We start from the raw sequence: 144,179 nt of genomic DNA, 5'->3' as shown, positions 1-144,179 counted from the left end.
AGGAACCTAAATCTGAAACACTACTACGCTTAGCCGAATTAGTGCTCACACTCAATTGTTTTTCATTCGGGGACAACTTTTTCAAACAAACTAGTGGTGTAGCCATGTGCTATGTCGGGCATGCCGGCCCGCGGTATCTGTCACATATGCGCACGCATGCCATGTGCGCACCTTGTAGATTTGACAACCGCCATGTTGAAAATATAGATGTTGAGTTTGAATTGAGTTGTAGTAATTCGTCTGACTTAAATCTGTGGAACACAACAGATTGGCGACGAGATTTTCAGAACTCACAAAAGAGACGTTCAGGCCTAGGACAATATGCCGATTGGAAAGATAGAAGCCTTCGATGAAACTAACGACGACTGGCTTGCCTACGTTGAACGAGTAGAGCAATACTTTCTCGCCAACGACATTAAGGAAGACAAACAAGTGGCAGTGATGCTCAGCCTAATGGGAAACAAAACGTATGGGCTATTACGAAACCTCTCTGCCGCAGAGAAACCATCCAGCCTGTCTTTAAAAACCATCGTGGAAACTCTACAGAAACATCTTTCTCCGAAACCACTGCTCATCGCAGAGCGATTTCGCTTTCACAAGAGAAACCAACTGGAAGGTGAAACCGTAAGTACTTACATTGCTGAATTAAAGAAGTTGACACTGTATTGTGAATTTGGAGCGAGCTTAAACGATGCATTAAGGGATAGACTAGTGTGTGGACTACACAATGAACTTATCCAGAAACGATTACTCTCCGAACCAGAGTTGACCTTAGCAAAGGCGACGGATATTGCATTTGCCATGGAAGCTGCGGCAAAAGATACGTTAGAGTTACAGGGTAGTAAAGAATCTGACGTTAACAAGCGTGTGAAGCCGAAGCCCCGTGATAATTGTTATCGATGCGGTGGCACCACACATGAATCATCCGAGTGTTACTTCAAGAAGGAAACATGCCGGAAATGTGGAAAACTGGGCCACATCCAACGAGCTTGCCGCTCTGGAAGAAATCAGAACACTACCCAACGAAGAAAAGTTGATAAACCCAATCTGCATTCTTTTGAGTTGAGTGATGAACGTGATGACGACAGTTCTGTGGCATCACTAGAAGTAAACAATGTCAACCAAGTAACAGCTGGTGAGGTCATCTGGGTTACCCCAAAGATCAACGAACACACCCTGAAAATGGAACTCGATACGGGTTCAGCAATATCCACACTTCCATTGCAGAAATACAAGGAAATGTTCGCAGACACACCACTGGTGGACACCAAAGCCATTTTGAAAACCTACTCAGGAGAGAAGATGAAACCAGAAGGAAAACTCCTTGTACGTGCGGAACACAACAATCAGGTTAAGAACTTAACATTGTACGTGGTAGAGACGCAAGGCCCAGCCTTGTTTGGAAGAGATTGGCTACACGAGATACAACTCGACTGGAAACAGATCTGCGCCATTTCAAAAGAGAAGACACCACAAGAAACCCAAAAGAAATTAGAGAAACGCCTGGACGAGTACAGTGAGGTGTTTCAAAACGAGATTGGCACACTCAAGTCCATCAAAGCAAAACTAACGCTTAAGGAAAACAGTCAACCCAAGTTTTACAAAGCAAGACCTGTTCCATATGCCTTGAAACCCAAAGTCGAAGTTGAGCTGAAACGTTTAGAAGAAGAAGGAATACTGAGCAAAGTCAACTTCAGCAACTGGGCGACGCCTATTGTACCCATCGTCAAACTAAACGGTACAGTAAGGATCTGGGGTGACTATAAAATCACAGTAAACCCCCAACTGCAGTCAGAGGAGTACCCTCTCCCTCGCATTGACGACATATTTGCTAAGCTGGCAGGGAGGAAGAAGTTCATCAAAATCGACTTTAGACAGGCATACCACCAGATGGAAGTGGAGGAAGAGTCACAAGAGTACCTGACAGTCAACACCCATCAAGGATTGTACCGATACAATCGCCTGGTATTTGGAATAACGTCAGCCCCAGCCATTTGGCAGAGATCAGTGGATCAAATCTTAGAAGGAATAGAAGGAACAAGCTGCATCTTAGACGATATGATAATCACAGGAAAAGATGACGAAGAGCATCTCGCCCACCTGGAGGAAACACTGAAGAGGTTAAAGGAACATGGCCAGAGAGCAAATCGCGGGAAATGCGAGTTTTTACAGACAAAGATCACCTACTGCGGACACGAAGTGGACCAGTACGGACTACACAAGACCCAAGAGAAAGTTGATGCCGTCGTCAATGCCCCAAGGCCAGAGAACGTTCAACAAGTCCGTTCATTTTTGGGATTGGTAAACTATTACCATAAGTTCTTACCCAACCTCGCAACTACCCTCAACCCCCTGAACAGGCTCTTAGAACAAGGCAAGCCGTGGAAGTGGTCCGCAGAGTGTGAGGAAGCCTTTTTCTCGGTGAAGAAACTCATAGCATCAGATATGGTACTTACCCACTATGATCCAGAACGACCACTGAAACTAGCATGCGACGCTTCACAAGTCAGAGTCGGGGCCGTAGTATCGCATGTAATAGAAGACGGCTCAGAACGGCCCATAGCCTTCGCGTCACGTACCCTTACGAAAGCAGAAAGAAACTACTCCCAGATTGACAAAGAAGCCTTAGCCTTGGTTTGGGGAGTCAAGAAATTCCACCTATACCTATTCGGCCGCCATTTCACGCTGGTCACAGATCATGAACCTCTGACCTCAATTCTTAACCCCAAGAAAGGGATACCAGCCATGACAGTTGCCCGTTTACAACGCCACGCATTGTTCCTAGCGGGATTCAAGTACAGCATTGAGTACAAAAACACCACCCAACATGGAAACGCGGATGGACTATCACGCCTACCCTTGAAAAAGGCGTACAGCAAGGAAGTAGCTGATCCAGCGGAAATTTTTCAAGTGTCACAGCTCGAAGTGCTGCCAGTCAATGCAGATATGATTCGTCAAGCAACCCAGAGAGATCCGGTATTATCACGTGTGGTAGAACACACGAGACAAGGGTGGCCACCAGTCAGTAAAAAAGAATTGGAACCATTCTACAGAAGGAAGGATGAACTTACATTACAGGATGGTTGTCTTGTGTGGGGCTGTCGAGTGATAATTCCACCTAAGTACCGAACACAGTTGTTAGAACAGCTCCATGAAGGCCACCCCGGAATCGTAAGGATGAAGGCGTTGGCTAGGAGCTACATTTGGTGGCCAGGAATGGACAAGGAAGTTGAGCAAACAGCGAAGGGATGCACTGGCTGTCAACTCACCCAGAACAATCCTAAGACCGCCCCACTTCATACATGGGAGTGGCAAGCACGCCCATGGCAACGTATCCACATAGATTTTGCGGGACCATACTTGGGAACAATGTTTCTCATTGTCGTGGATAGCCACTCAAAATGGCCCGAAGTAATACCAATGACTACTACAAACGCTGCAAGAACAATTGAGGAACTAAGAAAGCTGTTCGCGACACACGGATTACCACAACAACTGGTCAGTGATAACGGCCCACAATTCACATCAGACGAATTCAGAACATTCATGAGGAATAATGGTATCAAACACAAAAGGTCAGCGCCGTATCACCCAGCTACAAATGGAAGCACGGAACGTTTTGTACAGACATTCAAGCAAGCTCTACGCGCAGCACTTACTGAAAAGAAAACTCTCTCCTGGAAACTGGCAAACGTCTTGCTAGCCTACAGAACGACACCACATGCGCTGACTGGAGAGGCACCAGCGGTACTCCTCATGGGAAGAAACCTCAGAACGAAACTCGACATACTGAAGCCTAACATACGTAAGCGAGTGGAAGAAAAGCACCAAGACCAAGAGTTACGATCCAGCCACAACCCTACCCGTGAGTTACCCATAGGTCAAGCTGTCGTTGCACGAAACTACCGAAGCGGAGATAAGTGGGTTCCTGGTATCATCACAGCTCACCCTGGACCCTTATCCTACGAAGTCAGAGTCGGACCAAATACAAATGAATAAAGGCTGATAGTTTCGAAAGAAACTGTTTGGGGCTGCGTCGGTGGGAGTAACGAAATAATTTGGATATATCAACAAAGTTGAAATGGTAAATTGGCCACCGTAATGATTACAAAAGCTGACGTTTCGAGCGTTAGCCCTTCGTCGGAGCGAATAGAGGAATTGTGGGTTGTGTGGGCTTTTAAAGGCAGAAAATGGAGCTACGTTATTGGTGGGTGCATGGCAACGAGAAAAACATGAATAAATTAATTTTTCTCGTTGCCATGCACCCACCAATAACGTAGCTCCATTTTCTGCCTTTAAAAGCCCACACAACCCACAATTCCTCTATTCGCTCCGACGAAGGGCTAACGCTCGAAACGTCAGCTTTTGTAATCATTACGGTGGCCAATTTACCATTTCAACTTTGTTGATATATCCAAATTATTTCGGACCAAATACAGTATGGCGACGACATATCGATCAACTCAAGGAGACTGCAGTAACTCCGAGCGTTAATAAGGAGTACTTCACCCCACACCTAGACCCAGCTGTGTCAGTAGGAGTTCCACCAGCGACATGCAGCGCCGAAAGTGAAGAACCACAACTTCCTTCTGCGAATGATATGGAGAAATTACCAACCATAGACATAGATGTGACCAATCAACCGAACAAGTCTCCTAGCAGCCAGAACGAGATCACGACTAGCAGTTCAGCAACACCACCACCTAGGCGCTATCCCCGTCGGCTGCGGAAACCCCCTGAAAAACTAAACCTATGAACTGAACTCAATTATTTTAGATTAGTTCTGAATTTTGGGGGGAGGAATGCTATGTCGGGCATGCCGGCCCGCGGTATCTGTCACATATGCGCACGCATGCCATGTGCGCACCTTGTAGATTTGACAACCGCCATGTTGAAAATATAGATGTTGAGTTTGAATTGAGTTGTAGTGATTCGTCTGACTTAAATCCGTGAAACACAACACCATGGGTACCAAAATGGCACCTAGCTATGCCAATCTTTTTGTAGACTTTGTCGAACACCAGTTTTTCAGCCAATACAACGGCTCCAGACCTTAACTGTACGGTCGTTACATCGACGACTGTATCGGCGCCACCTCCTCTACCAGAGAGGAGCTGAATCAATTCATAACCGCAGTCAATTTTTTTCACCCGGCTCTGAAATATACCTGGGAAATTTTTGACAACTCTTTATCCTTTTTAGACATCAAAGTATCAGTTGAAGGCAACGGTTTATGCACTAGTGTGTATTACAAACCCACATACTCGCATAATTACTTGTTGTATTCGCCTTCGCATCCATCTCACGTTAAGAATTCCATTCCTTTTTCTCAGTTTCTAAGACTTCGTCGTTTATGTGGTGATGGCTGTGATTTCCACCACAAATCAGAGTCAATGTGCCAGTTTTTCGATAAACGTGGTTACCCTGATTCTATCGTCCATGCGGGTTACCACCGCGCCCAACTTATTGATCGACACTCAGCAGTACAAACGTCGTTAAAGGAAGATTCTGACCGCATTCCATTCACTCTCACGTTTCACCCTCACAACCACTCAGTTAAATCCATCATTCTTAAAAACTTTAAATTACTTCAAAGCGATCCAGAGACAAGCACTATCTTTTCGCAGCCTTCGGTCATTTCATTCAAACGCGACAAAAACATAGGAAATTTTTTGGTCAGAAGTTCTTTTCAGACTAATGACCAACCAGGCACTTCTAAATGCGCTCGTGCAAAGCGTGTCCTTTCATTCACAACGCTGAGAAAATATCGGGACCCAAACGATCCATTAAGATCACCGATCACTTCACGTGCACCTCCGCCAATGTAATCTATTGCATAACTTGCACTTAGTGCAAAAAGATTTACATCGGCGATACAGGCAGAAGACTAGGTGACCGATTCCGAGTACACCTTTGCGACGTGGACAGGAATGACAAGGACACATCGAAACCAGTCGCTAGACGTTTTAATTTACCCAATCATTCTAAGCAACATATGGCAATCTGCGGTCTTTCCTAACACTTAGGTAGCACAGAAAGCCGCAAAACTCTTGAACAAAGGCTCATCTTTCAAACCGGCAGTCTAAATCCCACAGGTATCTACGAACGCTTTTCATTCTACTAATTTATTCGTGTTTTTCTCGTTGCCATGTTCCCACCATTCACGTAGCTCCATTTTCTGCCTTTAAAAGCGCACACAACCCACAATTCCTCTATTCGCTCCGACGAAGGGCTAACGCTCGAAACGTCAGCTTTTTTAACCGTAACGGTGGCCAATTTACCATTTCAACTTGGTTGATCTATTCAAATTACTCAATGATTGTTTTACAAATTGAATAATTGATTTTCTGACTACCTATTGTGGTTGATTTACTTGTTGACTGAATGACCCACCGACTTACAGATACGTTGACAGATTAGTTATTTGAAGTGTTTGAAGACGTGTTTTTTTTTAAAATAGCATTTTCATTTACATTTTATAGAAGATGCTAGAGAGAAAGACGCGGAGGATTTATTCAACGAGCTTCAAATCCTGCTTACAGTTGGTGAACATCCTAATATCATAAGTCTCATTGGAGCTTGCACAAAGTCTGGTAGTTACTTGCTGAACGATTTGTAACTTTGATGATTTTGTAATCTTAAACGTGAACTTTCCCCGCGCCCTTTCGTCTGTCTACCATCAACCTGTTCTAACTCGCTTCCCTTAATTTTTGATTATCTAACGATTTATCTGTGATGGAATACAGCCTAAGAAACTAGGTTTTTCCGAGTTAGCCTCCGCTGGTTCTTATATAAATGGTGTTTACTGCGAGGTTATACTACCTAGGTTGTAGATCAGGTTCTCATCTTTTGTTTAATAAATAAGAAAATTCTGTTTGTGGGTGTAAGTGTAACACAGATTGTATACCAGCCTCAAAGTGCCCTGCTTTAAAAAGCTAAGTTATACACACAGTTGGATATGTTGTACAACTCTGGATGTACTGATGATGCAATACTGTGATCACATAGCACCGTCAATGCTCTGGCAAGTTTTTGTCATCCTTTTTGTATCGCATGTAGTCTAGTGTAATATATTTGACAACACCCTTTATTCTAAAAAATAAGAACTTGTTCTGAAATTTCAACCTGTAATGGTTCTTAAGTAAAGGGGACTTTGCTGAAAAATTTAAGCCTAACAGGTTCTTAACTTTTAGGTTCTTATATATGGGTTTTTACTGTACCTAGGATCAATTTTGATGATTGTTCGTCTTGCTCCAAATGGCTGCTTGTTGAACCAACTGAGGAACAGAGAAAATCCCTTGGAAGATGATGTGGAAAGACAGGTTGGATTCACACGTGTGGACAAAGTAAGGATCGCAAGGGATGTGGCCAATGGAATGTCTCACCTCGCCAGCAAAAAGGTAGTTCTGGTAAAGACTGAAATAAACAATACTATCACTTACACTCGCCGGGCCTACTAACATAATGTCAGTATCATTCCATTACATTTCTTAACTTATCTCGTAGTGTGTTCATCGCGACCTTGCTGCAAGAAATGTGTTACTTGGCGAGAGGAATATTGCCATGATTTCTGACTTCGGCTTGTCGCGTGATGTGTACGAAAGTGGGGAATATGAAACTCTTCGAGGGGTATGGCTATTTCGCTTTTTGTTGAGAAAACGAGAAAGGAGGGGTTGCAAAACGTCAAAGAAGTTTCACTTTATTGACTAAATTATTTTCCCCTCCTCCCTTCACACAGTGTTTTCATTGCGTTTCGATCAATTTCGACACAATCTGTAACTAGGAGTGTTTACTAAGTGGTAATCTTAACTGAAGTGCCAGTTTAGTTTCCCTAGCTAAAGTGCACCTTGCTCATTTAATTTCAAATGTGCCAATTCCACTTCCCAACAGGAATTGTTACCAGTTCGTTGGATGGCTCTTGAGTCTATGGAGGATCTCGTATTCAATACAAAGACAGACGTGTACGTTATTAGTGAAAGAAATCGCATGAACGCTAGTGCATTTTGTTATTAATTGGCATAACTTAAAATTCATAACTTAAAATTCATACTTTAAAATTCATTGTCCTGCGTGAACCTTAGACAAATTAAATTGAAAAAGCTTTCAAACCAAGGATGACCGTTACTTGTGAAGTGTGAGCGGAGTTGATTCACTTCTTTTTCATCTTAATCACTTTCCGTAATATCACCTTTATATGCATGTAGATCCATGTAGATCCTTGGTGTTCATGCATAATTCATTTAATTGAGACCTTCCTAAACCATTTGAAAATGCTAATACCTCTTCTTCCAATCGGTCGTTTTCCATAATAAAATCGGGTTCAAAGTTCTCATTGCATCTAGCGATCAGCATGTGTGATTTCGAGAGTCTAGACTACCGAAATCGTGTGTTGCATTCTAAATCTTCTGCAGGTATAGCCAGTTTAAGCATTTGTGGTTGACCGATTACGACCAAGATAATGTTTTAGTTATGTGGTAGACTGTAAAAAACTATAGAGAGCTGCAGTAACTTAACTCCATGCATCCTTAGAATGGAGAAAAAGAAAGGGTACTGCAAACTTATCTAATTGTTACCATCGCCTTGAGAGACTTTAAAGATCAAAATTAAATTTTAGACGGAAAATTTTCCTTCTCTTGCTGACAGGTGGTCGTTTGGGATACTATTATGGGAGATGGAATCTAGAGGTAAAGATGTGACTTGAATCGAATAACTACTGAGTCATTCTTGTCATTAGTGCTTCGTTAATCGTATGGCAAAGTATCTTGATTTCTGAGATGAAGAAGTTTATCATGCAGTAACGAATTAGTTTGTTTTTCAATTTTCAAGGTAAAAGGCCATATATCGGTCTAACAAGCGGTGGTATTATGAGCTTTTTGTGGAAAGGAAAAAGATTACCAAAGCCGGAAGAATGCCCGAGTGAAATGCAAGTAGTCATTGACACAATAAAAATAATTCTGTCATAATGGTTCGGCCCCAAGAGCTAGGTGACTAGACTTATTCTTTTTTTTTTTCGGTTCCCAGTTACGATTTGATGAAGTCTTGCTGGAATCTACATCCGGAGAAACGTCCTTCATTTGCAGATCTTTTGGCGTTCCTCGAGAATGAACTTACTGAAAACAAAGAGGTATGATGAGTAGAGCAAAATGAGGTTCATTGAGTAAAAGGAAATAAATAAGGAACTTTCTCTCTACCTTTATCTAACGCATAGACTTAACTTATTAAGCCTTGTCACAGCTTGTTTGAATTTTTCTTTCTTTTACTTTTAGGATTTCCAAGGGGATAAGAACCGTCTTGGAACGGAACCAAAGGGAATTACAAATATTCACAGCATGAAAACGCACCTTTACGAAAACGTAAATATGGTGTAAATTTGCTTAAAGTTCTATGACCAACTTTATGTTAGGCTTTATATCTACGCGTAAAGGTGTTGTAAAGCTGACCTTTACGTAGAGTAAAGGGGGCGTAAAGTTGTGTAAAGTTTCACCTTACCCTGACTTTACGCAGTCATTACGCTCACGTAAATTTGGTTTTTCATGCTGTGATTGTCAGGGAACCGGATTAATGACAGAAACGCTGCATATGGATTCAGGAGTTTTCGTAGGAGTCCAAATACCTATAGGCTGATGAGAAGTTATTATACCTCCGCGTTTGTATGTTATCAAAACGAACTGTTGTGGTCCACCATTGGTCCTTTCGGTAACAGAAAGCTGAATTATTGAATTAATGCCCTGTTATAACTGCCTGAGGTTGACATGTTTTTACAATTCATCAAGTGACGACATCGATTAGCGTTGTTTTTGTCCATTCGCTTATTTCAATCCAGTTCGCTCTTTTCATTTTTTTTCCCTTTATTCTATTGGCAGCAATGTTTTATGTGCCTTATGTACATTAACCTCTTCTTTGAGACCCATATTATATAAAAGATAGATACTTTTCATCGTAAGTTGAATAATCGAGGATAATCGAGGTTTGATTGTAACAAGTTACTGCATTAGTAAGCGTTAATGTACTGATAATAACAATGTTACGTTACGAAATAATAATTTTATATGATATTGAATTACAAGCAACAGGAGGAAAAAAATCATCAGTTTAGTTTTATTTTCAAATCATTTCCACTATCATGAAAACAGAGAGCTATATGTCACAATAAGCTTCTAATTTCTAAAGAGTTACAAAACCATAACTAGATATAGCTATTGTCGACGCGCAGAATTTTCCTACGACAAAATTTCATTGATTAATCTTAAGTTAAGGTGGCTCAATAGGGTTCTTTTGCCGGACGAAGAATGGGTACGAAAATGGCGCGAGCTTTGAAATGGCATCAAATATGTAAATAAACATGGCGGCTTCACGCGAGTGTACAATCTTTTGTCACATAATCGCGAAGTTTACTTGACGAGAGTGAAACGGCATCGATACTTTCCAGTAATTGACCAACTTTATGCTAGTATTTAAAGTCGTTTAAAGGTGATTAAAGATCATTTGACACGGTCGGTAAGTTATGTTGATTTAAAGCTCGCGTAAAGGTGTTGAATCGGCTGTACGCTTGCTTACATCGCCGCTTAAAGGGCTCTTTTGGCGTGCCTTGAGAAAGAACTTGAGAAAGATGAACTTTATACTACCCGCGTAAAGGCATATTAAAGGTCGGTATGTAAATATAGTCTTATTGTATGTCAATAGATTTTAATTCCATCACTAAATTAAAACTTGATGAAGACTCTGCAACTGATTCGTTTAAAAGCTTGCATATGCAAATATAGACCCTACTTGTTATGCCATGCTAATGAGCCACAACAAGGGCGAAACAGTTGTCCATGACTGCCACTTCCCGGATGATATGATTGTGCGCATGCGTACGATATTGGCCGTACCAGAGGATCGTACGTGTGCTTTAATTAGTGCTGTCATTAGTGTTGTTTACAAATTTTTGGACACACAGGTTACAAATGATCTTATCTCTATACACATCCCATGGGAGAACTGTTTACAGTTCTCAACAGCTACCATATGTTTAACGTGGAGCTGATGATTAAAGTGGGTGCCTACCTCGTCTCTTGTACATGTCAGACCCCATGGATCATGATCGGTAGTGAGACCGCTTTGGCATTGCTAAGCCATCGAGCTCCTGCGTGGTGGAGCTGGTGGTTAATGTGGGTGCCTACCTAGTCTCTTGTACATGTCAGACCCTAAGGATCATGATCGGTAGCGAGACCGCATTGGCAATGCTAAGCCATCGAGCACCTGCGTGGCGGAACGAGATGTTTGCGACTAATGCCGCATGGGAGACTGTGCCATGCGATTAGTAGTGATCTCAATCGGTTGTTGGAATTCGCTGAGAACTAACTAGATCGCAGCCAACTTGAAAGGTTTGGGAAGTAAAATGTCCCGATTACCAATATATTTACCATCACTTTAAACGTTTCCAGAGTGTTTAATGTACATTTATATTCAGCGTAAAAGAGTTTAATTTTAGCTTTACATAAGCTTAAAATAGGATTTACACCACCTTTACGCAAAACTTAAAGGTGTTGCATAAAGTTTCTGTTTCATTACGCCAGCTTTATATGTACGCGTAAAGGTGTTGTAAAGCTGACTTTTACGTAGAGTAAAGGGGGCGTAAAGCGGTATAAAGTTCCACCTTACCCTGACTTTACGCAGTCATTACGCTCACGTAAATTTGGTTTTTCATGCTGTGATTGTCAGGGAACCGGATTAATGACAGAAACGCTGCACATGGATTCAGAAGTTTTCGTAGGAGTCCAAATACCTATAGGCTGATGAGAAGTTATTATACCTCCGCGTTTGTATGTTATCAAAACGAACTGTTGTGGTCCACCATTGGTCCTTTTGGTAACAGAAAGCTGAATTATTGAATTAATGCCCTGTTATAACTGCTTGAGGTAGACATGTTTTTACAATTCATCAAGTGACGACATCGATTAGCGTTGTTTTTGTCCATTCGCTTATTTCAATCCAGTTCGCTCTTTTCATTTTTTTCCCTTTATTCTATTGGCAGCAATGTTTTATGTGCCTTATGTACATTAACTTCTTCTTTGAGACCCACATTATATAAAAGATAGATACTTTTCATCGTAAGTTGACTAATCGAGGATAATCGAGGTTTGATTGTAACAAGTTACTGCATTAGTAAGCGTTAATGTACTGATAATAACAATGACATTACGAAATAATTTTATATGATATTGAATTACAGGCAACAGGAGGAAAAAAATCATCAGTTTAGTTTTATTTTCAAATCATTTCCACTATCATGAAAACAGAGAGCGATATGTCACAATAATCTTCTAATTTCTAAAGAGTTACAAAACTATAACTAGATATAGCTATTGTCGACGCGCAGAATTATCCTACGACAAAATTTCATTGATTAATCTTAAGTTAAGGTGGCTCAATAGGGTTCTTTTGCCGGACGAAGAATGGGTACGAAAATGGCGCGAGAGTAGGTTAGGTCGCCTTTATAGTGATACCCGAGAGGCCTGGGTCCGAGTGACTCGGCTGAGGTTAATATATTCATATGGCATAGGTGTACGAGGTATTTTAAGGGTGTAGAGGTTAATATATTCATATGGCGTAGATGTACGAGGGGTTTTTAGGGATAATTATTCACGTTGCGTAGGTTTACGAGAGGTTTTTTTAGGGTGAGGGTTTGTGATTTAAAAAGTAACGGAACAATAAAATCCAATATGGCGTCTGAAACAAAGGAGACAAAAGAATCCAAGATGGCAGAAGGATTAACCACAAACAAAATAGTTAGTTTTCAAATCAAAAACTTTTATTATGTTTGTATACAGTAGTGCGAAAAAATTAAGAGTTTAATTGAATTGCAATTAAATGTTCTGGAAATGGTTGAGGTGTATAGGTTTTCTTAAGGTCTTCTTTAGTCTCTTTAGGTGGCACTTCATCCTCGTCGTTGCTGCTGCTTTGTTCATTGTCCAACTTTTTATGGTAGAGTAGTTCACAATGTTGCGTGTAAGCGAGGAAAGCTTTTATGACATCTGTATGCAGTTTAAGTAATTGATCTTCATCGTCTTCTACTTGTGCAGGATCAGTTTCTTGTATGTACTGCTTGGTATATCTCAGTATTCGGCAGTAATCACCATAGTCTGCATCTTTCTCTACAATGTGTTAAAATCCTCTAAAGCCACTGCACACCATTTAGGATTGTCGTCCAAATGTTCAAACATGTTGCTGTCTGTGTTGTAAATGATAAGAAGTTATGAAAGTAAAAGTCTTTTAATGAGAGTTTGTGGTGACAGCTGTCAATCATCGATCTTGTTCGTCATCAAAAGTTCCGTAATCAGAAGAATCTCTGGGTGAAGGTTTGTCTTCACAGTAACGTCCAAATGCCATGAATGCCTCCACCACACCATTGTAGACTTTGTTAAAGTGTTTCTGCTCACGAGTGGCTCCTGGCATATCATCTCGTATGGAAAAATGGATGCTAGTTTTGATTTTTTCCAAATCATACCATCTGGTGCATTCGTCTACATAGGATAGGACTTCGTCGAGTATCACACAGGCCTTGGACGGTTGGTCTTGCAAGTCTTTAGTCGCTCCCAGAGGTTTGATAGAATCTTTAAGCACTTGAAGGTAATTGGTAAACGCGTCAAACACTTGAGTTTGTGCTTGTTTAATTTCTGGTGTATGGGCTTCTCGTATGGGTGCCAAGTCTTTCCTGGTGTTTAAGTCAAACTCTAAATCTCCTTTAGTAGCATCGAGTCTCAAATCGTAAAGCATACAAACGATTTCACTGGCAGCAGACCAAGGACGAGTATGAATGGAAGAAGGCATCGTTCTCGTGCGTCTGCAGTTTCAAAATGATGAAAAGGTGTAAGAAGGAAAAGTGTTTTATAGAAGCTAGCAATCAACCACTTTTTGATTGGCGTCTGCTCATCATCCGTGAACTGGAGGCGTATCTTACAAGAAGAAATGGTACCATCGTGATTATATCGTACAAATTCCAAGAATGCTCGCAAGACATGACAGCGTAATTCCCACGTTCTTCTGTCGTAATCAGTGTCGTAGGGCGCAAGGTCAATTGAATACTGCTCCACATCTCGAATCACTCTTCTCAAGGAATCGTCGTCAGAGTGATATTCCATGGTATCTAAAAGTTCATCCAAGGCTATCGCACCTAGTTTAGGGTTCGTTTCCAAAGTAGGATTCATGGTGAATGATGCATGTTGCATGTCAGTACCAATGCATATGTAGAAGAAATGTCAATCAAAGTGAAAACAATGTTTGTCAATCAAAGTTAGCGTCGCGTCTCTGGTTAAAATAGTAACTGTCAATCAAAGTTAGCGTCGCGTCTCTTTTTTAGCGTCGTGTCACTACCTGTCAATCAAAGTTGGCGTCGCGTCTCTTTTTAGCGTCGCGTCTCTGGTAAAAACAATGGTTGTCAATCAAACTATAGGGTATTGTTCTCGAGTGTATAAAGCTAGAACGGTTTCACTACTTTTTCACAGTTTAGCAGCAGTAGCAGCAGCAACAGACGAGCAGAATGGAGACACCCATGAAGAAACCTACTAAAGGAGTCAAAGGCAAGAGACCTACTCCGTACGACAAGGGAGGACCGTTACACTTTAAGAAAGGATGAACAGAAAAGTATCCTGATGGAAAGGTCATGATCGACGGTGTGCCTCAAGTAGCCAAGGAACCCAAGAAAAACTGGACCAAAAAGAAAAATGTCAAAAACCTTTCGTTGGATTTGAATTCTCGTGTGCCTGTCATGCAGACCCCCGTGGAAGTGGTGTATCCCTCAGATATCCCTGAGATGACGACAGAGGAACCGTTGAAACAACTGACTAATTTGGTAGAATCTATTAAACCTGATGTGCCACAGCAGCAGCAACCCATGCCACAGGAAGTTCCACCAGTGGAAGTGCATGTCTTGGAAGAAGGCGAGATACCTGAAGCAGGTAATTATCCATACGGTACTCTGGAGGAGTTACTGGCCAGTGTAGAGGCCGGCTACCCTTGTTCCATTCATAATTCGGGTATGAATGAAGTGCATTCGCGGAAAGAATGGGTACAAGATGTGTTTCTTGCCTGTCCTGTGGATAATTGTCCAGTGTTTACCAGTTTGAAGGATTACACTACCTATTACGATGGATGTCGCAGACAGGGACACGAATGGTTTACCTTGGATAGGATTGCTTCGATGAAGTGCAAGTGTGGCGAGACTCCTACATTGGCCATGTCCAAGTCTGAGCGCAATTACAATCAATTGTTTCTGCGCTGTAAAAACAATTATTGCAATTTATTTCAGTGGTGGCGATTCCTTCCCAAAGAAAGAAACATGGCCATTCTCACGCGTTAATTTAATTTTTTCTTAGACTCTGACGCCACTGAAGATTTGATCACCATAAGAGTACAAGTAGGAGAACATTTATTTGTCGGAATGTTGACATTATTACGCGAAATAGTTTTATTCGGTTTAGAAGTAATAGAGAATCAAATTATTTCTTAGATTTTCAAGAAGGACTCCAAATAGCTTACGCCATGGAAAACGCCACTAAGCTGGAAGAACTCACAAAGGAGGACATCTTTGAAATAGCACAGTTAATCGGATCTGATAAGTTTAAGAAAGTATCGTCGAGATTAAATGTTACCAAAGACGAATTACAATGTATTAAACACGATCTAGAATTGTACGAGTATGCTATGGATAAGTAAATAAAAATGTGTGATGTAAAGACGTGTCTGTCATTTATATTTCAATCATTGGGAAACGCAGAAGAAGAAGGAAAACTAAGAAAAAGCAACGAGGGGGTGCGTCTATAAGAAAAGTCAATCAATGGCTTAGAAAAGGTCCTTCACTCACCGATAAGATAGCTTATACAGCCAGTATGTTTTTATCGGGTCCAGCCCCCGGATTTGGAAGTTTAGGAAAACTATTGAGAAAACAAGCTTTGAAAGGAATCGTGGATAATGTGAAACATTATAAGAAAAGACGCCGATAAATCACATCAGTGTGAACCATGTCTCTGTGGTCGAAACTACTTTACCTGCATTACTCTGTAGTCTCCTTCTTATGTCGAAGAATAGAGAATATCGTCTACTCGTCAGAACGCAGTCGTGTCTTGTATGATTGGGTTCCTCGTGGATGTGAACTTACCTTGTTCTCATACATAGTGAGACCTTCAAAACTTTCCCTTTCGCAAAGAGTCTTTGACTTGATGTTATTCATGAGATGGTACCGGGAAAAATATACATATAGGGTCTATCACCGGCTTTACTCGCAGTACCTTAGCAAGTATTGGATGACCTACTACTGCGTCAAAGTGTGGTTGACGCTGATACCTCTCAAAACCCATTACGGAATGCAATGTCCAAGACGAAAACTCAACGCCATGAATACGAATCACCTAGACATATTGGGAGTTTAGGAGGTATTCAACCGTATGCCAAAGCCCAAAAGATTCCCCTTTCACAAGCCAAAAAAGAATTGGAAAAGAATCTAGCCTATACCCTACACAAACCGCGTCGCCGCCGAGGAGAGTTTGCACCCGTGTTAGTCTTTGATATTGACGAACAATGGGTTGCTGATTTGATAGAAGTACAGACAATTGCCAAAGAAAATAAAGGGTTTCGTTACATTTTGGTCGTGGTCGATGCGTTTTCTAAATATGCGTGGGCAGTACCCCTTAAAAAGAAAACGGGAAAAGAGGTGACGGATGCGTTTACTAAAATCGTAACACAGGGAAGGAAACCCCAGAAATTACAAACAGATGCCGGTAAAGAATTTTATAACAAGGCCTTTCAAACCTGGCTCCCTTCGCAAGGTATACACCATTTTTCCAGGCACTGAGACGCCAAAGCGAGTATTGCCGAAAGATTTATTCGCACCTTAAAAACCAAACTGTATCGCTATTTCACCGCCGCCAATACGTTGAAATATACCGATGTTCTACCCAAATTACTCTCGCAATATAACCGTTCCTACCATCGCAGCATACGCACGGCTCCCATCAAAGTATCTGAAAAGAACAAAACTCGAGTGTCGGAATCGTTGTACGGAGATTTAAAGACTGGCAAGAAACCATTATTTAAAGTGGGAGATAAAGTGCGCCTGAATAAGAAATTTCGTACATTTAAGAAGAGTTATTTACCGGGTTGGACAGAGGAAGTATTTGAAATTCGTAAAGTTGTTCCCGGGAAAGTCACTACTTACAAAGTGCGGGAATTAGACGAAACAACTTTACAAGGCAGTTTTTATTCGTGGGATTTACAAAAAGTTCACGTAGATGCAGCTACGTATTTTCGAGTAGAGAAAGTATTAAAACGGACCAAAGATAAATTATTTGTCAAGTGGAAAGGATACCCTAGTAAATATAACAGCTGGATTTACAAAAAAGATTTAAAGTAATTGGTGACATCATGAGGGGCGGATCTTTACGGAGGTTTCAAGTCTACGTTCCCGGAGATCAGAAAGGGGGGTCTTTGCATCGATGGCCAGCACGCCCCCTCCTTTCCTAGGAAGTTGGGGTACACAAGTGGGGGCGGGTATCAAAGACATGGTCAAAGATGTGGCACGCGAAACGAGGAGAGGCCTTAAAAGAACGTTCACGCAACGATCTTTGTCAGAATTTCCTAGAGGGGTGAAGAGAGGAGTAAAAAGAGCCGTCAAGCACGAAGTACAGAGAAGAGTCACTAGGAAACTCAACGATATTTTTGACGATTAAGGTGGTACACTGGGGAGAAGCCAGAGTAGGAAGTGGACATATAGGAGTGGAAACCTCGTCCCCTGGAGATGTAGTGACTACGATATTAAAACGATATAAAAGAAGGAAACAAAGAGGGGGATTTGTACGTATAAAGAAAATACAAAGACGACGCCGGGTTCAGAAACGCAGGAGACGTTAAAGCATCAACATGTCCATCAAAGGCGCAGAACAGAACCCGAGTTTGAATCTGTTTCGCGTTCCACCTGTAGACCTTTCTACGGTGAAATCGCGTTTTATGAAAGTATCACCTCAGACTTCAAGCATTAGACCGATAGAAGTGTACGTTCCTAAACAGACCGAGTTTATCGATTTGGCAAGAAGTTTTGTGGAATTAGATTTGACCTTTAAAACCACGGGTAATGGAATTCTCACGTCCCGGGCAGATGCAGTGGGTAACCTCTTATCCCCCGTCAATAACATAGCACACTCCCTGTTTAAACAAATTAACGTAAAACTCAATGGAACTCTCATCACCGAGCAAGTAGACATGTATCACCTGAAAGTCTACATACAAACCCTACTGAATTTTGACCGAGAAGACGGGGAAACCATTTTAGCCCCAGCCGGATGGAGAAACGATATCGATTCCCCCCAAACATACACAGGAACAAATGTCAAGTCAGACGACGATGCATATGGGGCGTTATCCGCTAACCAGCAAGCGAGTATCTTGACCCAGTAAGCAGATGCCCGAGATTATTATGCGGGAGGGAAGAGTAGAGTACTGAGAATGGTACCCTTTGTGGATATTTTTCATCAAGGGAAATGGTTAGCGCCCAGGACAGAGATGGATTTAAAATTTTATCTCAATCCGGTCGCGTTGTACTTTAACGCAGACGCCAATCCTGGAGCCGAGCAAGTGAGACAGCATGTAGACGATATCAAACTCACCTTTTACGTCTGCTTAGTGTCCCTCAACCCCTCGGTGTACGATAATGCCATGAGTATCATCACCAGAAACCCAGCCAAATACCCCATCATTCGTGCAGAAATGCGACAGTTGCCCTTCGATAATGCGGCTACGTACAAAGAAATCATCAATCCCTTTAACGGAGAAATTCCCCAGAGAATCGTGATGGGAATTCTAACTACCACAGCCTTTAATGGGCAATACGATGAAGACCCTTTTGCCTTTGGGCAATTTGGAGTGGAAGGGGTCAAACAGATGGAATGGAGAAGAATACCCTTACGAGACGATGCAATTGAACACACGGAATGGATACAGAGATATGATGGGGTATCATAGGTTTCTGGAAGCCACGGGATGCCTGTATAGAAAAGGGGGTAACATGGTTCGTGCTTCCAATTGGGGGCACGGAAAGAATTGTACCCTGTTTGCCTGGTCAAACGTGGCTAACGGAAGACACGACGATCCCATCTTACTCCCTAGAGAAGCAGAATTTATCAATATTCAACTGAAATGTGCGGCTCAAACAGCGCAGAGAACCATTGTAATTTACAGCGAATACGAAAGCATGCTGGGGATCGATGGGTTTAAAGGTGGTGTCAGCATGGATGTGAATTAGAAGGCGATGGAATTTGTGCGGTTATCTACAGATCAATGAAACGCTTTGGGGAGACGCGATCTCATCCTGAAACGGTACTATGTCGGAGCTTTTGCCTGCGATGAATTACCCACCTCTCCCCTTCGAGAGACACCACAAGCCTACATCGTGAATACTCACCCCGTTCATAAATCAGGAGAACATTGGATAGCCGTGTGGACGTACGATGATTCTTGTGAACTTTTACATAGTTACGGTTTAGATTTACACACTTACCAATATCTCGCCCCGTTTATCGTATGGTTAAACCGATGGAAATACATTCGTAAAAACGATCGCGTCTTACAATCGATTAAAACGGCAAGTTGCGGTGATTATGCAATGGTGTATTTGATGTGTAAAGCTCGAGGTCAGAGCATGAATGAGTTTTTAAGTTATTTTACAGGTTCCGATTATGTGCAAAACGATCATATCGTAGGTAGTATGTTAGAAGACATGATTCGAGGGTTAATAAAATAATTTTGGTGATCATTCGAGTGTCATTTCTGTGTGCGAGGGAGACATGGCAACATCCTGCTTAGAAGAGGGGTTTTCCATTAAATGTCCAGCCAATCTATTGATAGTAGGCCCTACCAGTTGCGGTAAAACTACCTTTCTAAAACGCCTGCTGTTAGAAAACCCGGAAGTATTTGCCGTACCTCTGGAACGCATTCGGTATTGCTACGGGTCGTGGCAACCGAGTTTCGATGTCATGCAAGCGCGAGGTATAGAATTTTTCGAGGGAGTTCCCAACGACGAAAAGATTAAAGAATGGTTTAGTGATACGAAAGGAGAAATGTTAGTCCTTGACGATTTGATGGCCGAAGGCGGAAACGATAAAGACATTCTCAATTTGTTTACCCGATATTCGCATCATTTAAACCTGATCGTATGCTACCTCTGTCAAGATATGTTTCCAGCGGGGAAATATGCCAAAACCATCTCTAGAAATGCGCAATACATCATTGCGTTTAAAAATCCTCGCGATCAAATTGGATTACGAAATCTACTCTTACAAATGTATCCCACCAAATGGCAGGAGGTCATGAAAGTATATAACGAATGCACGGAAAGACCGTATGGCTATTTGTGTTTTGATGAACACCCGGCGAGTCGCGATTCTATGAGACTGGTGAGTCATCTATTAAAACACGAAGGTTGCATGAGGTGTTACAGATATGCGCAAACGTCGTAAAAGAAAGAGACAACGCGGGGGATTTTCTTTATTTGGAAACAATTTGTAGAAAAGCACCCTCTATACTCAGGCGTTGAGTAAAGAGTTGGCAAAACGCATGATAAAGAGACTTAAAAGGAGATAAATACGTTTGAAGTCACGAAAACATCGCATTGTGTCCGTGAGAAGTAAAGCGAAAAGAGGTCTGCAGGGAGTGATTATAAAAATCCTACGACCTAAATGGCTAGACGCAGTAAACGCACAGTAAGAAGACGAAGAAGAACGAAAAAAGGGGTGAGAAAGAGGGGTCAAAAAGGTGGAATATTACCTTTAGCTGCACTCATCCCCGCGCTCATTGCTGGAGGAAAAGCCGTGGGGTTAGGAGCATTGAGTGGCGTCGCAGGATTTGGAGCTAAGAAAGCTTTAGAAGCAGCTACGAGAAGACGAGGATGAATCGCATGAAAAGAAATATCGATTTTTTAAAATCCATCTTACGCGAAAAAAATTCAAATCTCCGAAAGGAAAAAATATTACACGCCAGTAAAGATCAAATCAATAGCCTGAGTGAAATGGTGATGAACATGTTGAAACGACGCATAGCCTTAGCCCCTCAGACGGTGGCAAAATTGAGAAAGTATAGCAGTGTGTTGCGCGAGGTGGAGAAGCGAGTATTCTCTTTAAAAAAACGGAAACAGTTACTTGCCGCTCAGACGGGCGAAGGCTTTTGGCGAGGAATGAACGAAGTGTTTTGTCGTTGTCCATTAAAATGAATGAACCCAAGATAGAAGCAGAAGAGAATAAAGATCAAGTAGACGCAGGTATTACCTTTCATATCGAGTTTCACGAGAGTGGTGACAACAGCAACAGCACAGGGTGTTCCTGGTTACGTTGGATAAGCCAACACATTTTGATACCCTTACTTAAACTATGGAAAAGAAACTGATCGTGAACCCGCAAGAATTTCAAGCGTTGGTGGATTTTTATAAGGGGAAAATATCAGAAAGTACCCTGTTAGATAAAGCTGCACAAGTCGCAGCCGAAACTCAAATGTTACTCGGCGATACACACACACAAGCAGGGTTGAAAGAACCCATGATAAAACAATTATTAATGCAAGAACGTCAATTAACCGATCAGTTGAGACAATTACCCGCAGGCGTAGGACCTGAGACCGGCGAAGACGGAGAGCAGGGGAATCTATTAGATTCTGTGCAAGAGAATCTTATAAAAGATTTGATTCGGTCCGTCAAAACAGGCCAAGAACCTGTGGCTGTCGTAGTAAAAACAAGTACACCGCCGACTTCCAAGAAAAGAAAGAGGAAACATATCATCACCCCCAAGAAATTATTTTCTACACCGGGTAGCAGTGGGACAAAAAAACCCGTCGCCAATCCTTTTACTCTGAAAAGTCTCAAAGATTTGCCTTCGACACCCATTCTTACGGGGAAACGACTGTTACCTTCGACTCCTCTCACCGGACCAAAGGCAGGTTCTGCTCATAAACCCGTACAAAAAAAGAGTAGGGTCGAACAGGTGTGGGTTCCGTGGGAAAAGAGAGGTTGGGATCCAGTGGAAGCAGTACAACATGCCGAATACAAAGCGCCGAAAGGTAAAGGCAAAGGGAAAGGGAAGGGGAAAAAGTAAAAGAAGAAAGCAATCTGGTGGAAAAATCTATCTTCAAAAATGGATTGATAAACTGGGTATAGAATTTCACTGGCCAGGTTATCAGTACATGGGCCCGGGTACGAAATTAGCCATGCGTCTTAAACGCGGAGACCCGGGTATTACTCGTCTCCATAAGTTAGCGAAACAGCACGATATCGATTATAGTAAAGCTAAAAATCTAGCTGATAAACACAAGGCCGATCGTAAAATGATTACCGGTATTCTACGATTCGGTAAAAACACCATGACCGAACGCATTGTGAAACGCATCATGCAGGCTAAAGTAGAAGCTGGATTGTAATTAAAAGAAATAAAGTGTGTGGAAAAGGTATCATTTGTGTGTGTCTTTATTGGAGTGACGATGGAATCCTTTTATTTAACCCTCCCGAGTAACGATGACAGTATCGAGTATTTCCCAGAAAATACTCCCAATTCCTGGAAAAATCGGCTTTCGTCCCTCATTGCTATGGATAAAGACTGGGAAGTGGGTATGTCGAGTATTTCACTTCCACATGAATCTCGATTGAAAAAATACCTCCATAACCTCCCAGAAAAAACTAGACTACTCACCATCAAACGACGTGTGTATGTGGTTGTCACTAAACAGCTTGATGTCACCACCACTTACGTGCATTACAGCGATATCAAAGACAAACCCCTAAACACACCGCACGATCTTCTTAAAGCCTTATTCGAAGGGGAACGTGAAAAGTTTATTTTAAAGTTGGGAGAATCTGGGGTGTGGGCTAATGAAATGCCTACGGGAAAATTTCCCAACCTTCAATTCGATGTCACTTTTGACGATGTGTTGGAAACCTGTACGGTATCCGCAGAGATCATTCCAGATACTCTTTCTAACAACGATGTTCGCGATAATGTGTACTTTGAGCTTCGTAAAGATTTGTGCATTTTATTGGGATGGGTACAACCAAAAGCGTGGTTTAATGTCATCACTGTTAAAAATTCTCTAGCGTTTAGAAAACGCGGTAACGTATGGTTTAAATCCAGAACATTTGCAAAAAGATATTGGAGTATGGAGGAAAATGGAGAAATGGTGAAATTTTATCTTCACGAGCTGATATGGACATTTATAAACACAAAGCGGTCTGCTTATAAACGAGGGTCATCGGCATCGAGAACCTTTTATGTGTATTCCTCTATAGGTGATCCGGTCACTATAAGTTCACAAAGAACCGATTTGTTACTACAAGTACCGTATCAACCTCAATTACATGGAAGCTTTTTTACGCGCCTCCAAAGATTCATTACATACCATTACGAAATTACATGGTCGACGTGACTGAAATTCAAATAAGTGAAACGGATACCAACTCACAGACACAGTTCGACGATGGTGCTTCTATCGTCACGCTTCATTTTAGAAAGAAAAAACAATAAAACATCACCTACTTCTGATTCATCATTCATTGTTTACCAGCAAGCCACGACATGAGTGACTTTTACTTGACGTTACCCAGTAACGATGGAAGTGTCAAATACTTTCCCGGAAACACCAACAAGTCTTGGAAAAATCAACTGAATTCACGCATCGATTTACAGGGAGAATGGGTAGTAGGATTATCTAGTATATCCCTACCTTACAGTCTCGCGCTCAAGAACCGTTGGGAACCTTATTTGAAAGGATTATCAGACGACGATGTGCTTCTCACGACCAGTCATTTACTAATAAACTCGCAAAAGACCTTTAAAACAGTCACGTTTTCAATCACTTATGGAGACATCATAGGGCATACATTGCATACTCCCTACGATCTCTTAGGAGCCGTCTTTCAGGAAGAACGACTCATTTTTATTCAGTCTGGATGACACGTGGAGAAGTCATTTAGCAAATGACAAAACACTTCAATTTGATGTGAAATGTGATCGAGAAAAAGGAATCGTTACAGTATCCTGTGAGGGCATAGATTCGACTCATGTGAGAGATGCACGCGTTCGTAATCACGTATACTTTGAACTACCCCGACAACTCTGCAAGTGGGGTGGGTGGACAGAAAATTCACATATTCAATTCACAGATTTTCGTGGGAGGAAGGTAGATAATAATAATGTGACACGCCCTGGGGCGAATCTCTCTTTGACGAAACGCGGTATAAGATGGAGTTTCGATAGATCGTTTACTACTCTCCAAAGTTCGTATTTTTGGTATGACATTCCCTGGAAAGATGATTCGATCAGGGACACGCATCGCGTTTTACTCAGCGATATCATCTGGATCTTTAAATACAACCCCCACGATACACCTTCAACGGCCGTCAGTTCACGTAATCTTTACTTGTATTCTTCCCTGTGTGCGCCAGTGACCATGGGTGATCAAACCACCTATTTATTACGCCAGATTCCTTACCAGGAAAGTTTACAAGGCACGGCTTATTTCGAACCTAAACACGTTCATTACATACCCTTACGAAATAATAATTTCGATGTCATCGAAACGCAAGTGGGTGAAACGACGAAAAACACTCTGGCCGAGTTACCCGTAAAAGGACCCAGTATATTAACGCTACATTTTAAAAAGAAATAAATAAAGATACATCATTCATTTACCTGCACACCACGACATGAGTAACTTTTACTTGACGTTACCCAGTAACGATGAAAGTGTCAAATACTTTCCTGGAAACACTAACAATTCTTGGAAAAATAGACTCAAAAACGTATGGATTTGGAAGGAGAGTGGGAAGTAGGAATGTCTAGCATTTCCTTACCGTCCGAATCGCTCTTGTCATCTTTTCTCAAAGGATTATCCGATGGATCAGCCCTGCTAAAAACGGGGAGAGTTGCTTATCGCAAGAGAGGTAGTTCTGGTGCCCTGACAAATGTACACCACGGTAAACTATGGTGATGTAAAGCATCGAGACATGGAGACGGCCTATGATCTACTGCAAGTCTTATTTGAAACAGAATACGTAAAATGTCTGGATCAGCTTCAAAATTACGATTCGTTATGCGAAGGAGATCATCCGTTATAGCTTGATATATTGTATGACGAAGCAAACGAGAGTATTACTGTGAGTGCGGGAAAAGTGGTCGTAAGCGAATTTAGATCTTTCCGTGACTTTAGAGAAAATGTGAATTTTCAGTTACGGAAAGATTTGTGCCTTCTTTTTGGATGGACAAAGGACCTCAATTACAAAGGAAAGGATATCTATATAAACGGACGCAATCTCGTGTTGGGAAAACGAGGAAAAAAACTTACCGAAAGCAGAAATCCAAGCGACTCTAGCTATAATGTACTCAAATATGGAATAGGGTGTGGCGATATTAAAGGTTCAGACAACGTAACGATAGATACTCAACTATTTTATCTCCACGAATTTACTCACACCTTCATCAATCTTAAAGGAAGCACTTACAAAAACGGTATGGCCCCACGCACGCTTTACCTCTACTCTTCCCTATGTGCGCCCGTGATGATGGGAGATCAGATCACCGATCTGATGCGTACGTTTGAGTACCGTCCTCTATTGAAAGAAAGTTATTATTACGAACCGAAACACATTCATTACATTCCCTTGCGAAATCAACATATCGACGAGGTAGAAACGCAACTCAGCGAATCGGAAACGAATCAATTAGCACAATTTACCAACGATGGAGCGAGTATAGTGACGTTACACTTTAGAAGGGTTAAATAATTTGTCACGAGTGTATGTGTAAGCAGTCGCATCATGGCAGGCAGAGTGAAAGGTAAATCCAGGAGGAAAGGTGTCGCACGACAAAAACCCCGCAAGAAACCACCCTCTAAGAAACGGAGAAAGACACAAAAAGGCAAGGGAATCGAATCCACTATTTTAAAAAACAGATTCACCGCCATACCTAAAGGCATTAAGATATTGTATAACATTGCTAAAGGAAAACCAGTCTCGGATCGAATTAGACGCCTAGAAGAAGGTTATGCTAGGAGGTATGCCGCCTATCGTAAAAGTGGAGGACACATGACTAAACCTCAATGGGCCAAAGCGAATCATGCCGTAGTACGACCCGAACCTTGTTGTATCTTGTAACACACAAAAAACACATTTTTATAAATTGAAAAAACACTGTTATAAAAAAACAATGTTGTATTTATTGGGAAAAAAAATAAAAAAACCAATGCTTAAAATGCCAAAAAGTGTGCTAATTCATTATCTTCATCATCTAACCTATTATATCCATAAGGCAACGACCTAAATGTACCATCTTCCATCACTCGTTTATCAAACACTAACCTCTATGCCTTAATTTGTGTTTCTGTTCTTATTCTCTTTTTCACTGGATCTCTCACAAAATGTACTGGGTTGATAATTTTAGTCTTTCTGGACTCATCTAATGGATGTTGAATTTCATCCAGAATGTTCTGTTTCATGATCTCGTAATTTAACTGCTGCATTCCACGGACATTTAGGGAGAATCCCTTCACTTTGACACAACACTTTCCTTGGGCTGTCACATACCCGTAGTTCTTGGCGCCAGCTGAAATGAATTCGACAATGTAGTCGTCATCCTCTAACTCATCTGTCATATTCCCCAAGTAATCTCCAAGGGGGATTTCTGACTCTCCTGGCTTCTACTTGTAGACGACGGAGTCTGTGTCGTAATACAACACTCGCTCTTTTAACACCTCCAGTGACTCGTACAACTTTAAGCGGGCCTGACAAGTGGTGAAGGCGGCAATAAATACGTTGGTAGCACGCCCTTTCTCGGGGTCTTGGTCATCGCGTTTGGCTACGACTTCCACTAACTCGGGGTAAAGGATGCGTACTTCTTGCACCTCTTGTAAGGGATCATCGAGGAGTTCAAGTAGTCCTGCTGGGTGGTTAGACTGGTGAACTTTAGATTTATTGCAGTTCTGCCCAAACTTCCCCCAGAAGGAGTTTAACATCAGTTTAGTTGTCGCTTTCCTTCCAGGGTTCTTGGCGATCATGCTAGGGTCGAGGTCGATGCCTTCCTTCTCTTTGTATTGACTGACATAGTGGGCTTTTTGCTCCTCCGTCTGGCACCAGGCGGGGTAACCGCTACTTTCTTGTTTAATTTTTAACCAAGTGTCGACTTAAGGAGCAAAGAGCCCACGCTGTCTTTTTTCAAAATGCCACACCTCGTGAATGTGAACCAGTTGGTACCCCATTTGGAGAACTTTATGGATTTCAGGTGTACACCACGTACCAGTTAACATGCGCTCTTCATCGGTGTGTGGGCAGACGTAATTCCGTCCACCCATGGGTTTTACGGTTTCATCTCCGAAGTAGGAACGGCAGAGGGGGAAGGTGAGTTTGGTGGCGGATCCAATTTTCTGGCGGTGTGGTAGAACAGGGTTGAACAGATGAGCGGGTGGAAGAATAGAGACTTTCATGAGGCCATAGTAGGCGTAGGGATCTTGATTGGAGGGTTCCAGGTAGATGGTAGGGTGACCAAGGGGGGTACTCGCCGTATTTGTTCACCCAAGGGTACTCGGAGGTGACATCCACGTATCGGATCTGTTCTCCTTGGGTGGGTTCCACACGGTGGTAAAGTGTGGTGGCACCAGTTCTTCCACCAAAGAACGCTTCGCGCGGTGGAAGGGGTGTGGTAAAGTTGAGGGACTGGATAAAGTTGCGAAGGACTGGGTCTGCTTTTTCTGTTTTTCATATTGGCACTGCCACATTTCAACGACGGTTTACCCCAATCGTTGCAATGTGGCAGTTTTCTGTGCTGTCTGGCGGCGAAGAACTTCCACAGTTAACCCAGCGGACGAAAAGGCAACCAGATTTCTTTTGGGAAAGCATTCTCTGCATCAGTGGAACAAACACCCATGGAACTCGTAAATAGTACGCGTCTCTGCATTGTAGCCATCCACGGTATATATACGAGATCCATGGGGAATGCTAAATTCACCACCCTGGCGTACGTGCTGGATCCTTGTTCCCAGACTCCGTTCTGTCCACGTCAACCATTCCAAGGCCACGTGGGAGTGGTTGGGCGTGGCACCTTCCCATCCATTTTCCGGTTCGATGGCGATACAGTCAGGTACCATCACGCATTATCGCCAATACCTATAAAAAAAAACCAAAATATTATTTAACATGATGATTTCATGACTTTTTCAACAAATCAACGCATTCTTACTTGTTACAGGCTTGGGCGATAGTGTTGCATTTCTCTATTGGGTCAAATTTGGCAATGGCCTTAAATTCGTCGATGAATTTAAGGCAACCAGCTTTCAATAATGCCACGTCTGAACGGCAGTAAGCAATCAACTCTTTTTTGAGGTCAAAGGGAAGATTCTTACTGCGTTCCTCTGTGTACCACGCCTCAAATTCTTTCTTCTTCTTTTCCGACATACCATCGGGGTCGTAGAATTCTGCATCTGGGAGGGGTCCAATGTAGTTTTGGTTGTCGGGGGTGTGAAATTTGTGGGGAAAGAAACCTTTCTTCAACTCCGTGATGCCAAACGTACTGGAAAAGGAGACCAAGGACATGGGCAGGAAACACATACTATCTTTAAAGGAGATTTTACCAACTTTCATGCAGAGATTTTTGGTGCCGTTCGGGATGAGGAACTCGAAGCAACGATTTTCTTTGATCATTTGCTCCTGCAGGAAGACGGAATCATACCCCTTTAGATTATGAAATATACCGATGGCTTCCCTGAGGTCATCCCAGTGTCGGTTCTCTTCTGGAGGGCCGTACGCCAATTCGTTGAGAAAGGCAAGGAAGTCACCGGTACATTCGGGACCATAAAACTCGTACACTTCATCGCTTTCCGACGTTTGGGCCACGATGAGAATAGGGATATGAGTGCCGTCTTCGTCCAGCACAGCTTCAAAGTCCGCCCACACTTTTATCGGAGGCTCGAAGTATTCTGAGGCGTCTGGATTATTTTTTCTTTGGTGTTTTTACTTTTCGATTTTTTCTTGGGTTTATCTTCATTTGGGTTGACTGGCTGAATAAAACATTGGTGATTGCGGAGGTCGACGCCTTCTTTACAATTCCTGCATTCACCCCGGTAGCAGCGGTGCGGTTCTTTCTTGTCAGGCTTGAATTCCTGGCAGCAGATACCACAGCGAATCCAAGACTTGCAGAGACCCTTCTCACGGTGGAGTGACATGCAGGGATTGTCATAGAAGTGACGATTGCAGTGGGTGCAGTGAAGTGTAGGTTGGTGATGCTTAGGTCCACACTTTATGGTTTTACAGGCTTTGCATCTTCGACCTTCGCATGGATGATGGCGGAATTCGTTGTTGTCAAAACTACGGTTGCTAGAGTCGCAAAAATAGCTTCTCTCGAGGAAACCAGAATAGGAAGTGCAGCCGTGGTAATGACCAATTCCTCCATCTGGGTTGGATTCCAATAACAAGCGAAGTACCAAAGGTGCTGTCACTTTTCCCTCGTAGGTGATGGAATATGGATACCTGACGCTCATGACTTTCAACCTGCAGTCGGGGGCCTGGTACTCTTGGAATTTCTGTAATTCCTCCCGACCACAGGGACCTTCAGGAACACCGGCTTGGCAATGCAGGTATTTGGCAGATCTGGTTAGAAGGGATGGGTGGTGACGAAGATTGTCGTAATGCGTATAGCTATTCTTGTCGTCATTCTTGTGGAACCATGCTTTTGTCAAGCAGATGGCTCGGGCCAAGCAGAGGTTGTCATCAGAATTCTCAATGGGCAGGACACAGCGTTTTCGGCGAAGGACGGTGGTCATGTTCGATTACCCGAGGATGGAGAGGGCTGTTCTGCCACCGGCGACAGGTTCCGTGATGATAGTCATATCGACTTGGAACTCGTCGGTGGCGTCGAAACTCTCGTTGGAATTTAACTGGTTAGCCAACGTCTGCATGCAGCTTTCAAATCGCGTGGTGTCATTTGCGATTTCGGCCACGGTGAATTTAGCCGACTGCAGAGGATGGCTAAACTTTTTGGTCGAGAAATTGAACATGACCCTGTCGTTTTCTTTTAGATCTTTCCCATTGGGAGACTTGGTCTTTTCAATCACGCGACGCGCCATGTCAGCTACGCCGCGTGTAATCTCCTCACCAATGTTGTCTTTTTGAGACGCAGGACGCAACTGCTTTTTTTGGGCCGTCCCACGCTTCTTCTGCACGGTGTTGAGGGCTTTCTTCGGATGTCCAACCGGTTGGAATTGGAAATGAAACAAGGGCGATTTATCCATTTCCTCTCCCAGTTCGACCAGCTGCTGATCAGATAATTCGGGAGTATCCAACAATTCCCCCGCATCGTTCATCTCTGCATCGGAGATGCCATCGTTGCCAAACTCTTCAGCAAATGTTCCTTTACCCTTTAATTTAAAACAACATTCACCCACGCATCATTCATCGGCAATGATACACATGCCGATAAAGTGAATCATAATAGAACATTTAACAGCACACACGCCGTTAAAGTGAATCATAATAGAATCATTTAAAAAACAATGGTCAAATAATAACCACACTAATTATGCACACACGCCTGTAAAGTTCAAGAAATTTGAATATCCTGCATACTTTTCAATTCTCAGAGGATGTCTTAAAAGAATAACCCATTCATACAAACACGTTATTGTTAGGCATGATAGTTCTTGATAGACTTCTGACTTCTGGCTTTCTTGTAGCTTTTAGCTTCTTCTTCTCGCAGGAGGAATCAACTTCTGTGCTGATGCTTGAACCTCAGCTAGTTATATAGGAAAATTATAGCGTCCCCACGTGAGGACGCTGCGTGGGAATATAACCAATGATATTTGAATATTTTTTAACGGTAGAATATTCATTTTACTGCGTCCTTTGGATGATTGACAGCTTGCGAACTTTGCTTACCTTGCAAATGAATGATTGACAGGTACTTGTTTTTTGCTTTCCTTGCGAATGAATGATTGACAGGTACTTGTTTTTTTGCTTTCCTTGCGAATGAATGATTGACAGGTACTTGTTTTTTTGCTTTCCTTGCGAATGAATGATTGACAGGTACTTGTTTTTTCCACGAATTTGTGATATTTTTTGACACCTGTCACTCATGACCCAGTGTAGAATATATAGAAGACGCTAACTTTCGCATCAGTTCATTTCCAATAGGTCTTCTCTTAGCGTCACATCAATATTTTTTTGATACTCGTTGCGAGTTAGCCACCTCGCGGCTTATGGAAATTTTTCATATTTACGTGGGTGCTTTCATCTTCACCTAATCCTCTCTAAACCCCATTGTTACCATTAGCCATTACTTCCCATTCGCCTCATATGCAATTACGCCTGTATCAATACCTTTTGTTTTTATTACACTCACCCGCACGGAATAGAACCGTTTTCAATTATTATTTCAGAGTTACTTTTTTACACAGTTTTGTTTGCATGTATACTTTGACGATGTAGGAGTTTTAAATGATATCATTTCGATCTGCAATTTACAAACCATTCATCCTTATCTATCTCTATTTTTTGGTAAAGGTATATGTTTCGAATTTGGTTAGGTAATATCATTAGTAACGGTTGGCGCAATATTCGCTTTTATTCATTTCCTTTATAAACCTTTTTTTCAGCACACATCTACACTGACTAAATTTTTTTCATGCCTGGGAATACAGGAAACTATTTTATTTTGTAAAGTATCTCTTACCAATCGTGAACTCTTCTGTATTTCGTTCTAAAGTATTTAATAAACACATTCAGTTCAATATGTCTTTATTGAGTCTTTGACGCCTATTTTTACAGCAAATGTCATTCCAACGTTTTGAATATTTCACTTCTGTCCACGCTTCTACCTCTCCCATGAGTACATTTGTTTTTTGCCCCGAATCTTGCCATGTTTCATAGACTTTTATGACATCCTCGTAAGTAAAACAATTGTCCTGTATTTTCTTGCCGACTTCTGTAAATTCGTGCCAATGCGTAAATACGTACAACTGCATGTGGGCTCCTTGGGGAATACCGAACCGTCTTAGTTTTTCAGTGACCGCATGGTCCATGAGTTGACACCACTCCTTAAAATCCATTAATTCCATTTCGCCTCGGCGTGGGGGAATAAACAGCTCGTCTTGATTTAAAATCTCGCGCACAAGTACCAGAAATATCCACACATCTCTATAGTCGGTGACGCGAGAAATAAGCCGATGACATATTTCTAGAGTCGGAGTGGCTTCGAATCCTAAGATGGCATGCAACAAGACGCCAGTGCGACCCGTTTTAGTATAGACATGTGTATCGAATTTGTAAATTTCGTGAGGGCAAAGATAGGTTTGATAATATACTTCTTTGGGATACGAATCGAGAAGCTGTTTACAACACTCCATACTCTGATAAATGACTACACACATTTCCCGACAATCATATTTATTTACAATGCTGACTGTAATACCGCTACACACTACCAGTCTTTAATGAATCGGTGCGACTCTGCTGATTTTTTAAACCACTCTGGGGAATATTTTTCCCAGGTCAATGTCACCATTTCACTCATGACCTCTGCATGGCTTAACATGGGATTACGAAACGACGCAAAGACTTCTGTAACATCGTCGATAAAAAACTCATTTATCCTTAAACGCTCTCCCAACTGTACAAACGTATCCCACTGTTTGAACATGTATAGCTGCATGTGTCCTCCTATGGGGTTTGGCCATGCATTCACTTCTTTCACGGTGTTGTCAAATAATTTGTCACAGGCATATATGAATCTATACTTGCTGGCTTGGTCTTTCATCTCGAGATCTGGAAATTTCTTTTCAAACACGGCTTGTAAATACCGCAAAAAATGATACACCTCCATGGAATAGCGAGATTTAGAAATGATCTCGTAGCGTCTCTTTTGACACAGGGGGTAGTTGAAATATCCCAACATTCCACGTATGACTTCTCGAGGTCCACTTACTTTTTTAGTGACATCCAAATCAAAGAGATACTTGTTCTGATATAACAATTCACAATCGTTCAATATTCTCACGTCGCTCATGATGTGACTACTTTACCGGCTTCACACGAAATGATGAATCAGTGTCTATCGCACTAGTTTTTTAGGGAATATCCATGGGTCGTTCGTTGACCAGACGCCGTACTGGTAAATGACATCTCAGACAATAATTACAATAATAAGGCGTATAATACCAGCAGGATGTACACTGGAACCATATTTCTGCCTGTTTACAAGCAATTCCTTTACTCCATCCCACGTATTTAGGCATCATTCAATTTTAAGTAAAGCTATCTTTTCTGTAATTTCTTGTATCCACTTTGACAAATATACTTTTCTAAATTCTCTGATGTCGACTCTGTGCCGCACTTTTTTCTCTATCTCTTCAATCAATAGACAAGTATCACAATGACCGCATTCGCATGATAACTCTTTCTCGGAAGGCATCGCTAAAATGAATCAAGCGAGTAGGAAACGAACGATTTATATAGGAATTTTATGACAGCTTGTCAATCAAAAAAGATGACATTTTTTTTACGATTAACCTTCAACATACATTTCAACTTTCACTTCAATCACCATGTCGTACGAAAAACATCTGTGTCTAACGCATTTAAGAGAGGAGATTGAACAGAATCCTCAATGGGCCGGAACCGTGCTAGATGAATTATTTACCATCGTCAAGGAAAAAGCTACTACACAAGATCTTTGTAAAATACGTAGACAAGTGACAAGATACATTGACGAGATTGAAGATTCACAAGTGGAAGAACATTCTACATTTCAACAATTGTACAAGGACATGATGACTACTTTTCTAGCTTATGTGACTTATTTACAAGTCAAATATCGCCCAGGGTGAACAGATGAACTAGTTGATATTTAAAGCTGTGTTGGAATATTCAAAACTAGTATACGCGTGAAGGATGGCGATGAATAGAGTCGATAGACAACATTACATTGTGGACAATCCAAAAGTAGCCGTTATCGAGTTAGAAAGCAGCTTGGATATTATTTCTTTTGCGGATGAGGAATCTTTGAGAAGAATGATGCGACATGCAAGAGCTTATATGAAACCTCATAATTGCGATAAAGTGATTAGAGATTCCAAGGAGACATTTCCAAACGAACAATATAAAAATGATGAAACATATCAATTACACAGGAACGAAATCATGAAGTCAATTTATAATTACGTGGAACACATATTTGATAATTGTGAGACTTAATTTTTTCGCACTACTGTATAAAAACGTAATAAACATTTTGATTTGAAATTAACTGTTTTGTCTGTGGTTAATCCCTCCGCCATCTTCGATTTCATTGTTCCGTTACTTTTTCAAATTCACAAACCCTCACCCTAAAAAACCTCTCGTAAACCTAAGCAACGTGAATAATCATCCCTAAAAACCCCTCGTACACCTACGCCATATGAATATATTAACCTCTACACCCTTAGACACGAAGGCGCGCTATAAAAGGAGCCTTAGGTCGCACTGGACCATTTGTCGATCAACCGTCGTGTGATGTAGAACTGTTAGAGTCAAGTGAACTTGAGCTACAGCTACTCCAAAGCAGTGAACAACGGGCGCATTCCTCAAAATTGTTTTATGTCTTCATCACATTACAAGAATTTTTGAGATTTGTATTTCCTTTCTCCAATGGAAACTGTCTTTATTTGTGGCGGTAAATTTGAGATCGAAGTAGGTGGTTCGCACGTTACCTCGTGCCACCATGCTGGTGGAAGTAAACAATAGATATCTCGTTAGCTCCTTTTGTTCGTCTACCAGCATTTGAATTTGACCCGCACACGTCAACGGTGAGTAACAAAAGAGCCTAGGTCTTCCCGGGGAAGACATCTTTATATAGCGCGCCTTCGTGTTTAAAATACCTCTTTCACCTATGCTACGTGAATAAATTAACCTCGGCCGAGTCACTCGGACCCAGGCCTCTCGGGTATCACTATAAAGGCGACCTAAACTACTCGCGAGCTTTTAAATGGCATCAAATATGTAAATAAACATGGCGGCTTCACGCGAGTGTACAATTGTTGTCACATAATCGCGAAGTTTACTTGACGAGAGTGAAACGGCATCGATACTTTCCAGTAATGAGCACAATATTGACAGTCACTGGAATAGAAGTTTACACAACGCCTACACAACATCCGTAATGCATATTCCATGATCCCCTAGAAAATGCTAATATACTCAATCGCCATTTTGCTTTTATTGACAACCGACTTGCCTCTGATCTACCAAGCTGTGACAAGTCTTTTCGCGACTACCTCACAGAGCTTCAAATAATGCTCACGCCAACAAACAAGTCCCATGGACTCTACTCGTGCCCAACTCGACTACTTAAATGCTCACGTCATATATCAACCCCTCTGGCAACTATAATAAACAACTCGGTTCAAAGGGGTATCTTCCCCTCCAAACTTGAGCATGCTAAGATTATTCCAATATTTAAGGATGGGGACGAAGCCGAACCTGGAAACTATCGTCCTATATCACTTCTTTCGGTCTTTAATGGACTCTTCGAAAAAATTATGTTCAACCGCCTAAAGTCCTTTTTTAGCAAACATTGCTTATTTTACGAGTCTCAGTACGGTTTCCGAAAACAGCGCTCAACCGAGCATACAATCCTAGATATTGTGAACAAAATTCAATCAAGCATGGACAAGGGAATGTTCTGTGAATACTGTGAATCACTCTATCCTCCTTCATAAATTATCCCATTACGGCATCAGTAGTATAGTTAACGACTGGTTCTCCTTCTATCTGTCAAATAGAATCCAGACCACTCAAGTAGGTCCCCACGTATCTAGAAAGGAAAGTACCCTTTGTGGCGTTCCTCAGGGGAGTGTACTTGGCCCCCTACTATTTCTTATTTATGTAAATGGTATCTACATGGCCTCAGACAAGTTAACCTTTTACCGTTTTGCTGATGACACTAACCTTTTATACGCTGATAAAAATCCTAAATTCCCTCGAAACTATCGTCAACTGTGAACTAATTAAAGTTGCCGCCTGGTTAATCGCAAATAAACTCTCCTTAAATATTAAGAAAACAAACTATATAATTTTTCATCCATATCAAAACAGCATTAGTTTTAACATTTGCATAAAGGCCTATGATGGCCCCACTAAAACGTTCTTTGATCTTGAACGTAAGGATAATGTTTAATACTTAGGGGTAATAATTGACCAACATTTATCCTGGAAACACCACATTAAATATATTTCTCTAAAAATCAGCAGAAATATTACAATTATTTCGAGACTAAGACACTCTGTCCCATTAAAAACACTTCTAAGTATTTACAATTCATTAATTTCTCCCTATATATCTTACGGCCTCATCGCCTAGAGCCAAGCTTCCAAATCTCATTTAGAGAAGGTTCTTATACTCCAAAAGAGAGCCGTTAGCCTCATCAATTTTCTGACTTTCAGAACGCATGCGATTCCATATTTCGCCCAATCTAACATTCTGCCAATCTCAATGTTCTACTTCAAACTTTCACCAATTTTTATGTTTGATATAACCGCTAACTCTGCGCCTCAAAATATCTGTAATCTCTTTACTTCTACACAAGACATACATCAGTATAATACTCGCTCATCATCTTCTGGTAACTATTATATTAATCCTTCTAGGCTTAGTCATCATAAAAACTCTTTTTCCATTGTTGGTGCTAAAATTTGGAACAACATTCCCGAAAGCTATCGGAAACTACCAAAGCACATATTCAAAAAGAAAATTCAAGCATTACTATTTGAAACTCTAGAAACTCTGGACAGTTATGCTGACACTAGTACTCTTATTTCTGAAATAAAAAAGGAATCTTAATTACAATTCAATCATAAATTATAAATATTTTTCTTCACTTTTTATCACTTTTTTTTCCTCTTTTGACAAATAATGTATCCAAAAACGACTTTTTTAACGCCTTTGTTACGTCCACGAATGACCAACAAATGTCCGCTAACAAAGCATATATGAAAGTAGACTCCCGAATACGATATATGGCACGCAACAAAAATGTAACAACAAGCAGTTACCCATTTTAACTATTATTTAATTAGTTTTACATTTTCTAATTTACTTAGGTTAAAGATTAAGTTAAGCAGTTCATAAAGCAGGGTTACAATCCTTTATGCCGTAGAAGTGTTCATCGTCTTGATCAACCTCCAATTCCAACTTCCGCCGACTGAAGACCACAGCGCTTGGCTTTCTTGATTTATCGCATTCTTTCCTTGTACACAAACTCTTCCGGAGGACTCCATAGTAAACTCTAAATTCTCTATCTTCTTCCTCTCTCGAATATCGTCTTCTTCATCTCTTTCTTCTCTCCGGATATCGCAAGGTCAAAAGGTCATAGCCTCGTCACAACATAGCTTCCACAACTTCAGTCAGCAAGCCACGAGGGTAAGCCCTTGGGCAAATCTCTTTTGTACTTCTCACAAGCCAGCTTTTATACATTTACTTAAGTTATCTAGAATGTTCTATTACTATTTATAGCGTATTACAAGTTGTACTATTTTTGGAAACTGCTGAGTCACATGAAAGAAGTTTCTGGAATATTACAGATTATAGATAATTCTAAAAAAGTCTGGGATTGTGTGACAGATTCAGTAAAAATAATTCGATCCTCGTAACACCTTCAATTAGTAATTTGTGTTTGTTTGTCCTTAACATCGCCCGCCTAGATTAGCTCGCTATTTGCTGGCGGTGTTTATTGTAAGTAATTGTTTTGGAAGACCTAATAAACTTGTAAACTCTTGTGGTTAAAAAAAAAGAAAAAAAATGCGTCAGGTCGCTTTCGGAAAGTGGAAGCGATCGAAACCAGAAAAGAAACAAAAATAAAAAGGTTAGACCAGGAAGGGTTCAAAACGTGGAATGCCAAAAGGAAACTCCAGTATGATAACAAACCCCTCAGCAAAACGAATGACACGAGCAAGTGAGGTCAGTACGTTTTTCTTTATTCGGGAGTCTTAATTTTTGGTAAGATTTTTCCTGCCAAGCTTGTCCTAATTATCGACCTACCAGTTCTGTTGACTCCAACTCTGATTCCCATCAGCAGAATAAAGCTAAGAGGAAGGCGAACCTGTCACAAGGATCCAGACTGGTGGACTTAGAAACCCTTACAGATGGTCTGAAGGAATGTTCATTTTGTCATTGCGGTAAATTCTCACTATTTTTAACTGCACTATAGCATATTTTACACCATTATCATATAAAAGAACATAACAAATATTGTGGATGGAGTCTTTTTTCCGTTAGTTTACAGTGTATTTTACAATATTTCTAGACCCTTTGTCTCTTGGCAATGTTATTAAAGAACAGCACAGTGGCTTGGCAAGCACGTTTACTGTTCTATGCAGCCAATGCAATGCGGAAAACACCATTAAAACATCAAAAGAGCACAGATCTGGTGCACGCGGTCCATTGACCTTTGATGTGAACACGAGAGCTGCCCTTGGCTGTTTACACACAGGAGTGGGCAACACCCATTTAAAAAATTCATATTTAATCCTCAATGTGCCTGCACTGAACTCAACAACTTTTAAAAATCGGGAAAGGGAAGCTGGAAAGGCAATAGAGCTAGTAGCAAAGAGTAGTTGCCTGCAATTCCTAAACCTTGAACGAGAGAATGCAATTGAAAATGGTAACAAGCCTGACCAGAACAATTTGGTACCTATTGCCTGTTCTTACGACATAGGGTGGCAGAAACGGGGGCGAGGTTTCAACTCTAAGACCGGACATGCTGCAGTCATTGGCCTTTCAACTAGTAAGGTCTTTGACTACACAACATAAAATAAAATGTGCCACTCCTGTGATGAAGCCAAAAAGGCAGGAAAACAACCAAATGACCGCGACTGTAGAAGAAATCATTCAGGCTCTTCAAAGTCAATGGACCCTTTAGCTGCAGTTGAACTTTTCAATAAGGTAACTAAATCAAATGTCAAATTTTCAATTTACACCGGAGATAATAATTCAATGGCTGAATCTCACCTAAGGCAAAAGGTACCCTATGGTGTGGAAAAATGGAGTGATACAGTTCACATAAAAAGATCCCTTACAACACGCCTATACAACTTGAGCCAACGAAGTAAGTTCCCCAACAGTTCAGCGTTGTCACAGAAAGTCATAAATTACCTTGTCAAGTCCTTTACATAGTGTATTGCACAAAATAAAGGGGATGCTACAAACATGAAATCTGCAATTCAAAGCATTGTGCCTCATGCATTTGGTGACCATTTGGCTGTAAAGAAACATGATGTCGGTACAAGAAAGACCCTTCATATTATTGTCACAGAGATCTTCCCTATGGCAAAGACCTCCAAGGAGATAGCCTTTAATCAGCCCTGAAATCTCTCTTTGATGAATATAGCACAGACATTGTTATAAAAAAAACTTGCACCTGCAGCAAGTTCTCAACGTAATGAGTCTCTGAAGAGTGTGGTGGGCTCGAAGAACCCCAAAATTCGCTTTTACGGGGGAAGTGAACGCATTGATTATCGAGCGTCCTGCAGTGTCTCTAAAGTAAATTTAGGTTACAGGTACGTTCCTCTTAAACTCTAGCGTCACTTAACATAGAGCCAGGTTTTTTCGGTGCAGACCATATTACGAAAACGGACAAGAAAAAATAGAGGGACAAACAAAGGAAATCAACAGTTGCATTCAAGCGACGTCGATCACAATTACAGAAACACCAGATTTCAGAAACTTCGAAAAACGAGGGCAAAGAAGGAACCATGTATGAAAGTGGCATTGGCCTGAACCTAAACTCCTCTGCGACAACAATGGAGTTGAACAATTCTGAACTCTCAATCACTGATCTTTATGATATAACCGCTGCTATCACGAAACAACAACAAGAACAGTACGAAACTGCAGTTCCGAAATATAATTCGAGACCTACAGTTCAAAAGGAAAAATTTGGTGACAGTAAATTTTATCACTTTGTTTTATTTGACATCGAGACAAATTCAACGGGAAAATCAGCAGAAGTATGTCAGCTCGTTGCCATGGATATATAGGTCAGACAAACAATTCTCATGCTATATTCTACCAACCAGAGACATAGATTCTCACGCGTCAGAGGTCAACAAACTTACAGTTAAAACTGTCAATGGAATCCGCTGACTTTTCAAAGATAATCGACTAGTGGAAGCCTTTGAGTTATCGTAAGTACTTAGGCAGTTCTTAACTTTTTTGAGTGCCAGCATAGCCTGATTCAGCTTCAATACGGTCCGCAAAGCCCGTTTGTACAATCTTGGCTGTACACAACGCCGTCACATTTGATATTCCAATACTTCTTCGAAATGATGGCGAAAATTTTACCGCGGAGCTCAGTTCCATCCGGTTTGCAGACACTCCGACACTGATGAAATCACTCATCAAAAGCAAGCACTCCTCCCTCCAAAACGCAGAAGGTCAATTTCCAAAGCCTGGGCAGAGTTCTGTTTACGAACATTTATTTCAAACCACCTTTGATGGCCACGACGCCCTAGAGGACGTGATCGCTCTTCGAAGAATCTTGCTTTCGTCTAGGTTGGCTTTGTCTGATGAAATGTTGGTGAACAGAAGTTCTGTAATCTCTGTCAAGGACGCCGCCGAAGACCTGAAATATCTTGACAACCGTCATCAGAGACTCCCATCTTTTGGAGGAAAGCTGTACAACCCAGGTCATGCCGATAGCCCAATAAAGCAAAGTATGTCGAAAAAATTGCTGGCAAGGGCCTAAGATATGAGGATTCAAATAATTTGTACCTATGATTTGGACGGAAAGGTCTTGTGTGTATTTTGACCAGTCCGCCATTGTCGAGTCGCTCATCGCTTCCAATGGTCACAAAAACGATGAGAATAGTCTCCGCAATTTTGAAACACTTCGAAGAGATTTCCAAGGATTCTGCGACATAGTGAATTAAGGTATGTTCTCAACTGACTTTCAGGTCAAAAGCATTTTGTACAAAAACGCCAAAGATAATGACCACCCGTGTTCACATTCGTCCTCTACAAAACTGCGTGGTTCGAAATTTCGCGCATGCTCAAATAGCGATCTTTGCGAGTTCCTATTCTGATGACGTAATTGCCATTGACGTAAGAAAATAGAAAGTTCCCCCTGAGATTTCTCGTATTTCCTATACACTTACTGCCCTATGGCGCTTCACAATTCTAAAGTAAAAAATTATAAATAATATTTCCCCTAAAGAAAAGTCTTTAATTTACATTTAAAAAGAGTGATCGATCCGCTATTCCTTATGTCTAGGGGTAGGGCATTCCAGAGCTTCTGGTGCTGCAACTGAAAATGACCTGTCCCCATAGGTCCTTTGATTGGATCTAGGAATCGTCAGAAGACCCTGATCGACCGACCTTAAATTGCGACTAGGTTTATAATTTTTCAAAAGACTGTTAATATATGCAGGAGCTAAATCATTAAGTGATTTATAAACTAAAAATAAAATTTTAAAAATGATATACGACTTTCCACTGCCAGCCAGTGCAGCTCTCTGAGGATTGGTGTAGCACGTGCATACCTCGGCTTGCACGAAACGAGGCGGGCAGCACAATTTTGAACTGTTTGTAGTAGCTGAATCAGATATTTAGGAAGGCCCTAGAAAAGTGCGTTGCCGTTGTCCAATCTGCAGGTGATGAAAGCATGCACAAGAGCTGCTGTGGAATCTTCAGACAGCTATTTTTGGATTTTAGCAATTCTACTAATGTGGCAATAACAAGACTTTGAAATAGAGTTAGCATGTTTCTCTAGGGTCAAACTATCATCAACTATAAAAGCCAAATTTCTAGCTGTAGCTGACGACTTTACAACCTGTCCACTAATAGAGATAGAATCAAGCGAAGGACGAGGGCGGTACTTAGAACTGATTACTAAAAGCTGAGACTTATCACTATTTGATTTTAACTTATTGAGCCTCATCCATTCATCGATTTCGGATGCACGAGCCTCAATTGAATGGAAGGCTGATACTTTCCCCTCCCCACTGAAGGAATCAAAGGATAACTACAATTGGGTATCGTCCGCGTAGAAATGGAAACCCATATTGTACCTCCTCACGATATCCCCTAGCGGTGAGGTGTACAGCAGATAAAGGATAGGGCCTAAAATAGAGCCCTGAGGCACCCCACACGTCAGTGGCTGTTGTAAAGACTTCTCCTCTCTTATTTCCACAAAACAAACTGAAATCTATTGCTAAGATATAATTTAAACCAGTAGAGAGCTATACCACATATACCGAAACGATGACTTAGCCGGTCATGCAATATCCCATGATCCACAGTGTCGACAGCAGCTGATAAATCCAGGAGAAGCAGTAAAACAGACTGATTATCCAAAGCAACAAGAATGTCATTGTTAACCTTCTAACTAACGCAGTCTCGGTACTATGAAGCTGCTTATAAGCACTGAGACTGAAAAATTTCATCTAAATCATTTCGCATTACATAGTCAACAAGCTGAGAAGCAACTACTTTCTCAGTTAATTTGGAAATAAAAATGAAATTAGAAATAGGCCTAAAATTAGCGTAGATTTCAAAATCAAGACGTGGCTTCTTAAGAAGAGGGTTCAAAAGAGCCAATTTAAAACAGTCTGATACCAAAGCAAATTTGATAGACAAGTTCACAATTTTCGTCGTAGCTGGAAGCAAGACTGACAAGCATTCTTTCAGGACATGAGCTGGAACTGGATCTAGATCACATGACTTTATCTTGGAAGAACAAACAAGACTGAATAGCTGCCCCTCGGTGACCGCTGTAAAGCATGATAGTGAACTACTCGCAGAAGGCGACGGATCCATTAAAAAAAAGATATAGATTCACGAACATTTTGAGCAATTGGGTCATCAAGAAGTTTTTTAGTGTTTGTAAAAACTTGTTTCTTCATCGATTTTATTCTGATTTCTCGCTATAAATTCAATTTGATAGGGCAAGGAGTATATTGGTTCATAAAGTGTTTGGTGGCTACCTTATACTTACGTCTTCAGTTTTCAGTTCTCCTTCGATCGCTCACAAATGGGTTACTTGCTGCAAAAACATGACAGTTGTACTTATACTCATGTAAAAGATGTTTGTACCAAGCAAATGCTAATTCGGAGGCAAGAAATTCTGAGTTAACCCTTGCTTTGCATGCATTTTTAAATTTCGACATTCAGCTACGGCTTGTCTTTCTCGTTTAGTGATATAAGATTGCGTTGGGTTAAATAGAGCGTACAAGTACCGAAAAGATATCGTAGACTTTTGATTTACTAAAGACACTCACCGCCACAGACGATTGTACTTTCTATAGCACCTTATACTTCTGTGCCACATATCAGCAGATTACTGAAAGTGATCACTTCACAATGCTGTCTCAGTAGGTGCCGCTGTCAAGTAAAACTGTTTTGGTTCTTAGTAAGAGAACGCGAATGATGGAAAGCGTAAAGACTGATTAAACAAACTTTGACTTCTATCTTGAGATAGCCAGGGAGAGTTTGCGCATTGTTCACTCTGCTGGAACGTCAGAGGCCAAGAGGTGAATTTATTACTCTGCGATCGTGACGGTCGGAATAGCTCGGAGGTAAATTAACCTCACAGCTGACAGCGATCCATTAATAACACAGTTTTTCATTTTTCACCTTTCATAACCATTCTTCATTGGTTAAGATGCTTTGAGCCTGCACAGTTTTATTGGAGCTTAAACAGGATCAAAATAGTATTTTTTGTGGTTGAGTGAGTAGCTTTGCACGATGAAGACAAAAGATTCACTTGAACAAAGGGAGTAAAAAAAATTTGATCTTCAGAAACGAAACGGATAAGAAAAGTTTGTCATGATTCTCGGAGCATGGGCAGATTTATTGCGTCTTAAACAGGGTCAGCTGAGTATTCTTTGTGGTTGAATGAGTCATTTTGGTCATTGGAAAGTTTCTTTTGCATTATTGAAAAAACTTGATTACCTTCATCTCTCTGTATTTTCTAGGACAAATTAACATTTTTTCGACTATAGCGTGCAAATGTTTCTTTACAAATTCACTAAAACTATATAAAAAAGTGTTCTTAAGGCTCGGAGCGTAAATATGTTTCTGTTTCTTGCAAAGTTGATCAAATCTCATAGGGGCTGAATTATAGCGTCATTTGACTATAGCGTCATTTGGCTTCTGACGAGGTCAGCAGAGAATGGAGACATACTTTTTGGATTTTCCGCCGCTGCACAGACCCACCCCTAACTTGTGTTATGTTATGTTTATTAACTAAAGCATGTTGTGACAGGAAGCTAGTGTTACTCGCTTGGATGGCCATTTGATATAATTTGTCTTTGCTCAAGCCCTCGAGCTAAAAATAATAGAAAAGTGACTGGAGCCAAAGAGGTCAAAGCTTTGTAAGGGAAGACAGCGGTCGACAAAAAGCTATTTAAATTGGGGAGTGATTGACGTACCAGAATGTAATTAAAGTACTCATACATGTGCTGCTCTGTTACAGGATAAATCAGTTTGCTTCAAAAGTTCTATCGAGCGTGTCTCTCGTTTTAGAAGGTTGTGAACTTCAAAGTACTGGAAGAGCTTAGTAAATTTTGACAACGCTTTTGCATTTAGTTTATTCACAGAGACGTATTTGTCCCGGTTTGACTGAAAAGTCACGTCACGGCGGACTGATTATAAGCACAATCCAGGGCTTTAGTAGAGGATTGCTTATCCTTATTGAAGTTTATTGAAGCTTAATAAGGAAGCTTAATAAGAAAATTACAAATTGCAAACTAATCTAATTAAGTTAATTAATCTAATTATTATTAATCTAATCTACACTTTCATGTTTATGAAGACCGTTCACGTCCGCAAATAGCAGGAGCTAGGCGAGGCGGGCGAGAATTAGAGGTACAGCAGTGGTGATAGAGAACAAATAAAGCTTAAACATAATTAATAACATTTCCAGAAATAGATAGCCACTTAAAACTCGTATAAACAACTGCATCATTAAACATAAGAAAATAGTAACGTAACACTAAAATGTAGAATATAAATTATAAGCACACACAACCCACAATTCCTCTATTCGCTCCGACGAAGGGCTAACGCTCGAAACTTCAGCTTTTGTAATCATTACGGTGGCCAATTTACCATTTCAACTTTGTTGATATATCCAAATTATTTCGTTACTCCCACCGACGCAGCCCCAAACAGTTTCTCTCGAAACTATCAGCCTTTATAAATTATAAAGCCAGTTTGTAATTTGTAATTTTTTTAAATAGAAGGGGTGATTCAACATAGTAATCCTCAGCCTCTAGGAACGAAAGTAACATGTCCTTGAAGAGTTTTTTTGAAAGCTCTCTTCGGGAGTTGACGAAGAGCATCGCAAATTGAGTTCCAAAGTTTAGCTCCCAAGCTAGCAAAAGAGCAATGGCTGTGATTTAGTCTCGATGGATTAATATAAAAATTGCCGATAGAAGAGAACCTCGTATCATGATTATGCTTCTCAGTAGCTTTAATGAAAAGATTACAGATGTTAGTAGGTACAGTTTGACATGAGACGTCAAACATAATTGAAGAAACTGATTCAACGCATAACGAGCCTGCTATCCTGAGAGGAAATTACTACATCTATCAGAGAATTGGTAAGCGATAGACCCTTTACTTAGTGGGCAATATTGTAGGATGTCATTCTCCGTAACTAGAGCCAAGTGTTACTGCCAAAAGGCGTGTCCTTTCGTGGCCGCTTACAGCAAGGATTTCAAACGCTCGATCAGAGGAAGAGGTTTGAACTAATAAAGAACCAACAAAAATACAAGTTTACAAAACGCAGAAATATAAAACTGAAAGGTGGCTAAAGCGAACGCGATGAACATAATAACTAGGAACTTAATTACATTGTATCGGCGCTGTAGGCCGCGAAAAAAGGGCAACGAAACCAGATGTTCTCTCGGTGAAATCAACGATGAAACTAAAAAGCTAGAATATTACAACATGTAAATTATAGAGAACGCGGGAAAGAAAAACAAAACGTATTCCCGAGGGAATGCTAATAAACTGAAATAGAATGCAAAGAATGCTAAATTCTACACCAAGAATGGCTCTGAGAACAACTATGTTCCGCAAATAAGTTGATCTCATCGACAGCGTCTCAGCCAGAATATCAAAAGACGTGGCGTGGGAACAGTGAATTGACCTCCAGAAAATTGCCATTTAGGGTGCTGCGAACATCATTTAAAATGACATCTTCTATGCCCTTAAATTCCTTTTAAATTTTGGAAACAGCTTTGATTATGACTCTATATTGTCTGGTGTAAAAAATATGCAACCACTGGAACACAGACGATACTATCGATCTCTTGTTCTCCTTTTTAAATGTGTAAAAGTTAATGGGCCTGACTATATTTCAGATTTATATGAGCCTCGTATATTGCGCTACAGTTTAAGGAACAGCGATCACAATCTCACTTAACCGTCTTACAACAATCGATATTATCACAATTCCTTCACATATAAGTCTTCGCATATGTGAAATCAGCTTCCCTCTTATATTAAAGGATCAACCGATTTGAGCGACTTTCGCAAGCTTTTAAAATCCTTTGATCTATCAGTCTTAAGAGCCAGCTGCAAATGCAATTATTGTATATCTTAGGGTTCTACTAGTGTACGTTTCCTAGTTTTTTCATAAATTTACTGGGTCGCGGGTGGGTGCAGCTTTCTAAATTATCTTAATGTATCTGCCTGTATTACTCCTTAATTGTATCGCTTTTAACTTAATATTTTATTGTCATACGTTTTATACATGAGCCTCTGGCTCGGATGACCGAGGCAACCCCATCTTACGTTTTGACATTAATAAATTGATTGATTGATTGATCTGAATGAAATGAATTATTTTTTTCGCTTGTGAACCCTATGTCACGATGGATCCTGGATCATTGATTAGTTATTATGGTTTTTGTTGGTATATCGATTCACTGGGAAAAAGTGAAAAATCTAGGAATACTTGTATATGTATACTGGAGAAGAATAGTTGGAGTTCTAAGGAACATGTTTATGCGTATGATATCCATATTACGGGATTCACCTGATTTAGGGTAACAAAATACAATATCATTTGATGTTATGTGATCAATCGATCCTAACTGATATACTTTAATTTCCTTCGACATATCAAGTTTACTCACAACATCTAAACCAGCTGATACAATAAATCATCACTCGCTTTTAGTTTGTTAAATGGATTTTTATTTTATTATCCTTCCCATATCAAAGTTATTGACTGTTGAACAGATTAATTTTTCATATGTATCTTTGCATCTTGATATTAGATTGAGGTTCTTGCACTGGTAACCAGCCTTAAAGTATAGAAATGAGTCAAGTCTGGACCATAGTTATTTTTTCCTTCTGGAGCACCATCTTGGCTCGTTGCGCCGGGTTGGTAGAAAAAGTTACTTTCCTTTTGATTCAGTTGGCCACTCAAAGCCGATTGATGATACATTATAGTATCATTTTACAATTGGAAAGGCGAAGATAATGATGAAAAGCTATTCATGGCAAAGGAATTCAACAAAGTTTAAGTGCAAGACAGGCTAGAATACTTGATCCTTAACTTGAAATGAAACTTATCCTTAAAATGAAAGATCCTTAACTTGAGGCTACCACAAAAGCTTATCATCATGTGTAGAGTTTACTTTCATTTGCATCATGCATTACGGTTTCCTTGGGCTTGGTTGCTTTTTTAAAAGCGATTCAGTGTTGAATAAGAGAACACTCCGAAGTATAGAGTAAAAAAGGGTCAAGCACTTGACAGTTGTTGATAGTACGGTTTACGAAAATTTTTTACCCAGGTTAAACATTAAAAAATTCTTCCTTCATCCCTTGCCTTAATGATTAAGGCAAGAGATGAAGGAAGAATTTTGCTTTTTAATTTTGATTTTCTCCCCGACAAATTTTTCTAACGCGAAAACCTTTCGAACCAGCCATGCAAAAGTAAATTACACAGAGGCAGACAAAGCATGTAAATTAGACGATCTCAGAAGTCATCTTGCGAAAGTCCAAACCATCGAAGACCTTGAGTTGGCTAAAATATATCAAATACAACTGACGGCATCAAGTATTGGACGGGTCTCAATATCTGGTGAGTAGAATTTACCAAGGTGTAAATATGTGACTTTGTTTAGTCCTTCATCACAATTTGTGCGAGTGGTGGTTTGGTACTTAAAAGGATGAATACCTTTCAGCTTTCTTCTTTTGTTTGCGCGACTAAATTGACTCACTTTAGACATGTTTGTTTCAGGAATGTTACTTGGAAATGGAGTGATGGAAAGATGACTGATGAACAACTTGTGAAAATTGCAAAAAACTGCAATGACACTGATGCTTTGTCTAAGGAACCTAAGATGTTCTGTTATACCGTAACCCATGATGCTCTCCTGGGGTGTACTAACTATAGTGAGAAGCACGCCTTTCCGTGTGAAGATTTCCAAGGTGAGACGTAATCTTCATCAGAGTTCAGCAATTTTATTTGAAACGAAAGCAGTTCCCCTGGAAGATAAAACTTATGGATTGTTTTTGTATCTGCAGATAACTTTTGGAGGCACAAACATCAATGAGGAGTTACATGAGAAGCTAGGTTGTGCTATTGAATGAGATCTTCCTGCTTGTTTCTATTAATTTTAATGTTATGAGCACTGCTATCATTATCACTATTATAATTATAATTATTAATATAGTATTGTTTTACCTGAAAGCAGAAAATATCTTCCCTCAAGTGGATTCTAATTCAAGGTTGGTGTGCTTAACAATCCATTGAGGTGCTTTAGTCTCTCTTGCAAAATGATTCTCCTGTAAATTATTTCTTCTCGGTTGTATCAATTTGTTCATTCATTTATCCTCCTACATTTTATTCTTTTACATTATTTCGCATTATTTCCTTTTCACTACCTCTACATCTTTAGCTGTATTCCGGCATTTCCTCAATTGAACGCTTCTGCAAGAAACGCTTTCTGTATATTCTAGGAATATAAACGCGACTTTGCAAGGATACAATCACAAGTCTGTAGGTATATGGTAACCAAAGCACATTGGATTTTGGAGAATTTGAAACTGAGTCGTTGAAGGCTTATTTTGAATGGTTTGACATCTCAGAAAAATGCCAACCTATAATAAAAGATATATATTGTCGCTATCATTACCCACCGTGTGATGAAACACTGGGTGAACCTAAAGATCGAAAGATTTGTCGCAGCTCATGCGTGTATTTAATGGACGATGTTTGTAAAAAAGAAAAGGTTATTCTCAGAAAATCAGTGGAAACGTCCCCAGATGTCGCGTCAAAACTGATTAATTGCTCGTATTACATACCAGCATATGGTGGAGATGCCCCTGAGTGCTATGAGGGGCCTGATATCTCTGGTGAGTACTTCACAGTTATCTTTTAATCCTTTATCTTGGCACAAGTCACTATTCATCACTGTAACTTAGGGCGAGGAGGGGAGAGAGAGGTAGAGGGAGAGGGGTAGGGGAGAAGGGTAGGGAAGAGGGGTAGGGGAGAAGGGTAGGGGAGAGGGGTAGGGGGGAAGAGCTTTGGAGGATTTTATTTGCTTAATTGTGTCATCATAACATTTAACTGATCCGCTCAAAAGGCATAACATTCTTATGATCCCGTCCACTTTGACAGTTAATTTTCTGTCGTATGATTATTGTGTGATTATAATGATAATAATAATAATAATAATAATTATAATAATATTTAACGAGGGAGCCCAACTCGCCAGGGTGGTTTTCAGTGGGGGCCCTCATTAACTAATTAATTAAATTAATTAACTGATTACCTTAGTTGATTAAATAATAATAGTAATAATAATAATAACAAATAAAGAAATAAAATAACATGAGTATCAAAATAAATTGAAAAAGTCAAAATCTTAAAATCGATAACTGATTGAAATATCAAAGTTATGCTTCTTTACCCCAGTTAGTTCGAGGAAGGGGTAGACGAAGATCATTGGCACGTCTCGTGTTATATGAATGGACAGCTTTACTTTTGATAAAATTAATATTAAAATCAGTTTCCCCAACCAGACATTTGTGGATCGCAATGCAGCGATGAAAACCCTTCTTGCGGAGAGCGACTTGAGATCTAAACTCCTCATTGCTTCGGTTGACGAGCTTCGGGTGGGTGCCCCAGCAGAACTTTAGCAGCTTTATTCTGTAGGATCTGCAACTCTGACATTATAGTGTCATTATGTAAATGCGCCGCCAAATATGTAAATGCGCCGCACATGGCTGCACTCTTATCTCTCTGTAGTTAACTTAGCTTGCATCCTTTCCCTTGTCAATCAAAGAAATGGCTCTTAGTCGCTTAGTAAGACTTCCTAATGGACTGTCTAAGACCTTCTGGCCACGATACAGCGGTAAAAGAGCAGGACGTCTCGTCAAAGATAGAGGAAACGATCGTTACCAGTTGATCAGCGTTGCTCAACCACGGGATCCTAACCGTGTTGCTACACTAACAAGAATTCACCGTTCCCGAAACCCAGCGAACTTGACACCAGTCACCATATCCCCCGCAAGCCCAAAAGGAGGTTTGTCGTCGACCCATGTTCCATCTTTTTTGGTCTCAAATGTTATGTCCTTGGCTCCTAATATCGATGAATTACGCCATGTTGTTCTGAATGCAAATTTGGATTGTATTTGCATCGCAGAATCCTGGCTTCGGAGTTTTATTCATGACAACGTGGTTACTCTAGAGGGGTTTAATATTATTCGCAGGGACAGAGTCGAATCTGAACACGGCGGTGTTTGTATGTACATCAAGGATACGATCAATTTCACTGTTCTGGTTGAGTTACAAGAGCCATCTTTCGAAATGCTTTGGGTAAAACTTAGGCCGTTCCGTCTCCCAGGGGGATGTAATTTTATTGTTGTTGGGACGCTTTATCATCCGCAAAGCGTCAGTGACCCAGCAATAATGGAATATTTAATCAAGTGCTTATCAACCATTGAATCGTGCTATCCCAACTTTGGTATTCCGATTGCTGGGGATTTTAACAGATTGCAAATCACACACCTCCGTAATAATTTCCAGCTAAAGCAAATAGTCCATTTTCCAACGCGTGGCAGAAGGACACCTGATTCAGTCCTTACTAATATTTCTGAATATTATCAGGATCCCATTGAACGCCTGCCTTTCGGTTTATCTGACCATGCCTCAATTGAGCTCCAACCGAAAGAGAGAGCACATGTAAAGCAACCCACTATCACTATTAAGACGAGAGATTTGCACCCCAGTAAGCGCCAAGCAATGGGCACCTATTTGGATGCTGTGGATGTGAACACCTTGACTCGCGCCTTCAAAATGTGCGCCGAAAAGGTCTCGCTCCTGGAACAGATCATAAAAACAGGACTTGAACATATTCTTCTTATTCAATCCCGGAGGGTGCACTCTACTGAGCCCCCTTGGATCACATGTACACTTAAAGATCTTATTCAAGCACGCCAGCGCGCCCTTTCCCGTGGGGATAATCAACAGTCTCGGGAGCTAGGGAATCGCGTGAATCGCGAACGAAAAGCGTGTCGGGCTAAGTACTTTCAAGCGAAGGTGAAGCACTTGAAGGAGTGTAGGCCGTCCGCGTGGTGGGATGAAATAAAAAAGCTTAGCGGCTCTTCTCCGGCTTTCACGAAGAGATCTTACGTCACGAAGTCCCTGCGACACCTGTATGGGCCCTCAGATGACATCTTTCTTGCCAACACCATCAATAAGGCCTTTCTCTCGCCTATGCAGTGTTTCTCTCCGCTCCCTGCTGATTTTCTCATACTACCCTTTAAAAGTGCAACCCAACAACCTGCGCTTGTTGTATCAAACGAGTCGGTTTATAAGAAATTGACGAAACTGAACAGAAGAAAAGCGCATGGTCCTGATGGCATCCCAGGGTGGGTGTTGAAAGAAAATGCAGATTTACTGGCAGCGCCGATAGCAGATATTCTCAATTTATCTTATCGCGAAGGTCGTCTCCTTCATTCATGGAAAGAAGCGGATGTCGTGCCGGTGCCCAAGCAAAGACCTTTGCAGGACATAAACAAACACCTTCGACCCATCTCCCTGACTCCAATCTTGTCAAAGATAGCGGAGGAGTACGTTGTCGACACTTATGTTAAGCCCGCTGTCCTCTCAAAGATCGACCTATAGCAATTTGGAACGGTGCCTAAATCCAGGGCCACGCATGCATTAATTAGTATGATTCACTCTTGGGCGAAGTCAACGGATGGAAATGGATCGACTACGAGAGTTCTAATCTTTGACTTCCGGAAGGCATTTTATCTGATTGACCATCATGTTCTGGCGCGGAAGCTTTCCTCCTACGATATTCCAAGGTCGATTTTGTGCTGGATCATGGACTTTTTAACGAACCGTAAGCAAAGTATAAAACTGAGCCGCGATTGCTTCTCAGAGTGGGAGGCTGTTCCTACAGGGGTACCACAGGGGACGAAATTGGGCCCCTGGCTCTTCCTTATCATGATAAATAATCTTTCTGTAGCAGACACAACTCTTTGGAAATACGTTGATGACACCACTCTTGTCGAATCAGTATTGAAGAATGAGTCTAGTTACATGCAATTACGTGTAAATGAACTTGTAAGTCAGTCAGAAAAAGATGGTTTCCAATTCAATGAGTCTAAATGTAAAGAACTGAGAATATCATTCTCCAGATCAGGTAGTCTGTTTGATCATATTACTACCAATGACAAGTAAATCGAAGTTGTTTTATCCGCAAGGTTGTCAGGAGTGATAGTCTCGGACAACCTCAGGTGGAACGCACATGTAAAATCTTTATGCAAAAAGGCTGCGAAGCGTCTGTACTTCCTAAAACAGCTAAACAGCGCTAAAGTTCCATCTGAGGATCTGCAACTTTTCTATACAACATGTATACGCCCTGTATTAGAATATGCGTGCCCAGTTTTTCATTACATTGTTCAAATAGTTAGTTCTATTTTTAATCTCTATGGCTTAGAATGTATTACTTACTAACTTTAGTTTTGAGGGTCACTGGTTTATCAGCGCAACCTGTTATGTGTCTACCCTCTTTAAATAAAGTCGATTATTATTATTATTATTATTATTATTATTATTATTATTATGGAAAGGTTGCAAAAACGCGCGTTGCGGATGATTCAACCTGACTTATCCTACGCTGAGGCTCTAGTAGCTCTTGACATTGCGTCACTGTACGAGAGGAGGGAGATCTTGTGTGATGCTCTATTTGATCAGATTGTTAGGGAAGAAAACCACAAGCTCAATGATCTGCTACCTCCACGCAACGAGTCCACCTATTGCACCCGCAGCCAGAGATAGTTCAAGCTACCGATTTGTAAGACAAATAGGTTCAAAAACACCTTTATCATGGCGAACAGTTTTAATTATTAGTAGCTATTTCAATTATTTGTATTTTGGTTTCTGATACTTCTCTTATTGTATTTTATTGTAGATTACATTTCGCGGCTTTTGTTGTAGTTATCTTAGAGTAAGAGATAATCTATTCCCATTGTAAAGTAAGTCGTATTTCAGCCGGCCCGGGGGCTGCAATGATTTTACTCCCTAAAAAAAGCTATCTGATTATCATTATTCTTGTCCCCCCACATAACATCTCCGTGGTCAAAAAGAGGAAGGATTATGGTATTGTGCAAGGTAACTCTAGTTTGTAGTGGCAATACATTCCTGATTCTCCTGATTAAGCCAGATTCTCCTGATTAATCTTCATGCTGATAGCATGGACATGATCTGTACATGATATAGATTGGTTGAATGTCACGCCGAGGTACTTGAATGATTGTGTTCTCTCAATACAAGTGTCCTCTACTTTAGCCAAATATCTTGAATTTGATTCAGTTTCTGAGGACTTCCAAAGATAACAAAATTGCATTTGAATATATTTAGAGTTAGGAGAGCCACTCAGACACTGTTCGTAAATCAGCATTGATGTGATGTTCAAGTTGACTGACGTTTTTGGATGAGTAATAGATTACAGTATCGTCCGCGTAAAAAATAATTTCACTTGCCAGATGACAATCCGAAAGATCATAACGTAAATCAAAAACAGTAAAGGTCCCAATACACTGCCTTGGGGTACCCCGACAGGCATTTCGGTCACTGCAGAGTGAGCATCTCCAACCGATGTGATTTGTGACGTGTTTGTGAGATACGATCTAAACCACTGGGTGGTAGAACTGGTAAGACCGATGTTGGTAAGCTTTCGAAGTAGCAAGTGATGATCCACTGTATCAAAGGCCTTAGATAGGTCTAAAAAAAACGCACCTACAAAGGAACCAGCGTCCATATTCTCGAAGCGTACAAGCAAGTGGCTGCTGGATCTGTGGCGTCCGTGAAGGGAAGAATTGTCTCTCACAAGTATGTAGTCGTCGCAAAGTCTGACATTCACAGCGTATGAATGATCTCGTCGATATCGGGCTTATATCAGGAAGAAATAGAAGAATCTTCTCTGCTCATTGCTTAGGCTGTAAGACAGGTCTAGCTGAATCGTGCTCACACGTTGCCAGTGTTTTATTTTATATTAAATATTGGACTCGAATTAAGAAAAAGTTGGCCCGTACGCAAGTAAATTGCTCGTGGCCTCTTCCAACTTATGTAAGTAATGTTACCTATGCGAGGGAAAAATAATGATTTCTCTTCTGCTAAAAAGTTAAAAGAAAAACTTGACGATTTCATTGAATCGTTTGAATCAAACTCGAACTACATATAACAGAATGCAAACAATGCAGCCATTTAGCTATCCACAGAACACTACTAATACTAAATAATGCAACCTGTTGTTTACTACCCTTATAACCAGTATTTTGTGCTAGTTAATAAATTTCATTTTGCAGTTAAATTGTTTGCAATCTAAATGCAGGAGAAATCACTGAATTTTGTAAATACCAAAACATTTCTGTTGGTGTGAAATAACTGCGAAATCATCTACATTGATAGTTAGAATTGTATATTTTTGTCATAGAATCAACCATAGATAGGAATTTAAAGACCAATACTGCACTTTATTTTCATAAGAATATATTGACAATTTCTGAATTTTATAAATAACAAAACATGTCTTTTGGTGTCAAATAATGTGAAATCATTCACATTGATACATAGAATTGTACAATTTTGTCATAGAATTTACCAGAAATACGAATCTAAGCACAAATACTGCTCTTTATTTTTATAGGAATTATTGCCGTGTGAAATAATTTTGCAAAGCATTGAAAATAATATTTTGTTCCTGTTTCTAATATTATTTTGACAATGTGCAAGATGACTTTTACCATTTAAAATATATTTGATAAGAAAATTGAAAAATTTTGTTGTTGTTGTTGTTGCTTTCCAGTTATAACCACAATCACTATGAGCTTGATATTTGTTATCTTTAAAAATGCATGTACATCACAAATGTTCTCAATTTAAGTGATCAACACTTGTTTACATAAAAATTATCTGTTAACAAAATATTTATCTTTGCTCTTTTAGTTCACTTGATCAGCAGCTAAATAATTTTGTCCACTGGTTAGAATGGTTTTCATTAACCTCTGAAACAAAGTATGATGAGTGGAGTGTAAACATCAAAATAACACAAATAGAAGTAAGATGTATTACCCCAAAGTGTATTTAATCGATTGATGAAAACCATTCTACTAATAGATATCAATAATTAGTTCCTGTAGTATGTTGAAATTAATCAAGCTGTACAAAATTGTATTTAGGTATCTGCCCAGAGCATAGGTCATTAGAAGTGGTTGGTCCCTAATATGTTACAAAGTTCTTGCACTACCCTTGTGAAAATATCTTCCAGGATCCCGAGCAGGATTCTGTCCAGGATTAGGATCCACATTTATCAAATAATCAAGGATTCGATATCCTGTAGGATTCTGGGAAACATTTCCATCAGGGTATCATTTTAGAAAACAAAAAAATTCATTTAAAAACTAGCTAAGCAATTGTTACTATTGATGGACAAAAATTTACAAGGGCTGAACAAACTCTTAAAATACGATCAATCATCGGTACCTGGTTCTTTTTGGGACCATTTGGGTCACAACTCAAGAATTTAGTTGGGAGTATTCTTTCTAATATAGTGCATTTCGTTCGTAGTAAACCTCTCACTCGCTCCACATAGATCCTAACATTGGCTATACCTCTTGAGCACTCTATATCTACTGAGTCTAGTTGAGCTTTTCCTTTGGTGAATGCAGGAATCACTAGCTCTCTTTGCTTTAACCCAACACTCTTAGAAATTGTAAATCCTCTATCTGCTATTACAGTTAAGAATTAACAGTATCAATTGTCCGGGTCGGACACATATAGCGGCGTCGATGTCGAATAACAACAGCTCATTAAACCAACGAACTTAATGACGTCGAAGAATTCCAATGTTTACAAAAGCATCCGGTCGCCCTTTCATCATAAATTACGAAACTCAGGGAGCCGTAAAAACCACATGATGAAAGGCGGTAAACGAAAGAAAAGAAACAGTTTCACGTACCTAAATTGTTTACAAGCGCTTCACCACGTGCGTTAAAAAAGGGTACAAAAACAAAAATTACTACTGAAGGATTGTGGTCTACGTGACGTACAAAAAAGTGTAGAACGGAACGGACTAACATAAAACCTTGTTGAGGAATAGCCTCAACATCAATCATTCAGAACCAATTTAAGCAGGTATAGGAAATTTCCATGTAAAACTTTTAAAATACAGAAAACGATGAAACGAAAACAGAAAACAGAATATACGACAAGGAAAAAATAAAATAACGGAACGATGAAAACTTACACGGATGGTGCTGCGATGAATGATAAACTGACAAACTGAGGTGATAAATTAAGGTGAAACCTACCGAAACTAAAAAATGCAACACACGAGCTGTGAACCGAACGAGCCTGGGAAATTAAACTGACCGAGTGATTCCCAGGGCCCATTGACAAAAAAGGCGGCAAAACCCGTAACACTCCTCGCCCAAGGACAACGTCCTTGCTACTTGAACATCCTACTTAACATAGTTACGGTCCTTAACGTCCTGAGACTGTAAGATTAGGACGAGTTCGCCTATAGGACGTAGGTAAGTCTTCCGTACTCCCTCTTTGCAAATCAATACATTTGCTTTTCTAACTTCTCTGTCTTCACTGGTAATAGCTTCGGCGACCCTTGTGAGTTGCCAGTCGTTCCGGTGGGCTTCCTTGTCTCTCACCAAAACTATATCTCCAGCTGTTAGGTTGCGTTCTCGCTTGTTCCACTTGGGTCTCCTCTGCAGGGACTGGAGATATTCCCGTCGTCAACGCACCATTGGTCTACTAAATATTGTACTCTTCTCCAGCGGCGACGTGCATAAAGGTCTTGTGGAACGAAATTCCCGGGAGGTGGGAGAAGCGGGCAATATTTCAATGTTAACAGCATTGAAGGTGATAGGGGCTGTGGGTCTTCGACGTCGGATGGGACAGTAGCGATAGGACGGGCGTTCACTATAGCAGAAACCTCGGCTAGCAAACGTAACGAGCAGTTCATGGGTAAGTTGAGGGTTCCCAAGCTCTAGGAGCATAGCGTCCAGGACACGACAGATTGTGCCGATCTGACGTTCCCAGACTCCCCCAGAATGGGAAGCATGGGGTGGATTAAAGGACCATTCACAGCCATGGTTAGCAAGATAGGTCTTCAGTGCTCCCTCGTCCATCTCTTGAAATGCTTGATCAAACTCAGATTTAGCTCCGATGAAGTTTGAGCCACAGTCACATCTTATTCTAGCGGTGGGTCCACGGATGGATAGGAAACGACGAAGTGCACAAATGAATGCACTTGTATCCATAGACTCCAGAACTTCTATGTGTATGGCACGACTGTTTGAACGAGAGAAGACTAGTCCCCAGCGTTTGGAGTTTGCAACGCCTCCTCTGAGCTTCTGTCTTTATTTACCATGGTCCGAAGACATCACATCCGACGTTAGTGAAAGGACGTGGGGTTTCGGTCCTGTCGGAGGGAAGGTCCGCCATGTGTTGGATGAGTATTGTTCCCCTAAGCCTCCTACATATGACGCAGGAACTGATGACTTTCGACAACTCCCCATGGCCACCAGTGACCCAGAAGCCGGCTGTGCGCACTGCTCCGTGAGTTATATGTCGACCTTGATGATGTGTTTTCTCATGTTGGTGCCGAACGATTAGCCGAGACAAATGATGCCCTTTCGGGAGAAGGAAAGGATGCTTCTCGAGGAAACTGAGATGAGAGCGACGAAGGCGACCACCAACTCTAAGTACTCCTTCGGTATCCCCGAACGGGTCTAAGCTGTAAAGGCTTGACTTCTTTAACAGGTTCTTCCTTTGTCGGGAACGATCTCGACCTTCGGTCCTCTCCGCTCCTTCGAGCAATTTTATTTCGTCTGCGAAACACTCATTCTGAACGGTCCTAATCATTACCATCTCTGCTTGCATCAACTCCGTTGCTGAAGGGGGACGTGGGATTCGTTTGGGCAGTTTTTCTGACGGGACACGATTGTCTGTTCTGTTGGTCCGGTGCTTGGGTATGTGATCTGCGCTTGCTGCTTTACGCTCTTTCACCATGACAATTAAGTTGGCTAGGGCTCGTCGCAGAGACGTGAAACTGGAAAAACGACTGAATCTTTCAGCACCCAGTCCCGGTATTGTAACTACATCTGTGGTATAGGTAATTACTTGACTTCTGACCTCTGGATCTTGCAGGTCTAAGGCGATTGATTGATTGATTGCTTCAACGGTAGAAAGGGGATTGGGTGAGGCTTCCCTCAGGAACTCTGGGCCACGTAGCCATCTTGAGTCTTTCAAATGTTCTGCGGCTACTCCCCTGGTTACGAGATCCGCAGGATTCGAGGTGGTCCCAACATATCTCCATTGCGTTGGGTCGGAGATGCTTCTAATGACTTAAACGCGATTGGCGACATACACGTAGAAGCGCCTGCTGTCATTCTGTATGTAACCAAGCGCAACCTTAGAGTCTGTGTAAAAAACGACTTCATGGATAGGTAGATTCAATTCTTCTAACAGCTTCTTCACTGACTGGGAGGACAAAACAGCGCTGCAAAGTTCAAGTCCAGGAATTGTTGTCGGTTGCAAGGGAGCCATCCTGGCTTGACCAAACAGGAGTGCAACGTTAACGTTTCCTGACTCACTGACTTGGCGAAGGTAGGTGACGACACCAATCCCGTTTTTACATGCATCTGAGAATGAATGAATTTCCGAACGTAAAACGCAGCCGAAATCCTTGGGGTGATAACATCTAGGAATTGACACAGTTTTTAAGTTGACGAGAGCGTCTCTCCAAGACTGCCACTGACGCATCAATTCGTCAGGTAATGGGTCGTCCCAGCCAAGAGGGGTGTCACTGCCTTTTTACCCCATGATCACTAGCTGACGAAGGAGAAGTTTTCCATTCAAGATAACTGGGGCAGCTAGGCCCAGTGGGTCATAAACTGAGTTTATGGTGGCAAGGATTCCTCTCTAAGCGTAAATGGTCGCTCAAGTAAGGTGATATGGAATGTAAAGGAGTCGCTTTCTAAATCCCACTGAACTCCTAAGGAACGCTGAGTCGGGAGGCTGTTATGACGGAAGTCAAGGTTGCGAACACTTTTCCCTCTGTCGTCCACGGGTATGGCTTCCATAACAGTAATGGAATTTGACACAACCTTGTGTAACCTGAGTTGGGCTGTCGCTAACATGGCTTGTGTGTTCTTCAGTAACTCTATCGTTTCTTGCTCTGTTGCGCGTGAAGTACGGCCGTCGTGAACGTAGAAATCATTGGAAACGAACACACTTGCTGCGGCATCGAACTTCTCCTCGCCGTCTTTGGCCGTCTTTCGCATGCCGAAAGTTAGTATCGCTGGACTTAACACATTCCCGAAAAGATGCACAAGCCTCCAGTACTCCACTACCTCCTTCAAGGGGTCATTGTCTTTGAACCATAGGACTCTCAGATAATCCCTATGTTCGGGGTTGACATAGGAGTGAAACATTTGTTCCACGTCGCAGAGCAGAGCGACATTCTCCTGACGGAAACGGACGAGCACGCCGAGCAGGCTGTTCATTTGGTCTGGACCTGACAAGAGTTCCTTATTTAGAGACACTCCGTGAAATTCTGCCGAGGAATCAAAAACCACGCGGATCTGATCGGGCTTTCTCGGGTGGTACACGGCGAATTGCGGTAGGTACCAGACTTGCTGGCTTCCGTTGACAGCTTTCAGCTCGTCGGGTGGTACTAGGGCGGCATGCCCGCGTTCAAGAATCTTTCCCATAAAGACGAAGTAGTCTCTCTCCAACTGTGCATTTTTCTTGAATGAACGCAATAAGCCATATAAACGACTCACAGCTTGGCTCCGGATGTTAGGTATGACGACGTTGCTTTTACGAAAAGGTAGGGGCATCTCCCAGTTGCCTTGACTGTTCTTGTGGGCCGTGTGACTCATAATTTCTAGGAATTTGTGGTCCTCTTGAGACAGACTGACTTCGTTGTCGTGTGGGGTTGTGCGGTAAACGTCTGGGGCGATCTGTTCCCCTCCGGCATACTCTTCTTTGATCAAGAAGTAATTGGGGCAGGGTGTTGTCTCGTAACATGGGGAGCTCTCTCGGTTTACTGCAAGGTCACGATTTTCGTGGTCGAGGTGTGGTCGATTTGGTTCTGGGATGTTAACTGTGGTTCGGTGAGCTGAGACATGAACAGGGCCTCCAACTCTGTCCAGGCATACTTGACTTGAGAGAGTACCCAAGGTTGAGTTTCTGAGCCCAAGGGGCTTCCTTTGGACCATTTCTAAAGGCTCTAACTTTCAACAACTCCGGTTCATCTCGGCCAATAAGGATTTCAATGTTCGCATTTGGATCCAAGGGTGGGATTTGATCGGCTATCTCCTTCAGATGGGAAAAGTTCCTCGCGATTTCTGGAGTTGGTATCTCGCTTTTGTCACGCGGAATGTGGTCGCATTCTACTAACGTAGGTAACTTAAACAGCTCTCCTCCGATGTACTTCACAAAGACCTCCGTAACTCTACGGCCGTATTTCACCTCCTTTTCGGCACTACAGGTGGACAAAAGAAACTTCTGCTTGTGACAATCAGCTCCTAGCATGTTAGCGAGGTGAGGTGACACCATGGAGGCGTTACTTTGATCGTCGAAGATGGCATATACTCTGTGGACAACGTCTGGCCGTTTCTTCTGAAAGACGTCTACGAGAACGGTTTTGATGCATGACAGTCCTCCATTCCTGGTTTGGCAGATCGATGTGCAAGTTGCTCTTAGTTCCCCGCCGTTATCCTCGGTTGCTGGTTTCCTTTTCTCCGATTGTAGCGGTGTGTCGGGGAGAGTGCTTCCGCATTTCTAGCAGCGGACAAGCGTGTTACAGTCCTTCTCTTGGTGTTCTGGTGAAAGACATTTGAAACAAAGTCCCGCTCTCATAATCCACTCTGTTCTGTCCGCCAGGGTCTTGCGTTCAAGAGCTTTACAGCTTGCTAGGTCATGGCCTCTCTTGTCGTGAAATATAAACAGCGTTTTTCTGTGTTTGGTGCACTACTGGTACTTCCGGCTATGGATTTAGTTTGTGACACGAAGACCTTTGCATTTGGTCTCAACGTTGACTGGCTGTTCTGTACTTCTTAGGGTTTGGTTTCTTAAAGCGTGGTTACTCCTCCTTCCAGGATGTTACGGTGGTTTTTCAGAGTGGCTTGTTTCTGTATCAAAACAGCGAAATCAAATTGACCGAGTGGGTCCCAGGGCCCACTGACAAAAAAAGGCAGCAAAACCCGTAACAGTATGTCTTTTTTTTATGCTGCTCTTCCCTCACTAATCATCTTATTTTATTTATTTATTTTTGCTTTTTCTTTTCTTTCTTTTCTAACTTACTGCCATCTTCAACATAAAATGTAGTAAGCTAACAGAATACTTCTGGTTTATATAGCTCCCTGATTGAAAAAGTAACATTACCATCTTGGTACTTCTAGAAAACAAAATTTTAAAACAACAGATGTTTAAAAAACAAAAGTACTGTAAAATAAAATTTTTATAATAATATAATTTAATCGATTTATGTGAATAAAGCGCTGTATTGTCTTTTCTCATATTGCAACAGCCTTGAATGAACCAACTATCTTCTAAACTTGTTTTCTTATATTCAGAAGCTGCCTGAATTATAAACAAAGAGCTTATGTTAGGTGTTTATGGAGGTGGAAAGAACATAATGATTATGATGATTAATCTTCCAAATTAGAAATGTCAGAGGGAAATTATCAGAAGTATTTCTGAAGTCAAAGTTGTTTGTTAAAAATATTCAGGAGAAAATTGATTAGATTAAGTCAGCTGTCATTTCCCAGTTAACACTAGGTCATGAGGAGTAAACAAAAGCTTGTAATTAGCCTGTATGCTGCTGTGCCCATCCAGTCAAATAAAAATCAGAGATGGGATATTCCCAAACGTAAACAATGATAGCATGATACAAATATCCTTTTCCCAACTTATTACAAGGGAGGGGAGCACTGGTATGGCAGTAGTTGTATATTTACGGGCTCCTCGCCAAAATCTTAATTATAACAAAAAATCCATACCCTTTACCACAAAATTTGACTGAAAAGACTTTTTGCTACATTTTTAAATAGACCGATACCTTAAATAACCCTCATATTTAAATAACCATACTTTTGACAACACGAGTTAAATAAACTTGATTTTTAAATAACAACTTTTTTAAATAACCCTCATATTTAAATAACCACACAAAATTATAGTAAAACTTTTTGACTCAAACCTTGAGTCAAAAAGGGGAGCACGAGGGGCTAGCCCCTTGTAGGAGACTTTGAGAGGTTTAACCTCTCGAAGTTTACCCTCTCCTATAAATCATTTAAAGAAGAATAAAAAAAATAATTAAATAAAAAAAAATTTACTTTGATAAATAAAAATGTCAGAAATGAATTCACAAACAGTGCTTCAATTGAAAGCACTCGCAAAAAATCTTGGATTGAGAGGATATTCACGTTTGAGAAAAGCGGAGCTCATTGAAATGATTGAAGAGTCAACAAATGACGATGTCAGGAGAACGTCAAAGGATGATGTCCAGAGACCCATTGATCTAATTTCTTTCGGAGGAGAGGTGTTGAAACCGATGAATGTTGTTGTTGAGGAGAGAGTGGGTGGAGCATTACTTGATGAACCAATACCTGAAAATGAGGTTGTAAACAAACAGAAAATAATATTAAAACCCACCAAATACACAAAACCTACAAAAGCAACAAAAAAGACAAAAAAGATAGACAAAACTGTTGAATGGGGAAAACAAAAGGTTGAAGATTGGGGAAAATGGTTGAAAGAGGTAGACGCACCCAATGTCGTTATCAATAACAAGATAAAAGATTTCAAAGACACAATCAACGAACTTTACAAACAAAAATGGAATTGACGTTTCAATCTTGTTGAGACCAGCACAACATTAAAAAGGTTTACAAATCACTACACTATTGAAGGAGTTGAGGGATATGAACCCATACCTTTTCTCAATATTGTAAAACCAACCATTCTCAAGTTTTTGAAAACACAGAAAAATATCAAGGTGTTGTTTGTTTTGAGGTGTAATATGTCAAAGACAAATCCCGCAGAAGATGAGGTAAAATTGGATCTTGCATATTTTTTATCACCAGTGGAGGCCATTTTTCAAGAGACCGATCGAGAAGACGTTTATCAGACATGTGTTGAAAAAATGATAGAGAGTTTGGAAACGTTTATACGAAATGGAAGCAATTGGGTTGTCGATTCGGTTGCAGGATTGGATCTGCACACGGTAGAATACAATCCTTTGAAAGGTTCTTCATATATCAAGCTGCCACCAGATATTGCAAAAAAGAATGCCATCGTTAACATGAAAAATGAAGATGATCAATGTTTTAAATGGTGTGTTACAAGAGCTTTAAACCCCGTGGGAAAGAACCATGCTGAGCGTGTCACAAAGATTTTAAAAGAGCAAGCAAAAAAGCTTGTTTGGACAGGAATTGAGTTTCCAATGGAGGTAAAAGATATTCACCGCTTTGAAAAAATGAATCCAGGTATCACCGTCAACGTTTACATGTACGATTATGAACTCAAAACCTTGAGAGTGAGCAAGTTCAAAAATAGCAATACACATATTGATCTTCTTTTCATCACTGAAGGTGAAAAAACACATTACTGTCTCATCAAATCAATGAGTCGACTCATATCAAGTCAATTGTCAAAGGCAAAAAACAAAAAGTATATCTGCAGGAGATGTCTCAATTATTTTGGAACACAAAAGCTTCTCGATATACACAGTGAACTTTGCGAAAAACATGAGGCTGTGAGAGAAAAAGTACCAGAACCCGATACTTCTATCATTTTCAAAAATTATTACAAAAAGGTAGATGTGCCGTTTGTGATTTATGCCGACTTTGAGTCGATCATAAAGCCATTGCACTCTTCTCAACCATATCCTGAAAAGTGTTACACCGAGAAGAAGCAACTGCATATTCCGGTGAGTTTTTGTTATTATATAAAATGCTCTTTTGATGACACTCATTCAAAAAAGGTTGTGTACACAGCAAAGTCTGAAGATGAAGATCTTGCACAGATATTTGTAAACATGCTTGAAAAAGAGGTAAAAGCGATACACAATGACTATCCTCCAAAAAAGATGATCTTCACAAATAATGATGTTGAAATCTTTAAAAATGCAACGTGTTGTTGGTTATGTGAAAAAGAATTCACCGAAAAAGATTACAAAGTTCGTGATCATTGTCATTATACAGGTAAATTTCGTGGTGCTGCACACAACAGTTGTAATCTTAAAAATCGACGACCAAGGTTCACTCCCGTCATTTTTCACAATTTGGCAAACTACGATGCGCATCTCTTCATCAAAAATCTCGGTGTCACAGAAGGTGACATTGATTGTATTCCCAACAACGAAGAGAAATACATCAGTTTTACCAAAAAAATTGTGGTCGACACGTTTTTCGATGAAAAGAAAAACGAAAATGTTGATGTAAAAAGAGAGTTGAGGTTTATAGATAGCTTCAAATTCATGGCTTCCAAGCTCGAAGATCTTGTCAAAAATCTCGTCAAAAAAGATAACACCTTGGAAAACACAGGAAAATACCATACCGGTGAGAAGCTTGAACTGTTGAAGAGAAAAGGTGAATTTCCTTATGAATGGTTTGATTCTTACCACAAGCTTGATGAGACTGAGCTTCCACCCAGTGAAAAATGGTTCTCTTCATTGAGTGGACATGGTATCACTGAAGAAGGCTCTTGTCATTCACATAAAGTATGGAAAACCTTTGAAATGAAAACGTTCAGAGATTACCTCAAACTTTACAATGAAAGTGATGTTCTTTTGCTGGCCGATGTGTTTGAAAAATTTCGAAAAGTTTGCAAGAAAAAAACTTCCAAAGGGTGAAAAAGCCAAAAAAGTTGAAAAAGATGATCTCTTTGACGATTTTGCTGAACTTTTTTTGTAAACTTTTTTGTGAAAAAAAAAATTTTTATCTTATCTTTTTACAAAATAAACAATGTCTTCTATGCGAACTAAAAAATTTGCAAAGGGGTATGAATATTCTTCATATGATCTCGATACTCCTCTCCAATCTGCACCGGCAAATAACAATTATCAACAGAAGAAAGGGTATAAATTTACCGTTAACACAAAAACAGCGTCAGAGGCTGTAGCTGACTGGTACAATGCATATTTTGAGATCGATTTCAACCTATGGCGCAGCCGATGCGGCCGCAATAATCAACGGTGGTTTCAGTATGATAAAAGACATCAAAGTTGATTTTGAAAAGGTGAGAGTTCTTGATTTGCCAAGAGCAAATCACGCTGCAAATATGAAAAATCTCACCGAATTTTCAAAAGAACATTCAGATCAAGTGGGACCTCCCCAATTTCACTATCTCGACACAAACACCGGAGCAATCATACAAAAGTATACAGCACTTGCTCTTGATGGGAATGCACAAAACATAGCACCAACAGACAACGCTGATTACAATGAAGGATTTGCAAAAAGAAAGACTCTTCTCACCACAGGTGCTGAAAACAACATTCATTTGCCACTAAACCGTTTCGGTTTCTTTGACTCTCTGGAAGAGCAGATACCTCCCAATGCAAAGGTTACTTTCGATGTAACTCTTGAAGAAGATAATGAGGTGCTGTTCAGATCAAATGCGGCTGCGGCAGGTAGATACATCGTGACAAAATTCCGCTTGTGGGTGCCGATGATCAATCTGAATGACGCTGGTCAAAAGTCGTATATAGATAACTTCCTCAAACCTCACACATGGACTTATCAGAGAGAGCAAATCAGTGTTTCAGGACCACTTAGACACAAAAATGGAAAATTCAATATCACAAGTGCCGTCAATAGTCCAAGACATGTCTTCGTTTGGGTTCTGAATGCTGCTAAGTTTGACGATCAAGAACAAAACATGTTTGTGTTCAACACTTATAACATCGCAAACGCGAGGTACTTTACAAAAGCACAACTTCGCGTTGAAAACGGGACAAGATATCCAGATCAGGAACTTGATCCTAGCAGTGAGCTGGCAAGAGCATGGAAATATTTTGCGAGTTATTCAAAACTTGCAAGTAACAGCTTGTTCGGTCCAGCGATCACTATGAAACAGTTTCAAGATCTCTATGGAATACTTTACTTTGATTTGACAAAACAACCACCAGAGATCATGAAAGCGGCAACACGTCTTGATTTTGAGTACAGTCTCAACAACACAACCAACGCTGATTATCACATCTATGCAATGATTCTGAATGATGAGGAAATCAGTGTTGGTGTCATGAGTGGAAAAGCACTCATCAGGAATTAATTCGATGCGAGAGGCATGCTGCCCCTCGCGCTCCCCTGCGATTCGAAGAGCTGACCTCTCGCGCTCCCCGTATTTTTTTAAAAAATTTTTATTATGTAGCGTACATAATAAAAATGACAGTTTATTATCCATACAGCGTAACTCTTTCTGATAATCAGAAAAGGAAGCTTGCTAAAGCTTTCAACGAAAAATCTGCAATAACTATACGTCTCTCACACAATGAGTTGAGTGGTTCTGACGAGATGATGTTGACGCAGACACAGATCAAAAAGATCAAAAAAGCAATAAATTCAGGAAAAGGAGTTGATTTGAAAATCAGCAAGACACAAATGACAAAAGTTGTCCAAAAAGGCGGCAGTCTCTTCTCTTCACTTCTAGCCCTTGGTACAAAACTTCTCCCGAAAGCAATGAATCTTGCCACAAAGGCTCTTCCAGGATTGGCAACGGGAGCGCTATCAAGTCTGGGCAATTTTGCTACCGATAAGATTCTTGGAGCCGGTCACCCTTCGGTCCCTTCGGTGTCGGGTGGTATGTTGATTCCAAATTCGAATATTATGAAACTTTTGCCGTATGTGGACGCTCTTTCAAAGAAGCAGAAACAAGACCTTGCAAATGCTCTTAACTCTGGTGGCAACTTGAAAATGAAGCCGACAAAAAGTCAGAGTGGAGGTTTTCTCGGAACTCTTCTCGCTTCAATCGGTGTGCCGATACTCCTGAAAGCGTTGACCGGAAGCGGTAACTCGAAAGGGAGAGGTTTACATGTTCGCGCACCGAAAAAGAGTGGCAAGGGAATGCAAAACAGGCCGTATTGGGATGAACAACCAATTTTCTTCCCACCGGGATTGGGTGAACCTGTGCCGACAATTGGAAGAGGCGGGAAAAAAAAGCAGAAAGGACAAGGTCTGTTGCTGGGCAAAGACTCCCCCTTCAACGGAGTGCCACTACTGGGGGCTCTATTGTAAAAAGACCTCCCTTCAAAAATGTTCCAATCACAAACCTCGACATTCAAAACTGGGTCGATTATCTCAAGATTCCAAACTTTGGAGGTGTGATATCCAGAGATCAAATAAAAGATTGTAAAGCGGGACACTCTTTCATTATCAATCTGAATGAATCGCATGAGTCTGGTTCACACTGGGTGGCAATGGTCTTTGGTTCTGATCTCATCTTATACTTTGACAGTTTCGGTCTTGATCCGCCGCAAGAGGTGTTGACGCTTTGCAAAAAACATCGAGTTAACTACGCATTCAACAACACACATTATCAGGCATTGACAAGCGTCTTGTGTGGTTATTATTGCCTCTTCTTCTTGAATGAAATAAGTAAAAGAATGAAACCTTCTCTTGTACGTCAAAGCTTGTACTCTATTTTTAACGATGTGACAAAACATCTGTCACACAGTGATGCTTTTTCGAACGAACGATTTATAAAAAACTATTTTCTGAATATATAATAAACAAACAAAAATATGGGATATTCTGACGGTTATCATGAAATAGATCACAGACAAGAAGGTGCAAGTAAAGAAGGACCTGAAGGACCACCGGGTCCAAAAGGAGAAAAGGGAAATACAGGACCGCAAGGATCAAAGGGAGATAAGGGAGATACAGGACCTCAAGGACCAAAGGGTGACACAGGGTCTGCTGGATCAAAGGGAGATACAGGACCACAAGGACCTGCTGGATCAAAGGGAGATAAAGGTGATAAAGGTGATAAAGGGTCACAAGGACCAAAGGGTGATGTAGGATCACAAGGTCCGCAAGGATTAAAGGGTGATACAGGGTCGCAAGGACCAAGAGGACCTGCTGGATCAAAGGGGGATAAAGGTGATAAAGGTGATAAAGGTGATACAGGATCGCAAGGACCACGTGGACCGCAAGGACCTCAAGGGCCGCAAGGACCTGCTGGTTCAGGTAGTAACATCGATCTTTCAGATTTGAAAAAGGCGATAACTTTTACAAGCACACATGGAGCTGACCGACAGGTTACGGGTCTAAGCGATCAACCGCTCAACGGTACTGCTGCTGTAAATGAAAATAAACTCAACACCGAGTTGGCAAAAAAAGCTGATTCATCAACTGTGTTGAACGGTTTGAGTGGTAAAGCAGATACATCATCCGTGTTGCTACTGGATGGCACTCAAAAGATGACGGCCAATCTCGATATGAACGGCAACGATGTTATCAATTCAAAGAGAGAGAACTATCTGGGTATGACTACTGCTCAGCAGTCTACTTATGAAAATTCAAACACACTCATCTCTCGATATGAAGCGGGCGCAATGAAAAGACATCTAAAGGGTCTACTCGATATTACCACTCTCTCCAATGCAAATCAACAATACGTTGACAACGTGAAAAAGACAGTGCCAAGCTTTCGCAACTTAAACGACAAACAAATCTTAGACGCTAGAAAACGTAAAATCGTGAATCTGCCTGATAGTTTTGCAGATAATGACGAAGCTGTGAGCAAAAAGTATGTAGATTCAACTGTTACGAATTTGTATATTATAGTTCAAAGAAAGGTAAATAAATCAGGTGATACAATGACAGGTGATCTTGCAATGGGTTCCAACAAAGTCACTTCTAGTCATACAGCCTCAGCCGACAGCGATCTTGTAAACAAAAAATTCATCGAAGATCGATTGGCTCACAACTTAACTCCAGCTCAGCTGAGTAACGACCTCTCTTACATCATGAGCAGCAACGGTCAGTTCTCTGACGAGGACGACATCTCCGGCAAACCGATCACTGACCAGGTTGTTCTGTACCCCACGAATCCCAGAACAAAACCGTTTGATTTAAGTCTCGACACTTCCAAGGGTTATTATTCATCACGTTTTGGTGTAAATATGTATTCAGCGGATAAGTCAGAATACACTGTCGTCTGTGAGCTTTGTTGGTAATCGAGTAAAGTCGATCCGAACTCTGTGACATTGACGGCAACCAGCAGTGTTGAAACAATTTCAACTCAGCGAAGCAATCGATTTGAAAATCACATCGTCGCCTTGATTCACATGACTAAATGGAGTAACGCAACACCTAATTATTTGATGTTTGACGTGGTGATCAAAAACAAATCTGGTCAGTCATACGACCAGAAACTCCCCATTTGGGTGATAGTCTATGGATCAAAGGGTTATCACAACAGCATACCGAAATCTGTTTGGACAACTTGGTACAGCTTTGTGAGTGGTGGAGTTCGTATAAATTCTGCGCTTACTCTCGCAAAACAACCGTCTGTTGCCTCTTCAGCGGTAACGAAAAAATATGTTGATGATATTCAAACATCTTTACAGACAAATATCGATTCAAAAGCGACAAAGACGGCGCTGACAAACGCAACGAAAAAGATCTGGTATCGAGGAAACTGCGCTCATAACAACGCGTCACAGGTAACATTTTACGTAAATGGAACATCAGATCATTCCACAAACGTATCACAGAGTGCTAATGCTGATTTCACAGTGAACAGTTCAGACAACACAAAACTCATAATCAACAACGCTGGTATGTATATGATTACATACATCGATGGTGTCAAGTCTAAACATTTATCACATCTCAGGTTTACTTTGAGCAATTCGTTCGTGAGCACGGCAAACGGTATATTGATGGCGCTGCCCAACACAAGAAGTGCTTGGACTAATACCGCCAATACCGTTCTATTATATTTTCAAGCGAACACATCGCTGAGCATAGCGACAGATAACAGCAATACTCAACTCGATGGACTGGATTTCAGCTATCTGATGATTTCGAAGCAGGATTAATGCGAGAGGGTAAACCCCCTCGCGCTCCCCTTTTTGATTAATTTTTATATTTTCTTGTGAAATATAAAAATGGACTGCACGTCAAAAATTGTACAAGCATCTAATCATATTGATTACACCATTGACAAAGAGACATTGTCATTGCTACAATCTTTGCATGATCGTTTTTACAGACTCGGTTTTATTATGAAGTATGTGAAGGGATTGTTCATAAAGAAAGGAATTGCACTCGATGTTGCCGGTGTGATTCTTGGTGTTGGTGCGGCTGTGCCGACATCTATCACTGTGAATCCTTTGCTAGCTTTGGTTGCACTTGTTCCAATTACGATTGTAAAAAAGTATAAGGATTTTAAAAAATATGATTTGAAAATCGAAAAACTCAACATCGCTTTGTCTGTGAACAATTCGATATTGGTACACTTGAATCATTCGATGAGAGAGAATGGAAAGTGGAGTATGAGTGATTTGGAATGGATTGAAAAATATGAATCGCTGATCAATGATTTGATACCAAACTTGGCACATGCGTCATATCACAAAAAATACAGAGATTATGTTAAAAAAAGGTTCGATATGCTAGGGTAAACCTTTATTACTCTGCGAGAGTGCTTACCCCTATTATTCTACCATCTTGCAGGTAAACCCTTGTTACTCTTCGATGGGGTCTACCATCTATTGTTACTCTTCGAGGGGGCCTACCATCTCCGTAAACCATTGTTACTCTTCGAGGGCCCACTCTCGGTATCCAGTGTGGTGGTGGCGTCTCACCTTTGATTATTTTTTCATCTTTTGTTTTCATATCAACCATTTTTATCTTTGCAAATATTTTATTTAAATATTTTTTTTAATTTATTTAAATCATTTTTTTTTTTAACACAATTTTGTGTTAAAAAGGTTCGATATGTTAGGTTAAAACCTAACCCTTTTCACTCTGCGAGGGGGTCTACCCTCTCGTACCCAGATGTAAAATTGTTGTTGTGGTGGTGATGGTGGTGGCATCTCACCTTTGATTATTTTTTCATCTTTTGTTTTCATATCATTCATTTTTATCTTTGCAAATATTTTATTTAATTATTTTTTTTTATTTATTTAAATCAATTTTTTTATTTTTTATCTTTGTAAGTTCTTTTTTTAAGCAATTCTTCATAATGACAATATCTCTTGACCATGACTTTTTATTTGTTCTATAAATTGTGATATATCAGTCATGTCAGCTATGGCAACTGTGTTATCTGTGGTATCTGTGATATCTGTGGTATCTCTTGACTCTTCAATCATTTCAATAAGCTCAGCTTTTTTCAAACGTGAATATCCTCTCAATCCAAGATTTTTTGCGAGTGCTTTCAATTGAAGCACTGTTTGTGAATTCATTTCTGACATTTTTATTTATCAAAGTAAATTTTTTTTTATTTAATTATTTTTTTTATTCTTCTTTAAATGATTTATAGGAGAGGGTAAACTTCAAGAGGTTAAACCTCTCAAAGTCTCCTACAAGGGGCTAGCCCCTCGTGCTCCCCTTTTTGACTCAAGGTTTGAGTCAAAAAGTTTTACTATAATTTTGTGTGGTTATTTAAATATGAGGGTTATTTAAAAAAGTTGTTATTTAAAAATCAAGTTTATTTAACTCGTGTTGTCAAAAGTATGGTTATTTAAATATGAGGGTTATTTAAGGTATCGGTCTATTTAAAAATGTAGCAAAAAGTCTTTTCAGTCAAATTTTGTGGTAAAGGGTATGGATTTTTTGTTATAATTAAGATTTTGGCGAGGAGCCCGTAAATATACAACTACTTATGGCTACACTAGTTGTAGTCAATAAGAAATTCTTAACTAATTTTGGCAATATACATATATTTTGCCACCTTGAAAGAAAATGGCTAAAAGTCAAATAGGAATGTTTCATAAGAATGTTCTGTAGGGATATGATGTAATATTACTGATTTGAATCATAATTATCCTTACAGTGGTAGAGTATGTGATGTGTATGTAAAGCAAAGCAAAGCTAATCTTAAAAAAAAAGAATGGAAGAAGAGTAGTTGATTATTTGCAAAAATTAATGCAATGCACATGCAAGATAGTGGTATATACTTCAGGTAAACATACATGTGCCTGTAAAAGTTTCAAAAGACTGAGTTATAAAAATATAATAATTAAAAAGTGGGTTTCATTGAAAATGCTTTCGTGTAAAACAATTAGAGCTGTTTCGGAAATTAAAGTAGCTGTTGATGGAACAGAATAACCCTTGTTTAGTGATGTTTACAACGGAAGTGGAAATCGAAAAAATTGTAAATCGTTTGCTGCGCGAAGGCTCGACAAAGATTATTATATAGGCGATTGAATGAGGGGGCTGAAAATATGCAATATTTGAGACCGTCCAACATGATCGGTTCATTTATAATTTATCTTGAATTAAGCCTTTATTGACAGCAGTTGATAGTAGATCTCTATTACACGTTCTTAAAGGCACAGAAAGTCAGAAGGGTGGAATGGCGAAAAATCAGTCTATAAAGGTAAAATTCTCAGCCAAGCGAATAATTACCAAAATGAAAAGGCACCGCAAGTGGGCGCAAAGTGAGTGTAAGAATATTTTCACAACAGAATAATTACCTGTATCGCTTCATGCTAATAACACTTAAAAATCCAACCAGTCTTCAGAATCGCCGGAAAAGTATCTTACAGAACTATTCTCCTGCTTCGTCTGGATAACTATCGCTGTTTCTGACAATTCTGAGGGCGAGGGCGACTGAAGAACCAAAATCGCGCTTCGTAACTGGACGCCAGCCTAAGTCAGCAAACAGCACACAACTCCTAACAAAATTACTCCCCTATACCGCTACTTGTTAAGACGTGGTCTTAGTATTAAAAAAAACATTCAAAGGATCAAATATAACAAACAGGGAGAAGTATCATGCATATTTTCCAACTTAAACCCACGCAAAGGGCCGATGTCTTCTTCGAACTCAGTCTTCAAACATATGGAAGCGCTTGGCAGCCTAAAGTTGATGACCACTGACCGCGCTTTCGAGCAGAGAGGCATTCTGTCTGCGCATGCACATGATTTGAGTTTCGATGAGTTTAGCCGCTGCTGCGCGCCCTCACAAACTCCCGCTCGCTTCTTCGAAACTGACACGAAGTGGTGTGCAACGGCGGTGCAAACAAAATTGTTTTTCGTTTTGCTAGCGTGTGCACTAATTTTTATGGGAAACGTGACAGAAAGTGTAAAAAGGTCGAAGCATGGGTGTATAATTTGCGGGAAAAAGTCTCAGAAAACTCCATTTCGTGGTGGACACAGGCAGTCAAACGCCGACTTGGAAGCTTGTTTTGGTTTCCTCCAGACAACATCGGGAGACATTTGTGAAGCCTGCAGAAAAGCTCTCCAACTGTACAGAAGCAAGGGGAAGACATTTCATCGCGTTAGTGTTTTCTCGCGTTTAATTTCTCTTATCTCACGTACACTTGTGATGCTGAAATAAAGATCGAACGCTGCCCCGTGGAGCCAGAACTACAGAAGTGTTATATTTTCATTGATATTGCCAAACTTAATTTGTAAACAAGTCAACGAAAATGTAAAACAAACATTTTCAGTGGGCTTGAAGAGTAGAATCCTTCTAAAATTTGGTATTTATCTTTTGTTCAAAGTATGTTCAGTCGAATCTCAACCAACCCGGACGAGTTCCGAAGAGAAAAGGACCAGTCATGTCAGTGTCGGGTTCTGAGTGTGTAACTAGTGTCTTAGCTAGTGCAGCTAATGCTAGGGAGATGGTAGTTATACCAAAGGAGACCTTTTTTAAAATGGAGGAAAATTTGAAGATTTTATCGCAAAGTAAGTAAAATCGCTTGCTTGGTCTGCCTTTGAATTCCACTTTTATCTGTAATCAGTAGTGTAATTAATTAGTTGATTGTAGACACCATCTTTAATAATAAACAAAACTGTGATGCCAGGAACCTTTTCAGTAAAGGATCAATTAAAATTTCGAGAAAAAAGGTCTTCAACACTAAATAATGTCTAAAAAATAACCCAGCTAGAAGAAACTTACAACCATAGTTGCTCACAGGGGAAGTGTAATTTTGAGCAAAAAATTAACAATTTCAAGCCTCTGAAAGTTAATAATTATTTGGCTAGATTTGCTCCCAAACTCTAATATAAAACAACCTCCTACCCCTGGCAAATGCCCCCCCCCCCCCACCACACACACAGACACTCCAAGCAAACTGTTGCTGTCCGATTCATATCACTAGCTCTCTTTGATAAGTAGCAGGGGAGTAGTGGAAATTAATCAGTCAACAGAAAGGCAGACAATTTACTTCTGGTATGCACTTTGAAGCAACCTTCCAGCCATGCATCAGTCTCCAAAGTTATAATTTCAAATAAAGAAATACTAATGGAGGCGGCTCAGTCAGATGAATTAGCTTCAAAGTAACTGATAAAACAAAGAAATAAACAAATAAATAAAGATACATTTGAATAAAAATCCCAACATGTATAATTTTACTAAACCCTAAAATGGTACAAACAAAAGTACACAATAGCAAGCTTACATACATGTACAAGCATTATTCATCCAGAGTCTATAGTTCATTGTTCAAAGAAATAAATAATAAATTGAACCAATAGTTGCAGTATTATTTTAAGGTTGACTGTGTACGGAGCTTTGTAAACTGGCTTTAGATGAACATAAGCCTAGTTTTGACCTTTTTCTCACAACAATGCTTTTCCCTTCATGAGGAATTAATGAAAACAAAGGCTACTTTTGAAAGAACCTGATTCACATAAGAAAAGCAACAGCTATCATCTGTTTCAATTCAAAGATTGATTGTACATAAAAGTAAATTTAGTTCCATGTACATGACAGGAATCTTCATCTAATGCATTACAACAAGGTCAACTCTTCACAAATATTTAACCCTTGAAAGCCATATTTTGAACATTATACTTGTCTGAGACAAGTTTTATTCTTCCATGTATTCTGTAGGATGTGACATAAAGCAAGAACTCAGCTTGGTCAAAAACAAAATATACAGCGAGTTAATTGCTAACAAGGGAATCCACATCTACCAGCCTGAAATGTTCAGAGAATTCTGCATCTCAGCAGGGGCAACAAATATTTTTGATGCCATTCTTGATGCCATTCTTGATGCAATTACATCAGCAAGGCACTCCACAGAGCGTATTAATCTCAATAAGAGAAGGGCTGGGTCAGTTATTTATAACCTTTGCTACTGTTTGAGTCAGGCATGCAATGCACTTCAAACTGACCATGCCCGTTACCTTAGGATTTGTAATCTAAATCAATAAGGTATGGACACACAGCACATTATGGGTCTCTCTTGTGCAAGAAGGACAGTGAACACCACTGCTAAATTGTTGTCTGAAAATCATTGCAAGTCATTCAAACATTTCATTCAAGATGCCATTGAAAACAAGTGGCTTTTAGTCCTGATCATAGATGATTTCACCTCAATTCACACCAAACGAAGACCAAAGAGAGATAAGGCATCTGAAACAAAGTCAATGTGTACAATAGTCGTTAAAGCTTTTAAGAACATACCTGCTGTAAGTGTGCTGCAGGCCGGTATCATGCATGATGTAAATGGCATCAGTATAAACACATGCCTACAAATTATAACATCTGCATCATCTATGCAAAACATGAGCAGTTCATATGCTTCTGTAATACCAAACTGGATTACCGAGGCTTTTTTCAACCCAGAACTTCAACGCCAGTGACTCAACACCCATCAGTATTCGGAAAATGACAATGTGAAAACAATGAGAAAAATGGATGACTTACACCTTGTTGACTTTGTGGAGTTACAACTTAAGTCCAAAGAGGACTTTAATACAGCATATAACATAGCACTTAGTGCTGGTTTAATACAGGTTTAATACAGGTTTAATACAGGTTTAATACAGCATATAACATAGCACTTAGTGCTGGTTCGGGTGATTATGCAAAACAGTTCATTATTTTTCAGCCTGGTGATTGGCCATGTCAATTTTTCTGCTGCCAAATAATAGATCAGTGTGTGAAGAAGTTTATCAGTGTTTCAACATGTAGGAGGCGATTGAGAGTGTAGAAGTGTATTTATTTTAATCACCAAATAAGGTAATGCCCAAATACGGCAAGTAGCACATGGCGTGTCACACAACATCGTAACATCTCCCTTTCTTTGTCAAACAAAGCTGAACATGGCCATAAACTAAATTTCAAAAAAATAAATAATAGAAATGCAAAACGAACTTAACCCGACACAACGAGGAAACGAAGTAAAAAAAATTCAAAAGGTTCACTGAAACTAATGTCTCTGTACAGTCCTAAGCCTAAGTTGCACTTTAAGATCCACAGACCTAAGTTGAGTAGTCACTTAGCCTAGCGGGAGGTTTTATTATTCTGGTCCTTGTTCTCTTGACTGCTGGTGATATTGGCTTGGGTCCAGGGACCATCGCTGGCGGTGAGCTGTGCTTTGAAGGCTGACTTGTGTTGAGATCAACTACCTTAGATGAGGGAGTCGGCGCAGCTGGTTTCTCAGCTGGTTTTAGGAAAGCACGGTTTCGACGGACCAGGTGGTTGTTATCTTCCGTCTTCACTACATAGGACCTGTCGGAGAGTTTCTCAACACAGGTACCTCTCTTCCATACGTCGTTCTTCTGTAGAGGGGCCACCCTGACGTCCTGTCCTATTTCAATTTCGGGTAAGGGACGGGAGGAACGATCATGATAGAACTTGGCTCTCTGTCTTTTTAGCCGGAGTAGTTGATCCACATTTCCTGGTACTTTCGGGTACAGGAGGTTAGTGGCAGTTGGAAGTAGAGTTCTTGTGCGTCGGGACATAAGTCTCTGTACTGGACTTGAACCTATTGACTCTGTAGGGGTATTTCTTTGATCAAGCAGTGCTAGCCAGGGGTCTTTGTGGTCCTTAAGGGCTTTTTTTAGTAAAGACTTGGTCACTTTCACGGCTGCTTCTACCTTACCATTCGACTTGTGATGGTGTGGCGAAGAGGAAACATGGACAACTTCCCAACTGTGTGCGAACTGCCTGAATTCCTGACTTGTAAATTGGGAACCGTTGTCAGTGATCAAAGTGTCTGGTATCCCATGTCTGCTAAACTGCTCTTTTAGAAACTCAACCACAGCACTTGATGTGTTCTCTTGCAACATCTTCACTTCGATAAAATCCGAATAGAAGTCTACGAGGACTATGTAATCTTTTCCATTAAGCTTGAACTGATCCGCCGCAACTCTACTCCAAGGGCGGTCCGGAATCTGATGACTTTGCATTGGTTCTTTTGGATTTTGGGATTGCCATTCACTGCAGATGGAACACTGTGAGACTTGGTCACGTACATCTCCAGTCATGTTTGGCCAAAACACGGAGTCTCTTGCTTTGCGAAGGCAGGCTTCTATGCCCAAGTGACTTGAATGTATCTTGGACATAACTTCAGGCCGCAAGACACGTGGAATTATTACTCTTGAACCCTTGAAGAGAACTCCATTGTGTATTGACAGCTCATCACGATAGTTCCAATATTCTCTGATGTTAACAGGTGCTTGATCTTTCTGAGCTGGCCAGCCACTGAGAATGGTGGTCTTTAGAACTTGCAAAGACTCATCCTGTCCAGTGCAGCGCTGTAGCTGTTCCAGTCGTTCAGGGGATATCTTCAAGGCTTGCATCGGGTTACTTTTCTCCAAATCCACTGAAAACACTTGAAAGGTATCTTCGGGCACTGTGTTTTCATGTTGTGCTGCTCTTGACAAGTGATCTGCTAGTAACATCTGACTCCCAGGTTTGTAGCTGACTGCCAGATTGTATTTCTGTAGTCGTAACAACATTCTCTGTAGACGGCACGGTGCTGCGAGCAGAGACTTCTTGAAGATGGACTCAAGGGGTTTATGATCCGTTTCTATGTAAATCTTCTCTCTGCGAGCCAGATACTGATTGAACCTCTCACATCCAAACACAATTGCAAGGCACTCTTTTTCGATGGTGGCATATCTTTGCTCTGTCTTAGAGAGAGTTCTGGATGCAAACGCTACGGGCTGTCCATTTTGTAGGAGAACTGCTCCTAAGCCTTTGTCACTGGCATCTGTCTGAATAGTTGCCTCTTCTTCTTCATTGTAAAATTTCAGAACTGGGTGCTGGATGACTAGCTGCTGTATGGTGGTGAAAGCTTTATCATGTTGTCTGGCCCATGTAAACTTGGCTGGACTGATGGTAAGTTCTCTCAAAGGTGCAGACACATCCGAGAGTTTGGGTAAGAATTTAGACAAATAATTGACAAAACCAAGTAGGGTCTGAACTTCACTCGTGGATGTTGGCTTTGGCATGTTCTTTATGGCTGTGACCTTGTCTGGATCAGGTTTTAGTCCCTCTTTAGAGATTACATGACCCATAAATTTGACCTCGGCTTTTCTCAGCTTGACTTTGGACTTGTTAAGCTTTAGGCTTATTCGTCTTGCTCGCTCCATTAGGCGTGCGACATTTCGATCATGATCAATTTGAGCTTCTGCATCTGTTGCTCCGTATCCTACCACCAGGATATCATCTCTGATCACTTTGACTCCATGAAGATCAGCTAGACATTCTTGAAGTTTGCTTTCAAATATTTCAGGAGCAGGACTTATCCCAAAGGGCATTCTGAGGAAACGGTATCTTCCAAGAGGCGTCCAAAAAGTTGTTAATTTACTGCTTTCCTCATCTAAGCTCACTTGGTAAAAACCATCTTTTGCGTCAAAGGAGCTAAAGACTCTAGCTTTACTTAGATCAGGCAAAAGTTCCTCTAAGGTTGGCATTTGGAACTTTGGACGCTGTATAGCCTTGTTTAAATCTTTGGGATCTAGACAGATTCGGATCTTATTCGGTTTAGCTACTACCACCATGCTACTTATCCACTCTGAGGGTTCCTCAGCTTTCTTAATGATCCCTTTTTCCTGAAGCTCGGCAATCTTCTTCTTCACATCTTTTCGAAGGGCTACCGGAACACGACGAGGAGAATGCTGTACCGGTGTAACATTCTTGTCAACCACTATTTTTGCATTTCCAATGTGTCCCAGGCCAGTGAATACGTCCTGATACTTGCTAAACAGGCCTTCTTCTGACAGCGGCTTCTCTGCACTGTTAACTTGGTGCACTGTCTGGGTGAGGGAAGAATTGAGCTTGATGAGTTGCAACTTCTCACAGGTTTCGGCTGACAGCAGAGGTCTACACTTGCCTTGAACCACTTGAAACTTGAGTGTCTGCCTGGTACTATGGTGCTTCACATACAAGTCACATTCCCCGATAGGCTTCAGTGTTGACCCCCCAAATAGCCTGAGCTTGACCGTTGACCTTTCAACTGGAGGATCTCCTAGCTGGGTTATGGCTGACAGGTCATCTAGGCAGAGTACATTGCATGTGGCTCCAGTGTCCAGTTGACATGTGATTGATGTGGTGAAGTCATCTTTTGGAGATTTGAAGAACTGTATTTCTGTAAACCATTGTCTGGCCTTCGTATCAACTAGCGATATAGTTTCCAAGGTTAGGCACATTTCGTCGTCACTTGACGTTTCAATATCTTCCAACTGATTTACTTTCTTCCTTGCGAGACACACTGACGCGAAGTGGCCTTTTTTGTTACAGTTGCTGCATGTTTTTCCGGACGCCGGACACTCCGTTCTCTTTACATGACGTTCTGGGCGACCACAATATTTGCATTTGAAACCAGGGCGTTCTTCTACGCCCGAATTCTTCGGTTTATCATCGGATTTCTGTTGTTTCTCTGGAGCTTTCTTGAAGTGACGTCTTCTTGGAACCTTCTTTCTGTCAACAAGCTTCTTAACCTCCTCGGCTTTGTCCTCTGTGTTCTGAATTTTCTTCATTTGCTGCGCGGCTACTTCGCTCGTAGTGCACATTTGGATGGCTTTTTTAAGATCCAGATTCTTTTCTCTCAATAATCGTACTTTGTCACCATTATTCTTCAGTCCTATGACTAGCCTGTCCCTGATAAGATCGTCAGTCAGCTCTCCGTATTCGCAGGATGCGGCTAACTTTCGCAGTCTTGTTACATAACTTTGAGTTGACTCGTCATTGCCTTGCATGCATGTGTTGAAAACGTACCTTTCGTAAACTACATTTCTTGTGGGCTTGAAATACTGATCTAGCGCTTCTAGACATCTATCGATATTCTGTTTGTCGTCTTCTGATAGGTTCAGGTTTAGGAAAATTTGGAGGCATTCTCGGCCCATTGCAGATCTCAAGGTCGCTAGGCGAATGGTATTTTCACGGTGAATGAGGCCCGTGGCGATTTCGTAATCGCTCCATTGATGTTTGAAAAACTCCCAGTTTCCAGCGACGTCTCCACGGCAATGCATTGCGTTTGGCAGCGGAAAATTGTGCGGTATTGCTTGTGGTATATATGCCGGCGCTAGAGGTTGAATACTGCTTGTGCTGGGTGTCTCCTCGTGGGCACTTTCTGTCGACATCTTCTTTCGCTTGCAAGGAGCGAACTGATTCAGAATTGTGATCAGGCGAAGGGAACAGAATTTGCGGGTAGCTTCCACTGGTTTTTCACTCAGACGCGAGCGAAATTTAGGCAAGTAAAGCGGAGTTTACTCCTGACACCATGTTTCAACATGTAGGAGGCGATTGAGAGTGTAGAAGTGTATTTATTTTAATCACCAAATAAGGTAATGCCCAAATACGGCAAGTAGCACATGGCGTGTCACACAACATCGTAACAATCAGCTATCAGCAACCTCATCAAGTCAACTGTGAAAACACTCAAGCTGCATCAGATCATTCGGCATATTCTTATCCATCCTTCACTGGTTCTGACAATGAGCAAAGTTTGCCATCAAACTTGTCTTCTCAGCCCTCTATTCTCTCTGTGATTCCAATGATAGGTCCTCTCCACATATCCTTGAACAGTAGAGAACACATTGTTACTTCCTTCCATCCATTTCTCAAAACAGTGTATGAAAGCATTTTTACTGGATCAAAACTGGCAGACAATCCAAAACCCTGGAGGATCAGCTTGCTCTTAGAAATTGTTTATGGAGGATGGACATTAATACGAGAATCTGTGATGAAAAAGTTTTGGCGATTTAAGTATGGAACACTTTTTAATCTTTTGGACAACTACATACCCTTAGTTCTTTCTATTTACAGCATTTCTTTTAAAATTAATAATTTCTCAGAATACTTCAGAGCAATGATTCGAATGTGGATTATGTTCACCTGCCTTAAGCGTCGTCATTACAACGAAGCTCCACTTGTCTGGCTTAAAATGTGCTCACACTGGGGAAAGCATTCACCCCAACTTTATAAACTTCTTCATAACTACATAACAATTTTTGATTAGTATCCTGTTGAAAATACCCACAGCATTCTACATGCCCAAACGAAGCCCTCTGACAGTGCCGATGAATTAAGAAATAAAGCCAAACAAGTTTTTGAATCAAAGGAACAACAAGCTACCTTTAGATCAGCTTTCACATCACCATCACAGTTTTGATTTTCCCAGAACCAACTACAGTTTCTCAAAGTCAAATGTGCTCAAGTACTTAGTTCTATGTTAAGAAGAATTGCTTCAACACAAGGACAAAGCTCACTCTCGTCAAATGGAAATACAACTTCTCAAGTTAAATTTCCAACAATCTGTGCCAACTATCCCATCAAGAGTACTGCTTTACCTCTTGGCTATCAAGGTAACGTTAAACCTGATGCAGCTAAGTAATGTGACTTACCTGAATGTATGTCTGGCCAAAATGATGACTGGAAAGTTTTAACAGGTTGCTTTCATTCCTTCCACAGTACCTGTTTGAATGGCTTAAATTCATGTCCTTTATGTAAGGATTTCCTGAAAAAGAAAGTTCAAGAACTTGGTCAAACTGCAAAACAAGCAATTCTTAATCCTAATTTAAGCACTGAAGTACCAGCTGTGAGCAAGGACAATGAAAATGAAAGATCTGATTCAGGGTTACATTCACCCACTGAAACTACAACTGCAAGAGAAATGGAGCAAGATGATGAATTTGAAAATACTATAAGACAGCTTAATCATGAAATTGCAAGTCTTAATCCAACTTCACAACCATTCCCAATTTCCAGCAATAACCAAAGACTCACAAAAGCTGCTTCCAACACCAGAGAAACAACTACTAAGGTCCCTCCACACTGTAGAAAATGCCACCATCCTGTTTGTGGATACAAAAGATCAAACAGTTCACAGGTTAAATGTGATTTTTGTCCCAACAATGTCTGCACAGTAAATTCAGGCAATAGTTTCTCAAGATGCAACTGTTCATGGCACAGGGAAAACCACACACAGAGAGACACTCCACCAGCTCCAGCATACCAAATAACTGTAACCACAAACCAGCATGTGGATGTGACTGAGTGGCTCTTGCCTCCAAATATTTGCCAATCAACCATAGCAGGGAGTCTGATTGGAAGTAATGCCTGTACAGTTATTGCTATGCTAACTGGATGCCATTTTTTTGAAGGTAAAATTTTCATTCCTCAACAACTTCAAGATCTATCACAGGTAATTCCTCTCTACAGCCAGCTAATTCTCAAGGGGAACCATATTTACAGCTTGTTTCATGTGCCTGTGCAACAACCAAACCTGGAAGTCAAAGAGGTCCTTCAGTACAACAATGAAGAATTTCAGAAAATTGAACTAATTGCACACTTGGGTTTTTTTCACTGTTGAAGACCTTGAATCTTATCTTACAAGCTACCGTTGCCAGCAGCCAACATTTGCTGCAGTCCTGATTATGCCCCCAGACAAGACAATGGTGTTATGCTTTAGGAATGCAAGTATTTGCCTCTTTGAAAGTCACAGACCTGGCCACCAAGGAGGCATTATAGCCTCGAGCTCTTCTGGAAATGCCCGCAATTTTGTGCAATACGTTGAAAGGACAGTAGAGAGAGACTGGGACACCCAGTTGTAGGGATCAAACATAGCTGTACTAGGTCTAAAGTAAACTCTGAAAACTGAACTTTAGACCTGATACAGCTACTGTATGTATCGAACATTATAATTGTTCTACATTTTCCAAGTAAGTTGCTCAGCAGGTGTTTCATTCATTTGGTGAAATAAGTAGCAAAAAACATGGTCTCAGGCATACACATGAGTGAAATGCAAGGTTTACAACACATTCCAAGAACATGTATGCTGGTTAAATTATCTCAAATCCCATATTCAGCTTCAGAAATATATTAAATAAATATTTACTTCTCTTTGCAAGTAAGTGAAGTTCCAAACTATATAGAGATTTTAGTCAAAATAAAGCAGTCGTACAGCTGTTGTGATTTGACGCTAACTTATAAGCTTAGGATTTTCGATAAAAACAACTATCATTTCGCGCGATAGACCTAAAGTACTACCAGTGTACTAAACAGTACTTTGGGATCGTTCGAACACTCCACTGAAGAACTGAAACGTACAAGTCATTTTCGACCGCAAATACGTTTAAAAGAAATATTTGCGGCGAAAAGCACGCATTTTTTCTGGTTAAGGAACTTGCATAACTCGTTAAAGGGTTAAATAAAGCATTCGCTTAACCTATTTTTGAGTTGGGGCAAAATACCAAAACAAAGTTTTCGTCAATTTTCTGCCGGGACACTCACTCGAAGGGCAAAAACATCATCTACGCCATACGTAATAAAAATGATAAAATACAACACAATAAAAGAAGATCTACTAGGTAAGACTATTATAACAAATGAAATGGACTCCAGGAGTACCTCTAAAGCAGACGTAAACGACATATCCCAATGATAGACGTTCACTGCGATCTATGACTTGGAAAAACTACCATAATTTGCTCCGTTGAAATGCTCCAAAAGTACTCGCAATAAAGTTTTAATCCTCGTTGCTGTACATTTTTTAAAGACTGCAATCCCCAGCGGCTGTAAAGAAAAGGTAAAGACACTATTAATAGTAATATTTTTAAGTTGGGGCACCGGTAGGATTTAGAGAAATTTGACTCCAAAGCTAATGCAAATTCAGAATAACATCTTACGATCGTCAGAATAACTGCCTTACGATCGTCTTACAATACACACACCAAGTTTATCACAGCACAAATTCTAAGGTCTTCAGACTCACCTTAATTACTTTGGCACTTGTGGGAACATCCGGAAATCAGCTGATGTTGATTTAAATCCCGTGGATTTGCCAATCTCTTAGCTGCTTTTAGGCAGTTTGATCGTAAAAGATCCTTTCATGGGAAGTCGAAGGAAACTCCAGAACTACCCAGAGCGTTAGAAATGTATGTAGGTATTTAGCTCTCTTTTATCTCGTTCCATGATCTCCCCTAGAAGATTGCTACATCGCCCAGAGAAACCCCCCATCGCAAGCTCGAGAAATCAAGATGACGCCAGGATTCTTTCAGTCCAACAGATTTAACGCATGCGTAGACAGAATGCCCTTGTCACAGTGACATGTGTACCCCCGTGATATGTGTACCCCCGCACATACATCACTAGTGACATGTGTACCCCCTCCAAGATGGCGGCCAGTGATATGTGTATCCCCCACCCCCCCTCCCCTCCAAAAAATAAATAATTACGGCTAACTTGTGTTAATGGACGCAAATCGTTCACCACAATCAGAACTGTAAAGACACGACTCGCGAGTCCGACAGTTCCTATGGGCCAGTAGCAAACATCAAACAATCTTATATGTGCACGATCCTTCGCAGTAAAGCACTATTTAAGCTATAGTGAAAATCAGACCTGAAAAAAATTCAGGCCTGTACGGGATTCGAACCACTGACCTCTGCGATACTAGTGCAGCGCTCTACCAATTGAGCTAACAAGCCAACTGGGAGCAGGCCATCAAATTAATTCAATTGGTAGAGCGCTACACTAGGATCGCAGAGGTCAGTGGTTCGAATCCCGTACAGGCCTGAATTTTTTTCAGGTCTGATTTTCACTATTGCTTAAATAGTGCTTTACTGCGAAGGATCGTGCACATATACGTTTCATAACCGCAGTTCATATATATGTATTTCATATGTTTGTTGTTTGATCAAACAATCTATTGGAAATATAAAGGAATCGAAATTGTCATGTAAACAAAAATATATCTTGGGGATACACATATCACTGGTGACTGCAATCGTATCGGCTTTGTCGCCTGTCTAGCACTGAAATTACTTGCCACTAGTTCCTTTACTGGCTAGTACGTAAGTGCATGAAATATTTCACCAACTGACAGCAAGTTTTATCGATTCCCAATCATATGTGACACTGACAAATTTAAAACGTACACAGACGACATCGCACTAGCCAGGGGATACGTATATCACCGAGATCTCTCGTTCAGTGATAGGTGTATCCTCAACATATCTCGGGGTTAGGCTTATACTATTTTGCGAAACGAAACGAAACGAAACGAAACGAAACGAAATTATACTATTTTGCGAAACGAAACGAAACGAAATTTTGCGAAATGGCGTTTTTCGCCTTTATTTAGCGAATATGTCCTCCTCGTCCGAAACAAAATGTTTTCACTAGTAAAATGATCAATATTTCTAAGAGCCTGGTCACCTCTCAGTTTATTGACCATAGTAGAATTCTTTTCGCAAAGTAGTAATTTTTGACAGAATTACTATTTTGCGAAATGGCGTTTTTTTCACCTTTATTCGCCACATATGTCCTCTTCGTCCGAAACAAAATGTTTCCACAAATAAAATGATCAATGTTTCTAAGAGCCTGGTCACCTCTCATTTTATTGACCATAACAGAACTCGTTTCGCAAAGTAGCAATTTTGACAGAATTACTATTTTGCGAAATGGCGTATTTTCGCTTTTATTTAGCAAATATGTCCTCTTCGTCCGAAACAAAATGTTTCCACCAATAAAATGATCAATATTTCTAAGAGCCTGGTCACCTCTCATTTTATTGACCATAACAGAACTCGTTTCGCAAAGTAGTAATTTTGACAGAATTACTATTTTGCGAAATGGCGTTTTTTCGCTTTTATTTAGCAAATATGCCCTCCTCGTCCGAAACAAAATGTTTCCACTAATAAAATGACCAATATTTCTAAGAGCCTGGTCACCTCTCATTTTATTAATAGAACTCGTTTCGCAAAGTAGTAATTTTGACAGAATTACTATTTTGCGAAATGGCGTTCTTTCGCTTTTATTTAGCAAATATGTCCTCCTCGTCCGAAACAAAATGTGTCCACTGATAAAATGATCAATATTTCTAAGAGCCTGCTCATCTCCCATTTTATTGAACATAATACAAGTCGATTCGCAAAGTAGTAATTTTGACAGAATTACTATTTTGCGAAATGGCGTTTTTTTCACCTTTATTTAGCAAATATGTCCTCTTTTCCCGAAACAAAATGAAAGACAACTACTTGTTTTTGTTCTCGATTGCTCTTTATTGTCTCGGAGTTTACTGTTTATTGTTGTTATAATTCTGTTTTCTATACTATTTTGCGAGACGAAACGAAACGAAATTTTGCAAGATTGCCTTTTTTCGCCTTTATTTAGCAAATAATAATAATAATAATAATAATAATAATAATAATTTTATTTATATAGCGCTAAAATCCAATAATTGTCCAAAGCGCTACCTAATTACAATATAAAATATAAAAATATATAATATAAAATATCTACAATATACAATATAATTCAAATATAGCCTAAGTTATCTACTATATAAATCAAAAACATCTCAAAACAAAACGAATCTCATAACCTATATGCTAACTTAAATAAAAAAGTTTTAGGGGATTGCTTAAAAGTTGCCACTGAAGCACATTTCCTAATCTCTAGAGGTAAATCGTTCCACAATTTAGGTCCTGCTATAGAGAAAGCTCTGTCTCCATATGTTTTCAATCTACTTCTTGGAACCACTAAATATTCTTTACATGAAGAACGCAATGACCTAGAGTATGTTTTAAAATTCAAAAGGTCAGAAATATAGGAAGGTGCAAGGCCATGAAGGGCCTTGTATACCAATAAAAGGACTTTAAAAGTTATTCTAAACTCAACTGGTAACCAATGAAGATTAATTAAAATAGGAGATATATGAACATGCCTCGGTGTCAATGTGACAACACGAGCTGCAGCATTCTGAACTGCCTGTAGTCTAGCTAACAGATACTTAGGATGGCCATGTAATAAGGAATTACAGTGATCAATTTTCGAACTAATAAATGCATGGACTAAGATTTTACATGTATCTTGGCTTAAGTACTTGCGGATTTTAGCAATATTTCTCAAATGATAGAATGATGATTTACAAATGTTCTTAATGTGCTCCTCAAAACTAAATATGGTATCAAACTGAACCCCTAAATTACGAACAGAGTCACGAGGTGCAATGCACTCAGAACCAACAGTAATGTGACCGATGTCAGGCATGGGATGGTATCTGGAACTGATGACTACAAGGTCCGTTTTGTCCTGGTTTAGTTTAAGATAGTTTCTTATCATCCATTCATCAATGTCCCTCACACAGCATTCCACTCTCAACTTCACTTGTTGGATGTCGTTCAAGCTGGTAGATTTAAAGGTAATATATAATTGGGTGTCGTCAGCATATAGATGGTATGATAGTCCATGATCATTTATTATGTCCGCAATAGGTGATGTGTATAACAAATACAACAAAGGGCCCAGAACTGATCCCTGAGGGACACCACACTTCAATGCACGTTGTGAAGAATGACTATTCCCAACTTTAACAAACAGCTTACGTGAAGACAGGTATGATTTCAGCCACTTAAGCACAGTTCCTTGAAAACCAAAACAAGTAGACAGCCTTGTCACTAGAAGAGTATGGTCCACCGAATCAAACGCCGCCGACAGATCCAAAAGTACCAGTATGACCGACTCGTTACGATCTAAAGCACAAAGAATGTCATTTTGAACTCTCAGTAGAGCCGTTTCAGTGGAGTGAAATGACTTGTATGCGGATTGAAACGTTTCCGAAAGACCATTAGATGTAATATAGTCTGTAAGCTGGACACATACCGCTTTTTCCACAAGCTTAGACACAAACTTCAAATTAGAAATAGGTCGAAAACTTTCATATTTAGTGAAATCAGCATTATGTTTCTTTAAAGTCGGTGTCATAGCTGCAATCTTCAAGACATCAGGCATAACTCCAGTAGATAAAGATGTATTCACTATGTCAGTCAACACAGGAGTTAGTAAATTGAAACATTCCTTCATTACCACTGCAGGCAGAGGATCAAGTACACAGGATTTATTAATAGATCTCAATGCAAGTCCCTTGATGTCTTCATAACTGACATTAATAAAGTCTGAAAACACAGAGTTACATTCCACGTAGTTACCAAGAGTCACTTCATTAGCATCATTACCTTGCGCAGAATTCTTCTCTATTAGTGTGGCATGGATACGATCAATCTTGTCAATGAAATAATCAGCGAAAGAATTAGCTAGTGCATCGCTACAAGATGATGGATACCGTGCAGTTGATTGCTTTTGTAGTAGTTTTGATACTGTATTAAACAAAACCCGTTGATCACTTGAGTTTTCAGTAATGATGGTAGTGTAGTAAGAGGATTTCAACGACTTGATCAAATTATTCACAACGCAGCACTGACGATTATATTCTTGTCGATCAGCCTGCAGCCTGGTTCTTCGCCATTTTCTTTCAAGGCGTCGTCGCTTACGCTTCTCTACAGATACCTCATTAGTGTACCACGGAGCAGCAGGCCTAATAGTAACAACTCGGCGCTTGACAGGAGCATGCTTGTCCATTATTGATCTTAATATATAAGGTGTCATACTGTTGAACTAGATGATCGAGATCGCTGGATGGGTCGATGACGAGAGGGCAGTCAGCAACTTCACTAAGAAACGACTCCATGTCAAGAGACCGAAGCTTCCGATAGAAGATAACTTCCTTCCTAAACTGGGGCTTTCTTATGGAGACATCACACATTACCGCCAAATGATCAGAGATGTTAGGATCATAGACTTTGATATTATTGAGCATGTTATCATCAGACTTATTTATAAGTAAGTCAAGAGTATGGCCATTGCGATGAGTCCCAGCACAGACACGTTGTTTAAGGTCAAAAGATTCCAAGATGTCAGTAAAACGTTTGGCATTTACATCATCTTGACAATCCATATGAAAGTTAAAGTCACCAGTAATTAGGACTCGATCTGAAGACTCCACAATTACAGATTCAAGTAGATGTGAGAATTCCTCAAAAAATCGATTGAAAGAGGAATTATCAGGTGGACGATAGATGACTAAGATCCTGACACTATATAGGCTCCGAAGACGAACATCCATGATTTCAAATGTATCATAATCAACTGTTAATGAAGTGTTGATGTTCAGCACATCCTTAAATAAGATACCGACACCGCTTCCTCTTCCTTGTTTCCTGGGAACATGTAGGAATCTATAACCTGTTGGACACAGTGTTCCAATCTCAACATCATCCATATTGTGTGGTCTCAGCCAGGTCTCAGTGAAAGCTAGTATATCTACATCAAAATCCACCACAAAATCTTTAACCTCCATTGTCTTATTACGCACGGAGCGTGTGTTCAGTAGAGAAAATTTTAAGCAATGCGATAAACCATTTTCACTGTATGGAATTTGCGCAGAATTTTGTGAAGAGACTTCAGGCCCAGGATGCGGATGTACGTCACCACTAACCAATAGAGATATTACCACGGAGTTAAAAGAGGCCGTAGTATTACTGCAATAAGATATTCTGCTTTTAAACCATTTTCTCTTCCGAGTCCTTAATAACAAACCTTTGTTCGGACTCATAAAGAAAAACATCCCATGGGAGGAGAATGCAAACAAGCTTCTCTGCCAGCGAGTAATCCGAGCATGACTCATAAAGAAAACCATCCCATGGGAGGAAAATGCAAATGAGCTTCTCTGCCAACGAGTAATCCAAGCGTAACATATTCCCGGTGAAGTTGGTTCAACAACTCTTTGGAACTGGTTTTCGAAGCTGTCAAACTCAGAGGTGACTTGAAAATCCCCGCCAACACATCTCAGTAGGATTATCAACCACAAGGACCAATTTAGAAAACGAATGGCCATCTTTAAGCGCATAAAAAAGTAGATAACACCAGAGCTTGTGAGGACACGTCCGCACCGCACCGCACCGCAACAATCAATATGCCCTCTTCGTCCGAAACAAAATGTTTCCACAAATAAAATGATCAATATTTCTAAGAGCCTGGTCACCTCTGGTCACCTTATAATGTATTTTCCTAGCAGTTGGACCAAACATCGAGCGTTAATTGAGTTCGGCTGGAATTGCCAGTCACGCATGTGGCTTGTTGGTCAGCTATAAAATCGAGTTGCGGCAACCATAAATAGAGCAGAACAAAATACAAGAAATACGGAGCAGAATAGAAAACCAGGAAAGATTTATTACTCGACGTTTCGGGGTCATCGTGACTCCATTATCAAGAGACTAGTTTAAAAACATGCAAATAAGGAAAGGTACAAGAATAGCATAAATTAGACTGAACGGCTTAAATAAACACCTTGGCGCGGATGGAATCCGTTTGCACGTTCAGTGTTGGCTTACGCATGCGAATATGCAACATTTCATTAACAAGGCAATCAAATTTGCCGTTACATTTCGTGATGACGTTGAATTGCTCGATCAAGCGTTCAGGCATTTCACTATTGTGCTGGAGGTGGTAGTGTTTGTAGATAGAAGATGATTTCCTTGTGTGCCCTTCTACGCGCTCGTGTAAGTGACCACGAGTATAGCCCACATACCCTGCATCACACAGGTTACATTTAAATTCATAAACGACACATTGTTGGTTAACAATAGGGGGCTTAATTTCGTGTTGCTTAAGTTGTTGATCGAGCTTAGGGCTAACGAACACTGGTTGGACAGTCACGCTTAACTTCGAGCTTAGACTGTTCAGTTGTTGTTTAACATGATTAGCTGACGACTGGTCCTTGAAGGGTAACACTAATCTCACAGTCTCCGATGGTACGTCTGGTGATGGACAGGGTTCTGCAGATGAAATCCTTCTCTCAACGAACCGCTTGATTGTAGTTTCAACCAGTGGCTTTGGGTATTTCAAGTTATGAAAAACCCCTCTAAGGCGGTCACATTCCTCGGAGAAGAAAGACCAGTTAGAAGATAATCGATAAGCGCGATCCACCATGGTGTTAACTAGGCTGCGCTTGTACTTAATGTCAACATGACTCTGGAAATGCAGAAGGAGACCCGTGTTGGTTCTTTTGATGTAGACCGTTCAGTCTAATTTATGCTATTCTTGTACCTTTCCTTATTTGCATGTTTTTAAACTAGTCTCTTGATAATGGAGTCACGATGACCCCGAAACGTCGAGTAATAAATCTTTCCTGGTTTTTTCTATGCCTTTGCTTTAGCAAATCCCTGCTTATCAAGAATAGAAAACAGAATTATAACAACAATAAAGAGTAAACTTCGAGCCAATAAAGAGCAATCGAGAACAAAAACAAGTAGTTGTCTTTCATTTTGTTGCGGGCAAAGAGGACATATTTGCTAAATCAAGGTGAAAAAAACGCCATTTCGCAAAATAGTAATTCTGTCAAAATTACTACTTTGCGAAACAAGTTTCTATTATGGTCAATAAATTGAGAGGTGACCAGGCTCTTAGCAATATTGGTCATTTTATTAGTGGACATATTTTGTTTCGGACGAAGAGGACATATTTGCTGAATAAAGGTGAAAAAACGCCATTTCGCAAAATAGTAATTCGGTCAAAATTACTACTTTGCGAAACGAGTTCTGTTATGGTCAATTTAATGAGAGGTGGCCAGGCTCTTAGCAACATTGATCATTTTATTAGTGGAAACATTTTGTTTCGGACAAAGAGGACATATTTGCTAAATAAAGGCGAAAAAACGCCATTTCGCAAAATTTCGTTTCGTTTCGTTTCGTTTCGCAAATAGTACAATTTCGTTTCGTTTCGTTTCGTTTCGCAAAATAGTATAAGCCCGGGGTTACGCATATCACGGAAATCGTAGTAAGTGATATGTGTATCCCTTGGTAAAGCAAGCGCTGTTGTCTTTCTAGCAAATTACTAGCTAAGCTTAGATATGGCTAGTAAGTGTATTATTGATTCCAGATTGACAGACGACAGCGAGTTAGTCAGGGGATACACATATCACTGCGATCGCCGTTCAGTGATATGTGTATCCCCAATACATCTTAGGGATACAATGTGGATACGCATATCGCGGCAATCGCAGTCAATATATGTATCCCTTGGTAAAGCAAGCGCTTTTGTCTGTCCAGCAAATTACTAGCTAAGCTTATATATGGCTAGTAAGTGTATTATTGATTCCAAATTGACAGACGACAGCGAGTTAGTCGGGGATAGACATATCACTGCGATCGCCGTTCAGTGACATGTATCTTGTGGATACACTTTGGATACACATATCACGGCAATCGTTGTCAGTATGTGTATCCCCTTACTAAAGCAAGCGCTTTTATCTGTCCAGCAAAATACTAGCTAAGTATGGCTTGTAAGTGTATTATTGAGTCAAAATTAATAGAAGTGTGATTTAACGTCACTGCGATCGCTTTTCTGTGATACGTGTATCCCCTGCTGTTTATTGATATATATCACTGGACGGTGATTGTAGTGATATGTGTATCCTGGCCTCTCTAGCCCAGTGCAGTTTCTAATCAAGAAAATACTACAAAATCGCACTCATAGGCACAGTGGAAAGCAAACGTTTTGTGATATGTTGGGATACACATATCAGTGAACGTTGATCGCAGTAAAATTGGTATCCCTGGCCTGTAAGCGCTTTTGTTTGGCTAGACACTTTACCAAAAAACAATTTCTAATCAATATTTCAATTCCGCACCCATGGGCGCATATTTATAGAACCAGGAACCCTTCCTTAAATACAAAAAATTATTCCATTAGCCGTAGATGCTACGTTTATTTAACTGTTCTCACGCAACGCTTCTACCCACCGGAAATTCCTCTATTAAAGATGCCCAGATTAGGAAGTTGGACGTGGTATACTTATGACCTTTCTTTCGTGGGAAATTCGCATCTTACGAGAATTATTAAGATGGATGCCACAAAATATTCAAATCTGGTTCATTATTTGAGAGATAAAGAGTATCCAGAGGGCGCAAGCAAGCGTGAAAAAGGAGTGTTACGGAGACTTTCGAAACAGTTCACGTTTGATGTACAATCAGGCTCGCTTTTCTACGTCGACCGTGGTAACGGTGGATTAACCTTTAACCGCATGGTCATTCAAGGAGGAAAAGGCAAGAGTTTTCGATGAGTGTCACTCTTCACCTTTTGCGGGCCACGCCGGGCGGGACAACACCATACAAAAAATTAAGGAGCGCTACTACTGGCCCTCTTACTACTAGGATACTGTTGAATTGGTAAGTTTAATAAAATGTATAGACGTAGAGGCATTGGTGTTGCGTAACATTTGATACCATCACGGTCTGTCACAATTCATGCATCTTAACACTAGCGTTTCAGTGGCAATAACTATTTTGGATTTTTTAAAGTTGGCATTTACTCAAATCAGTCTGTCAACTTTATTGGTCTTACTATGTAGATATTTGCAATGTAAAGTTGATGAGAATAAATAAAAATAATAAGATCGGTGAACGGGAGAAGTAACCCATGCAAAGTGCAACCCTGAAATGTGATTATAAATCTAAAAGGAACTATAAAATTTAATGTATCGCGATAGATCAACTCAATAACTAATTTGATCAATAAAATTAAGAACGAGATACAATGAATATATGAAGTTCATATATTTTGAACTGCGGTATTAGATACGTATGATGCACGATCCTCGCAGTATCCTACTGCGAGGATCGTGCATCATACGTAAAATTAAGAACGATGGCACCTCAGAGGTAACATCTGCAGGGCATGTTGATATAATAAGTGGTGACCAGCAAAGTTAAATAAGTGACTCGTAAAAAAATTTTAAACGAACTTAAAACGAGACAACTTGTCATAAGAAGCTAGATTGGAGATAAAATCCCAAGGTTTTGCATTTCTATTTAAAAAAGAGAGGCCTGAAAAGTCGCGGTTTTGCAAAAAGTGGGCTCAAGTAAAGAGCATGATTGTTTCAGCGAGATCAGCCATGTGAAATAATCAGTCAAATTTGAGAATTCGGTAGTTCCCAGTACTTGTGAGACACAGCCATATAATAAAAGGCATTACAACAACAATGGTAAAATATTTATAAAACAATGACTTTTCTTTACTTCCAATAGATGTTGTAATAAAAGAATCTGAGGCTTCTCTATGTTCTCTCAATGCTTCTCTAAGTATGGCCTTCTCTTACACAAACAGATTCGAAATTGTGACCGGTGTCAACGTAATATCAGTGAAAGCAAAAGTTACGACGTGCTGCATCCCGTCAAGGTGGTTTCTAAAGTTTGGTACCTAGTCGGTATTGATTTAATAGATGCCGGCAAGGTTTCTGCCCAAGGAAACCGCTATCTTCTGACAATGACGGATTACTTTAGCAAGTATGTAGAGGCAATTCCTCTGCCAGACAAGAGTGCCGTAAGCGTAGCAAAGGGCCTTTACAAAGCATATTGTCGCCATGGAGCCCCTGCTCACATCATTTCAGACCAGGGTAGAGAATTCGTTAACCAGGTAGGTCAGCGTTGTATACAACGGAAACCTTTGACAGACATCTGTGTAGCGGCTTGCATGACGTTGCTGCATTGTCTCTGTTGCAGGTGTGCGAGCGCTTCATGACAACATTTGGTGTCCACCAGAGGATCGTGTCAGCAAATCATCCGGAGTCTAATGGCCTAGATGAGAGATCAAACCAGTCAATAAAGAAGTGAGCGTTGCAATCATTTTCTGTCTAAAAATAACTCTTAACTCCTATCAGTGACACGAAAGAGGGCATGACATGCAACCTAAAATATCATTCAGCTAAGCTAGTGCTTTCAAAGTTTATTTCCATTCGGTAATGTGCTTGGGATTCCAGTGTTAAAACTACGGACTGAAGCGAATGCAAAGATGTTAAATATTACATATTATCTGAATTACAAGAGCAGGTAATACATCATCTAATTACTACCTACCTGATGTTCTTATTCCAGTTCGTGTAAAATGGTTGGTGCCAATCATTTTCCACGAACTGGAATAAGAACATTCTACCGACAACAATCATTCACTTGACTCTGATGATGACTTCCGCACAGGTTGTCGAAACGTCAGTCACTACCACCGACAACAGTCCTTCTCAGGATCACACTCACCCGGACGATCAGCCTCCACTTTCACATGTTACCCCTGGGTTCAAGCCATTTACTGCACTTGTCACTTTTGTTTAGTACCCTTAGGAAGATTGCGGATTACCACGATGAGGATTGGGACGAGTGCACGGATGGTGCTCTTTTTGCAATTAATACCAACAGATCAAACACCACCAAGTTCAGCCCATTCTATTTAATGTATGGTAGGCATCCACGTTTGCCTCTTGAGGACCTAAAGTGTGTAAAGCACGTCGATAACGACCCCAGCGAAATTGAAAAACTGGCAAGGGAATTTAACTCAGATGATGTCCTCCTGGAGCGTGTGCAAAAAATGGCAGCCACAAGAGATGCACTTTTCCCAAAACTGCAGGGAAACATAGAAGCTGCACAAGAAAAGCAAAAGAAGCAGTTCTTAAAAAGAAAAGGAGGCTTCGACTGCACATTGAAGAAGGGTGATGCTGTTCTTCGCTGCAATATGCTCCAAAAGACAAAAAAGGGGCACAAAATGGAAGACCAGTGGACTGGCCCACACACCATAGAAGAGGTTGACTTACAAAAGGGAAACTGCAGGTTACGTGGAAAAAGTGGCGAGAAACTAAGAAGGATAGTGAACATGAAAGACCTCAAGGCGTACAGGGTTCAATCCACAACTCAGCAGATAGCACAACCACCATTGCAGCATCCTCACTGTTCTTCTCAGCATTCAGCGACAGCACCCCAACATCAACAACAGGTGCCATCGCAGCAGCCAGTACCATCTAAGCAGCCTGCAACACCATTGCAGCAGCCAAAACAATCCCAGCAGCTATCGCCAACCAAAACGGCCACAATACAGCAGTTAATGTCATCCCAACAAGCACCATCCAAGCAGCCTACCCCACACCAACAGCCAACACCACACCACCGGCCAACACCAGTGCCACGGACAAAGGTTCCCCAACCAAATGTTTCACCCAAACAGGCAACACCAATGCCGCGGTCAAAGTGCCCCAAACTTCAAGCACCTTCCAAGCAGCCAAAAGAACATCACCAGCCAGCACCTTCCAGCCAACCAACACAACCTAATCAACCTACACCTTCCAGCCAGCCAACATCGCCTAATCAGCTAGCACCTTCCAGCCAGCCAACATCACCTAATCAGCTAGCACCTTCCAGCCAGCCAACATCACCTAATCAGCTAGCAGCTTTCAAACAGCAGACATCACCTAATCAGCTGGCACCTTCCAGCCAGCCAACATCGCCTAATCAGCTAGCAGCTTTCAAACAGCAGACATCACCTAATCAGCAAGCACCTTCCAGCCAGCCAACATCACCTAATCAGCTAGCAGCTTTCAAACAGCAGACATCACCTAATCAGCTAGCACCTTCCAAATAGCAGACATCACCTAATCAGCCAGCACCTTCCAAACAGCAAACATCACCTCATGAGCCAGCACCTTTAAACCAGCAAAAATCACTTAATCAGCTAGCACCTTCCAAACAGCAAACATCACCCCATCAGCCAGCACCTTTAAACCAGCAAAAATCACCTAATCAGGTAGCACCTTCCAAACAGCAAACATCACCTCATGAGCCAGCACCTTTAAACCAGCAAAAATCACTTAATCAGCTAGCACCTTCCAAACAGCAAACATCACCCCATCAGCCAGCACCTTTAAACCAGCAAAAATCACCTAATCAGCTAGCACCTTCCAGCCAGCCAACATCACTTAATCAGTCAGCACCTTCCAAACTGCAAACATCACTTAATCAGCCAGCACCTTCCAAACAACAAACATCACTTAATCAGCAAGCACCTTCCAAACAGCAAACATCACTTAATCAGCAAGCACCTTCCAAACAGCAAACATCACTTAATCAGCAAGCACCTTCCAGGCAGCCAAAACCACCTAATCAGCCAGGGGCTCAGCAGCTGGCAAAATACCAGCCCTTTGAACCAAACAAAAAAATACAGAACATTTCAAAGAAGGACATTGCTTCCTGCTTTGACAAAGTAATCAAAGATCACCTTTCAGAAGTACTTAGTGGCACCAAGGAAAGCTGGCAATATGAAATTTTCCATGGAAGAATATTATCAGACAGGGATAAAGAGATATCGAAAGGGTAGATCTCAAGTTCAATGTGCCATTTGGGGACTTTGAGGAAAATCAAACATATCACATGGTAACTCTAATAGCAAAGCACTTCCCAAAGGTCAGTCAAAAGTACTTAATGGAGGTACTTTTAACAGAGGCTCTAATTACCCTATGTTGTCAGCAATTACAAATTACACACAACCAGGCTGAGGATCTCCTAGAAAGTGGTGGAAAGCATGAGGCAGAAGCATTACTGCAAAAAATACAACAAAGAAGTAAAGGAAAGTTCTTGAAAAAGAAAAAGGCCCTGAAAAAAAAAAATGCAAGGAGCTGAAGAAGCCTAAGACGAAGTTAAGTTTTTGAAACAGGCTAGTATGGACCAAGCATCTATTGCTAAAATGCAAAGGCCTACATTTAAACTGAATCAAGAAGCAATGCAATGCTTTCAGACCATCAAATACAAATGGCCCCAGAACTGTTGCATCGCCAATTTCCTTATATCGAGGGGCTGCTGTCTCCAACAGTTGGGAAGGCAGAACAGTTTCCAGTGATGCGGAACAGCTTCATTCAAGTGCTACACACTGGTGGTAATCACTGGGTTTGTGTCAGTAATATTGGATGCAGCCACAACAACCAAGTGAAACTCTATGACAGTCTTTATAGTGGAATTGTGCCATTCACCAGAGAGCAGATTGGTGCTCTTCTTTTCAACCAAGACAGCAATGTTATTGAAATTTGTGTCCCTCCTGTTGACCAGCAAACAAATGGGACAGACTGTGGAGTTTTTGTGATTGCATTTGCCACAGCACTCTGCCATAATATGGACCCAACATCACTTAAGTTCAACAGGCAGGCAATAAGGGCACATCTCTTAGATTCCCTTAAAAATGGATTCATTGGTATATTCCCCTTTGAGGAAAAACCAAGCGTTGGTTATGAAGAGACTGTTGCCATGCCAGTGTACTGTGACTGCCGCCTCCCATACAATCCAACCAAAGACCAGATGGCAGAATGCACCAATTGCAAGAAGTGGTTCCATCAGGCTTGCCCAAAAATACCTGACAAAGTTTACAAGTATAAAAGGTTTCAATGGAAGTGCAATAACTGCCAAATTGCTTAGATACATACATCTATTTTTTAAGGCAAATGGTTATTGAAAATATTAGGGACTGTCAATTTTTATGTGGTGGGGTGGTAGATAGTCACTATATCATGTGATGACTTCCCCTTTTCATCAAAATTTTTCCCTGCTCCCACCCCTTGTTACCATAATTGTGTGACACTTAAGAGTAGTTATTTGGGTTAAACCCCTTCCTCTCCAAACTGACCATTTTTATTTGGAAACTATTAAACCCCCTACCTCATAAAACTGAAAAAGTCTCACCACTCAACAAAATGTCAGGCCAAAACACTTCAATGTCAACTCGGGCTAAAATACTAGCACGAGAAAAAGGAAAAGTAAATGATTTTGGCAATGGTAATTCAATGAAGCCATTGTGCTAAATCAATACCATGGAATAAATCATTAAAAAGTATCACAATTTGAAAAAGAAAAAAAATCACCATTTGTTAGTAATTGTTATCAAGCCTATTCATAAATGCCTTTTTCCAGAGGGTACTTCCCTTCTTGGAGTTTGTTGATATTTTTTTGCATTGTCTGATAGGTTTCACTTCTGTAACAAACCCAGTTTTAGAGTTTGCCCATTGATTTACAGGTGGCTTGTTCACAAATTAATCAGCATTATTAGGCTTTGAAACAATGTTAAGTTTTTTTGTAGTTTTACTGCTATTTTACAAGAATATGTGACATTTATAAAGTAGAACAAAAGTTTGCTCTGAAATATTTATTTTGGATAGTACATACACATTTGAGGAAACATTGCAAGTAGATATCGCTTACCATGCAGTGGATATCACTTTACTAGTAGATTAATATTACCAGTTAACAATCATTTTCATAATCCATGCAACCATGTTGACTTATCAATAAAATTACCTGATCTTTCGCATGTAGTTCAAATTGGTGGGCCTGTTGTTTTTATGAGCACTTATTAGACAGAACAAAAACAGTGCAGAAAAATATCCAGGCTGTCCATACTGGCATATACTGGAAAACCAAGACTTCGGTTACCATGACAAGGACTTGGTTGTCCAGGGCCGTACAGATTTCAAAACAAAAACAAACAAAAAAAAGCAATATCAACAACACAGAAGCCCCGTTTAAAAATGAATTCAAATGGTTTTGATGTATAGTGAGTGATTGATGTGAACTACGGAACGTGAACACGAAATAGTTTCCACACGCGGTAAAGTTCTGGACCTTTAATCCACCAAAACAACTTATTGCGCAAACACACTTTTAAGTTGTCGCAAACGACAGGACAAACGCTAGTTTCGAGCAGAGGCTCGAGCGAACTAATCGTTGGTACTTAAATTAAATGCTGGCGAAACGACTGAAATCCATGTAACTATTTTCAAGGTTTTGGAAATATAAAAACACCTCTTACCTTGTTATTCAGTTGCATTGTGATCTTCTTCCGTTTATATTTTGGATCGGAAACTTTAAAATATAAAACCACAAAATTTGTTCCCCGTAGCCACCATGTTTTCTTTGAAGCTCTAAGAGGCCCGGGTGCAAAGCTTCAGTGTTTTGTGTATCCCTGCCAGGGGTACACACATCACTAGTGATATGTGTGCGGGGATACACATATCACGGGGGTACACATATCACTGTGACACCCCACTGGTGGGGTGTCACCAATTCCCTGATCTTGTCCACCCAAGTGCCCTAGGTCGCGTGACATGTGAGAAGCATTGTGATGTAAGTCGACCCAATATTTGTGAGTCAGGGAGTGTCTACAACGAGCTTGTCTACAATCTTTTATTTCGTCATAATTCGCCGCAGTTGCTGTTCACTTCGCTGAGACGTAAGTATTATGTTCAAAACAGATGAGAATTTAGCCTATTTGTGTAAACTGTAGCCTCGCTAGAGTCCTGAAACGCGAACAAAGATAGTTCAGCTGGGAATTAACTCGGACTCTCCGCCCGATGAAACTGAAGTAATTTCCCCTCGAGTGTTTTTGTTGTCATTTCCCATTAGTTTAATCTAATTCTCTGGTATCTTCAATAGGTCTCTCTTTCCCTTTGTGTCCTAAGTTTGCTGGGTTGTAAGCTGTAGTTCATACTTAAGCGACGCCCATCAAATGCAGAGCACTCTCGACATACGATCTTGCAGGATCTTGATGGTCGCAATTAGTCGGCGGTCTGTAGCGGACGTGTTGAAGTAGAAACTATAAGCAACATGAAAAGGAAAACAGCGTTTGAAACTTAACATAACGTTTTTAACGGGACATTTGGAAAGGAAATTACGGGAGAAACTGTTTCTGATCGTGTTGACGTTAATCAGCTCAAATCATTGATTATTCTGTCTGGTAGTTGTTAAGCGTCAATTAGTTTTTCACAACAAGTAACGAAATTGTTTAAACTGCTAACAAAATCTTCGCCTAACTCCACGGATTATACTTGATTTTGATTGAATCTGACAGAAGTTAAAAAATATACTCAAAACCTGTCTGCAAAGCAATCAAATGAATGCATGATCACTTTGATCTGCATGAAGTTATTTCAGGTATTTGATAAAATAAATTAAACTTGCTCGCTTGTCTGCTTCAGTGATTGGCAAGTAAAAAAACTTTCCAGGTGCATCCATACCTCAATATACCATAGAACTGTTGGAAGTGATGGCAACAGTTTGCTTTTCTCCATGGGTTTTTTTGTCAGTTTTCATTTCGAAGAAGTTTAAATACACTGCACTTTAAACTTTACAAAAAAGCTAATCAAACTGGCAGCTTCTGTCATAGAAAGATAAAAAGTTATCTATTTCAGATTAAAATTTTTCTTGCTAGACATTTTTTATTTTAATGTTTACAAACTATTAGAAATCTGCAAAGTAATTAAGGTTTTTTTTCTGTTGCACTAAAGCAGAGTAGTCACCATTGTTATCATTTTTATTGCAAGTCAACTCTGGACTTTTTCAAAACTTTTTCCTTCTATTAGCATTGTTTGTTAGTTTGGAAATGCAACAAACGCATTCAGTTCATTCTTGACGACATAAATTATTTTGTTCTCAGGGGAACACTCCCATTCCCTAATCCCTTTCACTGCTAAGATCCTATTAGTAACTCTCCAAAGTGTCTGTTATACAATTCACTGTGTTACTGCCTGTCAAACTCTATATTTACCCACTCCTGTAAGTGCACATACTGTCTGTTATACAATTCACTGTGTTACTGCCTGTCAGACTCCATATTTACACACTCCTGTAAGTGCACATACTGTCTGTTATACAATTCACTGTGTTGCTGCCTGTCAAACTCCATATTTACACACTCCTGTAAGTGCACATACTGTCTGTTATACCATTCACTGTGTTGCTGCCTGTCAACCTCCATATTTACACACTCCTGTAAGTGGACGTACTGTCTGTTATACAATTCACTGTGTTGCTGCCTGTCAAACTCCATATTTACACACTCCTGTAAGTGGACATACTGTCTGTTATCCAATTCACTGTGTTGCTGCCTGTCAAACTCCATATTTACACACTCCTGTAAGTGGACGTACTGTCTGTTATACAATTCACTGTGTTGCCGCCTGTCAAACTCCATATTTACACACTCCTGTAAGTGCACATACTGTCTGTTATACAATTCACTGTGTTGCCGCCTGTCAAACTCCATATTTACACACTCCTGTAAGTGCACAAACTGTCTGTCATACAATTCACTGTGTTACTGCCTGTCAAACTCTATATTTACCCACTCCTGTAAGTGCACGTACTGTCTGTCATACAATTTACTGTGTTACTGCCTGTCAAACTCCATATTTACACACTCCTGTAAGTGGACATACTGTCTATTATGCAATTTACTGTGTTACTGCCTGTCAAACTCCATATTTACACACTCCTGTAAGTGGACATACTGTCTGTTATACAATTCACTGTGTTGCCGCCTGTCAAACTCCATATTTACACACTCCTGTAAGTGCACATACTGTCTGTTATACAATTCACTGTGTTGCTGCCCGTCAAACTCCATATTTACACACTCCTGTAAGTGCACATACTGTCTGTTATACCATTCACTGTGTTGCTGCCTGTCAAACTCCATATTTACACACTCCTGTAAGTGGACGTACTGTCTGTTATACAATTCACTGTGTTGCCGCCTGTCAAACTCCATATTTACACACTCCTGTAAGTGCACATACTGTCTGTTATACAATTTACTGTGTTACTGCCTGTCAAACTCCATATTTACACACTCCTGTAAGTGCACATACTGTCTGTTATACAATTCACTGTGTTACTGCCTGTCAAACTCCATATTTACACACTCCTGTAAGTGCACATACTGTCTGTTATACAATTCACTGTGTTACTGCCTGTCAAACTCCATATTTACACACTCCTGTAAGTGGACTTACTGTCTGTTATACAATTCACTGTGTTGCCGCCTGTCAAACTCTATATTTACCCACTCCTGTAAGTGCACATACTGTCTGTTATACAATTCACTGTGTTACTGCCTGTCAAACTCCATATTTACACACTCCTGTAAGTGGACTTACTGTCTGTTATACAATTCACTGTGTTGCCTCCTGTCAAACTCCATATTTACACACTCCTGTAAGTGCACATACTGTCTGTTATACAATTCACTGTGTTGCCGCCTGTCAAACTCCATATTTACACACTCCTGTAAGTGGACATACTGTCTGTTATACAATTCACTGTGTTGCTGCCTGTCAAACTCCATATTTACACACTCCTGTAAGTGCACATACTGTCTGTTATACCATTCACTGTGTTGCTGCCTGTCAAACTCCATATTTACACACTCCTGTAAGTGGACGTACTGTCTGTTATACAATTCACTGTGTTGCCGCCTGTCAAACTCCATATTTACACACTCCTGTAAGTGCACATACTGTCTCTTATACAATTCACTGTGTTACTGCCTGTCAAACTCCATATTTACACACTCCTGTAAGTGCACATACTGTCTGTTATACAATTTACTGTGTTACTGCCTGTCAGACTCCATATTTACACACTCCTGTAAGTGCACATACTGTCTATTATGCAATTTACTGTGTTACTGCCTGTCAAACTCAATATTTACACACTCCTGTAAGTGCACATACTGTCTGTTATACCATTCACTGTGTTGCTGCCTGTCAAACTCCATATTTACACACTCCTGTAAGTGCACATACTGTCTATTATGCAATTTACTGTGTTACTGCCTGTCAAACTCAATATTTACCCTCTCCTGTAAGTGGACATACTGTCTGTTATACAATTCACTGTGTTGCCGCCTGTCAAACTCCATATTTACCCTCTCCTGTAAGTGCACATACTGTCTGTTATACAATTCACTGTGTTACTGCCTGTCAAACTCCATATTTACACACTCCTGTAAGTGCACATACTGTCTGTTATACAATTCACTGTGTTGCCACCTGTCAAACTCTATATTTACCCACTCCTGTAAGTGCACAAACTGTCTGTTATACAATTCACTGTGTTACTGCCTGTCAAACTCCATATTTACACACTCCTGTAAGTGGACTTACTGTCTGTTATACAATTCACTGTGTTGCCTCCTGTCAAACTCCATATTTACACACTCCTGTAAGTGCACATACTGTCTCTTATACAATTCACTGTGTTACTGCCTGTCAAACTCCATATTTACACACTCCTGTAAGTGGACATACTGTCTGTTATACAATTCACTGTGTTGCTGCCTGTCAAACTCCATATTTACACACTCCTGTAAGTGCACATACTGTCTCTTATACAATTCACTGTGTTACTGCCTGTCAAACTCCATATTTACACACTCCTGTAAGTGCACATACTGTCTGTTATACAATTTACTGTGTTACTGCCTGTCAGACTCCATATTTACACACTCCTGTAAGTGCACATACTGTCTATTATGCAATTTACTGTGTTACTGCCTGTCAAACTCCATATTTACACACTCCTGTAAGTGCACATACTGTGTGTTATACAATTCACTGTGTTACTGCCTGTCAAACTCCATATTTACACACTCCTGTAAGTGCACATACTGTCTATTATGCAATTTACTGTGTTACTGCCTGTCAAACTCCATATTTACACACTCCTGTAAGTGCACATACTGTCTATTATGCAATTTACTGTGTTACTGCCTGTCAAACTCCATATTTACACACTCCTGTAAGTGCACATACTGTCTATTATGCAATTTACTGTGTTACTGCCTGTCAAACTCCATATTTACACACTCCTGTAAGTGCACATACTGTCTATTATGCAATTTACTGTGTTACTGCCTGTCAAACTCCATATTTACACACTCCTGTAAGTGCACATACTGTCTATTATGCAATTTACTGTGTTACTGCCTGTCAAACTCAATATTTACACACTCCTGTAAGTGCACATACTGTCTATTATGCAATTTACTGTGTTACTGCCTGTCAAACTCCATATTTACACACTCCTGTAAGTGCACATACTGTCTATTATGCAATTTACTGTGTTACTGCCTGTCAAACTCAATATTTACCCTCTCCTGTAAGTGGACATACTGTCTGTTATACAATTCACTGTGTTGCCGCCTGTCAAACTCCATATTTACCCACTCCTGTAAGTGCACATACTGTCTGTTATACAATTCACTGTGTTACTGCCTGTCAAACTCCATATTTACACACTCCTGTAAGTGCACATACTGTCTGTTATACAATTCACTGTGTTGCCACCTGTCAAACTCTATATTTACCCACTCCTGTAAGTGCACAAACTGTCTGTTATACAATTCACTGTGTTACTGCCTGTCAAACTCCATATTTACACACTCCTGTAAGTGGACTTACTGTCTGTTATACAATTCACTGTGTTGCCTCCTGTCAAACTCCATATTTACACACTCCTGTAAGTGCACATACTGTCTGTTATACCATTCACTGTGTTGCTGCCTGTCAAACTCCATATTTACACACTCCTGTAAGTGGACATACTGTCTGTTATACAATTCACTGTGTTGCCTCCTGTCAAACTCCATATTTACACACTCCTGTAAGTGCACATACTGTCTGTTATACCATTCACTGTGTTGCTGCCTGTCAAACTCCATATTTACACACTCCTGTAAGTGGACGTACTGTCTGTTATACAATTCACTGTGTTGCCGCCTGTCAAACTCCATATTTACACACTCCTGTAAGTTCACATACTGTCTGTTATACAACTCACTGTGTTGCCGCCTGTCAAACTCCATATTTACACACTCCTGTAAGTGCACATACTGTCTGTTATACAATTCACTGTGTTACTGCCTGTCAAACTCCATATTTACACACTCCTGTAAGTGCACATACTGTCTGTTATACCATTCACTGTGTTGCTGCCTGTCAAACTCCATATTTACACACTCCTGTAAGTGCACAAACTGTCTGTTATACCATTCACTGTGTTGCTGCCTGTCAACCTCCATATTTACACACTCCTGTAAGTGGACATACTGTCTGTTATACCATTCACTGTGTTGCTGCCTGTCAAACTCCATATTTACACACTCCTGTAAGTGCACATACTGTCTGTTATACCATTCACTGTGTTGCTGCCTGTCAAACTCCATATTTACACACTCCTGTAAGTGGACATACTGTCTGTTATCCAATTCACTGTGTTGCTGCCTGTCAAACTCCATATTTACACACTCCTGTAAGTGGACGTACTGTCTGTTATACAATTCACTGTGTTACTGCCTGTCAAACTCCATATTTACACACTCCTGTAAGTGCACATACTGTCTGTTATACAATTTACTGTGTTACTGCCTGTCAGACTCCATATTTACACACTCCTGTAAGTGCACATACTGTCTATTATGCAATTTACTGTGTTACTGCCTGTCAAACTCAATATTTACACACTCCTGTAAGTGCACATACTGTCTGTTATACCATTCACTGTGTTGCTGCCTGTCAAACTCCATATTTACACACTCCTGTAAGTGCACATACTGTCTATTATGCAATTTACTGTGTTACTGCCTGTCAAACTCAATATTTACCCTCTCCTGTAAGTGGACATACTGTCTGTTATACAATTCACTGTGTTGCCGCCTGTCAAACTCCATATTTACCCTCTCCTGTAAGTGCACATACTGTCTGTTATACAATTCACTGTGTTACTGCCTGTCAAACTCCATATTTACACACTCCTGTAAGTGCACATACTGTCTGTTATACAATTCACTGTGTTGCCACCTGTCAAACTCTATATTTACCCACTCCTGTAAGTGCACAAACTGTCTGTTATACAATTCACTGTGTTACTGCCTGTCAAACTCCATATTTACACACTCCTGTAAGTGGACTTACTGTCTGTTATACAATTCACTGTGTTGCCTCCTGTCAAACTCCATATTTACACACTCCTGTAAGTGCACATACTGTCTCTTATACAATTCACTGTGTTACTGCCTGTCAAACTCCATATTTACACACTCCTGTAAGTGGACATACTGTCTGTTATACAATTCACTGTGTTGCTGCCTGTCAAACTCCATATTTACACACTCCTGTAAGTGCACATACTGTCTCTTATACAATTCACTGTGTTACTGCCTGTCAAACTCCATATTTACACACTCCTGTAAGTGCACATACTGTCTGTTATACAATTTACTGTGTTACTGCCTGTCAGACTCCATATTTACACACTCCTGTAAGTGCACATACTGTCTATTATGCAATTTACTGTGTTACTGCCTGTCAAACTCCATATTTACACACTCCTGTAAGTGCACATACTGTGTGTTATACAATTCACTGTGTTACTGCCTGTCAAACTCCATATTTACACACTCCTGTAAGTGCACATACTGTCTATTATGCAATTTACTGTGTTACTGCCTGTCAAACTCCATATTTACACACTCCTGTAAGTGCACATACTGTCTATTATGCAATTTACTGTGTTACTGCCTGTCAAACTCAATATTTACACACTCCTGTAAGTGCACATACTGTCTATTATGCAATTTACTGTGTTACTGCCTGTCAAACTCAATATTTACACACTCCTGTAAGTGCACATACTGTCTATTATGCAATTTACTGTGTTACTGCCTGTCAAACTCCATATTTACACACTCCTGTAAGTGCACATACTGTCTGTTATACAATTCACTGTATTACTGCCTGTCAAACTCCATATTTACACACTCCTGTAAGTGCACATACTGTCTATTATGCAATTTACTGTGTTACTGCCTGTCAAACTCAATATTTACACACTCCTGTAAGTGCACATACTGTCTATTATGCAATTTACTGTGTTACTGCCTGTCAAACTCAATATTTACCCTCTCCTGTAAGTGGACATACTGTCTGTTATACAATTCACTGTGTTGCCGCCTGTCAAACTCCATATTTACCCACTCCTGTAAGTGCACATACTGTCTGTTATACAATTCACTGTGTTACTGCCTGTCAAACTCCATATTTACACACTCCTGTAAGTGCACATACTGTCTGTTATACAATTCACTGTGTTGCCACCTGTCAAACTCTATATTTACCCACTCCTGTAAGTGCACAAACTGTCTGTTATACAATTCACTGTGTTACTGCCTGTCAAACTCCATATTTACACACTCCTGTAAGTGGACTTACTGTCTGTTATACAATTCACTGTGTTGCCTCCTGTCAAACTCCATATTTACACACTCCTGTAAGTGCACATACTGTCTGTTATACCATTCACTGTGTTGCTGCCTGTCAAACTCCATATTTACACACTCCTGTAAGTGGACATACTGTCTGTTATACAATTCACTGTGTTGCCTCCTGTCAAACTCCATATTTACACACTCCTGTAAGTGCACATACTGTCTGTTATACCATTCACTGTGTTGCTGCCTGTCAAACTCCATATTTACACACTCCTGTAAGTGGACGTACTGTCTGTTATACAATTCACTGTGTTGCCGTCTGTCAAACTCCATATTTACACACTCCTGTAAGTTCACATACTGTCTGTTATACAACTCACTGTGTTGCCGCCTGTCAAACTCCATATTTACACACTCCTGTAAGTGCACATACTGTCTGTTATACAATTCACTGTGTTACTGCCTGTCAAACTCCATATTTACACACTCCTGTAAGTGCACATACTGTCTGTTATACCATTCACTGTGTTGCTGCCTGTCAAACTCCATATTTACACACTCCTGTAAGTGCACAAACTGTCTGTTATACCATTCACTGTGTTGCTGCCTGTCAACCTCCATATTTACACACTCCTGTAAGTGGACATACTGTCTGTTATACCATTCACTGTGTTGCTGCCTGTCAAACTCCATATTTACACACTCCTGTAAGTGCACATACTGTCTGTTATACAATTCACTGTGTTGCCGCCTGTCAAACTCCATATTTACACACTCCTGTAAGTGGACATACTGTCTGTTATACAATTCACTGTGTTGCTGCCTGTCAAACTCCATATTTACACACTCCTGTAAGTGCACATACTGTCTGTTATACCATTCACTGTGTTGCTGCCTGTCAACCTCCATATTTACACACTCCTGTAAGTGGACATACTGTCTGTTATACCATTCACTGTGTTGCTGCCTGTCAAACTCCATATTTACACACTCCTGTAAGTGCACATACTGTCTGTTATACAATTCACTGTGTTGCCGCCTGTCAAACTCCATATTTACACACTCCTGTAAGTGGACATACTGTCTGTTATACAATTCACTGTGTTGCTGCCTGTCAAACTCCATATTTACACACTCCTGTAAGTGCACATACTGTCTGTTATACCATTCACTGTGTTGCTGCCTGTCAACCTCCATATTTACACACTCCTGTAAGTGCACATACTGTCTGTTATACAATTTACTGTGTTACTGCCTGTCAAACTCCATATTTACACACTCCTGTAAGTGCACATACTGTCTGTTATACCATTCACTGTGTTGCCGCCTGTCAAACTCCATATTTACCCTCTCCTGTAAGTGCACATACTGTCTGTTATACAACTCACTGTGTTGCTGCCTGTCAAACTCCATATTTACACACTCCTGTAAGTGCACATACTGTCTGTTATACCATTCACTGTGTTGCCGCCTGTCAAACTCCATATTTACCCTCTCCTGTAAGTGCACATACTGTCTGTTATGCAATTTACTGTGTTACTGCCTGTCAAACTCCATATTTACACACTCCTGTAAGTGCACATACTGTCTGTTATACCATTCACTGTGTTGCTGCCCGTCAAACTCCATATTTACACACTCCTGTAAGTGGACATACTGTCTGTTATACAATTCACTGTGTTGCCGCCTGTCAAACTCCATATTTACACACTCCTGTAAGTGGACATACTGTCTGTTATACAATTCACTGTGTTGCTGCCCGTCAAACTCCATATTTACACACTCCTGTAAGTGCACATACTGTCTGTTATACAATTTTTACTGTGTTACTGCCTGTCAAACTCCATATTTACACACTCCTGTAAGTGCATATACTGTCTGTTATACCATTCACTGTGTTGCCGCCTGTCAAACTCCATATTTACCCACTCCTGTAAGTGGACATACTGTCTGTTATACAATTTACTGTGTTACTGCCTGTCAAACTCCATATTTACACACTCCTGTAAGTGCACATACTGTCTGTTATACAATTCACTGTGTTACTGCCTGTCAAACTCCATATTTACACACTCCTGTAAGTGGACGTACTGTCTGTTATACAATTCACTGTGTTGCTGCCTGTCAAACTCCATATTTACCCTCTCCTGTAAGTGCACATACTGTCTGTTATACCATTCACTGTGTTGCTGCCTGTCAAACTCCATATTTACACACTCCTGTAAGTGGACATACTGTCTGTTATACAATTCACTGTGTTGCCGCCTGTCAAACTCCATATTTACCCACTCCTGTAAGTGCACATACTGTCTGTTATACAATTCACTGTGTTACTGCCTGTCAAACTCCATATTTACACACTCCTGTAAGTGCACATACTGTCTGTTATACAATTCACTGTGTTGCTGCCTGTCAAACTCCATATTTACACACTCCTGTAAGTGCACATACTGTCTGTTATACAATTCACTGTGTTGCCGCCTGTCAAACTCTATATTTACCCACTCCTGTAAGTGCACATACTGTCTGTTATACAATTCACTTTGTTGCCGCCTGTCAAACTCTATATTTACCCTCTCCTGTAAGTGCACATACTGTCTGTTATACAATTCAGTGTGTTGCTGCCTGTCAAACTCCATATTTACATACTCCTGTAAGTGCACATACTGTCTGTTATACAATTCACTTTGTTGCCGCCTGTCAACCTCCATATTTACACACTCCTGTAAGTGCACATACTGTCTGTTATACAATTCACTGTGTTGCAGCCTGTCAAACTCCATATTTACACACTCCTGTAAGTGCACATACTGTCTATTATGCAATTTACTGTGTTGCTGCCTGTCAAACTCCTTATTTACACACTCCTGTAAGTGCACATACATGCTGTCAAACAATTTTCTGTGTTTCTGCCTGTTAAGGTACATATTTACACACTCCTGTAGGTGGGTATACTGTTGTAAGTGTGCAGAGGCAGACTTTTTTTCCATTGAAAATGGCAGTTTTTTTTAGTTTCCTCTCTCTTATAAGTGGATGTCCATAGACACCTGAGTGTAATAATGGACTTTTGGCAATGAAATGAAACTTGTCTCTAATTTGTAAATCAATTAAAACATAACCTTTGACAGAGCAATAGAAGAGGGAGGAATTGCAAAGAGTGGAACATAACATTAATTTTCTAGTGTTAGATCAAGGACATTTCCATCAGAGAGTTATATACCTGCGAGCCATGCCAGCTAAGGGGTGAGCCATGCATGTCATGTAAGCAATGCAAAGCATGTGAGGCATGTGAGCCACAGTCAAAATGTTAAAGTGCCCCTGAGATCAAAATTTTCGTACATTTTTTTTCATTTTCGTGTTCAGTGTGTCTCCTTCACCTACTCTGCCAAATTTCAGTTTAGACCGAGCACCAGAAATATCTTTTTTCAGACTCTTAATTCACAATTTCATGTCCACTATTCTTTGACCATGTTCCGGAAGTTGATCGCAGGATTCAGAGGAAGTGACGTTAAAGGCTGAAAACGAAAATCTCACATGGCAAAATGTCAAGCAATCATAACACAGTGCATTACTCTATTCTTACAAAAACTAAACAAAAATGAGAAGGCATCGATGCGTAATTCGAAGCTGAAATAATCGTGCAGACCATACTGCAGGTATTTCTCTGCATTGGAGCCTCGCAATAGATCAGAGCAGGAAAAATGGATGCGATTTGTGTGAAATCGCTGAGTAAACTTCAATCCTGCCGGAATATTTGTGATCTACTCCGAACACTTCTCGAAGGACTGTTTTGAGAGATCTGTGTACTTTGAAGGATCTAGGCAAAGAATTCTATCGGGTTCAGTACCTACCGTTCAAAAGAAGGGAGAAGAAAAACTGTCCTCAGTGTGATCTTGACGAAAGGGAAGTCTACGAACTGACACAGGTTTTATCACCTTTACATATGAGCTGCTCAATATCCACCTTTAACAACTCTCTGGCAAAATACCTTACACAAAGAAAAGTACTCGGTGAACATTGTAAATAAGAATGATAAAATAGCCGACTTAAGGAATGAGATTTCTGACCTCAAAGAGCTCACTTTTATACTAAAGAGATGAAAAATATAATTGTGTTCTCTGACTCTAAAAAAAGTTGGCTTTAGTATCAGTGAAAATAGAACAAACAGCTTAAGACACAGAGCGTATAAACACTTTAAAATGTAGGCTTGCAGCCAAAAAACCAAGAAAGTGAAAATTTCTTAAAAAAACCTCTTAAACTATCAACCATCTGACAGCCAAGTCAGCATGCTGTCAAAGGGTCTCAAATTCATCCCAACACCCGCGACAAACAAATGTAAAATCAGGCCAACTGTTGCGAAATTTATTCGCAAGACGAATGCAACTCCATTACACCTTTCACGGACAATAAAAAGAACCACTTGCATTTCATATCAAACTGAATGCCACCGGTTCAGTCTTCTATCGCCCTTCAGAGCTACTTAGAAAACTATTGTCATAACACAACTTGCAGATTGTATCTAAGCCAAAAAATACTTTGTAACGCGATGAGGTCACGGCTCTAAAAGAGTTGAAACAAACTCTGCTTTAAACCTCACCGAAGCAAACACAACAATAGTCATCATGAATGAGACAGAAAAAAGAAAGGAGGCCAAAGTGAAACTATCGACAGAGTACACTTCAAATCTCTCAAAGCACTGATGGTGAAAAACACGCTGGAAAGGGTTAATGAGATCATTGATGAAAAGCATCGGGGCAAACACATTGATGGCTTGGAAATAGCTTTCACAAACTCCCAATATCCGCCGTGATACACAATCAGCCATTGCCGAAAACAATTTTTATATATCACCCGATCGTTTCTTACAAAAAAGGAAAATCCCTTACGACAAGCAAACTACAATTCAAAGGCGATAAAGCGATGCCACCACAAAAGCCACATGGGGAGTTCATACCGTTTTGTGTTTCTCTTTATTCGCAAGGCAAAAATTCATCATTTGCCGGCATAAAACTATCCACAGAAGCTTAAGATTATTTCTGGGACAATTCATCAACTGATAAAGTCGACATTTCACAACTGACAATGAAACTTCTCTAAAAAGTAATATGTGTGATTCTCTGTGCAGCAAACAAAAAGAGTTGTGACAAAGCAAAGCATAACTTTGTTGAGCCTTTGACGTCATGATGACGTGTTCTGCTGTACAATTGCGGGCTTGGCTGGAACATGTTTTCAGCAATGGTGGACGATTTTTGGACAACTTTGAAGCGGTAAAAATTGGTCATCGAAGGCGGTTTGTTTTGAGTTTTTAATGTCAAAAAGGGTTTTAACGTGACCCAAATCAACATTCTGTAAACAAATTAACCCAAAAATTTTCCCATCAATCACGTAGCTCCTTTTTCTGCCTTTAAAAACACACAACCCACAATTCCCCTATTCACTTCAACGAAGGGCTAATGCTCGAAACGTCAGCTTTTATAACCGTAACGGTGGCCGATTTACCATTTCAACTTTGTTGATATATTCAAATTATTTCATTGCCCCCACGGACACAGCCCCAAACAGTTTCTTTAGAAACTATCAGCCAAAATAAAATGGTCAATTTTCACCTCAGGTGCACTTTAAGAATTTTTATTTGTTACATTTACATTTGTTTGTTACATTTACTCTTAAAGAACAAATTCATAGAAATACATGGCATCAAGGCAGTTTTGATAACTCTGATTCACTAAGGAGCGAAGCTGTTAAAATTAGGTGATTTACTCACCATTCTTGACACCAATACTTGGAGTTGCCGTGGAAGTACTGTTCTCTTTTTGCTTGAATAGTTTTCCATGTGGATATCAATGAATGACAGGAGTCAATGGAAACCATTCAACTACCTACTCGAGTAGCGGTAGGGCAGCCGTACATTGCTCTCCGAAAATTGTTTTTACTTAAGTCTTGAACCTTAATTAATTTTAGTCGCATTGTTTTTATTTTTTGTGGATCCTGAGCCATTTGGATAGATAAAATTTTCTCTAAATAACAAGAATACGAGACAGAAAAAAATTTGTTTAACTCTGGACATGCAGCCGTTAATTACTGACACAAGACTTGGCACAATGTACAGATGTTTATAGAGCATTTTTTACATTTGATGCACCAGCAATACTTCTGGCAACCAAAGCAAGATTTGGATTTTTCCTGGGAATATTTCAATTTTTAGCACTTTCGTCGCTAAATTTAAAATTAATTTCCCAGGGAAAGAGAGAGTACCCTGGGAGCGAGGTTGTACCATTTATGCTCATCCCCAGGATCATCTCCGCTTTCAGTTGAGCTATAACCACCTCCTGGTTAGCTCAATTGTTAGAGTGTTGGACTGTTGTGCAGGAGGTCAAGGGCTCAAGCCCTGGCCATACCAACACTCAGGGTCTTTAAACAACTGAGGAGAATGTGCTATCTTCCTATAATATCAAGAAATGGATAGATATTCTTACTTCTGAGATAAGGACAAATAACCATAGGTCTTATCTCCCTCAGGGTTATAGCAATAGGTGACAATATTAATTTCCCATGCATGAGATTACAGTGTGGTGAATGCCCTCCTAACGATAATAATAATAATAATAATATAATCATAATTTGTATAGTGCAGATTCCATACAATGTTCAAATGCACTTCACAATAAAATGACACAGTAATAATTAATACAACTATTAACATAAAATAAATGCTGTGACTTTATGCCCGGCAGCCGGGCACGGTCTTAAACAGACTAAATGCCCAGCAGTCAGAAAATTTCACCGAATTTACACTGAAAACTTCTTTAAAGCTTCTTGAGAGTATGAAATGTTTCTTTATCAATGTCAAGTGACTCAAAATTACTTAGTATAAAATGGCCATCTCACGACACTTGGAACGAGACTGTGAACGGCAGTCTCACAAATGGCTAAGTGTTGATAACTGAGCAATCTTACGGTAGACACAAGCTCAATAAATTCTTGGAATGTAAGACCAAAATAATTGTACGAATTGCTTCACATTTCTAAACAATCCTCACATATATACTTTCAATGGGTTTGAATGGGGATTTCAGTCGAAATTAGTTAAATATTTTTGACTGCCGGGCATTTAGTCTATTTGAGACCGTGACTGGCAGTCTCACAAATGGCTAAGTGTCAATAACTGAGCAATTTTATGGTATACACAAGCTCGGCAAATTCGTCAAATGTAAAACCAAAATAATTATAAGGATTGCTTGACATTTCTAAAGAAACAACAATTACTTTCATTAAGTTTGATGGAGGATTTCAGTTGCAATTCGGTGAAAATTCCTGACTGCCAAGCATTTTAAGTCTATTTGAGACTGACTGCATGGCAGTCTGATATCACAGATACTGAACAATGTGATGGGAAACACAAGCCTAGTTAAATCTTATGTAAAACTGAAGTAATTTTTAGGAACGGTTGACATTTCTAAAGAAACACCAAATACTTTTTTTAGGTTTAAATAAGGCTTTCAGTCAGAATTTGTTAAGTGAATATTTCGCCATTGAGTTTAAGCCGAATTTTTCTAAGTGTTGTAAGATGGCCATTTTATATTATAGTAGATAATTTTTAGAGTCGCTTGACATTGATAAAGAAACATTTCATATTCTCAAGAAGCTTCGAAGAAGCTTTTAGTGAAAATTCGGTGAAATTTTCTGACTGCCAGGCATTTAGCCTATGTAAGACCATGCCAGGCATATAGCTACAGCATAAAATAAAATGAATTCTAGAACTACATACAATTATACTAATGTTATGCTAATACTGCTATAATATCGTGTTCAGGCTAAGATAAAAATGCTAAACAAAAAAGATGTGTTTTCAACTTTGACTTAAAAATATCCAATATCTCCTATGGTGGGATGGGTGGAAAGGTGAGATGAGGATGATCTATTTTGATGATGATTTATTTTAACTCAGCTCGATTTTACAAGGTATGTGGGTTAAATTTACATAGCAACTAAACACAGTTCAGCAAAGGAAAAAAGGAGAAAAAGGTCTAGCAATAAAGTAGGTAGCGAGTTAGGATCATCCAAATAGCAAAGGCTAATCTAGTGGATGACCCCTAATTATAAGATACATTTAAGGGAAAAAAATGAAAAAAAAGTATTACTTTATGCACTAAAGTAGATAATTAAAAAGAGTAACAATTGAGTATAGAGTTTTTCAGGGCTTTATGAAATATTCTAAGAGAATTTGAATTAGTTATACTTAATTATAGGTCATGAATTCCAAAGGGGAGGGCCAGTGAATTTTAGGGACTGTAAGCCATATTGAGTAGTATTAACTGAGGCTACATAAAGATTTCTGTTACATGATTGCCTTGTTTAATAGGAATGAACAGAGGATGTAAATTTGAAATATTTACTGAAACAATGGGGTAACAGTCTATGTGACCACTGATAAAGGAAAGAATCTGTAATTCAATAACATCATTAAGCTTAAGAAGATTGAGGGATTAAACAGAGGCTCAGAATGGGATTTTGGTTCAGAGAAAGATATTTTTCTGATTGCGTTTTTTTTGGCTAATAAATAATTTTGTTAAAAATGAGGGAAAGGTTAAACCTCGGACATGGATGCCATAAGTGAGGAATGGATAGATAAGGGAGTAATGAAGTATGGTAAGAATTGTTGACAAAGTGTCTCACTCCAGACAAGATACTGTACCTACAGGTTTGGATAGTTTCAAGCAAAGCTCATTAATATGACTTCCATGTTAAGGTAGAATCAAATGTTATGCTCAGGTACTTAGTGGTGTCAACTTGTTTAACAAGTACATTATCAATTTTAATTCTTAATGACTGATTAGGTTTAAGTTTACCGGAATGAAAAAGAATAAAGTTAGTTTTAGAAATACTAAGTGCTAATCGATTACATTTCATCCATTCAGCAACAGATTTTAATTCAAGATTTAGGGTTGTTTCAAGGTGACTAAGATTTTTGCTAGAAAAATGAATTTTAGTATCATCAGCAAATAGATGAAATGTTAGTAAGTTAGAAGTATTGGGCAAATTGTTTACATGTAATAAGAATAAAAGGGTTCCTTAAGTAGATCCTTGTGGGACACCACAGGTCACATGCAATGAAGGTGAGTTACGACCATTAACATTTACAAATTGTTCTCTTTGGAATAAGTAAGATTGTAGACCAATCAAGCACAACACCTCTTATTCCATAGTGGTTAAGTTTAGTTAATAGGATTGTATGATTAACGGTATCAAATGCTTTTTTTTAGCTCTATAAATAGACCACAACCAAATTCATTATTATGAATGGACATGAATAGATTCAGTGATAGAAATAAGAGCATGGGTAGTCAAACATTTTATCTCTGAAACCAAATTGAAGAGGATAAGGTATCTGTAGTTCTTTCAAATAACTGTAGAGGTGATGGTACATAGCTTTTTCAAATAATTTACTAAAGTTAGAAAGAACAGAAATTGGTCTATACTGTTGTCTATGTCAAATCTTGAGCCCTTCTTAAAGACAGGAATAATCCTCGCTAATTTTAATTTCACAGGAAGATTACCACTTACAAAGGAATCATTGACTAAAAATGCAAGAGGCTCAGATATATAGTCCCTAATAGTTTTCAAAATAGTAACAGGTACACTGTATGGGCCAGAAGACTTGCACCTAGCATCCATCTTACCAATAAAAGTCCAAATTTCATTCGAAGTGACAAGGGATAAAAAAAATTTGATCTGGAGTACTTGCCGCTAAGGTAGAATAAGGGGCTATGACTTCCCCGAGAGATTCCCTTCTCTTTAGTCTTACCAGTATTAGCAAAGAAGTTGTTGAAGATGTTGGCAATGTCATTAGTGTTATCAACAGACTTACTGTTATTTAAAATAGAAGTTATGTAACTGTTTTTGCATTTACCAACATTTATAATTGACCTAATACCAGACCATGGTTTTTGTATGTTAGACTTAAATAAAGAATGATATTGATTATTAAAATTTTTGCATTTACTATCTCTCAGATCTTTAACAACCCTATTTCTAAATTTTTTTGTAGAGATAATGAATATCAGGATCTAGTTGTTTACTTTTAAGTAATTTGGAATTGAGTTTGTCTGTATAATTCATTTTAGTAAGGATTTCAAGGAGATCAATATGGACTGAAGCGGCTGCCAGAGGCGGTTGACGTATATGCAGATGTCCAATCTCAACCTTTACAACTCACTATTCAGCATCAACTGCTGCAAGTAGTTCTGAAAAAAGAAACCAGTTTATTTATAAAAAACAATTTTTGAACAATGGCAGGCAGGTTATTTATAGCGATAGTTGAGTGATAGTCATGATTGATGACCACCCAGATCCTGGACCAATCAAAGAAAAAAAATACTTGCAAAAATGGCTCGCCTGACTAGTATGGCTCGCTCTGTGGCTCTCAAGGCTTGCACTTTGGCTTGCATGGCTTGCTGGCTTGCAGATTTTGCAGACCCTGTCCATCATGCTCCAGTCTTGCCTTCTTGTTCTCCCACTGGTGGCCATCCATTCCTATTTTTCTTTGGTGTCCACCAGCATGCAGGAATAATTATTGTAGATGGATAGCTCTAATAACAGACACTTGTACCAATCTCAAGGGTGTCCTTTTACGGTAGAATTGGTTTTATCAATTAAGTTGAAATTGTAACTTGGCCACTGTAAACAATTAAAAAGCTGATGTTTGAGCATTAGTCCTTTGTCAGTGTGAGGACGTAGCACCACAGTTTCTTTAGAAACTTACCCCATTCATTCTTCTATGGGAGAGGTGACTGCATGTTCTAAATGTGTTCTTAATCACTATCATCAGTTCATAGATATCTACTTTCACATTTCACATTATATTATTGTTATGCTTTAAGCTTATACAAAAAATTACTAGTTTTCCTTACTCTTTGTAGTTTTGTTTATTGCATGAACAACATAATCTTGATACATGATGTGTTGAGAAACTGTTGGTGATTTAGATTTCATGAAAGACCTGTTTTGAATTGAAAATTGTGGTCCCAAAAGCATCAAACTGGGTGACAAACTCAATACAAAAAGAAAAAAAGCTGCTATTCTGATTTTTTTGTAATCCAAACAGTGAATTATGTTAGAGAATGACTCGAGTCAGTTTCTATTAAAGGACCAGGAACATCTGATTAATTTGCTATGTCAATTCGAAATAAAAATATTACCTAAAGAAGATGAAATCAAGTAACAGTCTGAAAATTGCTACTTGGTCTGAATCTGTTATGTTTTGGTTAATTTATACTACAACTGTTTAAGGTTATCACATCAAAACATAACCAAAGAAGTCATAGATTTGCATTAATGATTTCTTTCCTGTTGGATATTCATGCATGTTTACAGTAAAAGTAGTTTGTATGTTCTTGTAAAAGTAGCGAGGAGAACTCTGTATTAGAATTCAAACAGTTTTCTTGTTTATAATAGCCGTTTTGTTACGTAACATGTATAACTCAAGCCCGTCGCTTATGAACACAGAAAAATTATACCATGAGACTTGAGTCAAAATGTCTGACATAAAAATAAATAACTAGAGCTTTTACAAATAAGCATTCTTTACTCAGAGCATTTAAAAGAACACTGAAGGGTGGATGGCTTCCAAAGATTGTATTAAGAGAAATAAATAAGTTTGGTTAAGAAGTTTAATTGTAAACCTCATTTTTTCCAATTTTGGTTCAATGGTTATAATGCCAAAGCAAGTTATTTTAAGTCACCCACCTTTAATGACAGCTTGTATTTTTGTTCTGACAGTTCCTTATGAATGAAATGGCATTTCTTTCTAAAGAAGAGTTAAGAAGAAAGATGGAAACATATTCTGGAAGAAGGAGTTTATATCTCAGTGGGCACAGTTTGCATGAATTGCCTGCAGCTTTGTTTGAATTAACTGAGTTGGAGGAACTTTTCCTGTCAGAGAATAAACTTACAACAATACCTGAAAATATGGGAAAACTAAACAATCTTACGGTACTTATTGTGAGAAGAAACCAGCTGTCCGTATTCCCAACAAGTTTGACACAGCTAAAGAAACTCAAAGAGCTGAACATCAGAGATAACAAACTAACCACCATCCCTGATGGTATTGGGGAGATGGTGGAGCTGGAGGGACTTGAGCTGAGTTTCAACCAGTTGACTGTCTTGAGTCCAGCTATAAAACAGCTGAAGAAACTCAAATGGCTGGACATATCACATAACAATCTAACCACTATCCCCGATGCTATTGGGGAGATGGTGGAGCTGGGTAGACTGGTGCTGAGTGGCAACCAGTTGACTGTGTTGAGTCCAGCTATAAAACATCTGAAGAACCTCAAAGTGCTGAACATCTCACATAACAATCTAACCACCATCCCTGATGTTATTGGAGAGATGGTGGAGCTGGAGGGACTGGTGCTGAGTTACAACCAGTTGACTGTGTTGAGTCCAGCTATAAAACATCTGAAGAAACTCAGAGAGCTGGACATGTCATATAACAATCTAACCACCATCCCTGATGTTATTGGGGAGATGGTGGAGTTGGAGAGACTGGTGCTGAGTTACAACCGGTTGACTGAGTTGAGTCCAGCTATAAAACAGCTGAAGAAACTCAAAGATTTGTCTGTGTATGGGAATCTTTTTACAGTTGAAGGAATGAGAAGTGTTATGGAGCTGAAGGATAAGATTTACAGAGTATATTCAGTTTTCCCAGGTGAGTAAAGGAAATGAATCTTCACATTGATGTTGTGACATGTGCATTTACTAAATTGGTTCTATTATGGTTGACTTGCCAGTGGTTATGCTGCTTTTTACTGATAATTACAGGTAGCTGACAATAGTTTCATAATAAAGCCTGAGAAGAATATGAAGTAAATGCTGTCAAAGTTATACTGTATGATCAAACAAAGTTGGCAGCACTTTAGAAATACATGACATCTGTATTGGAAGTTTTAGTGATACTTTTAAAAGCTGTATTTCAAGAACTTGGCTGACTCTGAAATTTAAGTTGAACTACAGTGTAATATATAAAGGCTGATAGTTTCGAAAGAAACTGTTTGGGGCTGTGTCGGTGGGAGTAACGAAATAATTTGGATATATCAACAAAGTTGAAATGGTAAATTAGCCACCATAATGATTACAAAAGCTGACGTTTCGAGTGTTAGCCCTTCGTCAGAGCGAATAGAGGAATTGTGGGTTGTGTGTGCTTTTAAAGGAAGAAAATGGAGCTACGTTATTGGTGGGAGCATGGCAACGAGAAAAACATGAATAAATTAGTGGAATGAAAAGCATTTGTTGATCCCTGTGGGTTTGAGACTACCAGTTTGAAAGATGAGCTTTTGTTCAAGATTTTTACGGCTTTCCGTGCCACCTAAGTGCAAGGAAAGACGGCAGATTGCCATGTGTTGCTTAGAATGATTAGGTAAATCTTGCCATCTTGCTAATGGTCTCCGCCATTAGCAAGATGGCAGGCAAAAGCAATGGCAAAAATGCCACAGTCATTACCATTATTTTGCTGTTGAACTGGTGCATAATTGAATGAATTCAAACGACCACCTAGAAGATCATTTGTTTGATCTACCACTTCCTGGCAAATGACATCTTGATAGAGACTGTCATATAAATTTGCATCAAAGAGTTGGCAGCCAATATTACTGACACACACCCAATGAGCAGAACCTGTATGTAAAATCTGTATAATTTCACCAGACACTACATCAAAATTACGAACAGGCCCTAAAGTTGGGCATTGGAATCCTTTAATTAACTGATTTTGCTCGTGCAGCAGTACCTGAGCTTTTTGTACAATGTCACAAGTGAGCCAGCCAGTTGAGTTTAAAATAATTTGGTAGTCAGATGTTGTAAGATTTGCAAGAGGAGCTTGCTTGTTAATGTCACATTTAACAACATTGGTTACTGTAACATCATCATCTACTGAATCTTCAGCTTCGCTGTCACTGCTGGATTCACTCCCAGAGTCAGCTGCCATGGCTAATCCTTGTAAAGAAGTAGAAGTGGTAGGAGGTGTAATCGGAACAAGAGGGGAAGGAGTTTTCTTACAGAATTTGCAGCACCAGGTTGTCTTGGCATTGTTTGGCATTCTCTTTAAACCAACACAGTTGAGGTGGAAAAATTTCCCATTTGTGCAATCACTGTTATGACACTCTAACAACTTGTCAGAAGGTGCTGCCTTTGATTTACATGTACAGATCGCATTTAGTTGGAGAGCAGCTTGACAGGCTGGAGGTTGTTTTGGTTGCTGCTTTCTCTTTCGCTTGAACTGGGGCAACCGACAACAGTGTGGACAGTACCATAACTTTGGTATTCCGGCTGCACAAAGAGACAAACAGGAGGTGTGAAATTGTGCATAGGGACATTCCACATTACTGCAGGTGATCACATCATTGTATGCTGGTGAACGACAAAAGCAGATTGCATCCACAATAGGCTTGACATCCGGAGCATGACACCTCCTTGTATACCAACATCTTAGTATCTCAGGGAGGATGCATAGCCTCCAAAAGGTATCTGGCCTAGGAAGGACGGTGTGGTGGTGCTGCTTATCAGGGAGAATCCTCTTTGTTACTATTGCTCCCCTATTATTCACATTGTCAATGGCACAAACAACAAAATCAGTGTTTCCTATCTTTGAGAGTAAACAGTTGTTGTTGTACCTGATAGTAATAGTTGTGGCTTCTGATGAGCTTGAAACTGCTATCTACCTTTTCCAAGCAAGAGGACTTCTGAAGGGCATACTTATCATAATCACAGTCTCGGATAGACATTGGACATTTGACCTCTCCGCAGCCCAATCTACAACAATCACATGAACTCAAAAAGTCCGTGAGGCATGGAGGAAGGGATGCTGTGAGTTAATAAAAAGTCCACACTTCTCAACCTTAAAATTAACATGCTTGGTTGACATCATTACAACATATGCTTTAATTGCAATATCTTCATACTTGCAACCATGCTTGATTGCCTTTGTATTTACCTTGAACAAATATGGGTAACAAATAGTTCTTATTGTTGACTGCGGAGGCTTTGCTAAGTTGCACTTTGAGGCAGCACCACTCATAGATATCACAATTCTGCCTGCCCGATGTCGATAAAAACTCGAGCATTTCGCCTGAGAACGCGTGTCTTTTTCTACTAGCGCATTGTTCTCCACAGTTAATTCAAGTTTCACGGCTAAGCATTTCCTCAGCAAGTCAGGATAGTTTAGATCGAGGTTTTGAGTCTCATATAAGTCTGTAATCACAGGAACAGCTCTACTTCCTACCACAAACTGGCCTCCGTAATCATCCTGGAAACTCAGTGCTACAGGCTTAATGCTACACTGATTTAGCTTCACATAGAACGCAGACAGTTCCTCTGTTGTGGGGCGACATTTTTCAACTTTATCATCCTTAACAAATAGAGCCAATCGGTCACCAATTAAGTCCGCTTTGCAGTCTGGGGTTAAGGTATCTATATTCCCATCTAGATTTTCCTTGAGCTTCCTGGCTGAGCTGAAATCGATGTCTTACACTGGCGCGTAATTTACTTCACTGACATAAGTAGGCAAAAGCCATGTGCATTTTACACTGGTACATGCCAGCTTTCCATGAATTCGAGTCCATGCCTCAATATAAAACATCACGCTTGCGACATGAGTGCATGTTTCTCTTAGGCCAGCCTTACATCCAAGGCAATGTGCGGAGAGGATCGTCCCATCTGTCTCGGTTATGATCCAGATATCAACAGGAGGTTCGTTCATAGCCTGTGAATGTTGAACTTTGCTGACCACGACGTAATATTTATTGCGAATCAGCTTTCCTCTTACCGATTGGACAAACCCCGAAACCATTTGATTATAAGCGTTCAAACTTTTGTAGGCCTTAAATTCTTTTCTCGTATAATGGCTCGTTTCCAGAACCAAATATCCAAGCAAATGAGAAACTTCTATGGGAGGTAGACATTCCCCGTTAAACTGCTCTTTTGGGATGCTGGCCGGGTCGACTCCGATAACAGATATTTTTGCTAAATATCGCTCTTTAACTCGAGTTTCCAGCCCTTTCACGTAATCTGAAAGCACTGGTATAGCTTTGCTGAGTTTTTCCGAGTCATCTTTGAGTTCAGAATCCATTGAGAGGTCGCAAGATTATCAGCAAATTAAGGAATCTAGAAATGGCATAATATTTCCCTCTAATTTACAAGTGATAACACGCTTCGAGGGACACCAACATGGCGGATCAACTAATTTGCACAATCTGTGACGTCACGTGAAAAGCAAGGATTGAATATTGCTACAATTGGCTTGCCATAGTGGATCCCTACTGTGGCTATAGGGGAGCTAACTATCAAGGGTGGCATAGGGTACCAGTGTAGTTCATTAATTAAGAACAAGTGAATAAGACACTGCAATGTTATCTATTTGACATAGTTTATTGATATAAATTAAGTATGTATGCAAGTCTGCAGCAGGCTAAAACGACGCCACGTGCAAGCCTTTGAATAACTGAAATTTATCGCACCACGAAAAGAAAACAAAAGTGCCACCAAAGAACAAAGTTTACCGAAAGTGAAATTGCAGCACATCCAATCAAACGCGTTTTATACTTTTGGTCCCATTCCCCCTCGTCCATCTACAGTGTAAAGCAAGAGTTTGCAAGAGTTTTTTTTGTCATAAAGATTAGTCTGGAGTAATTAGGATATATAATTATTACACCATTATTTATACTGACCTTGCAATATTTAAGAATCCATCAGTTGTTAACTACCTTTTGAGAATATGTGATTTTCCTCTTTGATTTCCAAACAAATAATTTGTTGCCTCCTTACTATTTGGCAGATTTGATATCGGTTATTGCCTTTGTTTGGTTTAATCACTCACATTTTAGTCAAACTCTTAGTGTTTCATTTTATTGAGTCAGTTTTAATAGTCATAATTGTGTATGTGTTTACCAAACTCGCCGATGCAATGATTTTTACATGTATATACTAGAATAGTTGCTAACTTTATGCAAAAAGGACTTATAATTAAATTGACTTATCAGGCTTGTTTCAGATTGTGTTTGAAACTTATGAAAACAGAAATTGCTTGTCCTTTAGGGCTATTATTGATGATAATAATTACAACTTTCTCTGATTAGCCTTTTTCCTTTGGCTCAATCATGATGACTTTTTTAATTAGACCATGTGGATAGACAAAGAGCGCAAGGACCAGCTGCACAGTTGGCTTATGAAGAGGCTTTAAAAGATGGATATGTACAAGTTTACCGTGGTCGTGTTATACTGGTTGGTCAGGATCGCGCCGGTAAAACCAGTCTGAAGAAGAGTCTCTTAGGCCTTCCATTTGACCCTAAAGAACAGAGTACTCAGGGGATTGAAGTGGATCCTTCAAAGTGTGAAATTGATGTTGATCAAGCTGTTAAGAACTGGCAGTTGACCAGGGAGAATAAACCAGGATTACTGGAATGTTCAAAAGATGTAGCAAAGATTGTGGTTGGCAGAATGTGTGGAGCAGATATTTCTCAATTTTTAAAGGAAGAGACAATTGATGGAGGACAACTGGAATTAAAAGATGAAGTTGAAGATGTTTTCAAGTCAAAACAGGTTGCTGAGTTTAGTAAAGTGTTGAGAATTTTATAATTATGTCTATATAACTCTTTTGCCCTAGGGAAGGTCAGAAGAGAAATGGAAGACAAAGAGAAGAGGAGGGAGGAAGGCAGCCAAATTAGCCTCTTGAGAAAATTTTTTTTAAAGAGAATGAATAGGATTTAAACTTGATATTTTTCAAAATTCTTTTCTTTATGAAAATTCTAAATTTCTTACAGTCAGAATGTGTCTGAAACAGTCTGTTTCTTTTGGATGTTTTCACAAATGTTTAGATGAAACTATAATTTTATTTACACATCAGGTGAAAGAGAACTGCGAGTAATTTTTATTTAAACATCTTGAATGAAGGCACATGCAAAACTTTTACCATAAAAATGAGGGGCATCTTTTGATTTTTCCAATCTTTAATTGCTTTTCCAGTGATGTCTTCACTCAGCTTAAAGGAAATTTGAGATTTTTTCTCCAATTATGTTATATATAAATTTTTAGTTTTAATTATTTTTTATTATTTGATGATATAAGTATTTCATAATTTTTGTTACATTTTGGCTATAAAAGTTCTCAATGGAGGAGCTTCAGTGAGTCTATGTTCTGTAATGTAATTGACTTCAATCTCAACAAACATTTCTTGGTCTGAGTTGACTAGCTCCAGGGTGGGAGGATTTGCTCTTCAATTTCTTAATCTTTGCAATTGAAGTTTCTCTCTGTCTAAGGACTCTTGAGATGTCAGCTTCAGAACACTTTTACAGTAGCCAGTTTACATAGTCTGAGTTGGTAAACCAAGTTATCTTGTTATACCCCCTCACTATAGCAGCACAAGTGTTTTTTGGAAACTTGCCCCCTGCAAGTTATTCTTGACTGAGCTGATCATAACGTTTTACCATTTAGCAGCCTGTTCATAATGTAAAGCTTTGATTACATAATTATATACACATAAGTGAACATTTTGTCTCATTTAATTCTTCATTCAGGTTGAGGAGGGTGAAAGTTTCAGAGATATTGTGGAAAACCATGGCAATGAATATTCTACTGAATGTAAAGATGAAAACATGCAAGCTGAGCCTGATGTGATGATTGATGTTTCTCGGCCTCCTGATACTGAGGAGCATGTTTATCAGTGGTTGGAGTATGCTCAGGGGAAACCCACTGAAAGTGCTTTATTCACAGAGGAACCCTATGTTACAATGGACGTGTGGGACTTTGCAGGGCAGCACTTGTACTATGCTAGCCATCCTATCTTCCTATCACAGCAGGCACTATACATATTGGTGCACAATCTCAGCAAGCCTTTGGATGCCCCAGCTGAGCCCTGCATGAGACAAGGGAGTAATGATGTGAAATTGGAAAACCCCAACAATGAAACAAACATGGAGAATTTGCTGTCATGGTTGGCTACAGTACATAGTGTTGCCCTGGCAACCAATGACACAGATGATGATGCACAACAAAAGCTGCCCTACCTCCGTCCCCCAGTGTTTATTGTTGGCACACATGCTGACAAACCAGTTGAAGACATTGCAGCGATAAAGAAACAAATTAAGGAGAGAATTTCTGGTATGGAATATGAGAGGCATGTGGTCAGGCCTCTATTCTGCATTGACAACACAAAATCACAGCGACGAAACTTGATTAGGAAATTTATCCGGAAGAGTCGAAAGCAGAGAAAAAAGCACGAAACAGGTGAGATATTAGCCTTTATGTTGTATCCTTTGTTATATGTTTTTATGAGTAATTGATGATGGCATGTATATATGCATTATTGACCTAAGTGTGAGGTCAAGATGCATGACTGGATATTGACAAAAAGTTACAAACTTTGCAAGTCTGCTCCACACACTTTTTTCGATGTGTGGGATCAAAGTGTGCGATCCTTAGTCCATCCTACTGGCTTGGGTAGCCATTGGGTGCTGCACACGTACTTGTCTGACATGCACCAGTCTTAAAAACAGTTAGTTTACAATTTGGTTGGCAAGCATTCATATTATCTGACTCACATTCAGTGGTTGTGTTGTGTTTCACTAAAATTTTAAAAGACTGGCAGAGTTAAGGCTTGTAGTGAAAGCAAGAAAGCAAGTTAGGTTTTTTTTTCTTTCATTAGTTGCACTCTTCTTAGTTTTCAGCTACTTTATATACTGGTGGCACCATACTGGGTCCTATAATTGTTTGCTGACAGATCCATTAATTTCAGAGTTTGGAGTAAGGAACAGAGGCTTAAAATATTGGGATTTGAAGATTTAATCATCTTAGCTATGTTGTCAGCTGTAAAATCTCTGCAATCGTACAATTAAAATACAAATTGTGGTCATTCTAAGCACATGTTTCTGTGTTGCTTAATGGTCTGAATTCCTTTTCTAAATATATCCTGCAGGGCGAGAAGGAAAAGTAGATGGTATAAATGAATTACAGAACACAATCCTGGAGGTGTTGTGGCAGGAGCCTTATATGGGTGAGAAAATACCAGTCAGGTAAATAAAAACACAATTTATTTGGAATAACTCCAGTTCAAGCACTTCAGGATCAATAATTTATTGAAAATGTACAGCAATGAAATTTCTTTGAATGTAACTGGCATATTCAGCATAACTGACTATGCATAAAATTTGTATATCAATGCAAAAATATCTCACCTCCAGTACTTTAGAGTTCATCAAAATTCTTAAAACATCAGATTGTGCAAATACACAGCAGTCATTTCAGTACAGGAAAAAAAACTCCAACTCTTGACAAGAAGACAATTTTATGATTATAAAAGATTAGAAGATGTAATTGATTATTTTCATGCATGTTCAGTTATGCTGAATAGGCCGATTATAATTATTTAAAGAAATTATAATTATTCAAATTATAATTATAATTATAATTATTCAAAAAAACCTCTGACTCTTGACGTTAGGCAGGGTTGTTTGACTTGTGGCAAAAAAAAAATAACCATGTTGATTATTCCTGAAAGTTGAAGGTTTAATAAGGCCAAATATCAATGTACACTAGAAGACTACAAATACATACACGACTGACTGAAATCAATACCTAATTTTATGCCATAATACATTCTAAGTAGTCTGTTGCCCTTTAGGTGGTTTTTGTTTGAAAAGGTGATTGAAGCTTTGGTGGCCAAACAGATTTATCACAGAAATCTGCAACAACTTGAGCACTATGCAAGAAAAGATTGTTTCATGGAAAATGCAAAAGAGTTTGACTCCATGATCAGTTTTTACCATGGCCTGGGGATGATAATCAAGCACCGCAGTACAGTTGTACTGAAGGCTCAGTGGTTGATTGATCTGTTCAAGCAGCTGATAACCATACCACCTTTCAATAAACAGGTAGAAAATAAATTTCATTATAGAAAAGCAAGCTTACTTGGAAAATGGTGTTCAATAATTTAGAACAACAGGAAACTGTTGTTCTAAATTATTGAACAATTATTGTTTTTTCGAAGAAAGAAGTAACTAATGCAAAAACTGTGACTCGTTAAACTGTGAACATGTGTCTTTTTATTGTTTATTGTTATAATCGTATGATTTGTTGACCCCATACTATTTCACCTACTTTTTGCAGCTTGTCAGGTCATATATAGATTTATTCTTTTTATTTACAATTAGAGACTTGCATCAACTTGCTACTGCTCACAATAATTGTATTCACACAATTGAATAGTTCGTTTTGCGTGTGCCAGTGGGCGTATTCACCTCTGAGTAACCCAAGATACAAATTTGCCCAGGTTTAATATCCGACCATTTCAGTACATTGATGGAAATAAACTTTTTTTTTAGTTGTTTTACATGTATGTGGGAAACGTTCAAAAGGAATATTACGTAGCCTTCCCTTATCCAGAATTGCTGAATTTTTATACATTTTATAGAATCCCCTGAATGCTAAGTACTGGCGGGAACTTGAAGGAAGTGGCATCCTCAGCATGGAACATGTTGATCATGTGTTCTCCAGCTTTATTGGACAAGGAATCATCAAAGAAGACATCTTAGACATGATGGAGCGATTTGGTTTGATTGCTAAGTTCTCAGTTTCCCCAACTGACGTAAAGTACTTTGTACCAGCTCAGCTGAAGTCATCACCTGATAAACTCTGTAAGATGAAACCGTCGTCAGCAGATCCCTGTCCATTGTATCTCCTGTTCGTCCATGGCTTCGTTCCTCATGGTCTCTTCTTACAGCTTGTCTCACGATCCATTCGTTGGTGTTCAAAGACATGGCCCACGCATCAACCTACCCTGTACCAAAATGGAGCATGGTTCATCATTGGCAAAGATATTCATGATTTTGTCCTTATATGCAAAACAGGATTTCTGAAGGTAATCTTGAGACAAAGAACACAGAGTGATCAGGTTGTAGGACAGAACTCCGCCGAACTAGCAAGTGTCGTTCGTGAATTTCTTGAAGACACCTTTCATAATTTGTCACAAGAGATGCCTTACCTGAGGGGACTACAGTATAGGCTGTGTGTTGCATGTCCTTACTGCCATCAAGGGACAGAAGAACCAAGTCGTGCATGCTCAGACCATGTGAAAACCACGTGCACCCACGAGGACTGCTTCCACCTCATTGATGCAAATGAAGGCCGAGCGGAAATATGTAAAAGAAATATCGATGATAAAATACTTCCTCCCTGTGGATTGGAGAAATGGTTCTTGAAAAGGAGAAGGCAGGTATGATTGATGAAAAAGATTTTTCAAGTACAGATTTCTAGCCTCTGATTCATCTTTGGAAGTTCTCTCCTCCATTTTACTTGATCTGAGAATCAAATGTTTATTGTTGAGAAAGGTAGCCCTCATAATTTATATCCAATTTCAAATATTATTAAGAGAATCTCTATCACGATGAAATTATTTTTGAAGTTTATACTTTTCTGTTTTCCTTTGGTTAAGTATTGATCAACATATATTTATATCGTAACACACATAATATGTTATGTTCTGTAATCGTTTTAATCCTAAATGACGTATTTTTCTTCAGGGTTTATCTTCAAATGTGGCTCCAAGATCACTCGATGAAGCAAATGAAATTAAGCCAATGAAGTCTGACACGGTATTGAAGGTGACTCTCCTGGGCAGTGAGTGGAGTTCATCAATGGGAGGCTTGTCCACCATAAACAGACAGCTTGCCATTCTGTTGGCCAAAAATCCGCATGTGGACGTCACTCTCCTTGTTCCACAGTTTGCCTGTTCTGAAGAAGAGAGGAGAATGGCAACGAGTGACGATGTATCCTTGATAGAGGCACAAAGACGCCCGGGTTATGCCGACCCCCTTGACTGGCTGAGTGCCCCACCAAGAGATCTGGCTATTGACATAGTACTGGGTCATGGAGCAAAGCTTGGTAAACAAGCTCAATTTATTAGAGAATCGCACCAGTGCAAATGGATACAGGTAGTGCATACTGCACCTGAAGAACTTGGAATGCACAAAAACTATCCTATGGCCATTTGTAAAGGTGAAGAGAAGAACAGAACTGAAGTGGAGTTGTGTAAGTTGGCAGATGCTGTGGTAGCAGTTGGACCGAAGTTAGCAGACGCTTTCTCCGCTCAGCTCTGCTTATGCAAGAGTCACGAAGACATCCTTGCTCTGACTCCTGGAATTTTCGTTGAATTTTCAGACGTAGAACAACGCCCAATGGAGAGCAAAAAGTTCAAGGTACTGACGTTTGGCCGTGGTGATCCAGAGGACTTCAGCCTGAAGGGCTACGATATCTCTGCCAGAGCAATAGTTGAACTGAGAGACAAATCTTACTGTCTCATCTTCGTGGGTGCACCTGACGGTAAACAGGATGAGGCTGCTGCAAATTTGCTAAAGAGTGGAATCGATAAAAGCCAGCTGACTGTGAGGAAGTTCGTAAAGAGTAAAAAAAGGTTGAAAGAATTATTTTGTGAAGTTGATCTCTGCATGATGCCCTCCAGAGCTGAGGGTTTCGGCCTGACAGCATTAGAAGCTTTGTCTGCTGGTCTTCCCATTCTTGTCAGTGGCAACTCAGGATTTGGTGAAGCATTGTGCACTGTACCATCAGGCAAATCATCTGTTGTGGATTCTGAGGACCCTAAGGAGTGGGCAAAGGCAATTGCTGGTGTCCGACAGAAGGAAAGATTAGACCGCCTCCATGAGATTCAGCAATTGAGGAGTTCCTATGAAGAGAAGTTCAACTGGGAGAAACAATGTGACATTCTTGTGGAGAAGATGTGGGACATTGTTCGTGGTGAGAACATTTTGAATGTCCTTCAAAAAGTGTTTTAGGGGGCTACTCAGCTTTCGGTGTCTTATGAAGCGCCATGGAAAGCTGGGACACCGTCTTTAAAATATGTTAAACCTGAATAGTATTCAGTTGTTTCATCCTCTTATTGATTGTGTGATATTGAAAAAAGGTTTGTTTCTATCTGTTTAGGTTGTAAAAGACGAGACATAAATTTTAGAACCCAGGAGGGCGAAGATGTCGATACGTCAACCAAACAACTAACAGTTGATTCATCACTGACTCCAAGTGAGTAACAAAATAGTAATAAGACATGGTAATTGACATCCCCAAAGAGTTACAGACAGGTTTGAAGAAGATCTGACATTTCACCTTTCCTCAGTTTTCTTTCAACTTCAAGCCAGCTACGCTTTTTAAAAATGGCACTTCAGTGTGATAATCTTTGCACTGAAGAGACATGTGTTATTTTTGTACCTCTGCTTTCTCCGGTTATGTTTTTTTTTTTTTTTTTCCGAAACGAAGCCAAATTTAAAATCCTGTTATCAAAACGTGCTTATGTACCGGCTATTCAGAATGAAGTGTTGTCTGACACAATAATGAAGTACTCATATATTAATGCGGCAGAGGAAATACATGGTGCCCGTTATTTATGGGAGATCTAACCTTAAACACGGCTGTTGTTAAATAAAGGACCTTCCGCTGCTAGCCTTAGGCTTTTTGACACTGGACTAAAATAAATGTTCAGATAAAAGATTCAGCTAAATCTGAGATAGTTTTGAACGCGGTTTTGTCAAACGGCTGAACCTTGTTTAAATAACCGGCGCTGGGGTTCTTTTTCCAGTTATGCAAGTATGTCAGAATGTGAACCTTGTCGTAAATTTTTCTTCTCTGCATCTTTTCTCTTGATTATTAGTATATTCGTTAGCACATGAAAAGTCACAGTTTATCTTTTTAAGGCTGAGTGGCTTCTCTTGAAAGGTGGGGAATTGTTTCGTTTTTTTTCATGCAGTTAGGTTAATTAAAACTTTTGTATCTTCGAGGTTCTCTGGACCGAATCATCCAGAAACTTCAGCAGATGCGACTTGATGCCGGGCAAGTCAAGAGAAGAACAGATCTATCATTGGGGCTGAGGAATATTGCATCTGACAAGGGCTTCAGGATATTTGACAATCAAGAATCAGGAAATTGCATGTTCTATGCCTTGTCAGAACAACTGGATATTGTTGAAAAAATCTATATCCCACCATGCAGATTAAGACTAACCTTGGTCCAGTACCTCAGACGTAACCCAGAACTAGTAAGTTGATTTTAGTATGCCTAACAGAGTATGTCACGTGATGTTCTTTTAAGGTTAAGTGTGTATACAGGTCAACAGCACCAGAGCCTATCCCAGAGTTCACAGCATAACTTTATTATTTAAGAAGCCGCACAATGCTGTTGGTTACAGTTAAAATCCATTTGTTACTTAATGTGACTTGCGAAGTAGCAGACGTTTATGATTTTAGTCATTTGAATATTTTGGTTTAAAAATTGTCTCCCTTAGTCATCCATCAGATAACCTTAAACAGAATTCCAGTTATTCTTAAAGATGATCTTTCCTATTGTTTTTGTGTTTGCTATTCCTTGTCGTACAATAAATTGCTAATTAAAGGTCGTCTCGTACCATTCTTCAAAAAAGTTACTCTATGACTCGTACTCCACGCGCTCAAGTTCCTATCAACAATCCTCTTTAACTTTGTTTCTTAAACTGATTTTCTTACAGCCAGATGGAACAGATCTGTTCCACTTTGTCCATGGACATCAAACATGGACTGAATACTTAACACACATGGAACAAGATGGCGCTTGGGGTGATCATGTGATTCTGTATGCCGCAGCAAACTGCTATGAAACGTGCATTCGTGTGGTCAGCAGTCTACCCCACAGTAATGATGTATTGATTACGCCACATTGTTCAGTTGACGAAAGCAAAGCACTTGTGCTGGGACATATTCATGAGCTGCACTATGTCAGCCTTCAACCCGCTCAAGGTACAGCTCATTACAGCACAGTTAGTAATTTTAGGCTTAGTTTCATAACAGTGTATTTCGTTTAACGTGTTACTTAGAATCATAAATCTCCCTCTTAACTCTGAGATGACAGTAAATTCAGGATTTAACCTCAAGGCTTTTTCTCCATTTCCCTGTGTGTTCTCTCTCTTTGCTTATTAATCAAACGTGATGACGTGGGTTGTTTTCATAAATAACTTTCAGGCATCAACTGACACTTAATCGCCCGCTTCAGGGAGTAGAATCAAATGGTATTTGATGCAGTTTACTCTCCTTTGATTTCTAATCGTTCTGTTGTGTTTGTTGTTTTTACAGGTTAAAAGACAGGCTATCTACACAGTCATTATACTCGGCTCAGATCTCTGTTAAAAAAAAACCCAGCCGAATGAAGATGTGGCTAATTTGGTAAAAGTATACAATTATTTACTGGTGAACAGTTGCTTTGGGCCTAAAAAAGAAGCGAATGCTATCCGAAGTTTTAAAAACGTTTTTCTTTCGGGAATAGTCTTTCGCTGAATTGAGTAGTTGTCGTGGTGTATAATATTCTCTAAAAATTGAAAAGAATCAAGACAAGATAATTCACGGAAAATGATTTCGTTACGTTACTGATAGAACAAGAGGAAATTTTTTGTTTTGTTGCAGTTTAGACTGGAGAAGGGCATTGAATTTGAAAACACCCAGCTTGAACAATTTACGTGGATTATTTTTGTTATTCATGAGGAGCAATAAAACATTTGTAAATAAAATTCAAGGTTTGAAATATTTCGTCGGTATAATAGATTTATTTGCCAAATACTTGCAGTCCCAGCATACGCTTCTTTTAAACGCTGCTCGAGCGGTTTGTGCTTATAAGTTACAGAACTCGCAGAAAAATCCTTTGAACAAATTTGCTTCTTACGACTCGATTTAGGGATACTAGCATTTCTTTTTTCCCAACACTCTCCTCAATGTAGCGTCGTCAAAGCCTATTCTAAATTTCAGATAAGAAGAAAGCAAGAATATCTACACCTGGTTTTAGACAGCACCCGTGATCGTATCCACACCCTTGACTGGATATGGGGAACGGGGAGGGAAGATAAAGGAATTTTTATACGGAGATTTATCGAATGCAAAAATGATAGTTCGTTGACAGCGAAACTAAATTAGTGCGCCCCTCCCCCTTCATTAATCTCTCTCCTACCCTACCCTCCCCCCTTCAGTTGCAGCGACTCTTTTAAGCGAAGACTTGGTCAAAAACTGTCGGTGAGGAAAGCAAAGATCAAGAGGAGAAGAACGATGTTAATTCTGATTAGTTCAAATGCTGGAATATCCTCTATTATGCAAGAAATGATTTCAAAGCAGAAACCTCAACGATGTGTTCCCGAACAAAAATTAACAAAACTTGTTTCTGCCCGATGAAACTCCCGAAAATTTTTATTGTACACTGTGTGTGTCGTATTCAAATGAACTGAGGATCCTGAAATGGTTTGTAGAATGAATTAAGTGTGAAACAGGACCTAACCTCGGTCATCCAAGTCTGGAAGAAGTAAATGAGAGATCCCCAGCAGTAACTAAAGACTGCACATGAAGATAAAGCATCCCACACTTTACTTCTTAGAGATATTTCTTACTTGAAATATTCGCATTTTACTGTCAGTGATTTGCTGTTAATGGAGTATCATGCTGTGTCATATGGATATACGGATGTACACACAAGTGCAGTTTCCAATGACTCCTTATTTGATTAAATCCATGGAAACAGGTTTTATTTGACTGTATTCCACGTCAAGTTTTGTAGTTTTTTCATTTGTAGACGTGTAGATATTCCTGTGTTTACTCGGAAACTTAGAGTATTGTTCTGTATAGGCCAGTCAGCCAACCAGTCAGCGGTACAGTCAGTCGGTTGAACGTACTGTGGTCATGGTATTGCTTTGAGTTTTTGAGTAAGCCCCTGTACTCTCATACCTACATACATATTTTATTTAACAATGCAGGTTAAAAATATGGCAGCGAAAGCTGATGTTGACCTGCTATGCATAAATAAGTATTGACAAAATGTATTAACTAGATAATTTAAATTCACATTAACTTAACTGAACGAAACTTACAAATTTCAATAACAAATAAAAATAGAAAATAGCATCTAAAAATATATAAAATCATCAGAGTTCTTAAATGTAATGGTAGACCTACAACCAAAAGATATTTTATCAATAGATTTAGAGGGCCTTACAAGATTTGCTTTAAACGATGCAAAGGAAGGAAGAGACTTGATCTTTACAGGTAGACTGTTCCAAATTATACTGGCTCGATGAGTGAAGGAGTCATTGTGTCCTTTCCAGTAGGCATGGGTTAAATCGAATTTAAGGTTATCTCTTAAATTGTAATTTGTCGCGTGCTTAGTAAAGAGATATGTGATACTAGGTGGTGCTAAATTATAATAAGCTTGATAAGCTATGCATGCCAAACTTTTCTTGTAAAAATATGATAGAGACAGTCCCTTACTTCACTCATGATTACACAGTAGCACTAGAAAATTACCGGTTGTTCAAGGTGGGTTAAGAAAACCAAGGGTGACTGTGAAATCTGATTTTATATCTGAAAGCTTTGAAAGAAAATTCAGTATAATTTTTTTTGTCTACAATTTGATAATTAGATGTTCTAAAAAGAAAATTGAAAATGATCCAATAACGGCTTTTAAACAAAGAAATAGAGAAACCAGGGTTAAACATTAACCCTGGGTTTGCGCTTTGAAGAACTGGGCCCGAGGAGGCTTGCAGAAATGCTGGAGGTTACGTGTGGTGGATCAGCATCCCGGCATTCTCCATGCTCCGCAAACGTGAATAAGTTCTTATGGTGATGGACCACTGAGCTCATAACACTAAAACCAGACAGGGTCTCTAAATGGCCTTTCTAAATTATTTCGGACGTTTAAGGGTACGCGCACCAAAAAGTCTTGCCTCATTAAGTACTATTCTACCAAAGATTGTTAATGACACTACTGTACCTGGCATTAAAGGCGGAGTGCGCGTTAAAGCCCACATGAATTTTTATCGTTACCTTTTAAAAGTATCCGAGATTACCAAGAGTAACCGAGTTATTTAAATAGTGCCCTTCCGCCTCCCGAAACTTCCAGTCACGTTTTCTTGACATCACACCCCACATCGCTTTGTTGAGATGAATTGTAAACTTTATATAAATTTTTATCACTTTTTAGGATCGATCAATTTACATTGCATCAAAGTGGATTTGATTTCTCAGACTCTCTCCAGCTTTGTCTGCCCTTGTTAATTTCACAACATCGTTGCGGATTAGTGACGTAAATTGAAGGTGGAGAATATTCTTCCCAGTGTGGGGCTGGGTTAAGACTAAGCTAGGCTGTGTGCAATTCATGAAATTCCCGTTATTTCACGAATTCTTTGACGCTAAAGTGTTGACAAGTTTTTCGCGTTACGTGAGTGAAAAATTGACTCAACCCTGCAAGGAGAATCTCCCTCAAAATTTACTCTTAAGAGTCGAAGTTACAGTCCAAAATTCAACCGTTACTGTTAGGTTTATTGGCGCACTGATAACCTTGTAAATAGCTCAAACATACTGAAAACATTTTTATTCGTTTTTGTATATCTTCATCCTTTTTTCAGTACGATTTTACCCACTTCGGGTTTAAACTTTTCGTGGGGAACACGTGCTACAGCTTACACGACGTATTTCAAACTTAACCGCTGTACTATAAACTTGTGTGTTCGACCCTCGACGAACGCCTTCGATATAGGGTATGTACTTCATGGCTGAATGCCATATAGACGACAAATAGTGCTAGTTCCATATAGACTACAAATACATCCCTTCACATCCCTAGCCATCGTTTACCATCCATAGCCATCCTTTACCATCCTTAGCTATCCCTAACCATCGTTTGCCATCCTTGGCCATCCCTAGCCATCCTTGGCCATCCCTAGCCCTCCCCAGCCCTCACCAGCCCTCCATAGCCATCCATAACCATCCTTCACCATCCCTAGCCCTCCCTAGCCATCCTTTACCATCCCTAGCCCTCCCTAGCCATCCTTTACCATCCTTAGCTATCCCTAGCCATCCTTTACCATCCATAGCCATCCTTTGACATCCCTAGCCATCCTTAGCTATCCCTAGCCATCCTTTACCATCCATAGCCATCCTTTACCATCCCTAGCCATCTTTGACATCCCCAGCCATCCTTTACTATCCCTAGCCATCCTTTACCACCCTTAGCTATCCCTAGCCACCCTTTACCATCCTTAGCTATCCCTAGCCATCGTTTACCATCCTAAGCCATCCCTAGCTATCCCTAGCCATCCTTAGCCATCCTTTACCATCCCTAGCCCTCCCCAGCCATCCTTTACCATCCATAGCCATCCTTTACCATCCCTAGCCCTCTCTAGCCATCCTTTACCATCCTTAACTATTCCCAGCCATCCTATACCATACCCAGCCATCCTTAGCAATCCTTAGCAATCCTTAGCTATCCCCATCCATCCTTTACCATCCCTAGCCATCCTATACCATACCCAGCCGTCCTTTACCATGCCTAGCCATCCTTTTACATCCCTAGCCATCCTTTACCATCCCTAGCCATCCTTTACCATCCCTAGCCATACCAAGCCATCCTTTACCATCCATAGCCATCCCTAGCCATCCTTTACCATCCCTAGCCATCCCTAGCTATCCTTTACCATCCCTAGCCATCCCTAGCTATCCTTTACCATCCCTAGCCATCACTAACCATTCCCAGCCATCCCCATCCATCCTTTTCCATCCTTAGCTATCCCTAGCCATCCTTTACCATCCCTAGCCATCCCCTGCCATTCTTTACCATCCATAGCCATCCCTAGCCATCCTTTACCATCCTTAGCTATCCCTAGCCATCCCCATCCATCCCCATCCATCCTTTACCATCCCTAGCCTTCCTTTACCTTCTTTATCTATCCCTAACCATCCTTTACCATCCTTAGCTATCCCTAGCCATCCATAGCCATACCCAGCCATCCTTTGCCATCCCCAGCCATCCTACACGTATGTTCCTATAGTCCAGACGCTGTATCCTTCCCTGTCAAAAGAGAAAACGGAGCGATAGGGAATTAAGGGTACAGTGTCTTTACTAATAGTTAGGGAACGAGTGAAATATATTCAACCCGAGAAATAAAATTCATATCTTTTCTGAAATAGGAAAAACGTAAAGTCAACTTTTTTTATTTATTTTTTATCATACACTTCTTTCACATCGGCAGGATATTCTGATTTGTATTATATCTGCTAGTGCCATTCCTTTTGAAATGCTAACATTGTTCGTATTTAGACTTTATTAATCATCCGATCCAAGTCAAATAATCAATGTTAAAGGTGCTGTTACACGGGGCAACTTGCGCAACGCTGTAAAAAATTAACTATTTCGAGTTCAAAAGTTTTGAATTCAGATAAAAAACTCGGAACTTAGCCAAATTCAAGTTTATGCTAGAAGTCGTTGTGTTTGTTATGTTTATTCTTTATAAACTTTTTGTGAAACAGCGTTGCGCGAAAAATCGGCGTCGCAAGTTGCCCCGTGTAACACCGCCTTAAAATAAACTAAAATATTCCATGTAAAACAAAAACACTTCCTGGCTGATAAAAGTCAGAAAGAAAGAACCCAAAAAAAAGAAAGAAAAGTAAAGAAAAGAAAGAAAGAAGAAAAGTAGCCATTTATCCAAAATTTGCGATATCCTCGTTTCAGTTCCATTCCTTAAATTACTTGGGGATCATTTCGGGCACAGCTTGGGGATCATTTGGGGTCGGGGATCATTTCGGGTCGAGGATCATTTCGGGTATTGTACAGTTTATTTTTCATCATCTCTTTATTGTTCATTTATGAATCAAGCAACACAATTTGTTCTCATTAATATTTATTCATTTATTCATTCATTTATCCAGTCATTCATTTATTCATCCTCTCATTCATGATCCCGTACTTCTAAAAAGACTTTAATTATTATAACTGCGAACTTTATAGAGGAAATTACACGGTAGCGTGAAGCTATCAATTTTGTTTTCGACTGTTGAAAACACCAGCGAGCGCAGCGAGTAATTACATGCTATTTTTAAAGACAAAAATAAAATTTGTATCTTCATTCCAACATGTAATGTTCTTGTCATTATATGAACAAACTTTATACAATGCTAAAATTCTTCGATTGCAAGCATTTCCAAGAGAATCAAAATACAAAGACATGGCGGCCATGTTGGTGGTATTGACAATAGGAACCTTTGTTAAAATACCACGAACATGGTCGCGATGAACGTACGTGCAATCGAAGAATAGAAACAAGTCATTTTTATTTTATTATGCGTTGGGGCTGTAACCAGGGAGCGGGGGAGGGGGGCACAGAGTGCACTTGCGCCCTCCCATGAAACTAAAAGTTCCGCTGATCCTTGACCATTACAATTATAGTTGTTTCTAAAGATAATAAAAACTGGGTATAAGCAGTGGCAGTGTTCTGTCATTGCAAAAATGCACGCTCCCGGTAAAATCCCTGGTTACGGTCCCGTAACTTTTTCATAGCTTCACAAGTGAAAATATGGAAAATAGAAGTATTTTATTTTCCTGTAAAACAGTATTTTCCACTTATAAAGAAATTTCGTAATTTATACTTAAAAGTACTAATAAAATCGTAGAAATAGAATTGGAATTTCGGTTTACTGAAGTTTTCCGGTTGTAAAGTTTGCATTCTTTTATATCATATTACATGTCAGAAAATAGTGAACATTGTACACAAGTACTATCATCAAATATGAATTTAATTTCCCAATTTAATTTTACGACCACTGTACGTTCAGCATAGTGCAGTATAATAGTGCTTTTTATCAGTTTATTCCTAGTAGTAAATAAGCTACCAAGGTAGAAGATAAAACACCTTTCCTTTTGTTCGTGATTGGATGTTAATCAAACGGAACAGTTAATTTAAAAGGTATGAATTTACTACATTATTTGTAGCAGGCTACCTATATTACTGCCTTCTGAAGAGATTTGGTATAGTATTTTCTAAGCCGTGATAGAGACAAGTCTTTCGTTTAAAAAACGGTGGTTCGAAAAAAAGAAAAAGGTTTGCTGTATCCGCGACTTGTATATTACATTTACTATCCTGCTAAATGTAACGTTCGAATTATTTCTAGTTCAATGCATCAATTCCGTAAGCAAGAGTACGGGCTGCGATACTTTCGTTTTTTTCAAAGTTTAATTTTCCTTCCACTTGCTTCTTTGTTTTTTCACTCGCAAGCAATCTGAGCTCCCGTGCAAAGCGCGAGTTAACAACATGGTTGTATAAATGTGTAATGTTTTCTCCTGTAGGAAGGAAGCAAGTGCAATGCAAAAACGATTCCACTGCATCCAAAAGGCAAGTTTCTGTGGTCGTCCAGGATCCTAAACTTGCTTCCGAATTATTTTCCTCCATGAAATCAATGCCACGTTTTCTTTTCAACGGAGAAGGACTGGATGTGCACTTCCCCAACCTTTTCTTTTTATCCTTACTGTGCGCCTCCCTTTTACCGAAGGAGTTATCACAGCCCTTGCAGTTGCACCTTTCGGTTGAACAAGAACTGCCAGAATTATAGCAAGGGCATTTTGTTCGACGTTGGCCCGGTATATCAGTGCATACATTCCCGGTCTTTTTCCCTGCTTCTCCACACCTACACCCATTTACTGGTTCACCACTGCTATTAGAAGGCTTATTTTTGCAGTTGAAGCATCTGCAACTTTTATAACACTGTCTCCTTTTACGAACACATGGACAGCGTGTTAAACCTCCTTGTTTATGAGTGGTACAAAACTCTTGCATTCTAGATTTGGCATGACGTCCGCAATGACAAATCTTAGTGTCACTAAGCTGCAGCTCCTCCTTGTCTCGGACCTTACCTATAAGGACAGATGTTTGTACTGAAGCTATACAACAATGCACCAGGTTCACCATTTCAGAAAATTATATGGCTTTAGTCATTTGTTGGAAAAGCAACACAGTCATCATCTCTTTCTTGGTTTTAGAATCCCTGATGAGAATCTGACGAGATACTCATACTCATTACCGAAGTATAACATGATTTTAGGTGAAAATGGAAATTAAAAATTAAAAAATCATAACCCAATTAAAAAAAAGAAAAGATTATTGGTATAAATTGAGTGCTCGTCCTGTATACTACACACGAGGTCGCATTCATAATCTAGAGTAGTTAGAGTATAATACTCATCTTTTCGGCATTTTAAAGGACAATCAGTACTGAAGAAGAAAATAATCATGGTAACAATTCGAAAAGAGATCTTCTGATGATTCAAGTACTAGTAAAACCATGGTAAAACAAAGGGAAAAACATATCCACGCACCCAAACAGTTTTCTCGTGTCGTTGAATTGTGAGACGTGAATGACAGATATATTCGTGGGGGTTCCTATGAGAACTTTTGGCAAGGATGTGATTACCATGGAATATCATTAGTAGATGTAAGAGCGAATCCTATCGGTTACGACGTAAGTGGACAGTTCTACCACAGAGGTACGAACTGCCATGGTACAGAAATACACCCTGGAGAGGGTGCGGGTACAAGATTGACTAAAGGGGTAAATATACAATTTTGCTTTTAGATTTTTCTGCAAAGACGCGCGGAAAAACGGAAAAATCGTTCCTTTTTGATGCCTAATAACTCGAACACCACTCCTTTTTTTTCAAGTATTTGAATACTCAAATAATAAACTTCGAGTGAAAGAATTTAAAAATATTTATTAAAGAATTCTGTAGATCCAGTAACTACCTTAAACTGAAGAGGAAAACAGCTATGTAAAAGGGGCAAACGTTGAGTCAAAAAATCGAAGTTAGTTTTGTCGAGTATGGGTCTGTAATGTAATCGAACATGAAATGACGTCAAAAATGATCCAAAACCAAGTGAACCATGGCTTTACATTTGAGAAAAAAGAATAGGCAAATGAAATTTCCAGAGGGTCCCGAAGGGGTAAAATGGGAGCTGGGATTTGCCATTTTTAGGGGCTGGGAAATGGGATTTTACTACATACACACATACATGCATACATACATCATACATACATATGTTAATTGACCACTCCCCATGGGGGCTTTTCAGGGCCAATTCCCACCCAGCAACTACCCCAGGGGAGGACATCCATCAAACAGTAATCTCGTGCATGGGAAATTAACGTCTCCTACCCCTAACCCTGCGGGAGATGGGAACTCCATTTATTCGTCCCTATCCGAGAAGACTAGAGTATCTAACCCCAAGGAAAAATGTGGATGTTTAAAACCGCTGAGATGCTATTTCCTGTTGTCTAAGGTACAATTTTGTTCCCTGTTGCTGATTTCAACAGAGTGTATACATCGCGGTTTTTTTTTCTTTGAATTTGGTTAGAAAGCAAGTAAGTAAGGTTAAATCAACAGCTCTAACCTTTTTAATCCTCAAGTCATATCAAATGGGTCACAATCTACCTCCCCAAATAATATACACTGCAACATCAAATGATGGCTGGGGAGGGCTAGGGATGGCAAAAGAAGGCTAAGGATGGCTATGGATAACTATGGATGGCTGAGGAGGGCTAGGGATGGTAAAGGATGGCTAGAGATGGTAAATGCTGGCTAGGTATGACTATAGATGGTAAAGGATAGCTGGGGAGGGC

At 39.9% G+C, this 144,179-nt stretch overlaps 5 protein-coding genes, 1 long non-coding RNA gene and 6 pseudogenes across 13 annotated transcripts in view; 9 read left to right on the top strand and 3 right to left on the bottom strand.

Moving 5' to 3' along the window:
* LOC111345351 (fibroblast growth factor receptor 1) overlaps nt 1-12,870 on the top strand; it is a 25,589-nt gene extending 12,719 nt beyond the window's left edge. For 6 of the 8 annotated variants that reach the window (XM_022952633.2, XM_088750522.1, XM_022952635.2 and 3 more), the window contains 9 exons: nt 6,483-6,593; nt 7,225-7,400; nt 7,507-7,629; nt 7,891-7,961; nt 8,644-8,684; nt 8,827-8,923; nt 9,022-9,124; nt 9,267-9,353; nt 9,550-12,870. In XM_022952633.2, coding sequence (XP_022808368.1) covers nt 6,483-6,593; nt 7,225-7,400; nt 7,507-7,629; nt 7,891-7,961; nt 8,644-8,684; nt 8,827-8,923; nt 9,022-9,124; nt 9,267-9,353; nt 9,550-9,624 — 884 coding nt within the window. In that variant the 3' untranslated portion in view covers nt 9,625-12,870. Of the gene's footprint in view, nt 1-6,482; nt 6,594-7,224; nt 7,401-7,506; nt 7,630-7,890; nt 7,962-8,643; nt 8,685-8,826; nt 8,924-9,021; nt 9,125-9,266 lie in introns of all 8 variants that reach the window. The other 2 variants (XM_022952640.2, XM_088750521.1) reach the window with 2 other exon arrangements.
* A 5,028-nt stretch (nt 12,871-17,898) lies between these two features.
* LOC148740286 (uncharacterized protein F54H12.2-like) lies at nt 17,899-19,276 on the top strand (annotated as a pseudogene).
* A 31,046-nt stretch (nt 19,277-50,322) lies between these two features.
* On the top strand, nt 50,323-52,164 carry LOC111345348 (uncharacterized). Its single transcript, XM_022952630.1, has one exon. It carries the CDS (start codon nt 50,323-50,325, stop codon nt 52,162-52,164), a length of 1,842 nt encoding a protein of 613 aa, XP_022808365.1.
* Nucleotides 52,165-57,927: 5,763 nt separating this feature from the next.
* Nucleotides 57,928-59,112, bottom strand: LOC111345347 (uncharacterized). Its single transcript, XM_022952629.1, has 2 exons — nt 58,934-59,112; nt 57,928-58,834 (listed from the first exon to the last, which is right to left on the bottom strand). The coding sequence occupies exons 1-2, from the start codon at nt 59,110-59,112 to the stop codon at nt 57,928-57,930; spliced, it is 1,086 nt and encodes a 361-aa protein (XP_022808364.1).
* A 4,483-nt stretch (nt 59,113-63,595) lies between these two features.
* On the top strand, nt 63,596-65,428 carry LOC148740285 (uncharacterized). Its single transcript, XM_088749659.1, has one exon. It carries the CDS (start codon nt 63,596-63,598, stop codon nt 65,426-65,428), a length of 1,833 nt encoding a protein of 610 aa, XP_088605785.1.
* A 5,265-nt stretch (nt 65,429-70,693) lies between these two features.
* Nucleotides 70,694-76,508, top strand: LOC148740284 (uncharacterized; annotated as a pseudogene).
* A 4,505-nt stretch (nt 76,509-81,013) lies between these two features.
* LOC148740283 (uncharacterized) lies at nt 81,014-82,333 on the top strand (annotated as a pseudogene).
* Nucleotides 82,334-82,351: 18 nt separating this feature from the next.
* LOC148740282 (uncharacterized) lies at nt 82,352-83,552 on the top strand (annotated as a pseudogene).
* A 10,442-nt stretch (nt 83,553-93,994) lies between these two features.
* LOC148740280 (uncharacterized) lies at nt 93,995-100,656 on the bottom strand. Its single transcript, XR_015997141.1, has 3 exons — nt 100,450-100,656; nt 99,939-100,084; nt 93,995-95,414 (listed from the first exon to the last, which is right to left on the bottom strand). It is a non-coding gene; the product is annotated as an uncharacterized LOC148740280 (long non-coding RNA).
* Nucleotides 95,409-99,062, top strand: LOC148740281 (uncharacterized; annotated as a pseudogene).
* Nucleotides 100,657-100,762: 106 nt separating the features above from the next.
* LOC111346958 (uncharacterized) lies at nt 100,763-135,284 on the top strand. Its single transcript, XM_088750455.1, has 12 exons — nt 100,763-100,869; nt 120,463-121,393; nt 125,855-126,276; nt 127,251-127,959; nt 128,648-128,744; nt 129,353-129,602; nt 130,142-130,942; nt 131,250-132,480; nt 132,667-132,762; nt 133,515-133,771; nt 134,237-134,504; nt 134,838-135,284. Exons 2-12 carry the CDS (start codon nt 120,469-120,471, stop codon nt 134,840-134,842), a joined length of 5,061 nt encoding a protein of 1,686 aa, XP_088606581.1. The 5' UTR covers nt 100,763-100,869; nt 120,463-120,468; the 3' UTR covers nt 134,843-135,284.
* Nucleotides 122,057-124,810, bottom strand: LOC148740279 (uncharacterized; annotated as a pseudogene).
* Nucleotides 135,285-144,179: the final 8,895 nt, after the last annotated feature.

Source organism: Stylophora pistillata, chromosome 2, assembly GCF_964205215.1.
Source record: "Stylophora pistillata chromosome 2, jaStyPist1.2, whole genome shotgun sequence".
In the NCBI taxonomy this organism is placed as follows: domain Eukaryota; kingdom Metazoa; phylum Cnidaria; class Anthozoa; order Scleractinia; family Pocilloporidae; genus Stylophora; species Stylophora pistillata.
The sequence above is the reverse complement of the archived record's forward strand: the minus strand, read 5'-3'. Positions and strand labels throughout refer to the sequence as shown.

Bases quoted from the DNA above. Each gene is read 5' to 3' on its own strand.
- LOC111345348 (XM_022952630.1), top strand. From the start codon at position 50,323: ATGGCTCTTAGTCGCTTAGTAAGACTTCCTAATGGACTGTCTAAGACC.
- LOC111345347 (XM_022952629.1), bottom strand. From the start codon at position 59,112: ATGGCTCCCTTGCAACCGACAACAATTCCTGGACTTGAACTTTGCAGC. The intron at 58,835-58,933 runs GTATGTCGCCAA...TCTCGTAACCAG, and splicing joins GACAGCAGGCGCTTCTACGT to GGGAGTAGCCGCAGAACATT.
- LOC148740285 (XM_088749659.1), top strand. From the start codon at position 63,596: ATGTCAAAGACAAATCCCGCAGAAGATGAGGTAAAATTGGATCTTGCA.
- LOC111346958 (XM_088750455.1), top strand. From the start codon at position 120,469: ATGAATGAAATGGCATTTCTTTCTAAAGAAGAGTTAAGAAGAAAGATG. The intron at 127,960-128,647 runs GTGAGATATTAG...TATATCCTGCAG, and splicing joins GAGAAAAAAGCACGAAACAG to GGCGAGAAGGAAAAGTAGAT. The intron at 129,603-130,141 runs GTAGAAAATAAA...TACATTTTATAG, and splicing joins TACCACCTTTCAATAAACAG to AATCCCCTGAATGCTAAGTA.